Source organism: Malus sylvestris, chromosome 8, assembly GCF_916048215.2.
Source record: "Malus sylvestris chromosome 8, drMalSylv7.2, whole genome shotgun sequence".
In the NCBI taxonomy this organism is placed as follows: Eukaryota; Viridiplantae; Streptophyta; class Magnoliopsida; order Rosales; family Rosaceae; genus Malus; species Malus sylvestris.
In genome coordinates, this window is record NC_062267.1 from 10,958,757 (window position 1) to 11,102,134 (window position 143,378).

General features: G+C 38.1%; 10 protein-coding genes, 1 long non-coding RNA gene and 1 other non-coding gene across 14 annotated transcripts; 6 read left to right on the forward strand and 6 right to left on the reverse strand.

Moving 5' to 3' along the window:
• Positions 1–17,156: 17,156 nt before the first annotated feature.
• LOC126631043 (uncharacterized) lies at positions 17,157–19,317 on the reverse strand. The gene is made up of 2 exons (XM_050301198.1): positions 18,863–19,317; positions 17,157–17,848 (listed from the first exon to the last, which is right to left on the reverse strand). The coding sequence occupies exons 1-2, from the start codon at positions 19,028–19,030 to the stop codon at positions 17,306–17,308; spliced, it is 711 nt and encodes a 236-aa protein (XP_050157155.1). The 5' UTR covers positions 19,031–19,317; the 3' UTR covers positions 17,157–17,305.
• A 5,227-nt stretch (positions 19,318–24,544) lies between these two features.
• On the forward strand, positions 24,545–28,700 carry LOC126631045 (uncharacterized). The gene is made up of 2 exons (XR_007626219.1): positions 24,545–24,943; positions 28,117–28,700. It is a non-coding gene; the product is annotated as an uncharacterized LOC126631045 (long non-coding RNA).
• Positions 28,701–50,148: 21,448 nt separating this feature from the next.
• LOC126633495 (protein SMALL AUXIN UP-REGULATED RNA 51-like) lies at positions 50,149–50,931 on the forward strand. Its single transcript, XM_050304109.1, has one exon. It carries the CDS (start codon positions 50,248–50,250, stop codon positions 50,767–50,769), a length of 522 nt encoding a protein of 173 aa, XP_050160066.1. The 5' UTR covers positions 50,149–50,247; the 3' UTR covers positions 50,770–50,931.
• Positions 50,932–59,211: 8,280 nt separating this feature from the next.
• LOC126631353 (uncharacterized) lies at positions 59,212–60,519 on the reverse strand. The gene is made up of 4 exons (XM_050301507.1): positions 60,472–60,519; positions 60,098–60,424; positions 59,873–60,004; positions 59,212–59,525 (listed from the first exon to the last, which is right to left on the reverse strand). Exons 1-4 carry the CDS (start codon positions 60,517–60,519, stop codon positions 59,439–59,441), a joined length of 594 nt encoding a protein of 197 aa, XP_050157464.1. The 3' UTR covers positions 59,212–59,438.
• A 647-nt stretch (positions 60,520–61,166) lies between these two features.
• On the forward strand, positions 61,167–62,863 carry LOC126630934 (uncharacterized). The gene is made up of 3 exons (XM_050301084.1): positions 61,167–61,363; positions 61,575–61,818; positions 62,274–62,863. The coding sequence occupies exons 1-3, from the start codon at positions 61,295–61,297 to the stop codon at positions 62,669–62,671; spliced, it is 711 nt and encodes a 236-aa protein (XP_050157041.1). The 5' UTR covers positions 61,167–61,294; the 3' UTR covers positions 62,672–62,863.
• A 239-nt stretch (positions 62,864–63,102) lies between these two features.
• LOC126633652 (small nucleolar RNA snoR77) lies at positions 63,103–63,228 on the reverse strand. Its single transcript, XR_007627130.1, has one exon. It is a non-coding gene; the product is annotated as a small nucleolar RNA snoR77 (small nucleolar RNA).
• Positions 63,229–64,748: 1,520 nt separating this feature from the next.
• LOC126632160 (L-arabinokinase-like) lies at positions 64,749–72,851 on the forward strand. Of its 2 annotated transcripts, none has more exons than XM_050302405.1 (29): positions 64,749–65,058; positions 65,156–65,263; positions 65,821–65,889; positions 66,049–66,132; positions 66,259–66,335; positions 66,498–66,564; positions 66,759–66,816; positions 66,934–67,001; positions 67,088–67,150; positions 67,261–67,314; positions 67,409–67,511; positions 67,593–67,702; positions 68,130–68,249; positions 68,336–68,392; positions 68,592–68,758; positions 68,839–69,001; positions 69,293–69,376; positions 69,596–69,727; positions 69,971–70,101; positions 70,175–70,256; positions 70,458–70,545; positions 70,638–70,681; positions 70,764–70,859; positions 70,961–71,037; positions 71,208–71,408; positions 71,562–71,727; positions 71,832–71,903; positions 72,252–72,455; positions 72,567–72,851. In XM_050302405.1, the coding sequence occupies exons 1-29, from the start codon at positions 64,951–64,953 to the stop codon at positions 72,690–72,692; spliced, it is 2,979 nt and encodes a 992-aa protein (XP_050158362.1). In that variant the 5' UTR covers positions 64,749–64,950; the 3' UTR covers positions 72,693–72,851. The 2 variants fall into 2 exon arrangements, with proteins under 2 accessions (XP_050158362.1, XP_050158363.1); XM_050302406.1 differs by having other exon boundaries at positions 64,751–65,058; positions 69,596–69,721.
• A 287-nt stretch (positions 72,852–73,138) lies between these two features.
• Positions 73,139–74,815, reverse strand: LOC126632161 (AIG2-like protein D). The gene is made up of 5 exons (XM_050302407.1): positions 74,592–74,815; positions 74,397–74,469; positions 74,188–74,280; positions 73,678–73,761; positions 73,139–73,443 (listed from the first exon to the last, which is right to left on the reverse strand). The coding sequence occupies exons 1-5, from the start codon at positions 74,747–74,749 to the stop codon at positions 73,294–73,296; spliced, it is 558 nt and encodes a 185-aa protein (XP_050158364.1). The 5' UTR covers positions 74,750–74,815; the 3' UTR covers positions 73,139–73,293.
• A 453-nt stretch (positions 74,816–75,268) lies between these two features.
• On the reverse strand, positions 75,269–77,663 carry LOC126632250 (proteasome subunit beta type-6). Its single transcript, XM_050302568.1, has 8 exons — positions 77,426–77,663; positions 77,251–77,327; positions 77,095–77,150; positions 76,930–77,002; positions 76,706–76,817; positions 76,131–76,204; positions 75,732–75,806; positions 75,269–75,604 (listed from the first exon to the last, which is right to left on the reverse strand). Exons 1-8 carry the CDS (start codon positions 77,535–77,537, stop codon positions 75,473–75,475), a joined length of 711 nt encoding a protein of 236 aa, XP_050158525.1. The 5' UTR covers positions 77,538–77,663; the 3' UTR covers positions 75,269–75,472.
• Positions 77,664–79,294: 1,631 nt separating this feature from the next.
• LOC126632251 (gamma-glutamylcyclotransferase 2-1-like) lies at positions 79,295–81,907 on the reverse strand. 2 transcript variants are annotated; one of them, XM_050302569.1, is made up of 9 exons: positions 81,627–81,907; positions 81,092–81,215; positions 80,896–80,972; positions 80,741–80,797; positions 80,501–80,557; positions 80,330–80,376; positions 80,116–80,187; positions 79,938–80,017; positions 79,295–79,784 (listed from the first exon to the last, which is right to left on the reverse strand). In XM_050302569.1, the coding sequence occupies exons 2-9, from the start codon at positions 81,198–81,200 to the stop codon at positions 79,606–79,608; spliced, it is 678 nt and encodes a 225-aa protein (XP_050158526.1). In that variant the 5' UTR covers positions 81,201–81,215; positions 81,627–81,907; the 3' UTR covers positions 79,295–79,605. The 2 variants fall into 2 exon arrangements, with proteins under 2 accessions (XP_050158526.1, XP_050158527.1); XM_050302570.1 differs by having other exon boundaries at positions 81,092–81,224.
• An 11,547-nt stretch (positions 81,908–93,454) lies between these two features.
• LOC126633408 (trihelix transcription factor ASR3-like) lies at positions 93,455–95,969 on the forward strand. Its single transcript, XM_050303997.1, has 2 exons — positions 93,455–94,149; positions 95,380–95,969. Exons 1-2 carry the CDS (start codon positions 93,651–93,653, stop codon positions 95,856–95,858), a joined length of 978 nt encoding a protein of 325 aa, XP_050159954.1. The 5' UTR covers positions 93,455–93,650; the 3' UTR covers positions 95,859–95,969.
• A 144-nt stretch (positions 95,970–96,113) lies between these two features.
• Positions 96,114–98,756, forward strand: LOC126633407 (uncharacterized). Its single transcript, XM_050303996.1, has 3 exons — positions 96,114–97,485; positions 97,617–98,052; positions 98,323–98,756. Exons 1-3 carry the CDS (start codon positions 96,757–96,759, stop codon positions 98,457–98,459), a joined length of 1,302 nt encoding a protein of 433 aa, XP_050159953.1. The 5' UTR covers positions 96,114–96,756; the 3' UTR covers positions 98,460–98,756.
• Positions 98,757–143,378: the final 44,622 nt, after the last annotated feature.

A 143,378-nucleotide genomic window follows, 5' to 3' on the forward strand; every position in this document is an offset into this window, starting at 1 on the left:
AGCGAATACCGAAGGATCAAGAAAGCTCTCTCCGTTCTTCATCAAATCCTCCTTCAAGATCAAGCCCCAATGCCCCTTGAAGACCTTCCACCAATTCAAGATCAAGCCCTGACGCCCCTCAAAGAAAGTGTTCATCGTTATCGTCCGTTCATCCTAAGATCAAGTCCCCAACGGCCCTTTGGATCAACAACATGAACAAATCCACACATCCAACTGTTCTTCAAGATCAAGCCCAAAATCCCTTGAAGATCTGTTCACCCATCAACCTTCAAGATTAAGCCCAAAAGCCCCTTGAAGAAATCCGCACAACCGTTTCTTCAAGATCAAGCCCAAAAGCCCATTGAAAATCTGTTCGTCAACCTTCAAGATCAAGGCCCAATGGCCCTTGGATCAACAGCACAATCCATAAATCTACACATTACAAAGATCGAATCAGAGGCTAAATTTGTAGAAGAGATTGTAACCCCTAAATCATTAATACAAATATTATTTTGTACACGTGTTCTTGTCTCATTCATTGCAGGAATTTCAATGTTTACAGCGTCATGCCGTGTTAATAGTTTTGAATTCATGTAATAATACGTGTTATAACTATTAATAATATATATACATAAATTTGTCATTGATCCATGTCATATTATAACTATTTGACATGGCTTGCTAGTGCTGCTATTATAGTGCTTGCTATATAATGATGTTAGTGGAGGACGTCCATGCATGCCGGAACTTCAAGAATATGGAATCGTGAATTTTGATTCAAGTGGTAATTAGCAAGTCAATGGCGGTCCACTCTAACTTTGATATATAAGTCGTTGTCTTATGCTAATTACTAAAAAGAGTTTAATTAGGTCTGTCTTATCGGTTCAAACAACCCAAAAGATCCAAACCCAAAAGAAAAATCAAACCAATACTTGTGTAATATATTGCAGATATAGACAGATTTGGAGAAGATATGGTACACCTAATCAGTAGTGAGAGCTGAAATACTAAATAAATGTAACAGTACAAGAATTTAAAAAGAGAAAAGGAAGAAGAATAAGGCTAAAAGGAAAGAAGGCTACTTTCATTCATGTCTGACCTTAGAGTCTAGATAAATACATAATTATATCAAGTCTAAAATGGAAAGAAACCCTAGCTAATTGGGGAAACGTCAGCCAAGCTATGTCGTTCCAAGAGCTTGGGAAATGGGCTTGAAAACAAGGCAAGGTAATTATTCATAAAAGGGCAGGTACTGAGAGAGAAATGTTAGGCCCAAAGGGCTGGTTCTAACAACACACACCCTTTTTTTTGAAATGAAGCCTATCCTCAGGTCTAGAAATCTGGGTATCGGGTAATGATCTCGTCCACTTCTTCCCATGTGGCGTCTTCGGTTGAAAGTCCCAACCATTTGATGAGCCATTTAGTTACTGCTGCATTCTTCTTTTTTAACATTCCCTTGTCCAAGATCTTCTCTGGTTGCCAGTGCAAAACACTTATAATATCTATCGGCGATAGGTTGGGCTGGGGAGAGATGGCATCACCTACTTTTTTCTTCAATAAGGAGACATGGAAGACATAGTGGATTTTAGAATCTGGTGAGAAGTGGAGTTGATAAGCCACTGAGCCAATGCCGTCACTTGGAATGGACCATAGAATTTAGGTGCAAGTTTGTTGAAATGTCAAGCAGCCACTGATTGTTAGCGATAGGGTTGGAGCTTAAGGTATACCAAATCATCCGCGTTGAACACTCGTTCGGTTCTTCCTTTGTCATATATATGTTTCATACGGTTTTGAGCAAGCTGTAAGTTAGCACGCAATAAGCGGAGCAGTTTGTCGTGGTCCTGTAATGCTTCATCAACAGAGTGGACAGCAGTGGTGCTTGGAAGGTAGGACTAAATTGATGGGGGAGGAACATTGTATAACGCCTGAAATGGCGACATGCGTATAACAGACTGAAACGTTGTGTTGTACCACCATTCAGCTCATGGAAGAAGAGAGGCCCATTTGTGCAGTCGATCAGCCAAGAAACAGCGAAGGAAATGTTCCAAGCTTCAATGAAGGACCTTGGATTGGCCGGTGGACTGAGGGTGGTAGGCGGAGCTACGCCAGAGTTTGGTTCCCCGGTGTTTTAAAAACTCTTGCCAATAGTGACTTAGGAATGTTGGGTCACGATCCAAGACAATTGATTTTGGCATGCCATGGAGGCGAAAGATTTCCTTGATGAAAGTGTCTGCAATGGAAACATTCGTATAAAGGTGTTTGATTGGTATGAAATGGTCATATTTAGTTAATTGATCAACGACAACCAAGATGACTGTATGTCCACTGGAAGGAGGCAAACCTTCAACGAAATCAAGGGCAATATCTTGCCATACTTCTTCGGGGATAGGTAGGGGTTGTAGAAGACCCAGTGGATGAATGTGCTCAGCATTCTGTCTTTGGCATTCGGTACAAGAGGAGACAAACTGCTTGACATATTTATGAATCCCTAGCCAAAGGAAATTGTGATAGATGCAGTGATACGTTCAAAGGAAACTTGATTGACCACTTTTAAGGGAACAGTGAAATTCCTCCAATATTTTGCGATGCCATAGATGTAAAAGGAACAAAGACTCTTTGCTTATAATAAAGGATACCATTAACAAGAGAGAAACCCCAAACACTGTTGTTTGATGTTTGTTGTAATGACGGCCAGAGTTTTTGGACTTGTGGATCCATAGAATATGAGTGTTGCAGTTTCGGTATGCAATCAAACATTGGTGTCAACAAACCCATCAGAGGTTGGAGTTCATGCTTACGGGACAGAGCGTCAGGAGCTGCATTTTGAGTGCCCGACTGGTAATCTATTGTATAATTGTACCCAAGCAATTTGACAAGCCATTTTTTATGCTGAGGAGTCGTGATACACTACTCAAGGAAATGTTTGATGGGCTTATGATCAGTCACTATACGGAATTGATGTCCAAGTAAGTATCGTCTCCAATTTTGCACAGCGAATACAATGGCAAGCGTTTCTTTGTCATAAGTGGAAAGATCTAGATTATGTCTTGATAAGGCCTGAGGTAGACAATGGGGTGCCCATCTTGGGATAAGACCACTTATATACCAATCCCAAAACATCTGTTTCGATTACAAACTGCCTAGTGAAATCTAGAAGGGCAAGGATTAGTGTGGTTACTAGCGTTTGCTTGAGGTTAGCGAAAGCAAGGATAGAGGCAGTGGTCCAAGAGAAATTTCCCTATTATAGCATTTTGTCAAGGGCTTCGCTATCATTCCATAATTACGAACGAATTTCTGATAATATCCGGTCAAACCCAAGAATCCCCAAAGGCCTTTGAGGGACGTTGGTTGAGGCCAATCGATGATTGCTTAGATTTTGGAAGTTTCCACTACCACGCCATGACCCACAAGTAATCAATCGTGGTTTGCCCAAAAGAACACTTGCTAAGCTTGACTTGCATGCTGTTCATGGACAAAACTTGAAAAACAGTCTCCAAATGGGAGAGGTGAGTAGTTAAAGAAGGACTTTACACAAGGATATCATCGAAAAAAACTAAAACAAACTTACGTACGTAGGGCTGAAAGATTGAGTTCATCAAAGCTTGGAAAGTGGATGGTGTATTGGATAGGCCGAATAGCATAACCAAAAATTCAAAGTGGCCATCATGTGTGTGAAAGGCTATTTTTGGGATGTCCTTAGAGCACATTCTGATCTGGTGGTATCCGGATAGAAGATCTAGTTTAGAAAAAATGGCTGCCCCATGTAGTTCATCAAGTAGCTCATCCAGGACGGGAATTGGGAAACGATCATTTATAGTGGTTGCATTCAAGGCTCAGTAATCAATACAAAGACGCCAGGTGTCATCCTTTTTTTTCACAAGGAGTACTTGTGAACTCTCAAAGATGAAGAGACCTATTTGTGAAAGGTTGTTATGAAGTTGATTGAAGCAATCTATTCCGTATGTAAGTCCAGTTGATGAGCAATATCAATGTGAAGCAAGTTGCAGGCCACTCTGGAGTCGATAAAAATCATGATTGGATTGGATTTAATGAACCCCTACAATCGCATTGGTGAGCTTGGATTGTCCTAAAAACCAACCATTACAAAGTTCATGAACAGTGCTCAATTCGGAGCTTGAGTTTTCAACGTGAAATCGAAAGGTTTCTTAACTGAAATGGGTACCAGAGAGTTCGTGTGGTCTCCAGGAGCACGATGGTGGTCTCAAACACGACGATCCGTGAAGTTTTGATGGTCTTTGGGTGTGGTCCGTACTAGTTCGAAGGGAGAGAGAGAATGGACTGAGAGAAAGGAGAGAGAGAACGTGCGGGAGAGAGAGAATGAACTGATTGGTGTGTGTGTCCTTCTAAGTCCCTAACCACACAATTGCATACAATTTAATCCAACTTAATTTTTTTCCAAGAATTTAGGAAGGTATGCATTATTCAAATAAACATGTCACACATACCTTAGCAACCTTTAAGGGCAATTCTGTCAATTCACATCCACGATAAATGAAATTTCGGGACGGGCTGTGACAATCTACCTTCTTTATAGAATTTCGTCCTCAAAATTCATACAACCAATCAATCCATTAATACTCATAAAACAACCTTGGATATATCTTTCTCATTCGATCTTCTGACTCCCAAGTAGCTTCTTCCGCTGAGTGGTTCCTCTACAATACTTTTACCAAGCTCACTATCTTATTCCTTAGAACCTTGTCTTTCCAATCTAAGATAGTCACTGGTTCCTCATCATACGTCAAATCCGGATTAATCTCTAAAGGTTGAAAAGGAATCACATGTGAATGACCTGAAACATAATGTCGCAGCATCGAGACATGAATAATATTATGTACCTTAGATAACTCCGAAGGCAACTCCAATCTATAAGCAACTTCACCAATCCTTTCAGTGATTTCATAAGGTCCTATGTACCTAGGACTTAGCTTGCCTTTCTTTCCAAACCGCACTACACCTCTCTAAGGTGACAATTTCAAGAATACCAAATTACCCACATCATATACTCGATCAGTAGTATGTCTATCTGCTAAACTCTTTTGTCGATCCTGGGCCGCTTTCAAGTTAGACTTAATCACCTGAACATTTTGAGTAGTCTCATCCACAATCTCTGGGCCTTCTAGCACTCTTTCGCCAACCTCTGACCAACACAATGGCATACGACAAGCTCTACCATAAAGTGCCTCAAATGGTGACATACCAATGCTCGAATGAAAACTATTATTGTGGGAAAATTCCATCAAGTATAGGCGATCATGCCAAGAATCACTAAACTGCAACACTGAAGATCTCAGCATATCCTCTAACGTCTGAATAGTCCTCTCTGATTGTCCATCTATTTGAGGATGATAAGCAGTGCTGTAAAGCAATTTCGTACCAAGAGCTTCTTGAAAAGCTATCCAAAACTTATAAGTAAATCTTGGATCTCGATCAGAAATAATATTCACTGGAACTCCATGATACTTCACAATCTTCGTGATGAACAACTTAGCCAATTTATTCAAGGGATACTTTTCCCTCACTGGAATGAAGTGTGCTGACTTGGTAAGCCGATCTACAACCACCCAAATGCCATCAAATCCATTCTGTGTACGTGGAAGCTTATACACAAAATCCATAGTTATTTTTTCCCATTTCCACTGAGGAACGAGAAGTGGTTGCATCCGTCCAAAAGGCTTCTTTCTTTCTGCTTTGACTTGCTGACAAATAATACACGTACTTACATAGTCTGCAATTTCCCTTTTCATACCTGGCCAATATTAAAATGGTCGAATTGTATGGTACATCTTAGTTCCTCCTGGATGCATCGCATAAGCCGAACAATGTGCTTCATCCAAAATTTCTTTCTTTCATTCCTCGTTATTCGGCACATACATTATGTTCTCTTGCATAAGCATGTCATCTGATTCTCAAATCCTGAGGTCTTTCTTTTTCCCTTCATTTCTCAATCGGATCATTTCTTGGATCTCTTCATCAACCATATGAGCTTCAAGTACACGATCGACCAAAACTGGCCTGACTTGGAAACTAGTAAGAAAAGCTTCTCTTCGCTCTTCTATCTCCAACTTTACTCCAGTAGCTCTCAAATCTGTAAGAAGAGAAACACAACAAACATACAAAGCATTAAGTCGACCTTGAGGTTTCCTACTCAATGCATCAGCTACCACATTTGCACAACCCGGATGATACTCAATAGTGCAGTCATAATCATTTAGTAACTCCATCCACCTTCGCTGACGAAGATTAAGATCATGCTGAGTAAAAAGATACTGAAGACTCTTATGATATGTGGAGATCTTACATTTCTCACCATAGAGATAATGCCTCCAAATCTTTAAAGCAAAAACAATGGCTGCCAACTCAAGATCGTGAGTAGGATAATTCCTTTCATGGATCTTCAATTATCGAGAAGCATAGGCGATCAATCTATTATGCTGCATCAAGACACATCCCAAACCATTCAAAGAAGCATCACTGTAAATCTCAAAGTTACCACTATCGTCAGGAAGTACCAATACTGGGGCATGAGTGAGGCAATATTTCAGCTACTGGAAACTTTGCTCACTATTCTCGTCCCACTCTAACTTAACATCCTTCCTGGTTAACTTCGTTAATGGTAATGCAATCATAGAAAAATCTTGAACAAACTGTCGATAATAACCTGCTAGACCAAGAAAACTCCGTACCTTAGTGACGATTCGTGGTTGTTCCCAATTCTCCACTGTTGCTATCTTTTGAGGATCTACTTTAATTCCTTGTGCCGAAACTACATGTCCCAAAAATGCCACTTGATTCAACCAAAACTGGCATTTACTAAACTTAGCATACAACCGATGTTCCCTCAATTTCTTTAATACCAAGTTGATGTCGAATATGATCTGCTTTTGACTTAGAGTATACCAGAATATCATCAATAAAAACAATGACAAACCTATCAAGATATTGCTGGAATACTTCATTCATTAACCTCATGAATGCTGCAGGTGCATTAGTCAATCCAAATGGCATCACCAAAAACTTATAATGTCCATAACGGGTCCTGAAAACCATTTTAGGTACATCTTCATCTTTAATCTTCAACTGATAATAGCCAGATCTCAAATCAATCTTAGAGAACACATATGCACCTTTAAGCTGATCAAACAAATCATCGATACGAGGCAATGGATAACGGTTTTTAATCGTTACCCAATTCAATTGCCTGTAATCAATACATAATCTCAAAGTTCCATCTTTTTTTCTTACAAACAACACCGAAGCTCCCCAAGGTGAAGTACTAGGTCGAATGAAACCTTTATCAGTTAATTCCTGTAACTGAATTTCCAACTCTCTCAATTCAGCTGGAGCCATTCTATATGGAGTCAAAGATATAGGATCCGTACCTAGAAGCAAATCAATAGAAAACTCCACATCTCTGTTAGACGGCAATCTAGGCAAATTATCTGGGAATACATCAGGATAGTGCCTGACTACTCCAACTTCCTCCACACTACTAGGAACAACATCATTTAACACCACATGTGCTAAGTATCCTTGATAACCTTTTGATAACAACTTATTTGCTCTCATGGCAGAAATAACACCATGTCTCACCCTACTTCTTTCACCCACAAAAGTAACCTCTGGTAGTCCAGGACGAAGAAAAGTAACTGATTTCCCATAACAATCTATATGGGCACGATTATAATGCAACTAATCTGCCCTTAAAATCACATCAAAATCCACAATATCTAACGGGATAAGATTAGCTGGCATAACTACATCATCTACCATCACTGGACACCCTGGATAAACACTATCAACATAACATTTGTCCCCTCTAGGCATAGCAAACTCTAAATCAAATCCTAGAGGTGTAAGGTGAGGTTGTGTCATTTGAGCAAATGTATGAGAAATCACAGAACGTGTAGCACCACAATCAATCAAAACTCTAGCAAAATGACCAAGGATGTTTAACGTACCCATAATCAAATCTGGATGGTTCTGAGCATCTTGCAGTAAGATGTGATTAACACGTCCATGAGCTTGCTGTCGTCCTCCACAACCTCTATTACCTTGATTACCTCGCCCCTGAGAAGTATGTCTCTGTCCTGTCTGGCTAGACTGCCTAGACGGTCTTGCATTGCTAGCAACAACCTCTCCCTGTCGGGGCTGACCTCCCTGATACCACTAAGATCCGCTAGCTGGCATGGAAGGATATGAAGTATAACCTCCAGGATCTTGGGAATACCCAGTCTGAAAATAAGGATCCTGGGAATACTGATACTGTTTGGAAGCATAGGGAGCAGCATCACCCTGATAGTGGTAAGCACTACCACGACCCGTCTGACCGTAACTGCCTGATCCAAAGTTCTGCTGAATCGGCGCTGGAGGTGGCATAGCAGACTGCTGAGGCCTCTGCTGACTCTGGGGACAATGTGCAGCTCTATGTCCCAACTGTCCACAAGTGTAACAACCACCGCCACTTCTCCTACACTCTCCATGATGTCTGAAATTACAACGGATGACTTGAACCACCAGCACCACCAAAGTTTCTCTGTCTCTGAAACCTGGGTCCATCGGTAAATCTTCCACCTCTCATCGGGCCTGTGACACTAAATCCTCCACTGGAAGAACTCGAGCTCGCTCCACTTCTCTAGAAATTTTGTGTCTTACGAGGTCCCTGAGTGGAGATACCTTTACCCCTGTCATCTTTCCTCTAATTATCATTCTTATCTTCATCTTCCTCACTATTACTAGGAAGGTTTTCGAAATCCTCCATCCGAACCAAAATCTCAGAAAACGCATGGTAAGTGGTGCAAGGAATCGCATTAGCAAACGTCCGCCATTTCTTCTTAGTTCCCTGCTTAAAACGGCCAAGCATCTCTACCTGATTACCAGCTGTATCTGGATCATAGCGGGATAAGTCTGTAAACTTCCTATAATACTCATTCGCCAACATATTCTTTTGTTTTAATTGAGTGAACTTCTGCTGCTTACGATCAATGTACTCCGAATGAACAAATCTTTTCTTAAAATTCTTTTTGAATATTTCCCAATCAGCTGCCGCTTCAGGTGACATAAACTGAGTTTGATTTTCCCACCAAGTTGCAGGCTCTCGTCCTAAAAACCAAGTAGTGGTCTCGACCCATCTACTAGCAGGAAGATTCCCTTGACTCTGCATCACCTGAAAGGTCTTCTCAATACAGTCTAAAAGGCATGGGCCATCGCTTCCCCTAAACCTTTACATAGTCTTCAGGGGTGTTCTCTGAGGATGACGGATTGCAGTCTGAAAGGCATGGGCCATCGCTTCCCCTAATTAAGTTATGTCAGGGAAATTAGGCTCAGAAGCACGGCCTGGTTCCCTACGAGGCGGCATAGTTCTGACAGAAGACACCAAAAGATTATTAAAGCATTCACAATTTATACAGGACTGCAAACCTAGGCTCTGATACCAAACTGACACACCCCGACCCTAAAATCAGGGCGTGATGGCCATCATGTGGGCGTGACATAACCAAAAGTGCGAATCAAAAGCAAAAAGGTAAAAGAAATACGAAGGAATAAAAACCAACTACTAGCAATAATATCCAACTAGCATGCTAAAGTGAGTTTAAGTGTGAAACATACATAATCAGAGCATAAGTACTAGGTGCAGTCAAGTAGGACCATTACTAAATTACAACACCCGAAGGTGAGTCCTACATTTAAGTGGTCTGTCAGAACGCCATGGGAATCCTCGTGAGTCACCAACACTGCTAACTAGAACCTGGAGGGGCGCAAAACAAGATTGAGTGGGTCAGTAAAACAAAGCTTTTCAAAAATATTACAATTAATAACACTTATAACCCCTCGCTGTAAAACCTGTATACTTTCCCAGAAAAATAATATATATATATATATATAACCATATATAACAGCAAATAACTCAAATCACAAGTCTTTAACACTTTTCAGGAAAATATGCCATTCTATGCTTCAAAACATAATAAGGATGCATCAATATAACAGGTGAAATAAGGAATCAACCGGAGACCCTGCAGTTGTCCTGTACGGCTAATTCTGTAGCTCAATATCCAATCCAGTCGGAGTCACCAACTGTGACCTGTACGGCACTACTCTGCACACAAGTCGGAATTATCTAAAGTAGTATGTACGACAAGAATGGTGGAAGAATACACTCTAGTGCTTCTCTCATCAACAGCTGTATAACAATCTAAAGTCACCTACAAGTCGGAACCACCTCTAATGGTCTGTACGACATGTCGGAACCACCTCTATTTTTCTGTACGGCATGCACCTACTTGGATCCAAGGTGAACGTGTGATGCGGGGTGAATAATATAAGCACTAACACCAGGGGTGCAGGTTATGAGCTCTCAACACAATTCCCATCATCAATAAATCACATGAACAACATAAAACTCACCTGATACTCACCTATGCGTCCACATCACCATTTAACATATATGCATCAAATACTAGTTCATATATTTCATATAATATATATGCATGGCATTTTAAAACATACTTTCATTTAAATTCAATTTCTGGGAAAAGTCAGTAGTATATAGGTATGTACAAAAAATAATTGCCCACTCACTGGTATGTCGAAGGGTCGTAACCCCCGTGACGCCCTTGAATGCGCTCGTCCTCGGGATAGGTCTCACCTATATGCGAAACAACTATAAAAACGTTATTTTAAAGCACATAGGAAAAATTAGCTAATAACTTATCATACATTGTTCAATTTGGGTATATGAATATACCACAGTGACCTACTCGACGTCACGGACATCGAGATATTTTTAAAATAATTTTTCACCGTCGCACTCGCCCCCACGCGTCGGGAGAGGCACGATGCTACGCGCCCCCATGCGCGTCATCCCCTACCTCCAGACGCCGGAAAACTGGAACCTGTAAATGCCCTTTTCTCGCTCGATTTTGCACCATTTTCCACAAAATTTTCACCAAAATGTCACAAATCACTAGAGGAAAAAGGCTATACCTCTTTGGAACCTCAAAACCTTCGAAATCACGTCAGGAAATTTCTACCAAAACTGGCCACCTTCGAACCTTGTGATCCCGATGTCCAAAACCTTCAAACGAACGTCCCCGAGCTTTTTGGGATCCTCCTAGAGCTCACTGTGAGCTTGGATTGTCCTAAAAACCAACCATTACAAAGTTCGTGAACAGTGCTCAATTCGGAGCTTGAGTTTTCAACGTGAAATCGAAAGGTTTCTTACCTGAAATGGGTACCAGAGAGTTCGTGTGGTCTCCAGGAGCACGATGGTGGTCTCAAACACGACGATCCGTGAAGTTTTGATGGTCTTTGGGTGTGGTCCGTACTAGTTCGAAGGGAGAGAGAAAATGGACTGAGAGAAAGGAGAGAGAGAACGTGCGGGAGAGAAAGAATGAACTGATTGGTGTGTGTGTCCTTCTAAGTCCCTAACCACACAATTGCATACAATTTAATCCAACTTAATTTTTTTCCAAGAATTTAGGAAGGTATGCATTATTCAAATAAACATGTCTCACACACCTTAGCAACCTTTAAGGGCAATTCCGTCAATTCACATCCATGATAAATGAAATTTCGGGACGGGCTGTGACAGGTAGAGATAAGCAAAAGGAAGCAAAGAGAAAAGGGAAGTCCCAAGATCCGATACGTGCACAATTTGCTTGTGAAATGGCAAGAATGAATGAAAACCAGTGCTGTCGACAAGAAGAATCGGCCCAAATGTTTTTGGCCATGAAGGAACAAGGGGATAGGGAGCAAGAAAGGTACGAAACTAATTTGATAATGGAGGACCTCGACAAATACATTCCAGAGAGGAAGAAATACTTACGTGGTAAGCAAAAGGAAATTTTACAAAGGAATGCCACAAGGAGTATATTTCAAGATGATGATTCATCTCAAAACTATCACCCAAGTCCATCACTAAGTCAAGATGGTGGATATCATTATTAAGTTTATGTAGTCTATGAGTTTTTGATTGTATTAAGTTTATGTGGTTTATTAATTGTCTTCTTTTTTTTTTTTTAAGTTTATGTGGTTTATTAAATGTCGTTGGTATTAAGTTTATGTGGTTTATCATGATTTTCATGTATTGATTTAGTGGTTTTTCAAAATTTATCAGAATTTAAATATTTTTAGGTTAAAATATTCATAAAATTAATTTAGGATAGTCTGCATAATTTTTTTAAAAAAAGTTAATTTAAAAAAATAGCCTTAATTCATTCTTTGATAATCTGGGGCTAAAATTTTAGACCAAAAGGGTTGGAGTAGAAAAGCTGTTTCTGGGCTAAAACCTAAATTTTCTGGGCTAAATATTTTTAGGTTTTAGGTCACCATTGGAGATGGTCTAAGGCAATTTATGCATTGGTCACTATTTCGGGATTCCCAATTTGTCCCGAAATCCTAAAACTATTTTGAGATTTCCGAAATTTTGGTTTGGAATCGGTCTTGAAATTGGGCACTAATCCCATGATGTTGGATGAACTGAAATGCGTCGTCCATCAAGCGACCTTCACAATCTTGATCGACACCACTGGTGTCACAACCAACAAATTTTTGCTCAGAAAAAAAATATCAATTTACTAGTTGTGAGTTGAGTGATTCCTTCTATGGCTGCCACCGCTGAAAATGCCCTGCAACATCCTATATTTCTATTGCAATTAAAAGCTGCTAGCATAATATAAAAACAAATCTAATAAACTCCAAAATGAGGATAAGTAGTTGCTCTAATCTAATAAGAATGAGATATTACCGCATTGGCGTCTGTCCTTGATAGGTGTCGCGGCTCCTTTCTTCTTCCGATCCATTGTTGCTGGTACTGTTGCCGTAAGTTACATTTTCATACTTGAAAGTTGTCTTGTGTTCATGGCCTTTGAATTTATTTCTTGAGGCTATGAATTCTTCATTTGTAAGATCTGCAAATTGATTTACACTTAATTTGTAAGGTTTGCTTGCATCGTTATTGGAAGTTCTTAAATATGCCACATTGTCCTTGAATTTCTTAAAAATAGAATTAATCTATAAAGGAAAAGAAAGCCTAATGGGTTCTGAACTTGTAGCTAGCTCATAATACACTTAATCCTAGCACTTCTGTGAGTTAATACACACACACGCATTCATATATATCTCTGTGTGTGTGTGTGTATGTATATCGTGGTAACATGACTCAAACCCTGGCTTCTGAAGTTATATGTTAAAACTGCCAAAATTCTAAGCAATTTTTTTGTGTAATGTCTGCAGTCTGCACTATTATATATATTCTCTTCAGTATATTGCATTCTAGTTCAAAACCGATGACGTGAAGCAAGAGCTTAAGAACAAAGCTGAGAAGCTCAGCCATAGTTTTTCAGTGGAATGCAAATAATGACTTTGATGGCTTTCACCGAAGCTAATAGAGTTTGCAGAAGTATAAAGCGATCTATTATTAGTTTTTGCTTTTGATCGGTGCAAGTACTGGGGATGATTTATTTAGAGGGGCTCGCCTACATTGGAACCAAATTACAAAATGATCAGAGATTTTCTAATTTGAAGAGGCTGGATGAGCGGCAAGAGTAACAGGATGGAAGAGAATTATTCAACGATAAAAACGATCTAGAGATTATAGCAAAATCTAGATACATAGTATAAAATCTCTGTAAGGTCATAAACTTGGAACCAAATCAATTTTATAACCTTAGAGAGAGGGTATTACTAATTAATAGAGGTGTAGTTAAAAAAAATTATTGTTTATTGACTTATTTATTCTTAATGAATGTTTCATATTCTAAGAATTCTCTAGGCGCCAAGTATTTTATTTCTTGCAAATATTGTATCTACAAGCTTGTAGACGTGACATCAATTCTAAAAACTAAAACAGTGTCCCAAACTTTATAAAAATATTTTAGTTCATCTTAAAGTTTTATTTGTTATATTGCATATTTTTTGTACTCATTGACAACTATTACTATGTGGAGGTGTATTTCTTAAGACGAGACTAAGAAAAATTATAACTTATTACAACGTGAAGTTTATTCCTAGACATAGCCAATCTCAAGTTCAGAACGGAATTTTTATGACTTTTAAGAAAGTTTATTCCTTCATAGAAGATTACTTTAGAGATGTTTAACCGTGAGATATAAAGAATAGTTTACTTTTAATTAAATTAGGGTTAAATAAAAAATCCTAATTTAGTTGAAATAATATCGTAATAAGTTACTTATTATGAAATTAAAGTAAAACAACAAACTTAACCCTGCCAAAACCAGCTCGAGACAATTAGTACAACTTTCTTGGTTTTAGTCGTCCAGTGGTTGGGAATTCTCTCCAAATCAAAAAAATGGTTCACTAGAGATCATATACCCACTTGTTGTACTTGATTGTTCTCAGTAATGATTGTTGTACTTGATTGTTCTCAGTAATGAAACATTATATCGCTTCTGTCAAAAAGCTCACAACCTTCCGGCTAACAAACACAGCTTTCTTGTAAACACAGCTTGTTGAGCTACTTGATGAACTTCATGTCCAAAAGTTCAAAACAAATAAAATATAAACTCAATAGCTACCAATGAATCACTTTTTAAAATAAAAATCCTTTCTTAATTGTAATTTTACACGACTAAAAGTCTAAAAATCTCGACATGCATCACTTCTTAGGGAACTCCACAAGTTTGCGGAAATCTCACTTGATTTGTGGTTCCATTTATGAGATTATAGAGATTTTAATCAAGACTTACAGAAGCATCTCAGCCTCTTCGTGGTCATCCCTTGTGTGATTCATCAGTATCAAAAATTAAACTAAACAATTACTATATAAGATACGAGCCTGGAATTTATTTTCAACCGCTTGATGACAACCCTGTGTTGGTTAAAAAGAATTTCTTGTTTTGATTCTTAGGTTTTTGACGATTACACATGAAGTCATTCTAGCTAGCTAGTAGCCTAGCCTAGCCTACCGTATATACTAATCATCTGTCAGTACAAAAAGAACTGATGAGTGATTGAAGAGGAAATGACAAGAGCAAGATGGGAGGATAAATGACTCATTGGAAAGATCCGATATGTTTGTCCCATAATGCGGGATTATGCAAAGCTATTCGGATATTCTCATCCTTTGTTTTTCAACTATTCTATTTTAACTATTTCCTGTATTTGTCGTAAATTAGGTTAAATTACATGCAGCTTTAATATCATCAGTGTATATAATTTAGTAGTCATGTAGTTGAGCTAGATATATGTAATATATAGGCTATCTGTCGTATTGATATGTACTTAACCGTCAAGTTTTTCCTATTTATTACATATAATTAGCGGACTCTGATCCCATCCGGATCTTTTTATGCGGAGCCAGCGGTCAACATCATATGCGGCCGTTGATTCAAAACAGATGCAATCGTGCGGTCTCAATTTTTAAATTTATTTCTTGACAAAAGCGGCGCCGCCTCTTCCTTCTTCCCTTCCTGCTGGTTTATTTCCTACTCCTCTCTCCCCAAAACTCAGATACCCAACAACCCTTGCAAGCTTGCCCTAGAGACTAGCAGCCCTCGCGACCAAGTAATCCTCAGCAGAGGTTTGGGGATGAGGGAAAAGGCTCAGCGGGAACCTCGTAACCCTCGCCCTCGCTAGCAGCAGCTCGTCTTCATCTCCCTGCCACCGGCGAGGATCAGATCAGTCACCGGCGGAGGGATCGAAGGGGAAAATGAAAAGGACCAATGATATGCCTATCAGACCGATTTGCTTCTTCCTCTATATCCGTTTGTTCAAAGTCAGAGCGATGGTGGTGTGTGAGACTCAGAGTTCTCCATCTTCAATTTCTAAAACCATCTCCAACAGAACGAGGTAGCCCTTATTTGCCTTTAGCTTCAACCGAAGGCCAAATAGCTTGTTTTAGCCCTATCATACAAAATCGTCTCCCATAGAGAATCAAAGGGTCATAGGGTCAAATATAATTTTTATGTTGGTTAATGTTATTTAATGTTGTTTCATATTGTTTAATGTTGTTTCATGTTACTTAATTTAATTTAATGTTATATAATGGCTTAGGAAGTTATAGAAAAAAAATTCAAAAATAACGAGTAGCTGACGTCAGCTAGCATTGTATTTGAAATTTTGGCCTATCATTCTTGTCAGATATAAATGACAGGAATAAGTACAATGTTATCGGATATAACTAACAGGAATAATGAAAATTCTGCCCCGGCCCAGGGCTGGCTGAGTTGGGCCAGCTGGTTGGTTCTTTGGCCCTTTTTTGTCTAGTGGGGCCCATGAGCCATTTGGCCTAACCCTTGGTTGGAAACAGTTTTTGGACTATTTTCAATCTTTTGGCCCCCTGGACCCTTCGATTGGAGATAGTCTAAGAATTCAAAATTCTTCATCATCCATGGAGTTTGCCCTTGAAAATTTTCCCAACTCCATTTCCGTCTTGTTTTTCCCTATTCTTGCTTGAAAGCACTGCAGCCAATAAATATTTTATTTGTGGTTTTTTGGAAAATTGATGGATTAATTCTTGAGTATGAGAAGTCTTTTGCACTTCTGGTTAATTTTATGGGTTGATCTTAATTTGGTTAATCCTTGGTTTTTGGAATGGGAAAGAAAAAAAAGAATGCATAGGTTAGAAGGCCAAAGAACGGAGAACGGCTGAAAAAAGGAAAATAATTTTAAATAATTTCAAGCCATAAGATGTCTGTTGAAGGGTCAATATAAATTGATTCTCACGGAATCCCCAGAGAATGATCCAGAGGATCCTGGTCCATAATTAGCAAAAACAATTAAATTTTGTGAGTTTTAACAAAACATTTTCGCTAATGTTAATTTTTAACGAAAAATGAAATTTTTAATTTTTTGTCTGGTACCATTCAATACACCTTTATTTATCATTTTTTCATTAAAACTAAAAAAAAAAAGTAGACCTTTCGTTATTTTTCTTTTAAATTTTAGCCATTTTTTATTTAAAGAATACAACTTTAGTTGAGTTTTGACAGCTGCTCAAGCTGAACTTACCCCAACAAATAGTATTTGAAATCTTTCAAGTCGACAGTTTTTCTAAATTTGCACCTTTTTCAAAAGGTAATAAATGAGATCGATTGCATCAGCCTTAACCTTTACATTATTTAATTTCTTGATCAATTTATATGTTTCAAAAGGATCGATTAATTTATATGGCTATGTACTAGCCAAAACTGAAATGAATAACAATATGGAATTCATTAATACTTCATATCAAGGGGATCATCAAACTTCAAAGTTGACAATTCTTGGATTTAATTTCTACAATTTCTTCAGCATGATTGAACCATGCACGCACCAAACATCTTCACTTTGGAATATGCCGAATTCATACAAATTCATCCCTATTTTCATTACCAATATCCATTTTTCTCTTCTCAGTGCTACTACTAAACACAAAGTCCAAATTGTAAAGCACGGGAACCATTGTGACAGAACACAAAAACACCAAAACCGGTCCAAATATCCAAAGCACAAGAGGCAGTGCTGCATAAAACAACCTGTTCCCCGCAGTGTTTAACAAGTAACCCTTTTCTAAAAGCTCAGACACATACTCTGGAGTCACCAAGGACATGGGGTCTTGTGGACTGTTAATTAGGATGTTCACTTGGTTTATGAACCTGATTGAAAGCGAGTGACACATGAATGAGAAGAGGAAAATTGTGAGTAGGGAAACGTACTTTAAAGCAACCATGAATTCCCCGTGAGCTCCGTAAACAGTGTCATTGAGCGGTTTCTTCACACTGTATGTGCTGCTGATCACGGCTGCTAGGCCGGAGCATAAGAGGATTGATGTAGTGGCCATTAGGGTTGATCCCATGATCGTGTTACGAAGGGTTTGGACGGCCAGGATATTCTTCTTTTCATTGTCCTGTCAAAGATGAGGGAAAAAAAAAGATATCATTTTAGAGTAGTGATCGACAATTTAAAACTATTGACTGCTCATTATCTTACATGTTATATGTGCTAATATCGGTAATCAAGATTGACAATTGACGCAATTATATCAGAACGTTGGTAAAAGATCAACTTTATCAATAATCAAGTTGCAACCACATAATATATACATTTTCCGATGATTTTTTTATTTTTTTATACTAGCAATACTCTATGCTAAATTTATTTAAGCTACCGAAAGAGAGAACCCAACTTAAGTGCAGAAAAATACACTTTTCTTTTTTGAACAAACGATATTATCCACACTAAAGGGGTGAGGGAGTGGGCTAAACCTCACAATAGACTAGCAATAATGTGTTTCAAATTCATCTTTGGCGAGAATCAAATCTAAGACCTCTTACTTACAAGTAAAGAGAAATACCAAGTAGCAAAAAATAAACTGTTTTAACCATCTTAACTAATATAAATCTGCTTCAATGATTAATGCTTAGCTTCTGACCGTTTCATGATGCCATAAATTGCCATGTGGATACAGCATTACTAATGTTGGAGCTGACGTGTGATGCAATATACAGAAGCTGAGTGGGTTCTTGAAGTGGAAGAAAGGATATATGTATGGTGGCATGCAATTAATCTCACTTATCCAATATATGTTGTTAGCCACTTTGATTTCCCTAATTACCATGTCATATACTTCCGGTACCATAAAATAAAAGTGAACCATGTGATGCTCGAGAAAGCACTTCTAAATGGTTTTTACTTTTTAACTTTTTACTTGTGGCTAAAAATGATAAACCAAAGATTAATCCCCACTAATAAGTCACCCTGGTGTATGCTCTGTTGGTTACATCTCACGTTGGATTAATGAAATGTGCAGGGATGTTCTTTACGTTAGAGAAAATTAAAATTCACCCCCTTCTCCACCATAATTTAGCATAGAATGCAAAATATTATTGCGTATCTTAGAATGCAAGATATAAATGCGTACCTTCATCATTGCCGAGACCCAGAATCGTCGTCCGCTGGTGTTTATGCCGATGATGGTAGATCGTGGGTCAGTCCGAACTTTATGCCATAACCAAGCATGATAAGAAACAGTTATGAGAAACCCTAGTGGTACAAGAATGACATCCAAGTAGCATTTTCTCCATTCCATCTCTTTCTTTCGTAGTTTCTCTCTCTCTCTCTCTCTCTGCGCCTTTGTTTGTTTAGGGCTTCGGCTGCTCCTTGCGATCTTATAATAATATTAACTTTCTCTCCACTTAGGTTCTTGAGCAGCTATATATATAATAAGTTTACAGAAGGAAATGAATGTGGACTTGATTAAATGCGTAATGCAGTGCACAAACCTGAAAAAAAAAATCCATGGCCAACAAGGACAAAAACGAACAATATCAAAGTAGGGAAAGCAGACCCCCCACTTTATTGCTAAATTACAGGCATGAGCCTAGTGTGTATGTGCTTTATTTTCCAATCTGCAAACCTCCTTTTTCCCTTGTGTTTCTTTATTGGCTTTTTTCTTTTTAATTTTTGGCTTTCCTTTTCCAATGAATTTTTGTTAGAACCCGATACGCCAATTTGGTGGGATATATTGTCCATATACGTTTCTTTTATGGCTGATCATCAACTGCTGAGGTATGTCAATTATGATGGTATTAAGTTGGACGCAATTGAGTAATTGTTGCTTTAAAAAACAGAAATACACGTCACAAAGAAAACTAAATTGGTTCTGAAGTTGTAGTAGCAACATGGCCCAATTCCTTGCATATGCAACTGAATATGTAGTAGTAACATGGCTCAACTCCTTGCATGCTATCTTTGTATGTTTTGCGTTTTGAAGTAATAAGTTCCATTTGCTTAAAAGGCCTAAACAATGAGCACCAACTATTCTTGGCATGCATCCCAATAAAATATGAACTCAAATTAAGACTAATTATAATGTATCTAAAGAATTAAACAAAAGAGTGGTGTTATTCATACATCTCTTTTTAGTATTTAAGGCCATTAGATCGACTGAATTAAAGATGATTAAATGCCATAAATTAATAGGGGGCATGTGGTGCTATCCACACACCCCATGTTAATTTATGTCATTTGATAATCTTTAATTCATTTGACCTGATGATCAAAAATTAAAAAGTATGTGTGGAAAATAAAAAGAAGTGTGTAGATAACACCGTCTTAAATAACATTTGGGTTGTTATCATATTTCTAAGAAAACTAGGGCAACGCAACCGCTTATGATGATGAGACTGGATATTTTCGGATTTGTGTATACAATTCTCAAGTGGATTTTTCGTCACATTGTAAATTAATTTTCTGTACCACACAAAATTCGAAAGGTGTTAATGATATTTAGACCCAAATGCAGGGCTAACATAAAGAGTGGAGGGGCAGCATAAGATTGTGAGAGTCTGACAAGGCGCAGGAGAGAAAAGAAATGATAAATGGTGAAGTAACGAAGGAAGAAAGAGCACGCCTTCTTCATGAGTAGTGAAGAACTGTGCACGCACTGCCCATTAATTTCAGGGATAGATTAATGTTAATATATAGAGAGCCGTTTTCATTTCGGAGTAGGATTTTTTTTTCTCTAAATTTCTCTCCTTTTCAGTTTCCTCTTATTTGAACAAATTAAGACACGTTAACATCTGATTTTGACTTCTTTATAGAAAAAAAAATAAAAGAAAAATGTATGAGAGGAGGGAACAGGAGGGGAGGAATTTAGAGGGGACATATATCTACTACTCTTATTCCTTTCAACTTTGATACGTATGGTCTACTTTTTAACCATGATCATAACATATGCTAATTCACATCAAGGATCATCGTTGGTCATATATAACAAGCTAACAACTAATAGTAGGGGTGCAACTTGAACGGGTTGAAAGGTTAACCCAATCCTAACCCAACTTTTACAATTCGGGATCGGGTTGGGGTTGGGTTTTGATCAGGTTCGGGTTTACTTGGGTTAGGTTCGAGTTGTCCAACTTTTTCAAGTTTAATCGGGTTCATACAAAGTTTGAATTAAAATACAAGAAGTACCAAAAGCTAGTACCAAAAGAAAAAAAAAAAAAAAAAGGAACACTTCATTGCCCAAAGCTAGTACCCAACTCAAGTCTTATCCTTCAAAGCTCCTGCAGAAAAACAAAGTTAGAACCCAACCGGCCATAGATTACAAGCCTCATTCGAGCAAAAATCAAAGTGTGGTTGCCAAAAAAACAATTGGTTTCTGCAACTCCATGCACTTTTTTATCATAATCCATCAAAAGTCACTAGTGAATCCTCCACGAAGGTGCAAAGATCATTGAGAAGCATTTTGCACAACTCAACCCAATCAAGTTTGGTTAATCGGGTTGGGTTGGGTAAAGGATCAACCCAATAAATGAACGGGTTGAAATTGGGTAAGGTTCGGGCGGGATATAACTAAGAAAAAATACGCTTATTTGGATTTAAAGTCGGGTTGAACATGGACAGGTTCGAGTTGGCCCAACCCAAGTTGTGCCCCTAACTAATACTAATCTTTTTCTGTTGGATTGCTGAATGTTAATAGTTGTTGGCCCATTTTTTACCACTAGTAATCAATCAAAATAAAATAAAAAATTAGTCGCATGATCAATTAGTCTCATGATCAATGATATTAAATACAAATCTTATAGTGATATTGCACAGTGTAGAAAAACGTGAATGATACACTAAGAAAAGTAGTACTAAAGTATGATTAGGACATTCCCAATTGCATTATATTAGCTGGTCTAAAAGGAAAAGGCTAGGTTGAATTGTTTATGGATGTCCTATTTCATTTGGTGAACGAAGCTCTCACTCACTTTGTCCAAATGTGACTGTCTGTTTATCTTTTTTTCCAGTCATATTTAGTAGTGGGATATGAACATGATTGACTTAGGATAATAAAAAGATATTCAAAAAGCATCGCCTGCATGCATAGACACCGAAATAAAAACCTCCTAATCCTTGCTGCGCCAAAATTATGAAAGCTACATTACAAAAGAAAAAATTGAAATGAATTGCATCTATATATGGAATTCGTTTTCTGATGAAGACCAAAAAGATGTCAAATCAATGAAATATGTAATGGGGAGCGTTAAGTAGTGGGGGTGGCCAACAAGTATTGGTTATGTGGCTTCTGTCATCCACATAAGACCACTGCATATGTCCAAGTAGTGCTCTCAGGATACACAACATGGGAAGAAGCATTCAAATAAATCTGCAGGTTACTAGCACACTCTTGCACTGAAAAGAAACATAATCACATAGACCTTTTGTTAGTTTCTTCTCATAGTTATCTTTCAATTTTCATAGTTTATACATGTAGATAACCATTAATATATTTGGTGCTCCAATACATATTTACCTAACTCGGGATCATGGTTTTGTTGGCGTGAGTTTTTTGTATTTTATTGATTCGAACAGTGTCTGTCAGAAATTACATGCTCTATTTTTGTAATTAAGTTTCATTCATTACCTCTGTTAGTTAACCACCCAGTTACAATCTAGCAGTGTTTAGCTTCAAAGTTTGATAAGATTGACAGATGAGCACGTACCCATTTAAAAAGAATATGCTACTTGAAGATTCTTAAAATTCTTATTCATGTGTGGTAGTTAAATTTGTAGCTAGAAGTTTTATCAGAACTTTTTATGGGTTATATTCCAAAAGGGTTTGTAACTTGTAAAACCTGTCTTAGTTCTTGTTATCATAACATTTATATACATAAAAAAGTTAATAAGATATGCCCTATGAACAGCTACCTAAAATCCATAGCAGATGTTCTTAGGGATCAATCATGACCATGACAATGGCATTTTGCTGGTTATTCGGATTCTCTTATACTTTTAAACTTCATATTGGCTATATATGCATGAGGGATATAATCCAACTTTTTAATCGTACAATTGTCAATCGTGAGATTTAAATTTAGAATCTCTAATGGTTATTACTTGTTGAGCTAAATAGCATCTTCCACCGAAGATTCAAGTACGCATGTAAATTTGATTTGACTACTTATACTTGTCGCCAATTCATTACATGTGGCAAGCATTTATATATTGAATAGTTTATTTACTTTTTAAATACGTAACAAACATTTATTAGAAAAGTAGCGTCATAAAAATTATATCTTGGTTGCAAGAGAGAATCTCGTATGTAGGCACTGGTGGAACTAGCTAAAGCTTAGGAGGTCATACGAACCTTCTCACAATTCGAGGTGTTGTATTAATATATGCTAGAGATTGATGTAGTTTGGTTTTTATATTTATAGTTGACCCTCCTCACAAATGTAATTTGCTCATGGTTAAGGGTTTAACACCTAATTCATAATTTCATTCTTTGCCTCTTAATCAAATAAATGATATATAAGTTCATGTCCTCATACTCTTTCCAATTATTTTTATTCGAATTCACACCAAGGTGCATATAGGTATGATTGTTTTTCGTCATTGTTATAAAGCGTCATCTCCTATAATGTGATTAATTAAATCATAACGATATCAAGGTTGGAAATTTGGAACATTTTTTATGCTAAATAGGTTGATACTTATGATCATGTTTTAAGTAATTTTCATATATAAGCTTAATTATCATAATTTTATAGTCACTTAAAACTGACACTCCTTAACAGAACTTTTGATTCCGCCACTATACGTAGGATGCTCTATTAAAGTTAAACCCCACGCCATCTTCCACCGACAATTTGGCGAACTAAAATTTGTTACCTGCAGGACATGGTACGTGGGTTTATATATTCCAAAAGGGTTGTAGCTTGTAAAACAAGACATGCTAGAATAGAATCCTATATCTGAATTCTGAACCAACCCTTGTAATCCTATCTTAGTTCTTGTTAGTATAACATATATGTAAAGAAGTTAATAAGATATGCCAGATATGCCTTGTGATCAGCTACCCAAACTCCACGCCAGATGTTCTTAAGGATCAATCATGACTATGACAATGGCTTTTTGCTGGTTATTCAAATTCTCTGATGCCTTAAAATTTCATATTGGTTATTATGCAGGAGGGAGATGATTTTTTTTTTTATCTCACAATTGTAATCGTGAGATTTAAATTTAGAATCTCTTGGAACAAAATAGATGATTACTAGACTAAGGGCTGTTACTTGTTGGGCTAACGAGCATCTTCCACCCGAAGATTTAAGTATTCATGTCGATATGATTTGACTAGCCATGACACTTATCGCCAATTCACTACATGAGGCAATCACCTATTGAATAATTGGTTTACATTTTAAACACGTAGCAAACATTTATTGAATGAGTGACATCAGTAAAACTATATCTTAATTCCAAGAGAGAATCTCTCGTACATAGAATACCTTATTAGGAGGATTAAATCACGTACATTGTGCGACTTATTTTACTTGTATAGCCTTCATCATACTACTAATCATTCTAATGTCTTGTTTAGTTACAAAAATACTCTACTAGACTCGCCATCTTCCACCAACAATTTGGCAAACTAAAATTTTGTGACCTACATCCTATGGTACGTGGGTTTTGTCTAGTTTCCAGCCCAAAGTGTATTTTGGGCCGTACAAAGGTTTGATCTTAGTTTTCAGCCCATACTTCATTTTATTATTAGGGCTTTGATCTTTATAATTAGAGGAGGGCAAAGTGATTTATACGTTTGCCTTTTGGTTATAGAAAAAGAGGGCTGAGAGAAAGGAGAGAAAGGAGGCTGTTTTGAAATGGAGAGATAAAGAGGCTCTGGGCTCGAGGCTAGAGAGTGACTGGGATGGGTTTCAAGGTTTTGAATGAGGTGACAATAGGGTTTCAGTTTTTGGAGAAATGATGCAGGCGTGCACTTATGCCTCTGGGCTCGAGGGCATCCAAAGCTGAGAGAGAGAATGGGTGCAGCTGCTAGGGTTTTTTTTCAAATGACAAATGCCGCTGCTCCATCAGTTTATCTTGTAGTTGTTTTCGTGTTGGTCAGTGCCTCTTCTATGCTTCCGAGGGCACACGTTCAAACTCAGCGCCAGGCATATTTTCTTTCTTTTTATTGCGCCTTGTCTCCAGCTCCAGGTCCCGAGTCGACTCCCAGGTGTGTCCCTTTCTTTTTATTTTCTCTTATTTTCTGTTTTCTTTGTTATTTTATATTTTCTTTTATTGTTTTTTTTTCTTTCTATTTTTTCTTTTTCTTAGGTTATTTTCTTTCTCTTTGATAGTAGTTTTACGTTTTATTTTAGGATTTCACATTTTTGTTTCTTTTCTTTTATTTATTTTCCACACTTTGAGAACAAAGTGTGAAATAAGTTTGAGGGTGGGAAATAAAATTTTAGAATTTTAATTTTTGTGTCAAGTTAAAAATTTTGCTGTCTTTTTAAGTTAATATCCATAAATTAATTTAAACGTTAGAACAAATGGACATGGTGAAGATTAATCTCATAGTAGAGTCTTTTCTATTTATCATTACTTAGACATTAATTCATGACTTATACTTTGACAATTTGCACAGTCACATCAACATGGTTTGTGGGGAGTGAGATTGGAACACTTGCTTTTTGACTAAGTTAATTGTTAATTTTTGTTCTAAATAAAGTAAAGTTAGTTATTATCCTATAAAAAAGTAATAATTGTTCCACCCGAGACTTTGCTTAGTAATCGGGCCAGTCTTGCCTCATCAGCAATGATTCTCGCGTCAAACAATAGAGTTTTGGCATGGGGCATGGTGGTTAGTTGGTTTTGTAACCTTTCCAGCTCGAGTTAGTAGTCCTTAGGGGTGTTCTACACCTAGTACCCTAAAACCCTTGTGGTTTGAGAGTCATTGATCTAAAGTTCGCTACATGGGTTGAATTGAAAGCTTAAGTGAACCAACATTGCACAACCACTACTATTACTGAAAAACGAAAGAGAAAAAATAAAATAGTTATATTTGAATTTAGTATGTGAAATAAATGGACGAGAAGTAAGGGTTTTAGTCGAGTCTCCTTATCTATGTTGGTTCATTTTATACCAAAGGAAGTTAATGAATTCTTTTCTAATTGATTCTAAATGGCTTTGACTCTATGGTGGGATTAGTTGGAACTTTTGAAAAGATGTTCTAATTTTTAACATTTTCTATGGATTGTAACTTGGAGGTGAAATTTTGTGTCTTAGTTTTGTTTAAGTTTCTAGTATGTTAGTTTTTTTTTTTTAACGTTTTCTATGGATTGCAACTTGGAGGTGAGATTGGAACACTTGCTTTTCGACTAAGTTAATTGTTCATTTTTGTTCTAAATAAATAAAGTTAGTTATTATCCTATAAAAAAAGTAATAATTGTCCCCCCCAAGGCTTTGCTTAGTAACTAGACCAGTCCTGCTTAATCAGCAGTGATTCTCGCGTCAAACGGTAGAGTTTTGACATGGGGCATGGTGGTTAGTTGGTTTTGTAACATTTCCAGCTCGAGTTAGTAGTCCTTAGGGGTGTTCTACCCCTAGTGCCCAAAGCCCTTGTTGTTTGGGAGTCATTGACCTAAAGTTCACTACATGGGTTGAATCGAAAGCTTAAGTGAACGGACATTGCACGACCACTACTATTACTGAAAAAGGAAAGAGAAAAAAAATAAAATAGTTATATTTGAATTTAGTATGTGTGAAATAAATGGTTTGGGGGTATTTTGATGAGTCGATTTCATATTATATATTTTACCTCATTCTTAGTATATTTTGGTAGAATTTTGATACTTTGCTTTATATTTTCAACATAGTGCATTCTACTTCTTCCGGAGTGAAACATACTCAAATGGACGAATTTTGGAGTGATTCAAATTGGAAGACATTTGTGTGTCGCTTCATGTGTTCGTGTCAAAATTTCAACAATTTCTACCAAGCAATTATCTTCTGGTGATGGAATAAAAAAAGTCATGCGCAGTGCTGGAAAATAACATTTTTGGGCTTAAATGCAATTTTTTTAGCCCAAGATGATCTCAGATGGGTTCATGGCATTCTGGAGAAGTGTTTAGAATAGTCCAAGCTGTAAATCTAGCATTTTGGGCCAATTTTGGAGTTGATATGGGTCCAAAACGTGGCTATCAAGGATTTGGGCAAATTTCCAAGTTAATTTAGGATTATGTTTCCTAATTTATTTCAATTTATTTGGTTTCCTAGCCTTATTCTAAGACCTTTTACTAGGAGGATTTAAATAGAGTAGTATAAATTAACCTGTTTGGCTAGCCCTAGGGTTTTTCTTTTTTATGCAATTTTTTTAGAGAAGATTTTGGGCAAAGCTTAGAGAATTCAAGACTTATACTTTCAAGGTGTTTTCATTATTTTTCTATTTCAATAAAGACTTCGTGATTTTTATTATGAATATGCGTAACTAATTCTCTTTGATAGGGTGATGCTATGATCCTTAGCGAGAATATATAGTCTCTTTTTAAGTTGCTTATGAATTTATGCATGCAAGTTTGAATTGTTAATCACCGGTTTCAACTATCTATTTGTCTTAGTGATTTGCGACCATTAGGATATTTAGAAAAGTAATTTGATGCAATTTTGGCAGAGTGTTGTCCCAAAAATTGACTAAGGCTTCTTGTGATTAATATGTGTAGCTTTTTAGGATGGACGACACGTCTTAAGAATTATATGGTTCAAAAGGAAAACTAATGAAAAGAGCTTGAAAACTTTGAGTTTTAAAGATAAGGACAAAATAAAGGGTAAAATGAATAGTATCATGATTGACTTTTTAGTGTAAAAATGTGGTTTTTCGTTCAAGTGAACAGTACCGGGAGCTTTTCGTTAAAGTTCCCTTTTTCAAAAGGTTTTCACAAAACTTAATGAGTCTTGCATGTTCACATTCGATCTGGACATCACGAATGGGTTGGATGTTAGATATACGTTCTATGTTCGAGGTTCAAAGTAGGATATACTCTAGGAAAACCTAACTTCAAAATATGCATGTGTAATTTATAAGTAATTAGAAGAACTACAAAGGGTTGTTAGGGTGACGGCGGAATCCTAGTACTTTCTCACTTTGAATTCTAAAAATTGTTTCCTTTTTCCTACTTTAAAAATGCAGATCTTAGTTAACCTTTTTAATTAAATTCGTTTTTTCTTAATTTAGGTCATTAAATCACCCTTTTCAAAAACTTTGCTCTAATTATTTAGTTGAGAATTGATTTCACGTTAATCTATTTAAATTAATTCCTGTGTAAAACGACCTTACTTAAGCCAACTATACTACAACCTTGTTTCTCTTGCAAGTATTTTAGGTGTTTTTAACCCTTTTTTGCGCAGGTGGTAAAAATCCTATCATCTCCCATGCGCAGGGTGCTAGCTATCCTCAAGGGAGGTTTCTGTTGTTTGTTATATTAAAATTGATCAAACACTTAAAGCTGTCATACTTTCAACGAACTTCAAACCCTCTTTTACGGTGCATATGTTGACGGAGAATCAAATTTAAGACCTCAAGGGTGCAGAGAACTACACGCTCGATCATAACCACTTAAACTACAAGCCTATTTTCCTTCATCAGACATTTATTAGCAAAGATCCGCAGTGATTGCCAGTGTCGTTGAAGAACAAAGTTCCCAGAAGGCAGAAGAACAAGCGAAGGTACGGAGGGATGACCATGAGCTATCCAAGGTTGGTTTATCGTACAGTGGCACAAGTTGAACCAGCCAATATGTAAGTAAAACAATTAGATTGGTTAAAAAAGTATAAAAATAAAATGATGTGATTGGATTAATTAATGAGAAGCATGAAGCGCGGCCCATACGAGTGGGAGCAAAAAGATTAGCCTCATGTGCCTGGAAATTGGATGCATTGATTGAAACAGACTTCTGAATCAAAAATGGAAGCTACAGTTAATGATTGCTAAAGCCCTAAGTTAATTATTTGATTAAATTGCTTATCCATTGTCACCATAACAATAATAATCTAAAGTGTAAACGCAAATTCTGAAGGTTGATAGGGAGTGGGATCTTATTATTTTAAAGGGTTTACATTCTTGGTGCGGTATGAAAATAAATTATATATAAAAATAAAAATCAATATATTATGAGAAAGGGGGATTATATTACGCTAATTTGCAGATGCAGGTACATTCTAGGGTTCTAGAATATAGTAGCCAGCTAATTAGAAATAAATTATGGATCAAGCCAGCTAGTTAATTAACTACCTAGCTGGGTTAATTGGAATACTAATGCAAAGCTCTCTAAGAAAGGTCAAGAAGTTTTATAAATTAATTAAATTGTGCGCGTGGTAGGAAAATTATCAGACGTCGGTTTAATCATTGGATGCTATTATTCCTGGACTTATATGGTTTGAGGAGGGCTTTATATTTTGCATTCTCTCTAAAGTTGAATAACATAAAAGAAAAGAGATAACAGACGAATCTTTATTGAATTAAATTGTGAGAAATTGGTGAGTTCTTATTTGTTTAATTCACCATATCGTTTTGAGTACTAACCCTAAGCTGGCTTTTGAACTATGAGAAAGAATACAAGAGAGGAAATAAGTAGGTCTGCCAAACTTGGAAGGCACAAGGTTGACCACGCCAAATCAACTTTGTCATGCACTGAAAATCTGAGAGTACCACCATGTTAATTAGGAAGATAATTTAGATTATGTTTTGCGAGAAACTTTATGAGTTTCGCTAAGTAGTATTGTTTTTCTGTTCTTATGATCCCTTCTTGAATTTTGTAGAAGTCATTTCATAAACATTTCATTTTTAGTTATTAATTTTTTGTTTTCAGTTTTCACTTTTTTGAAAAAATGAAATCTTGTTATGTGACTACTTTCAGTTTTCATAAAAAATGAAAATTGAAAACTCAATGCCAAATTTTAAAAACTCTAGAAAGTAGTTTGAATTTTCATTTTCATAAAAAATGAAAATTGAAAAATGCCAAATTTTAAAAACTCTAGAAAGTAGTTTGAATTTTCATTTTTTTTTAACTGAAAGTAGTTATCAAACAAGATTTCAGTTTTCAGATTTCAAAAATATGAAAACAAAAACTAAAACTAAAAACAAAATGGTATCAAACGGCCCCTTAATTACTTGTATAAGAACTCATGGTAACTACAAGTCTGTTTGTTAATCTTCTTAGATCTAATTTTTTTTTGTTTAAAAAAAGAAGAAGATGAATATAACTAATTTTGTAGTCTCTTTCGAATAAAAAACAAAAGGTGGATCAAAGAAGGTTACCAAACAACTCCTAATACACACACACACACACACACACACACACACACACACACACACACACACACCTATAACACGAAACAAATATAACACTTGAGGTAAGAGAGATGGCTCGACCAGGGCTGTCTCTGAGATTTAGAAGGCCTTGTGCGAAATTTGTAAAAGGGGCCCCCTCCTTAAGATAGTTTTAAGTTTTTTAAGAAAAAGTATGGCAATGAATTGATACTAGAAAACATTCACTTATATCAAAACAAAGCTACTTAGTACTACAATCTAGTGGTATTCATCTTCACTTGTAAGTGAAAGGTCTTATGTTCAATTCTCCCCAAAGGCAAATTTGAACCATATTATTGTTAACCCATTGTGAGGCTTAGCCTACTCCTCCACCCCCTTAGCATAGATAATATGGTTTGTTCAAAAAAAAAAACAAACAAACTTCAGTACTTATTGATTGTTTACAAATGTCCTTAATGATAAGTAAAAAGAGTTACAAACACAACCTTCACTAAATAATCAAAAGTTGTTTTATCTTAAACAACCAAACATGAAAAAAAAACTTCAAAACTCTAATTTTAAAGTTTCACTTGAATATATAACGTTGTTATATAATAAGATTAAGAAAATGTTGTTTTTAGGGTGTTATTATTGACACTCAAAATATCTCATTATACTCCAAGTTTTTATATTTAGAAAGAAAAAAAATCTTATAAGGAGTGCACAACACGGTTTTAAAGTGCTAACAAAAGCAATTTTTTAAAGGGAGTTTTAACGAAAAGGGCCTAACACTATTCATTCTTAACCAAAATGACATTTTGTGTATGACAAGTCCATAATGGGCCAAGCTCTTTTCTTTATTTACTCTTATGCCATTATGTCATTATCGTAGCCGGGTCCACAATGATGTTGATATTTTTGTCTGGAAATACATTAATTTACATGATGCTATTCAACTTATGCTAATTTACTGCCAGCTCTTCATGCTTTCATCATGGTGTCGATGTTATGCAGCTTTTCTTTTGTCAAATTATTCCATTACAGTTCATCGCCTTCAATTAGTTCTGCATGTCTCTCTCTATCTTCTTCTACTTTGTAGTACATTTCTGCTGTTTCTTCTTTGAAATTTTAAGGCTTCCAGTATGACTGATGACGGGCTTTTAACTTGCTGTAAATATACATTTCTTCCTCTTCTGCTACTAATATCATATCATACCTAAAATCTACAAACTCATATAAGGCAAACATTTGGATCCTCCTAAATTTTAAAATATATTTGTATGAAGGAGTCCACCTATGTGGGGAGATAGATGATAGTCTAAAGGACTCTTCATTAATTATGGCTATATGCCTAACTTTCTCCTTATGCATATGTGAATACCAATCTGGAGAACTACTAATAAAATTTATGCAAATCTCCTTCCACTTTTCTAGATAATCTTCTGCTACTTTTATAAGCTTTTTAGGAAATAATTCTAGTTGGAAAATATGGTTAATAAAGATTTTCTCAAGATAGCCAAACTCTAATAGTAAGGTCGAGGTAACTTCTACTACATTATGTTTTTTCTGATGCTCATAACTAAAATGCCATGGTCCAAAATCTTTCATATGAATCCTGGCTACAGCTATGCTAACCTCCGGTTTACAAATACAACTCTATGTACTATCACAAGGACATGATGGATACATCTTTGTAATAATATCTATCTCCGGGTTTGGATCAAAGATTGACTAATACAAAGCACATTGTAATTGTAATTGTAATTGTAACTCTTTCATGAACTATGATGCTCTGCTCAGGATTTCATTTTGTATGTCTGGTGGCATTATCCTTAATTTTGCTTTTGAAATTTCTTCTAATAAAATATCATTTAATATTAAATCTAAAGATAAGTTCCTAAGATAACTTTCATATCTTTCTTATTTTTCTTTGTCACTCAGATGCTGATACTGCTCGTTATTTTGATGCTGCTCCATTTCAACGTCTTCTTCTAAGAGGTTAATCTTAATTTCTTTTATGGGCTCATTAGCCTCTTGTTCTATGGGTTCAATAACCTCATTTTCTTTATTCTTATGCTAATCAGTTTCCAAACCTATTTTTAATTAGCTGTTCATGTGGTCACTTGTCTTCTACTGCATTATAAGAGATTGAAGTTCTTGGTTCATTTTGGTAAACTTACTAAGTAATGACTCATGGTCCCTAGAGATGACTTAAAAGTTGTGCTCAAGAGAATGAATATCCTACTGGCTTTGATGGAAATTAAAATTAAAACTATCAAATTCTTGTTCTCAGGCTCTAATTAATTTTTCATGACCTAGCCTTATGCTTGGCTGTTTGATTTGGATATTCCAAAAATTATCTAGGAGAACATGCTGCCTATCAGAAAGTCCTGGTACTATTGGCCTATATCTCAGAGTTGGATTTCTGATTCCTTCAACAATATTGCCATTAAAGTTGAAAGTTGGTACTGATGGTAATGCTAGTCTACTTATGCTATTTTGGAATCCATTGAATAATGGAGGTCCATAGTACATCATTATGCTATTGAAAGATGCTCTTTTGCCTTGTGGTCTTGTGCTATTTGAAAATGATGGTCCAAGAAATTACATTCATGTTCAACAAATTAATCTTGATAAAATATCGGCTAATGTATTGTCATTACCTTTTATATGTTCAAAAATTGGTTTAAAACCATTTCCTGTAATTGAATCAACAAAATTAACCCATCTTCGGGCTGCCTGTTTATTAGCATGTATCTTTTTATAATGAGAAACTATATTTTGACAACCAGTTCTAATCGTAAATACTTCATTATGTAAAAATAAAGAGAATGCTTCAAGCGAGTTAATTATTCCTAAAATTTCTAAATCTGTTGATAGTAATCTTGACTGTACGTCACTAAATTTTCCTGATGAATATCTACAAACTTGTTTGTCAGACTTTGGAGACTCATTATGCTTTTTTTGGTATAGTATACATGCCCATCCTACTGATGAAGCGTCTATTTCGACTATTTTATAACTATCATCTAATGGTAATGTTAATGGCTTAAGTTTAGTAATTTCTTCTTTTATATTTTAAACTAATTTAATATCTTCACTATTAAAATATTTGTGTCCTGTTTTGCTAGTTTTACTATGTAATATTGCTATTTTTCTTCCTAAATTAGGGATAAAATTTCTTGCATAATTTAACAATCCTAAAAATGCTTGTAACTGTTTTTTATCTTCTAATTTATCTGGAAATTTTGAAACCTTTTTAGCTATATAATCTTGTAATTGTATTGTACATGACTTGATATACATTCCTAAAAATTCTATATCTTGCTTTTCTAATGCTGTTTTATTTTTGCTAATCACAATTCCATTATTGATAAATTCTTGTAAAACTATCTCTAAGTGCTTCCTATGTTCATTTCTATTTTTACTATGTACTAAAATATCATCTACATAAACACTACAAAACTTATCATATTTCTTGAAAATTTGATCAATCTTTCTTTGAAAGATTGAATGAGCATTTTTTAAGTTCAAATGACATAACAAGCCACTCAAAATGTCCTTCTGAACAAGTAAAAGTTGTCCACTCAATTGATTTTTTTGCTAATCGTATTTGCCAAAATCCTAATTTACAATCAAATTTGCTAAAATATTTACTCTCTTGAATTTTATTTGTAAGCTCATCCTTATTTGGTAACTTATAACTATCTTCTATATGTATTATCATTTAATCTCTTGTAATTATAAACTATTTTAGCCTTACCTCTCTTTAATTCTGAATGTTTTCTCACAATAAGCTGATCTATGTATAGACTTAGAATGTCTAATTACTTTTAAATTTAACAACTCTTTAATTTGTTGTTCAAACTCTTGTTTATCTAATAAACTACAAGACATATCGGTTGTCTTAATGGTTAAATTTGGATTAATTATATCTAATTTTTCTAGTATTTTATTTTTACTCCAATGTAACTGTGGGTCTTCTCCTATAATTTTAGTTTGTTCTGCTAATTGTAATAATTCTTCTAAACTTCTTGGTTTACTTAACTGTAATATTTCTATACGGTTTCCTTCTTCTAAAATCGGATATTCATGTTCAAATATTTCTTCATCAAATTCTTCTATGTTATTATGCTCATCATTTTCTTTTGAGTTTTCTGTTGATGCACAAAATTAGTGAGGACTTTAGTACAAGAGAAAGTGTTAAGTTTGTGACCTTCGTTAGATTGCTCCGGTCACTAGTGTGGATAAGTATGCAAATGGATAGAGATAGGGAAGCAAACACAAGATGTATGTGGTTCACCCAGATTGACTACGTCCATGGAGTAGAGGAGTTCTCATTAATTGTGAAGGGTTTACACAAGTACATAGGTTCAAGCTCTCCTTTAGTGAGTACTAGTGAATGATTTAGTACCAATGACATTAAGAAATATTGTGGGAGAATGATCTCCTTTTATAGAAGAGAGTTTCTAGCTTTGTTTTGACATTGACACGTGTCGTGTTGTGATTGGCTTCTGATGTTGACACATGCCATGCTATGATTGGCTTCTGATGTCAACACATGTCGCGCTATGAATGGCCTCCTAGTTAGAGGGAAACTCTTCTGGGTCTTTGACGGTATAACGTTGATCGGTGCTTAATAGTTTCAGGATTGGTCAAGTATGGTACAAATAGTGCTCCCCTAAGTTCCCAAGTAAGGGAAGCTCCTCGGTTAGGGACTTGCAAGATCTAAGCCGCTGAGTAATCACGAAACTTCTAAGTACCGAAGTGTGGTATCGTCTTCACTTGCCTTATCTGTCTCATACGTAGATGTGGCATCTTCTTTAGAAGTACTTTTCCTCCATCCATCGGTGGTATCTTTAACCGGTGGAGATGCACAAGGTAATGTATCAATTTGACTTGAAGCTTACTTGTAGTTTCAGGTTTGGTCAAGCGTGATACAAACCATGTAGTAGGAGCCCCCTAAGTCGCCGAGCTAGGAGATTTATGATCACTCATATATTTCATGCATTTATACCATCCATTTCTAAAGGCTTTGTGATGTTTTTGTGTTAAAATTGTGGCATTTTACCTTACCTTGTGTTAATGTGCAGTTAAATTTGTTTTAGGATAAATTTCAAGCAAAAGTGGGGGAGACACTGAGCAACAGAAAATAAATGGGACGGAAAGGAAGACACTGAGCAGAAAACAGAAATAGAATAAAGAAAGACAGTGGGAGAGGGTCATGGCATAAACAAAAGAAGTGGATGGCACACTGAGTGGAATAATAAAAGAAAGAAAAGAAAATAAACTGCAAAGAAAGAGAGAGGAGTGCGGGACTGACGGGAAAAGCAAAAAGAAGAGAAGAGTGGGGGAGACAGAGAATAGTGGGGGAGAAAGAAGTGGACTGCAGAAAGAATAAAAAACAGAAGATAAATGAAGCAGAGTGGAGACACGGACTGGTGGCAAAAAGAAATGAAAGAAGAATAAAAAGGCAGACGGAAGGACGCAGCAGAGGGATAAACAAAGGACTGCGAAGAATTAATAGGGAGAGACTGAGCAGAAAATAAAGAGTGCGGAGGGAAAGAGGAAGTCAGGAGTGCAGTGCGCAAAACACAGCAGAAGGAGCAGCAGGCGCAGCAGGCGTAGCAGGCGCAGAGAGAGAGGGGAGCTAGGCAGAGACTGACGGACAAAAGCAGAAGGGTGCAGCAGGCGCGAAAAAGAAAACAAAGGAGACTGACGGCAGCAGAAGCAACATACAGCAGAGAAGAAGAAGCTTCACTCTATTTTTCTTGGTTTTATCTTCTCAAACCCATGTTTTACTTTTGGTTTAATTTGTGAATTATGTGCAACTAAATTTTAAGTAGTTAGGGGCTGTTTTGAAGCCCCGAATATGATTGTAAGTTTGTTGTGATATTTTGTTTGAATGACTTTTATGAAAGGATGAAAATTGTTTCACTACTTATGTCATTGATAAATTCTTTATGTGTTTCTATGGATGCATACATAGTGAGCATATCTAGGATTTTAATGCTATGAATATATGTTTACCTGCCCTTGTTGAATGAGGACCTACATATGTTCTAGAGTAGCACTTGTTAATTGTGGTTAACATGTGAACCGATTTCTAGGATAAGTCAGACAACGCCAGTACTTACGATGCCTTGTGATGACTCAAACTCTTTTTATTCTTAATGATTTCTACTTGTTAAATCTATGAACACACCATTCTAGATTGCATGCTAGGGACTAAGTTAAGTTGAAAACGCCATTCTCTTAACATACTACGTAAGAAAGAGTAATAGGTTGAGTTCTAACAGTGAGCCAACTTGAGCATATTCATCCGGAAATAAAAGGGATTTGAATGAAACATAACATGCTTGCATGATTATTTGGTGGTGGATAGCATTTCCCCTAACTCGTTTTCTTAACTTGTGAATTAAAATCTATTGGTATTATTTAAAACTTGTTGAGGTCCCGTTTTGTCTGATTTAATTGAAATAGCTAATTAACTCCAAAAATCCCAAACATTTGTGTGAGCATAGCTTGGTGTGTCTAGTTTATGTGTATAAAATTTCGTTGCATTTGGATAAGTGTAAGTGAGTCTAATAATTATTGTTCGGTGGCTGGTCAGTGGAGACAGCCACCCCGTTTTTGTGACATTTTAAGTATTTGGATAAAACAATCTTCTGCGGGAAAGACCCTTATTTTCATATGCTACAATCGAAAAATTTTAGTGTTAATAAGGAAAATTAATAGGATTATTGTGGGCTACTTTGTGGTGTGCTTTTAATCCTACCAATTTACCGAAATAGGTGACAGACAAAGTAAGCAATCAGAGCTCCCAGCAATCAGCCCCAGATCAGAAGTTTGATTTTGAGTTCCGGCTGATTGTTCTCATTCTCCCTATCTTGCAGGCAGCAGGAAGGATAAAGAAAAGAAAAAGGAGAAGAGATAATATGAGATACTTTTGTTTTTGAAGAAGTAACTTTCCACAAGCTTATTCTTGAACTGGGCTGAAGGGTTTTCTGGTTTCCTCCAGAGTATAAGGTCGACTCAAGAATTTGAGGGTCAAAACAAGTCCATCAAATTAAGAGTGTGTTCGACCTTGATGATATGGGATACTTTTGCTATTGACAAAGTAATAGATGAATCGGCACGTGTTCTGTTGCGCTTGTCTCCACATGCTTCCTTGTATCCTTCTCACTTGCCCTATATGTTCCTCAGGCAGATGTGGTATCTTTTCAGGAAACATAAGATGTTGAAGATGAGTACTCGAGAGCAATGTCAGGTAAGTAATCAGGCAAGGAGTTCCAGGTAGTCAATTCTTGACTGGAAGCTTGATTTCAAGTGCTGACTGATTGCTCTTTTTCTCCTTGTCTTGCAGGTAAAAACAAGGCCAAAGGAAAAGACATGGAAAAAGCATGATATGAGATACTCTTGCTTTTAACCCTGATGATATGAGATACTCTTGTTTTGGTGTGGCTTGTTTGCAGAGGTATTATCGGGGGGAAAATAAGCTGAGTATTTTGAGAGACTGCTGAGAGTGCCCTCTCGAATGTGAAGAAAAGTTGAGCATTTTTTTTTATTTGCAGGTTTGCCTGGCTGTGGAGGATGAAGGTCTACATATATTGGAATTGTCCCAACAACGAGTAGTAATGTTGTTCCTTTACCCTTCTCGGTCATAGCAATGTAGTGGGAGCTGCAAGATTCACGTGTTTTAATTTTGTCAGAGCACTTTGAAAAAGTGGTCTGTGGTATCTAGAAAGCTGATGTTGAGTGTAAAGATTGCAGATAAGCTTTATCCAAGGCAATTTGGCTCTCGAAGTTTGGAGAGCGATGCCTCTTCGGTTTTCGAACAAACAATCCTCTTAGGGATCTGGTTCTCAAGATTCGGATAATGATGCCTCTTCGATTTTTGAGAAAGCAATCCTGTTGGGAGTCAGGCTCTCGAGATTCGGAGAGCAGTGCCTCTTTGATTTTTGAGAAAGCAATCCTGTTAGGAGTCTGGCTCTCGAGATTCGGAAGGCGGTGCCTCTTCGATTTTTGAGCAAGTAATCCTGTTGAGAGTCTGGCTCTCAAGATTCGAAGAACGGTGCCTCTTAGATTGTTGGGAGTGTTTTCTCGAATGTGAGTAAAGGTTGGGCATTTTTGCCAATCTGCCTTGCCATGGAGCACGGAGGTTGACACACATAGGGACTTTCCAGTTATCAAGCAGTGGTGCTGTTCCTTTACCCTTAAGAGTAATAGTAGAGTAGTTGGACCTTCAAAATTTATGTGTCTAAACTTTGTCAGAGATCTTTGGCAAAGTTATCTGTGGTACCAGATGAGCTGATGTTGCATGTGGAAAGTGGTGCCTCTTCAAAATCCGAAGAGTGGTGCCTCTTCGATATTTGAACCAACGACCCTGTTGCCTTTTTTTTTATAAGGGCACCAAGTGTGTGCAAGAAGTACATTCAAAGATTTATTGCTTGTAGGAATTTTCCCCTTATTTTTGTACTTCAAAGATTTATTGGGCCTCATTTTTCCTTCATCATTTCTGAAAATGTCTGGCCCATTCGACCGTCGTTTTGACTTGAACTTTGGTGAAGAGGCAGCTATGTCTCCTCAAGACAACATATGGCGCCCATCCTTCTTATCCCCTACTGGCCCTCTTACCATTGGGGACTCTGTGATGAAGAATGATATGACTACTGCGGTGGTGGCCAGGAACCTTCTCACTCCCAAAGATAACAGACTACTTTCCAAACGGTCTGATGAGTAAGTTGTTAAGGATTCTCTGGCTTTCAGTGTTCAATGTGCAAGTTTCTGTGTCTAATATGGCCCAACGCCTATTTGCTCGAACCCGCCAAGTCGAATCATTGGTAGCGAAGTGATAAGTCTCAAACAGGAGATTATAGGGCTCAAGCATGAAAATAAACAGTTGCACAGGCTCACACATGACTATGCTACAAACATGAAGAGGAAGCTTGACCAACTACAGGAATCAAATGGTCAGATTTTACTTGATCATCAGAGGTTTGTGGGTTTGTTCCAAAGGCATTTATTGCCTTCATCTTCTAGGGCTGTACCGCGTAATGAAGCTTCAAATGATCAACATTTGGTGCCTCCTCCTTCTGGGGTTCTGCCCAGTACTGAGGCTCCGAATGATCACCCTCCAGTGCCTACTCTTTTTGGGGCTCTGCTGACTGCTGAGACTTCTCCTGAACAACCTTTGTGAATGCTCCCTCTTGTTTGTTTATTTTGATTCATGTATATGTACATATTTGTAACTTATCGGAGATATCAATCAATAAGCTTTGCTTCATTTCAACGTATTGTGTTAAATACACCAAAGCCTTCTTCATTAAGTTCTTTGAATTTTTCTTTTGTTGAAGCTTGTATGTTGAAGCTTTGTGAGTGAAGCATGTACGTTGAGGTAGTGCTCCCTTAATTTCCCGAGTGAGGAAAACTTCTCGGTTGGAGACTTGAAAAAATCCAAGTCACTGAGTGGTCGTGAGACTTCCGAGTATCAAGGTGCAGTAGCATATGGTAGGAGTCCCCCAAGTCTCCAGTCGAGGGAGTTGACGAATTAGGTTTCTTGCTAGTTGCCAAGTTTCCAAAGTAACAAAACTTTACCATTTTCCTTTCTAAGTGGTAGCCCAAAACTCCTCCTTCATATATATTTGTTATGAAAGTTGTTAGGTCCAAAGAAGATGAGGTCTAGGCAAATTTTTTTTTTTTTTGAATTTTCGAATTTTCGAATTTTTGAATTTCTGAATTTTCGAATTTTTGAATTTTTGAATTTCCGAAAATATATATATATATATATATATTTTAAGCTTTATAGGTGAAGCTTTGTTGGGTACCATGAATTGAAGTTCGTCCAACCAACAGGGTTGTGGAGCAGGACTAGTCCTTACGACCCCTGACAAAGTGGTGATATAGTATACTCTTCGTTTCAAATTCAAGGCGTCGAATAATGAGGCCGAATATGAAGCCCTCCTAGCAGGCTTACGTTTGGCCAAACACCTTGGGGTTAAACGAATTGATATCTTTAGTGATTCCCAATTGGTGGTTAACCAGGTCGCCAACAACTTTGACACTAAGGATAGCTCCATGGCAGCATATATGGCACAAACACAATTGTTGCTCAAGCACTTCCACTACCAGATCACCTAAATTTCTCGAGCAGTAAACAGTCATGCAAATGCTTTGGCTTGCCTCGCCTCAGTGGTGGAAGACAAGATTGGGAGAAAAATTCAGGTCGAATTGTTGACAGCACAAAGCACCATGGCTGCGGAAGTGTGCAACTTACAACAGGGGGATAGTTGGATTACCTCGATTTATAGATTCTTTACTCATGGCACTCTTCCAAATGACAAAGTCCAAGCTAAGCAGATTCGATACAAGGCTACCCGTTACTTGATCATTAATGACCAACTCTACAAGCGGGGTTTTAACCTACCATATATAAAATGCCTTACGCCCGCAGAGGCGGAAATTGTCCTTCGGGAAATACATGAAGGAGTCTGCAGAGATCATGCTAGATCTCGATCCCTAGCACACAAGGCTTTTAGCCAAGGATATTATTGGCCAACATTCTACCAAGATGCCCTCATAATATCTCGCTCATGTGATAAGTGTCAACGCTACATAACTATTCCTCATTCCCTTCCCGAGCTGCTTACTTTTATGATCAACCCAATGGGGACTTGATTTGATCAGCCCAATGTCTGCAGGGAAAGGTAAGGTCCGCGATGCAATCGTTGCAGTTGACTACTTCACAAAGTGGGCTGAAGTAGAAACCTTGGCAACCATTACTAAGGTAAAAATAGAAGACTTCGTATGGAAGAACATCTTTTGTAGATTCGGCATTCCCAATGCGATAGTTACTGACAACGGACAACAGTTCGACAACAATAAGTTCAGGATGTTTTGCTCTAAGTTCAACATTAACTTATGTTTTGCCTCCCCAGCTCATCCTCAGTCTAATGGACAAGTCGAAGCCATCAACAAAATAATCAAGCGAACTTTGAAAACCAACTTGGACAAGGGTTAAGGTTGTTGGCCAGAATTTGTACCCCAAGTTCTTTGGTCATACCGCACTTCGTATCGGACATCAACAGGAGAAACCCCATTCTCACTTGCCTTTGGTACAGAGGCAGTTGTCCCAGTTGAGCTTGAGCAAGCAACGTTCCGAGTCCAGAACTATGTGCAAAGCGAAAATGACAAACAACTTACCCTCAACTTAGATCTAGTCGAGGAACACAGAAACCAGGCTCACTTGAGGAATGTCGCCTACAAGCAGCGCATCTCCAACTACTATGACTCAAGGGTTAAACCTCGTTCTTTTAAAGTGGGGGACTGGGTATTGAAGAAAAGATTACTCTACGACAGAGTCTCGAGTGAATGAACACTTGGTCCAAACTGAGATAGACCGTTTGAAGTTGTTGGCATCAGTGGCCCTGGATCCTACAAGCTTAAAAGCTCTGATGGCAAGACCCTTGGCTATCCATGAAACGGTGATCACTTGAAGTACTATTACAAGTAAACTCACATTGTACAAGTGTTAAGCTTTAGCCGTTCGGCATCCTATGTAACGAAGACTATTTGGCATGAATTCAATAAAGAGGTGATTTAGACAACTTGGTCCTAGTCCTCTTATATTCCTAGCAATGAAACACTCGGGTTCAAAGCTTCAACATGAATGTTTCCAACATGAAACAAAGTCTAAGTATATGTCAACAAGACTATACAAATAAACGAACAACTTCATAGTATATTCGTTCAATCATACATTCCAACACATTCATACATAAGCCAATTGTGCTTCGAAAGGGTTCAACATACTTTGTGTCATTCGACACTTGCTACAATGTGCCTCGACACCTTGCCCTTATTCTCACCAACCAGGTGATGAAATGTACAACCCGTACTCTCATTTATGCCACCAACCAAGTGATGAAATGTACAACTCATACTCTAATATCATTTGGCAACTTGCCATTCATGCCACTAACCAGGTGAAGAATGAACTCATCTTCGTAGCACCAACCAGGGGATGAAATGTGATGAAAGGTGATGATGGAACTCACATTCGTACCACCAACCAAGTGATGAAAGCAACTCACCATTCATTCCACCTACCAGAAGATGAGTGGTACAACTTGTAAATGTGAACTCTTAGCATTTACAAATAATCAAAAACCCACAAGCTTGACAACTCAACTAGGGGAGCACTTATGCCCAACAAGAGATATAGTCACCAACAAAGTCTTATTGCAAGCCAACAACAACTTCAGTGCATGGCATACGAAGATCAAACTATTCAGCCCTCTTGTATCTCCTTCAGACATTTCTCCTCTGTAAAAATGCAAACACTACAACTCGTAGAAAGCTTCACACACACTCTTGATCAAGACAGTGTGAAGCAAAACCAATTTATGGTGCCAATAAGAGCTTCATCAAATGAGTTCAACCATAATTCTCAAAAGCTTCACACACTTTTAATCAAGACAATGTGAAGCAAAACCAATTTATGGTCCCAACAAGACCTTCATCAAAGGATTTCAACCACAATTCTCAAAAGTTTCACACACTATTGATCAAGATAATGTGAAGCAAAAGCAATTTATGGTGCCAACAAGAGCTTCATCAATGGAGGGTAACCACAATTCTCAAAAGCTTCACACACTCTTAATCAAGACAGTGTGAAGCAAAACCAATTTATGGTGCCAACAAGAGCTTCATCAATGGAGGGCAAACATTGGGGTGAACCATGATACATCTTGTGTTCTTTACTTTCTTGCAGATTCACGGTCGGATTTACGTTGTTCCAAAACCCCTCCGATTTTGTGCATCAACATTTGGTGCCGTCCGTGGGAAACGATACGAAAAGTTGTGTCCGTTCTCTTTCAAATTTTTACCTCCGCCGTGAATCTGCAAAATCACAAAAACTCAGAAACCCAGTAACCTTTCTCTCTCTATCCCCTCAGTCGTAGTCAGTATTCATCGTTTCCAAGTCATAATCAGTACTCATCATTCAATTTCTAAGCTTCTGAAATCAGAAGCAGCAAAAAATGAAAGAAAGTTGCAGATTCATCTTTAAGTTCAGGCCCACCACCTTTCTTCTACTTTCTCTGCGTAAAGGGTGTGGTTTGAAAAGCACAACCCCCTTTTTCTTCCCTCTAACTTCCTCCACTTCCAGATCCACGCTTTAGAGAGAATTGAGACTTTCCTATTCACATCTGAATCCGTGAATGAGGGTCACCCCGACAAGCTGCGCAACCAGATCTCTTATGCAGTGCCTTGCCTAAGACCCTAACAACAAGGTTGCCTGTGAAACTTGCACCAAGCTCATGGACGCCAAGCTCCAGTCCTTTGTTGCCGATCTCATCTCCATCCCGATACCCACCATCGTCGTCGTCTTAATCACGACGTCGATACGGGACTCTTATCCGCCGTACATCCAAACTTAGTTGATCGTGATGACGAAGTTATTGGGACTTGCGGTGAGATTTCGAGTCGTGTTCGAGTTGATTCAAAGAATGGAACAAGCGGAGTTGGAGATGGCCAAGGCAAGGGAGGCTTGGTGGCTGAAGGCGGAGAAGCAGCGGGTCCAGCTGGAGACCGAGTTGACACAAATGTTGCTGCAAACTCAGTTGCAGATCGCATCGTTGGTTTCTCAGCGGCAGAGTCGTCCGAGTCATAAAAGGAAGCAAGTCGAAGAAGACGAGCCGCCATCGAAATGAGCTTTGGGCTTGAGCCTCCTTCAATGCAATTTACTATTTTAGTCATTTCATTGGTGCTAATACAACTCTCGAATTGCAAAGGGCTGGCAATTACAGTCCGATGATAGAGTGGACGGAGTTGGAGATTGCCAAAGCGAGGGAGGCGTCATGGTTGAAAGCAAAGAAGCAGCGGGTTGAGCCGGATCGCAAGTTGCCTAAGCTTCAATTGAAGATTGCAAACGACTTGAACAAGATAAGTCATCCTTCATGTCTTATGGCCAGGCCGAGTTCTTTGCATTGGTTCAGTCAGTGACTTAGGAGATCAAGAAAAGCAAAAGATGACCTTGCAAAGCAACATGGGTGGACAAAGAAAGAGCAGGGAGATTAAGAAAAGCAAAAGATAAGCTTCATATTATTAATTCTATCATGATTCCTTTTGTCTGCCAAGTGGAAAGACAGAGAGAGGTGCGGTGGAAAAGAAAAGTAAAAGCAGAAAGCAAAAGCAAGGAATAGAGGAAGGAAAATAATGAAAAAGGAAAAGATGTCTGGAGATGGAGAAAAGCCGAGGAAGCATGGCACATCCATACCTATTGTCATTGATGAATATTTTATTAAGTTGTTTTCTGTAAACTGGAGCAATTATTGTATAATTATACTATGTGTAAAAAAAAAAAAGTACGTCCAGTACTCCAAAATTATTCGGCAGCCTGCCGCTGTTATCACCAACCAGGTGATCAAAAGTATGTCCAGTACTTCAAAATTATTCGGCAGCCTGTCGCTATTATCACCAACTAGGTGATCAAAAATACGTCCAGTACTCCAAAATTATTCGGCAGCCTACCGCTATTATCACCAACCAGGTGATCAAAAGTACATCCAGTACTCCAAAATTATACATGAGCATCACTCATGTTAATCATACATAAACATTCATGAGCATCACTCATGTCAATCATACATAAACATTCATGAGCATCACTCATATCAACATCCATGAGCATCACTCATGTCAATTAGCTTCGAAAGTTTCATTTACAGAACTCTAGCTTCAAAAGCTTCATTTACAGAGCTCCAGCTTCAAAAGCTTCATATACAGAGCTCCAGCTTCGAAAGCTTCATTTACAAAGCTCCGACTTCAAAAGCTTCATTTAAAAAAGCTCCAGCTTCAAAGCTTCACCTACAAAGCTTCAGTGCATGGTATACAAAGACCGCCTCCAAACAACCGCCACTTCGGCCTATACAAGGATTAAATTTGAAGTTTCCAACCATATATTGGGCTTCACTATGTACCATATATTGGGCTTCACAACTGGGCCTCAAGAAAAATACTTGGGGGACTTAGCCCATCATTCATGTATAGATGAGCGAACCCTTATTCTATAAAAGGGATTCCCTCACCATCATTAGAGAGCATCACCGCCTGTTGAGCAGCCGCCTCGCCGCGAGCATCAACTTTAGCACATCACTTATGTATTAAGGAGCGAGCTCTTATTCTATAAAAGGAACTCCCTCACCATCATTAGAAAGCATCGCCGCCTGCTGAGTAACCGCCTTGCTGCGAGCATCAACTCTAGCCATCACTTATGTATTGAGGAGCGAGCCCTTATTCTATAAAAAAGACTCCCTCACCATCATTAGAGAGCATCGCCGCTTGCTGAGCAACCGCCTCACCGCGAGCATCAACTCTAGCCCATCATTTATGTATTGAGGAGCGAGCCCTTATTCTATAAAAGGGACTCCCTCACATTCATTGCCACAAGCCGAGCCAACCAAGGCAACATAAGCCACAAGCCGAGCAGCCTCACAACATGTGCTACTTTTAGTTGAGCATCATTTCACATTGAACACCGCCTCATATCGAGTATCAGTTCTAGACGACATCTAGTTACTTCAGCCCACACATGGACTGAATTTCAAGTCTCCAACCAAAAGACTTTCTTGACTGAAGACTTGGGGGACTACTGTTAGTACCATATTATATTGGGCCTCGTTACTTGGGCTTCCAGACATTGAGCCCATGATCTATGTAAAATGGAAGGAGCCCTTAGTCTATAAAAGGGACTCATCACCATCACAATCATCAAGCCTCACATCCCCAAACAGAGGCTCTCATATTCAGAGCAAAGCTCTCTCAAACTCTTTCTTTTTCTGGAGGACTCCCCCTCACACTTGTAATCCATACATACAGTTACAGAGAAATACAATCAACATCAGTGTGGACGTAGCCCAAACATTGGGGTGAACCACGATACATCTTGTGTTCTTTACTTTATTGTAGATTCACGGTCGGATTTACGTTGTTCCAAGACCCCTCCGGTTTTGTGCATCAACATTTTCCAAATAATAACTATCTTGACTCTAGATTCTTCTATACTTATACTTTTGTATGCTTTTACAGTATTACTTTGATCAGTTATTGTAATGCATCTTTTGAAAAATGTTATGTTAAGGTTCATAAATAAAAAACCTTGCAAACTTTTGAAAAAAATTAAAACTAAAATGAATGGGTATGATCCTACTGGTGAAATAAATGTTAATGATAAATTAAATTGTTGTTTTTCTACTTTAATAGACTCATTATTAATGCAGTATGTTAAGTAAACTGGTCTCTCATCAAATTGTGTTATTCTTACTGGTTTTGCTAATTTTTGTCTATATTTTTCTAGTACTAATTATTCTCTTATGACACTCTTTGTACCCCCTGTATCTATCATAGTTGTTGTTTGTATCTTATGTTATTCTGCTAATTCTATTTCACAATTTATGGTAATTAAAGAACTATTTTTTGACTTCTCCATACTATAAACAGTATTTCCTAATATTGTAGTACTTTCTTGTGAGTCTGCTGAATTAACTTCTAATAACCTATTACTATGACACTTTTCACATAATATTGAATATGTATTATAGTATTTATTTGCAACTAATTTACTACACTTATGACATTTTTTTGGCCAACCTAGATTAATGTATTTATATTCTTCTTCATGTTGCTCTTCTATGAATGCACACATATACTCTTCTAAATCACTATTTGTGCTACTTGAATATTCAGAATCTAAATCTATCATGTTAATACTCTTTATACTATAAATACTCTCATTATCACTTAAATCATCTAAACTGTATATTGACTGAATATCTTCATCTTCTTCTAACATAAACAACTCCATCAAATATACTTTTTATTTTGACTGTTTACCTAATTTTGGACATTTAGGTCTAATATGTCCAGCTTCTCCACATGAATAACATTTACAACTACTCTTATCTTTTGGTGCTTTATATTTTCTAATCCAAGGTCTACCACTTCTTTTGCTTTTTAGGAAATAATTATGGTTGGGAAATATGGTTAATAAAGATTTGATTCGTGAAGCAAGCCCAGTTAAATAGTCGGATGACCATTATAACAACTAGACATGAAACCTTGCACATATACCAGATTCGTGAAGCAGGCCCAGTTAAATAGTCAGATGGCCATTATAACAACTAGACATGAAACCTTGCACATGGAACTCAACATATTTCAGCATGACGGCCACTCACAATACAAGTATAAGGCCTTAACGGTTGAACTCAGAGGTATGAAGAACTCAGAGGTACCCTGGTTAATGTCCAGTTATTTGTATGACAAGCATTCAACTATAACAGAGTGCTCGAACAAAGTATGATCGTTAGTTTAGCAGGTTAATAATATAACTACAATAGTGTTTCCCTGTTTTGGATTAGAAGTCTAATTAAACAAACACACTAAAGAAAGAAAAGAAAGCTTACTTAAGACTTGGAGATTGCTTGAATATGTACACTTGAACTTTTATTGATATATGAAATGTTTACAAAGATAATTGTTTACAAGAAAGTGTTTTCAAGGACGTGTTTACAAGGATGCTATAAAGGCTACGGATGTTTAAGAGTATGAAGATGGTGTGAGTATATGGTGAGAGTAGGGTGTTCAGCTGTTGGGATGTTAAAAGGTATATATTTACAATGAATAAAACTTCACTTACATAGACTGAATTAGGATACAATGTTATTAAAATTATTTATAAATAAATGGTGTGGACACCTCTTTGGTACTTGTCATTTGTCACTATCCTTCTACTGTTGTTGAAATTGTCAGCACTGTTTCTGAAACGTGGCCTGATTTTTTGTTTACATGTAAATTTGCTTGTCTCCTTTTGCATGTGAATTTGCTTCATGGTTTGTCTCCTGGTGCCCAACTTTTGCATGTGATATCCCTGAAATGCTCTTTCCCTTAAAATACTCTCTCTCTTGTCTTCTTTTACATGCCCATTTTGGGTATTATTGAATTATTTTGTCCTTATGATTAAAATGAAACATTTGAGGGTGTTTTGGTTAGTTTTCCATTTTTTAAATATAGAACATTATTACATGATGTTAGATTATAAAAATTTAGGAGCCCCTTCAAATTTGAGACCCTATACAATTGCACATTTCACTCCCTCTCAAAATCCCCTCTAGGCTCGACAAGCATTTGAGATCGACGCAAGTTGTTCTCGAGCTAAGCAAAATGTTTGAATACCATAGGACAATTTAAATAAAATAAATAAAATAAAATAAAATAAAATAAAACCTCTTAAATTGTAGATTAGTAGTGCGGATCACGTTATACTTGCAATATTATTTTCCAATAATGATATGTAGGTGCTTAATCTTACTATAATATACATTTGTCCTACTATAATATATGTTTGTACCTCTCAATGATCACGCTCCTTTGCTTCACCATGCGAATTACGCAAAGTTAACTAAGCTCAAGCACACTACGTAAGAAGAAAGTAGCTAGGAATATTCAAATGCTAACCAGCCGTTTGTCTAGTGTTATACTTCTTTTTTCGACACTCAAAATATTCGTAAGCACGTACTTAATTATTTCTCTAATATTAAAAGATTATTTCTCTAATGTTAAAAGAGGTCACAAGTAGTCATTTAGTACAATGGTCTAGTAGTATTTCTCTTTAGTTGTGAGTGAGAGATCTTAAGTTCAATTCTTGCCAAAGGCAAATTTGAACTACATTATTGGTAGCTCATTGTGAAGCTAAGCCCACCCCCCTCATCATTAATTTAGATAATATCGTTTGTTAAAAAAAAAAAAAGACCACATATTGGTCTTAGAGTAGTTGCATTTCAAAGAGGTCTCAAGTGTTTCGAGTCGAATTCTCCTTCTTTGTCAGTAAAGAGAAAAAGAAATTTAAAAAGGAAGCAGGAACGAATAATTGAGCATCTTTTAGGTTTAGACTCGTCACCTTTTTCATCATTCATTTGAAAAAAGTGGAGCACTTAACTTAACTACCTTCGCTTCAGATCACAGATCATGCCATTATGCCTTTCATTTTCCTTGAACATAAGAAAATAATTAATAAAAATAATCACATGAACTGATCTTCAAGTCTTGACGTCTGAAATATAACTTAATTTGAGACCACCGCAACTGTAAAATCCTAAAGAATTAAAGAAGTAAAAATATCTTGGCCAAAAAAGTAAGTTTAATGTTACGAGTTCCCGTGAGTATTGGTATTTGTCATGCTCGTTTCTCACACTCTGATAAATTGCTATTTTACTCCTCGTTTTCAGTTGAGTTCTTATATACATATATACCTAATTTTAAAACTCAAACATGTATTGGTGCGAAAATGTAAACCCTAAAAACTACAATCGGAGACAATGACAGAGATCAATATTCACGTATTTAACTGATGCATAAAATATAGGAGCGATGTTCAAACTCTTTTCAAAAGAAAAATTACTTTATAGTATTCAAATACTATCACGTGTATAACAAATTACTTTATATGTTACAGTACAAGTAGACGGTTGGCAAGTTTATATTTTAGAGTATAATTTTAATAAAAAACCATACATATTTTTAGAACAAATAGGCTGATTTTATGATGAGGCAGAGTTTAAATTATGGTATTACAAATATGAACGATTACAAATATTACACATGTAAATCAACTTGAACTTGCTCACGAGAGAGAGTTTGAATAGTATTCCTATTGGTGCATACATAATTGCACGTTACGAGAATAGCCCATCTCAATCAGTCCCGAGACCTGAGCTTCTTTGTATGGACAAGGATTGTCCGCCCTCCTTGTTCCTGTGTTCTCTCATGCCCTTTTGTTTGTGTGGTTACGGTTAAACCACGTCAACATTTTATATTACTATTCATTTTTATCTTATTATCTCAATAAAAAATAATATAAAATATTAACGTGGCTTAACCGTGACCACACAGGAGGGCACGGAGGGCAGACAATCCTTGTCCTCTTTGTATATATGAAACTGTCAACCTTTTGATAGGTCTGTTACATAACTTTATATATATATATATATATATATATATATATATATCGAATTAGTTTATATAGAAAAATGTATATTAAATATTAATCTTAAGGTCCTCAACCACTATAAATTGAAAGCACGGGCCATCTCAAATGGACAAATAGGAAGCAATTTCACAAAGCACTTTCACAAAAAGCTAGCTATCTACTTTGACAGTTTGGTTCAGTAACAATGAACACCACCATGGATTCAAAGAAATCTAACAAGATCAGAGACATTGTCAGGCTCCGACAGATTCTCAAGAAGTGGAGAAAGATTGCTAACTCATCAAATGCAATCTCCGGCACCACCGCCGCCACCACTGCAACTAGCAGCAGCAAGAGCATCAAGTTTTTGAAGAGGACACTTTCTCTGCCTGAAAAAACAACGACTTCATTTGAAGCATCAAACAATGCTGCTGTCCCCAAAGGCTACCTTGCTGTCTGTGTTGGGGAAGAGCTCAAGAGGTTTGTCATCCCAACTGACTACTTGGGTCGGCCGGCTTTTCACATTCTGTTGAGGGAGGCGGAGGAGGAGTTCGGGTTTCAGCAGACCGGCGTTCTGAGGATTCCATGTGAGGTTTCTGTGTTTGAAGGTATTCTGAAGATGGTGGAGGAAGACAAGGACATGTTCTTCAATAATATGGGAGCCTGCTCATCATCTGAAGGCCAGCTCAACTTTTCTCACCACCCAGAAAGCCCAATGTGCAGATAGGGTTTTGAACGTTTTTTTTTTCCTACCTTTTCTTTTACTCCTCAAGATCTTATCTTTCAGATAAGAAGGAGGTGAAAGAGATTTGAAGTTGAGTTATGTAAATTATCCTCTGATGCATTTTGTCAGGCATCCAATTCCAATTCAACATCTGATTTTCTGAGACATCTAATCTACTATTTTGGTAGCAGAACTGCATATAGTAATATACTTACAGATTATATACATAGTGTAGCGTTAATGAATTAGTAAGATAATATGACACTAATCGCTCGTCCGGGAACCCAATCCAAGCAGTCATAATCAATAATCTAAGATCTTGATATCAGAAGATGCATATACGAAAGTATGTAAAATCCCAACATTAAAAAGTAATAATGAAAAATGAAGAGTTGTTAGAAAGCTATGTCAATCAAGATTTGAAAAACTGATGAGGTTTCATAACCCTAAAATTTCCAAAAGCTCCCCACTAAATCAGATGACAAAGTCAATTAACGACATAAGCAGCTGGCCAATGTTTGCAAGAAATAACATCATCCATTAGTTTTAGAAATCAAAAGGTATCCGATTAAAAAAATGAAATATGTTCAAAAAGAGAGTGCTTCATTCAAAAGAAAAAGAGGCTTGGTCAACATTTCTCCTGGTGACACCAATGAAAATGTTTAACCATGTCTGCCATGACAGTTTCATGAACTTTGAAAATGCCCGTAGTACTATTAAGTACTATTAACACCTAAAGTGTTGTCCTATTATAAGAGCCTCTAGATTTTCAATACTTTCATCTTTGTTGTCAGCTAACCGCTGGTCTGAATTTGCGATGCACCAATATACTAAATTATAAGAAAATGTTAACATCAATTGTATACGCATGTATAAAATATTTTTAATTAATAATTCATGTTTATGGAACTCACAAGGCAAACGGTCAAAATCAACCATACACTTACATGAGTGATTGGCCGTAGCATTTTAATAATCTGCAAGGAATGGTATCCTATGTCTTTGATGCAGAAAGTCAGAAACAAAGTGATTAGTTTAAAGACTTTTGATGCATAAAAATAATACTATATTGTAGGCATTTGCACTTACATCAAGTAATAAACACCGAAAATCTCACATTGACAGATTTTATTTCCACAGTTTGTTCACTGACCATCACATGCATTCTTCTGTTTCAAACTTGAGGAAGCAAAACCATGTGTCAATGGTGACTAATCAAGCAAAGGAAAATGTAAAAAAATGGTGCAATTTGGAGTTAAAAAATCCACAGTAAGATCTTGTAAAACGGATAGGATCACATGATGTCTGTAGTATTGAGTAAGTCTCTTTTGTCCAATTTGCACGTCTCAAAAGCCTAAATAAATCACGTGAAATGCGGCTTCAGTTTCATAGTTGTTGGCTCTAGGGGTCAGTATTTCAAGAAATTTTTTATTGTGACGGAAATATGAGTGGTACACTACGTGTTTTTATGTAAATGGTGTGAAATTTTATTTTTTAAGTTATTAACTTTTTAACACATATATCTCATCATTTATATATAGTGACACATAATGTACTATCTCGTGTGCCGATCATACTGAAAAATCTCTTCAGCATTTCATGAAAACCTGCGGCTAGAGTTGTAACTTCCAATAATGTCTTAGAAAACCCTGAATCCGAACCACGAAGAAAGACTTTTATGTCAAGTGTACATTGCTATTGTATCATGTCAATGATACGAAAATATGTGTAAATTTTTATTTATATAATTTTATATTATTAATGCAAAATGTAACGATAAAAGTATATTTGTTTTATATAAATTACTTTGCCAAATACTAATATTTCCTACAAGTTCCATTCCATGGAGATACACCAAACACCCATTTGACATTTGTACATGGAACCAGAATTTAACTGTGGAGCTAAAAATAATCACAAGGCGACATGTGGGTTTTTTGGATAAAAGAGGACAAAAATACCCTTGAGGCACATTGGGATTCCTACGCGCGAGCAGCGGGCAATCATCCCTCAACCAAGTCAAAAGTGCCCAAAATAGGTAACAATTTAAAATCTATTTCATCCATCCTCATCAAATCTTCCCCACAAGGTAACTCCCAAATTATTTCTTTCAAATTATGTTAATTAGTCAATTAATGGATTTATTACCTAATTAATCTATTAATGGCTAATTAACTACAAATTACACCTAAAAGATACCCCAAATGGCCGGTCCCTATTCTCCTAATAGTGCCGGCCATATCCCTATAAATAGCTCTCCATTCTCTCCAAAAAAACTACTTCCAAGTCTTTGTAGGTGCAATTTTGTCCAAGATCAAGGGGGAAGAAATTTGCATCCATAAATTGGTGCTTTCATTGAGAGAAGAGTCACACACTCGTAGAAGACTCTCGCATCAAAGATTTTTCTATTTTGTTGTCCATTTGTAGATTTTTTGTACGTTTCTATTATTAGAATTTTTTATTTGCAAAAATTCTTTGATAAAACATAAAAGAGAAGTGCAATGGCTAGAAACTTAGAAAATTCAACAAGTGAAAATTCCAATATTCAAGAGATGGGACCGTGGCGATCCATGAGGCTAAATGTGACAATAAGTGGAGCAGTACCACTACCACGAGGTTGGAACCACCGCGATGGCCATTATGGTGGCCACCAGCGACGAGGTCTATGGCACCATTACCACGGCCCGAGCCGTGCCACCAAAGCAAGCCCAAGCCGTGCCATCTAAGGCCCACGGCACCAAGGCCACAACCCAAGCCATGTCACTCCAAGCCCAACGCGAGCCCAATGCGTTGCCAAGCCGAGCCTAAGCCTCGCACTCGCGTACATCACGCACCGAGCAACCTACTCTAGTGGCCCAGCTTGCTCCCATGGCATTCCAAGAAGCCCAAATCGGTCGAAGATTAGTTCAACCGTCCCAACTTTAAATTTATGGGCCTACGATGGAACCAGGGGCATTTGCACCATGTTTCTCCATGGATTTGACATTTCCCAATTCAAATCTCGCGCCCGGAGCCTACCACACTTCCACTGCTCAAAGAGGCATATTCCTTCCAAGCTCTTCCAATCTAAATGGCGAACAACACTTGTCTCGACAAGTCATAAAGTCGATGTGCGTCCTTGCATAACAGACAAACTTAGTGAATCAACTCTTGCAATGCACTAAGATCCAACGTGCCCCAAACGAAGTGTCTCAAAATAGGACAAGGGCAGATAAACCTCTCCACCAGCGTCCCGGCAAGTAGCCCATCAACCAGCCACGATCAGAGCATTCTGGCAGTTTACGCTCCCGCCTAGGTCCTTGGGATAATGTATACTCTCGTCTTAGCGCGCAGAGGAGCGTGCATTCCCGATCAAGGCCATGGACGAGTATACGTTCATGGTTGAAGTCACACTCTGATTATCAACATGGATAACCTTCTAGGCGAAGTGTTCATTCACAACTAGGCTCGCAAGGAGTATTCTCCACCTCACATTGGAGTAAGCAGCATAGTAGACGGAGAGAAGCAGTCACTCAATCCTAGTCAAGTTCAACCGGTACCCTGCGAGCAGCCCGTTCGCCTGCCAAAAACATGCCACATGCATTGCAGCCGCGACATAGACGAGTCGAGCATAAGGAAGAGCGGCCCAAACCCAGAGGTCACGACCAGGGCCAGCCGAAAGTTCCACTGCCCCAGCAAAGGTAAATTCAAGAAGAAGTTGAAAGGTTTCTAAATGAACGATTGCGCAGTTTCCAACGTAACGAGCCTGCTGACGATGCGTTTCGATGAGACATGACCAACATAAGCATGTCACCATTCACGAATGAGATCGAGCGAACAGATCCACCTTGCGGGTTCACTATGCCTCATTTCACTCCGTACAAGGGAGGCGATAATCCTGATCGACATCTTAAGCACTACCGCAATACCATGATCCTCTACAGGAACAATGATGCGCTTATGTGAAATTTTTTTGCCACAACTCTACAAGGCGAGGCGTAAAACTGGTTTCACACTCTACTGCCGCAGTCGATCCGGAGTTTCAACGAACTTTCCTTTGTTTTCACTAAGGAATACTCGTCTAATTGCTTAATCAAAATAACATCTGACCATCTCTTCAGCATCGTAAAAGACCCTTGGGAGACAATTCGCGATTATGTCAAGAAGTTCAAAGTGGAGAAGGCCAAGATTGTTGGCTGTAACGAGGACATAGCAACGACAGCATTCAGAAATGGGCTTCCCACCAAACTATCCTTTATTCAGAAAACTAATCATGGGAGAAGAACTAACCCTAGCAACTTCATATGCTTTGGCAGAAAAACATGCACTATAGGACGAGGCCAAGTAGACTAACAAAAATGAGTTGGAAAAGAAGCACATGGAACATTCCCCGACCAAAGAAGACTCAACGCCTGAAACATTCACCAAGTTCACAGTTCCAATCAGCCAAATTCTCCATAAGTTGAAGAACGAACCTTGGTTTGAACTGCCGCCACCCATGAAAGGCGATCTTACCAGGCTGTATCATACAAAGTATTGCTTATTCCATCAAGGATCGGGCCACACTACCAACGATTGCCTGAAGTGGAAGCATTACCTTGAGAAGCTGACAAATGAAGGCCGATGCGATGAGTATCTTGGCAGGTCAACGAAACGGTCTACATAAGCAGGGGAAGTCTCCATCACCCCCTGAACCTCGTTTAGGTTTTTCCAAATAAGTTCGAATTCTCAAGTAGCTCGACGAACAAGGCTTCGCAAGCCGAAGATTATCCAGTTTGTTATGCAGTTTCTACCTTACAGCACAGTTGATTTATTTCTTTATTCTCAATGAAGATTGAAGAAGTTATTCATAAGCCTGGCTCAGCTGCTGTCCATAAAAACTGCTCAAAACTCTTTCTGCGTCTGCTCTCCAGTGCGAGAGGATAAACTAATTGCTCTCCAGTGCGAGAGGATAAACCAATTCCTAGACACTCGTATGAGTCTGCTCTCCAGTGTGAGAGGATAAATTAATTGCTCTCCAGTGCGAGAGGGTAATCCAATTCTCCGACACCCATATGGGTTTGCTCTCTAGTGCGAGAGGATAAACTAATTGCTCTCCAGTGCAAGAGGGTAAACCAATTCCTCGATACCCATATGGGTTTGCTATCCAATGCGAGAAGATAAACTAATTGCTCTCCAGTGCAAGAGGATAAACTAATTGCTCTCCAGTGCAAGAGGATAAACTAATTGCTCTCCAGTCCAAGAGGGTAAACTAATTCCCTGACACCCATCTGGGTAAGCTCTCCAGTGCGAAAAGGCCACATAGCTTAAAAGATCGAATGCTTGAAGATCAACTAGGTAGCAAATGGTCAGGGGGGCAGCAACCACTTTTGCACTTAACAGTTCACTCATCTGACACTTCATCTTCAATAGCTCCGATCTTAGCAGCTCTATCCTTGACTGCTCCATCAACGACCGCTGAGAAATTAAACTCAAGCAGTTTCCTCATTTTTTGCAAACAGCCCAGACATGGCAGCCCAAACCATTGGCCATGCCATGCCACTTCATCTGCCCATGCCGAGCCAATCCTTGGCTTTAATCAAGAGAGCAGCACAAACAATGGCCCCTGCCACACCATCTCATTGGCCCATGCCAAGCCGACTCCTGGCCCCTGCCAGCCGACTGCTGTCTCATGGCAGTACCTCCCAAGAAGAAGACAATGAGAATTAAGTTTTTCTTACATTGGTGTGGCGCAAAGAAGACAAAAAAAATCAACGGAAGACGGTTCTTTGCACAGGCAAGCAAAGAAGAATGCTAGGGGAGGGGGAACAAATATCCTCTAACTTTCTCTCTTTCTTGTAAGGATAAATAATTGCCCTCCGAAGTTGATTTAATCCCCTACTTAAGGTAGGCTTAAATAGGCTTTAGAGACGATTTATTTCCATTTCCTAGAAGAATCTATATCCAAGTCCAAGAGATAATCTGCATCAAAGTTGGAGATCTCTACACTTACTGCCCTTTCCTGCGAGCAGCCCAGCAGGTGTGCGGGCATTTGTGGAGCCAAAAATAATCACAAGGCGACACGTGGATTTTTTGGATAAAAGATGACAAAAATACCCTTGAGGCATATCGGGATTCTTACGCGTGAGCAGCGGGCAATCATCCCTCAACCAAATCAAAAGTGCCCAAAATAGGTAACAATTTAAAATCTATTTCATCCATCCTCATCAAATCTTTCCCATAAGGTAACTCCCAAATTATTTCTTTCAAATTATGTTAATTAGTCAATTAATGGATTTATTACCTAATTAATCTATTAATGGCTAATTAACTATAAATTACACCCAAAAGATACCCCAAATGGCCGGTCCCTATTCTCCTAATAGGGCCGGCCATATCCCTATAAATAGCTCTCCATTCTCTAAAAAAAACTACTTCCAAGTCTCTTGCTGAAATTCTCAAACACTTTCTCTCTAAATTCTAACTTTGGCATCGGAGGTTCTTCGGCCAAAGAACCCCCTGCTCCAATTCATAGTGGACGCGTGAGGCTCTTGGCCTTGACCAAATGTGTTAATTGTTTTGTAGGTGCAATTTTATCCAAGATCAAGGAGGAAGAAATTTGCATCCACATTAACCAATTACCAAGTGATTATATATTAATAGTCCTCAGAGATTATATAGTCCTGGTACTTGCAACTTAGGAAAATATATATATTTAAAACATTAGTAATATATGTGTGTCACTGAACAGAGATAGTACCGTTGCTAGTCTCACTGAAAATTGCACAAAGTAGATTGTTTAGTTAGGACTCGTTGGGTGCTTAAAATTAAATTAAATAATTTACATTATTTTAGATATGTTGAAGTAAAAAACGAAGAAATCTTAAAGTCTGATCTCTTATAATCCTTAAAAATAAAAAATTACATCTACCTCCCCATATGCCTTGATCCCATATTCTTTGAACTTATGAGCTATCTAATCTAATATTAGGTATCGAATAACTTTTTTGGATAATTTGAGTTTTCACTTCTCATTTCACTTTTTATGTTAGAATATATAGTTGTAGGTGTATGGTTTGTATTTCAATCAAAAAAATCAATCAAAGATTGAAAAATTCAGTAGCAGAAAAATGGAGAAGAGCGAGAGGAAGAAGATGGAGTCGTTGCTCCAACCCCTTGACTCACATATAATGAATTACATCACACAAGAGGAGTGCGGGTGCATAGCATAGTAGCCGTTGCAACCCTACTTACTCAGCTTAAATAGAACGCGTGACGCGTGCAATGTACATGACTCACTTAAATTTCTATTTGATATGCCAGATGGCATTCATCTAGCATGTTAGCTAATTCTAATCACAGCCGTTCAGTTACAACTTAAGAACAGAAATGGAAAACTTGCAGAAGGATCAAACCCTTCTTCTTCAATCCTCAGTAGCAATGCTTGCAGTCCCAACATTTTATCCATATATAATCCATTCATCTTTACATGGTTATAATTATCTTCGAGGAAAACTTTAACTTTAATCTGATTGCTATCTTGAGTGGTACTACAAGAATAAATTAATACATTCTTTAGTCCTCTATTACGTACATTTTCCTCAATTTCCACAGATTTGAATCCTCTCCTGAGCTCAGAAATCTGAGCTTCTTGACCAAATCACACGGGCTGTTGGATTTTGATCCAACGGCTATATTTGTACCATACTTGACCAATCTCGAAACTACTGAGCACCGATCAACGTTATACTGTCAAGGATCCAGAAGAGTTTCCCTCCAACCAGGAGGCCAATCACAATGCAACATGTGTCGACATCAGAAGCCAATCATAGCGCGACACGTGTCAACATCAGAAGTCAATCACAATACGACATGTGTCAATGCCAAAACAAAGCTAGAAACTCTTCTTTAAAAGGAGATCATTCTCCCATAATATTTCTTAATATCATTTGTACTAAATCATTCACTAGTACTCACTATAGGAGAGCTTGAACCTATGTACTTGTGTAAACCCTTCACAATTAATGAAAACTCCTCTACTCCGTGGACGTAGCCAATCTAGGTGAATCACGTACATCTTGTGTTTGCTTCCCTGTCCCTATCAATTTACATACTTATCCACACTAGTGACCAGAGCAATCTAGCGAAGGTCACAAACGTAACATTTTCTGTTGTACCAAAGTTCTCACTGATTTTGTGCATCAACATGCTACAATTATTATAACTTTCAGATGGACTCCCTGTTTGTAGCCGTTGCATCAAAATCCAACAGGCCGTGTAATTTAGTTAGGAGGCTCAGATTTCTAAGCTCAGGGAAGGATCCAAATCCAATTTCCACTACCTTAAAACTTTAACAGATTATTTCTTAAAAGTGGCACTGCTCAATATGCCTAAAAATATTGTGAACTCAGGCCTACTTAGGCATTCAGGTACATAATTTTTCAGTGGTGGATGGTAGGAATGTACTCAATTTATATGGACAAGAAAAACCTGGAAAATGGTTTTCTAATTCTCACTTGTAAATTGTAATATTGCTTCCTCTCAAACAAAACCACACACAAGGAAAAAAGATGAGAACCTGAATAATGAACATAAGCTGTTCAAACTCAAAGTTGGAGGAATCAATCACTCATATCACATTTATATATTAGCAAGCGGAGAAGAGAATTGAACTCAAGACTTCGGGTGCATGTTTGATACAAGAAATTGGAGGCTTAAAAAGACACCTCCTCACCATCATTGTAATTTGGGAATGTGACACATTTGAAAACCTTGCACTTTGAACACAACACCTGACCAATCTGCACCCCCAAAGAAAATATTGTTCATTAGAAAGAAAAAATAAAAACCGACAACTCTAAGTTTTATATAAAAACACTTCGAGAATTGAATTAGAGAAAAACACCTTCATCTATCCACATATCATCTTAATGATTCTTAGTTGTAAAACCCTTTCTTCTTATTTTTTTTTTTTTAGACAATTGCGTTTGAAGTGTTTTTCTGAAGTGTAAATTTTTTTTTCAGGGGTAAGTGAAAAGCCCTAAAAATTAAGCACCAAAAAGCAAATATTTTACTTAATCTCCATAAAAATCAAACCTCTTAACAACAAAATATTATTGGGCATTGGGAGGAGGAGTTGAAAACTCACAGCTCTGCAAGATGGGCATCGCCGGTAGATTCGACTGGTCTCGGATTTCACGTTCGTTTTCTGCCCTTTGCAAAAGTCGCAGAGCAGCCACCCTCTCCCGTTGCAATCCTCGCACAGAATTGACACGTCAGCCTTGGAAAAAACAGGAACCGACTCAGTCGGAGCGTTCGAAAAGTCGGCAGTTGCAGACAAACGACTTGCAGTTTAAAACTTTCAGTGGCTTACCTCTTGTTGTTGCTGTTGTTGTTGGATGATGGGTGAGCAATTAGCGGGCTTGAAGAAACGACTTGTCGTTGGCGGAGGGGAGGGAGAAGTACGTAGAGAAGTGAGGTTCCAGGGGGCGAAGGACGTCATCGTCGCCGCTATTGGGATTGGATTGGTGGTGAGATTTTGTACAGACAGGGGAGAGTGAAGTGGCACGCTGCTAATCTGCTCGTTATCCGAATACCAGAGGTGTAGTCTGACGTGTCTACCAAAATTACAAGATTGCCACTCCTCCAATGCAAACAAAATTTTAAATTGTTTTGTGACATAATTATAAACTGCTCTAATCTACTTAAAAAAACATTTAGAACATGACAAGGAGATGGATACACTACCTTAGCGACCACAACAGGTGGAACGCTTGCGTGTCTAAGTGATTTCATTTCTTATATAAGTGTCTCAGTGTATATGAAAGTCGTACACGAGAATTGTTTCTATAAAAAGAAATATTTCTCCTTCATTTTTTTGTATATTAATAAGCTTCATATTTATCTTATCAAAATAAATTTGAATATTGTTTTTGGTTTGAGAGTAGGGAGACCTTTGAGAGAAGGGATCCCCTTTTTTACTATAAAAAATGGGACTAGTTGATTCATCCTTGCAAAATATTAGTCAAATAGGAAATATTTAAGGCACCTAATTGAGTTTTAAGAAATTGACGAGCACTTTGGTCTAAGAAAAATATTAAAATTTCATCGTGATAATTAAATAGGCAAATAGTTTCGGATTGAATTGAAATTTTACAAGGACAATCTATGAATCGAGACTTACAAAATATACGATTGAGATTGTTGAAATTCGATATGAAGTGAGTCACACAACAAATTCTCATTTTTTGAATAAAATGGAGGTCCATTCCTTTAGATGGTCTTGTGAAAGTAGTAATTCAAATTGTTTAACAATATCAATTTGGGCCTTGCCAATACATTGGGCTAGCACTGGCAGCATCGATCTGGGCCTTCTCCGCGTGTTATGGGCGGGAAGTGTTCTTATTAGTGAAGAAAGATATTGGAAGAAGGTTGAAGAAACACCCAGAAGAAACCACCCACCATAACCAAAACCAAATAAATAAACCCAAAACGAAGAAGCAGAAGGTGCGAAACACGGGAAGCTGACGGCGAGAGAGAGATTCAAATTAGGGTTTTTGAATTTGCAGAGATGAAGCGCAAGGACATTGTAGAATTAGACGACGACGACTTCTCTCCTTTCTCAAAATCCAGGAGATTGGTACGCTCTCTCCGCTCCCAATTTCTCTTTTTCGTTTCAGTTCCCAATCTCCCAGCAATTTAGGGTTTATTTCCTCGCCTTTTGCAATTCTCAACAATTCGTTACAAAAATTTGACGTTATGGTTATGGACTCTGTTACCCACTTTCTGTTTGAGAATTTGCTAGAGTTTTTTTAATGTAATTTTCGGTTTTTGTTGTGGAAATTTTGAAGGATGGTGGGTTATTTGCAACGGTAAATGAATACCAAAGTAGTGCAGCTCAGATGTTTGAAGAAATGCCGATACCAGAAACCAGTGTTGTGATGCAAACAGATGATTTGCCAACGGAACCTTTGCCTTCTGGGGATGAGAAAGCTCTTGTGCTCTATAACCCCGCGAATACGCGGTTTTTCAAAGCACCCGATTCGCGGGATTTCTCAGTCATTGTGAATTCGGACTTGATTCCGGGTTTAAGGGGTAAGGCTCTTGGATCTATGTATTGTTATTACTTTTTAACAACTTTGGTTTTGATATGTAGCAAATCATTGTGATCATATTATCTAATTTGAAGTTATTATTTCAACTTTGAATGGTTTTTGAGCTGCCCCGAAGCATTCGTCGTAGGACGAATGAATTGAAAAGTGATTAAATGTGCTTGTGATCTTTTTGCAATAGTATGTGTTTGTGATCTCTTTGCAATGTCTGTTCATATTATCAACAACCTTTTGATGGAGATGACTTGGTGGCAGCTATGTTTTGTTTAATTCCGTTTTGATGTAATCGTATATCAAAGTTCTCATATTTCGATTCAGATAAATTTGAAAATGGTGGCTTGTTTTCAGTTTAGAATGAATACTTTTAGTATCCGTCTGACGTTTACATGAAACTGGTCTGTTAATCGTGCGTTTTAGTAACCGAATTGTTTCTGGCAGATCATATTTATTCATGGGGATATTCAAAGTCACTGAAGCCGGTAGAGGATCGTGGGTCTGAAGAGGAAAACAAAGATGTTTCAAATGGGTGTATGGCTGTTGTTCCCTGGGTTGCACCCAACTTCCCACCAGCTTCACGAGATGAGACACAGATTGCAAGTCAGTCGGAGCCCATGGAAGTTGAAATGATGGACACAGATGATAACAGATTCAATGGGGCGGAAGTGTCTGGGTTCAGTGGAACGATGATGGAAGGATCGAGTGGAACGATGATGGAAGGATCGAGTGGAACGATGATGGAAGGATCGAGTGGGTTACACCACTGGCATCAGCAACAGCAACTACATTGGATGGAGCCACAACTCCTCCAGAACAGTTATACTCCCGTCACTTGGTAACTAACAAGTTCAACAACTTTGGTTGAGCCGTGCTTTCGTACTTTAGTTTTGTACATCGTAAGTCCCAGTTCTTACCAGACACCTAGTCCCAGTCTAGTATTTTGTTCAAACTGAATGACATCTGCGACTTCTGGGGAAATTTTATAAATTACCATGGAAACTCCGAGTTGATTTCGGTTCCATCCTTGCTTAGTTTGATCCCGCAGTTTAGAAATTTGTTTTGTTCCGTAACTTTCGAATTAATTGAATTTCACATAAATCATATAGTGTAGCTCAATTTTGTTCAATTTCTACACAAGTCTCCTTGTTTATGCCCTCAATTCTCCTAATAAATCCAAAGAATGAGCGCTGAAGGAAAAAAACGAGAGTGCGAAAATCGCTTCCAATGCAACAACTCGAGATGTTGGAGAACTTAGAAAACAAATTTAAGCAATGTACTGATGCCTACTAGACCAGCTTCAAAGACAGAAATCTCAGCAAATCTGAAGAGCAAAAGCAAATCGATATACGAGTAGTTAAACGCCTCCCAAGCTATCGTCATCGCAAGGGGGCTGCCTGAATTACCGCTCGAATCCAATACCAAAATCCTTAAATTCAAAAATAAATGAAACAAATTAAATTCAAGATAATATATGTATCAACCTCATCAGAAAAAATCGCCAGAATGCAAGAAAGACGTGGTGAAATTGGGTGAAAAGGTTGAGAGGTTGATGTAGGGAAGCTGCATTCATCTCTATGGCACTGTTGTAAATAAGCCAAAGAGCCAAACTCCAGCCCCATAAAAATCATAATTCGATTCGCCTTAATTCAAATTTCACAACATCCAATCTGGAAAAGGTAAACGCAGAAACCCTAACCCTAAAAAATAGAAAGAAAAAAAAAAAAAAAGGGAAAGAAAGAATCGAATTGCAATTAGGGATTCGGCGCATGTCGAAAACCATAAACCCTAGGTTGTGAAGGCTGAGGGAATTGTAGGGTTAAACGAGTGACCGATATATATACACAGAGGAGGAGACCCGCGGGGATTTGAAATTACAAATTTGTACATTGGCCCAAACCAATTTCTCCATTTTTCATGGGCTGGATTTGAATTTTATGAAAGACAAATGGACTTGACCCACAACCGCTTCGATGAAGAAAAAAACCCACAGCAAAGGGCAAATGTGTACTTGAAGACTGATTTTTTTGTTGTTGTTGTTAAGGTTTTTATCGCAAATGATCTATGATATTAATCAAATTCTTCATTTTGATCTTTTATTTTTAAAATCGATCAATGTCGTTCCTGAAATTTGACCTAGCACATCAATATAGTCCATGCCATATAATTCCTTGCGTTTGGTGGACCAGACAAGATATGATTTGGTATTTCGGATCGGTTAGGCTATTGGATAGGTTGTGCTTTTTATCTATTGTTTGTTGTAGAATGGCTTAAGTTTGAACATCGCAACCACAACTATGACCGACGATCGTTAACTGTGACACACCCACTCACAAATCGCAACCCACACACCATCATCCACAATGCTGCTCATGAGCCCGTGATTTCCACCAGCAATCAGAACTGAGATTATTCGAAAAAGGCGCGCAATTTCCACCTGCAACCAAACTCAAGGTGCTCCGTGTGAAGCTACTACGTCGACTTCTCGCAACAAACGATATTATGTATACTTTTAAGCGACTACAATGCGTTTGTTAAAATAACTGCACATGAACATAATAAACACATTGTATTAGTTTATCAACATCAAAACAATTGTAATAGTGTATATCTGTATCATATAAATTATTTACGAATATACACACCACTCCGATCATGGATGGTTGCTTTGAGATTCCCTCCCAACAAATTGGGCCGCAATTTGGAAACATTATTCTGAAAAAGTAAATTCGCACAAACTCCAGATTCTTGGGAATATGGAACTGTTTCGGATTATCTTTCATTGGGGATGGCGAAGATCAGAGTCTGTTCAACTGACGTGGCATTGGCGTGTTTTACCCAACTCTAGCCGCAGAGCTGACGCGCGGAAGAGGATAAACATTAAAACGGCAAAATCCCGCTCTCAATCCATTCCTAACTAATCTGAAACGTCACCGTCTCGACTCTTGATCGTCTTATCCTAATTACGTCATTACCCAAACAACTTCCAAATACTCTGCACTGCAATCAATCACACCGTTCTTCTTCCTCCTCTATAATTGGGATTCTCTCCTCCTCCTCCTTCGCCACAGACACCAACTGCTATTTTCTAGAGAGAGAAAGAGAAGAGGAGAGAGAGAGAATGAGGATTGACGAAGAGGGCGAAGGAGTGTCGGCGTCCAGGAACCACCTGGTTTTTGCCTACTACGTCACCGGTCACGGCTTCGGCCACGCCACCCGAGTGGTCGAGGTCAACTTTTCTCACGCCGATCAATTTTTTTTTTGGTTCAAGTTTGAATGTCGATTATCCGTTGGCTGCTGATCAGCGCCGCATGCTGTGAGTGTAGGTTGCGCGGCACCTGATTCTCGCCGGCCACGATGTCCACGTCGTCACCGGAGCTCCTGACTTCGTCTTCACTTCCGAGATACAATCGCCTCGCCTCTTCATCCGCAAGGTAAGACTTTTACTGTTTTACAGTCTCGCAATTTGCATGTCTGCCGATGATAATTCTTCATCAAAATTCTAAGAGAAACTTATAGCAATCATCTTTTAATTAAAAATTCGTGATTATTGGTCGTTTAACTTGTCGAAACGTAAAACTTACGTCAAAATTAGAATTTTCCTCAAATGAGAAAAATTGGTTGGAGTAATGGTCTCTCGATTTTAATCCAATTTTAGTAATTGTCCTTCCAAGATAATAACTCAATTCGATAGAATTCTGACGGAGTTGACGAAAATGACTATATTGCACATGTTGATGAGTTAATGGACAAATGATCATGAATTTTTTTTTTGAGGGACTATTGCTTCAATTGAGTTAAAGTTGAGGACCATTTCTACAATTTTTTCAAATCTTAAATTTGTAGAATTATGTATGTTTGTTTTTTTTTAGCTTGAAATTATTACTGTAGCAGTAATGTTAGTAATGTATATCATTAATGGTAAACAAAATTATGATAATTTCTATGATTTTCGATAATTTTAGCTTTTATGGAATGGTGTGGATATTAGGTTCTTCTGGACTGTGGAGCTGTGCAAGCGGATGCTTTAACAGTCGATCGTCTTGCTTCCTTAGCTAAGGTAACGATTAATTTTTATTTTTTGTTTTTGTTGATTATATTTTTTTTATTTCGGCAATGAAGTTGTGTTGCTTTTCATTTTTGGTTTTCGGATTGTTACTAAATATTGGACTATTTTTTAACTTCCTTGTGTTCACTTTCCATTTCTTCGCTGTGTTAGTATTCCGAGACAGCTGTGGCGCCTCGGGCTTCAATCTTGAAAACGGAAGTGGAGTGGCTAACCTCCATCAAAGCTGACCTAGTGGTACTTAATTGCTGCTTCTGTTGTTTTATTGCGATTCAGTTGAGATTGAATCAAAGGGAACTTCTGTGTTTATACTTTCTGTGAAGATCTTGGCTCTGATAGTTTGTTCTGCCTGTACAAGAACAGGTCTCAGATGTTGTTCCTGTTGCATGCCGTGCAGCCGCTGATGCTGGAATTCGCTCTGTTTGTGTCACTAACTTTAGGTATATTGTTATCGTTAGCATTCTTTTTTACTCAACCTCTCATAATTTTTAAATGTAAATACATATCTTGAAGTAATATGTCAAGTTATGAGTTTTGATGATTTTGAGTTGTCCAACTATTTCAACTCTTTGTAACTCCATGCTCATCCTTTCTCTATACAGTTGGGACTTCATCTATGCAGAATATGTCATGGCTGCTGGAAGTAATCATCGTTCAATCGTCTGGCAGGTGACCTTCCTGTGCTTCAGACAGAATTATTTACTTTAAAAGATTTAGTAATTTGCTCATTGCATCTCTTCTGCTCTCTCCATTTGATATGGTCCAGTCTGTGTCTCTATAATGTAGGATGTGAAACATACTGATAACAAGTTCTTATGGGTTCTTGATGTTTGCTGTGGTAAAATTTTCTGTGTTGAATATAGATAGCAGAAGATTATTCTCACTGCGAGTTCCTCATCCGCCTCCCAGGATACTGCCCAAGTATGTTGCTTTCTATCCCCGGACAGTGACTTCCTTGTCTTTAAATATTATCTTTCTCTCTTTGGTTCAGGGGATTGTTTACTAATTTGTCTGATGTCATTTCTTATGACTTTGCAGTGCCTGCTTTCCGTGATGCAGTTGATGTACCTCTAGTTGTGAGGAGGTTTCGCAGATCCCGCAAAGAGGTTTTGGTTTAAAGATCCTTAGCAAATCACTTTCGTCGCTTGATTTGATTGATTGCATCAGTTGTTCATTATTTTCCTGGTTATAGGTGAGGGAGGAGCTTGGAATTGGAGATGATGTAAAACTAGTCATCCTCAACTTTGGTGGACAGGTAACATTGATATTTTAGTCTTGTTTTGATTGTAAAGAAACACCGCTTCAAATGTTTATTAAAATACCACTATTGGTAATTGTACCTATATTTTTTCTCTCTATCTGCAGCCAGCAGGCTGGAAGTTGAAGGAAGAGTTTTTGCCTCCTGGATGGCTGTGCCTGGTATTTTCATCGCATTGTTCCATGTTTTCTCTTGTCTGAAAGTGCTTAATGACGATCTTCATGGTGAAAAAGGTTTTTTTGTTTTTTGGTTCAGGTTTGTGGTGGTTCTGACACCCAGGAACTTCCATCAAATTTCATAAAACTGGCAAAAGATGCTTATACACCTGATTTTATGGCAGCATCTGACTGTATGCTTGGTAGGTTTGAAACTATTTTGGCGGGAAGCTTATATGTTGAATGGATAGAGATTGAAATTTTTTCGGTTCATTTTATTTCAGGAAAAATTGGATATGGCACTGTGAGTGAAGCTCTTTCATACAAGTTACCATTTGTCTTTGTACGCAGAGATTATTTCAATGAAGAACCTTTCTTGAGAAATATGCTTGAGGTACGAACGATCCACTTTCTTATAATAATTTTTACTTCGTTTGGTTAAACAGTATCATCTTCCTCTCATACCTCCTTGAAATTTACTAGCAACGATGTACAGACACTACACATGTCGTTTCACAACGCATATGAGATAACTTCTCCAGCCCCTCTCTTCCCCTCAACTTCTGTAGTCAACTGATTTTTCTCTTCTATCTACTTTTGACTCAAAAATTAGTGTCAATTATTAAAGAACATATTAAGTCATTTTTATTTTGTTGAAGTCTGTGACCCAAAGATGATCCTGATTTTCCGATAGCAAACATGATTAAAAATATGAAACGTGTTTACCATTTGTTATTTTTCTTCAACTTCTTCTCCTTTCTCTCCTATATTCTTGTCAAGAATCTGATACTAGTTCGGTTTAAAATAATTTCTTATAACAGTATTATCAAGGTGGCGTTGAGATGATTAGGAGGGACTTGCTCACTGGTCATTGGAAACCTTACCTTGAGCGTGCAATCAGTTTGAAACCATGCTATGAAGGCGGCATCAATGGTGGTGAGGTATCTTCTTTGTTTCTAGAATCCTATGATTAGTTATACACTTGCATTTCGCATCTGTGTGGTAATGTACAATTTGAAAATTATAGGTGTCAGCTCACATCCTGCAAGAGACGGCTATTGGGAAAAACTACTCTTCAGATAAGGTAATTGAACTTTAACTGCTAATTTTATTTTTTCTATTTTAAATCGACTTGTAGATTTCATAGAACTTCAATACCAAATAGTTTGTTAGCACTAGTCAGATACAAGTTCACAGGGTGTGGAAACTGATAAGCCAAACTGTGCAAAATCTACTATATTTCATTCATATAAAAATCCCACTTTTCTCTTACTAACATGTAGCTAAGTGGGGCAAGAAGATTGCGTGATGCCATAATTCTTGGGTATCAACTTCAAAGGGCACCTGGACGAGATATGGCAATTCCTGAATGGTATGCAAATGCTGAAAGTGAACTTGGAATTGGATCACCTACTTGCGGAATGAGCAAAAATGGCTCCCTAATTTACTCGTGAGTTGTATCTTCTATTACTACTGTTGTTAAGAATTAATTGGATACTTCCTCTAACATCACTGCAAATCTACTTTTAGATGCACTGAAGATTTTGAGATTCTTCATGGAGATCTTCATGGTCTTTCAGATACAACGACTTTTTTGAAGAGCTTGGCGGAACTAGATTCTGTTTATGACTCTGAAAAAACTACTGAGAAGCGCCGGGAGCGCAAGGCTGCAGCTGGACTCTTCAACTGGGAGGTCTCACTTAGTTCAACTCAATCTCATAGCCTGTCTTAGGTTTTCAAGTTTTTCAACAATTCCACATGGTTGATGTAGATGACATATAAACTGATACATGTATAGTTACATCACAAGACATAACTTGTTAGATATGCATTTGCATTGATGATTTAAGATTAACTAAACACCTTGCCAGCGTTGTATAGGAGTTTGGCTTAGGAAGAATTATAGATGTATTCATATTTTCGGAAGCTGAACTGTTTTTTCAATGATTTTACTGAGTAATTGTATTTGATTTTTGGGATACAGGAAGAAATTTTTGTAGCTAGAGCACCTGGACGGTTAGACGTAATGGGAGGGATTGCTGACTATTCAGGAAGCCTAGTCTTGCAGGTTTGTCTCTGTATTTCATGGATATTAGTTATTCCGTCTGCAAAGAGTACTATTGCCACTGGGCACAGTGTAACATGTATGCACACTCACTGGTGGACAGACACATACACTTCTGTGTACACATATTGTTGAAACAGAAGCCTAGTATTTAAACTGGACTCATGGGGCAAAAACCTTGTCTTTCCTCCTGACGGTTTCTTCTGATGTTCTCTCTCACAGATGCCCATAAAAGAAGCCTGCCATGTTGCTGTTCAACGGAATCATCCAAGTAAACATAGGCTCTGGAAACATGCCCTGGCCCGGCAGCAGGCCCAAGGACAAAACCCAACGCCTGTCCTGCAAATTGTAAGTGTAAGCATTATGAGTCAATATGCCGTTTTAAGTATTGGAAGTGGGGTTGTCTTCATCTTTGGGGTAGTGAGGAAAGGTTAGAATGTAGATATAGTTTCTCCTATTGGCATGATATGAACTTTGGTTGCTATTTTTCAAAGTTATCCTGACAGCCTAATGAATGAAGCCTTTGTGGAAATACCTTCTCTCAGAAATAAAAATAAAAATAATTATCGTTACCATTTTCATAATTGGTTGTATCAGGTCTCATATGGTTCAGAGTTAAGCAACCGTAGCCCAACGTTTGACATGGATCTATCTGATTTTATGGATGGAGATAAGCCAATGTCATATGAGAATGCAAAGAAATACTTTTCACAAGATCCATCCCAAAAGTGGGTCAATCTTCCTTCTTTAATTTGTCTGTATCTGTAACTTTGTGAACTACTGACATGGTTTCAATTTTAGGTGGGCAGCATTTGTTGCAGGTGTCATTCTGGTTTTAATGACAGAACTAGGTGTACGTTTTGAGGATAGCATCAGTTTGCTGGTATGAGTTGGCATTTCGTTTAACATGTTGATTTAGTCCTATCAACTAGCTCAAAACTTTGTATTATAGTGCTTCGCTGTTCTATTCTTTATTATGCGCTGTTCAGTTGATATGTATAGTTTACTCTTCGGTTGCTTAAATTAGCTGATTGTTGTATACTATGACCATAATGTTGACTTCCCCGCTTGCAATAACATACAGGTTTCCTCCGCCGTCCCAGAAGGCAAAGGTGTCTCTTCTTCTGCATCCGTGGAAGTCGCTACCATGTCTGCCATAGCTGCTGCCCATGGTACTTCCATTATTCAACTTAGGCTTTTTAGCCGTCTATTTGTACTTTCAAAATATGACAAAATGTCTAAAACCGACTCCTCTATTTTGTAGGATTAAGCATCAGTCCCAGAGATCTTGCTTTGCTTTGCCAAAAGGTTACCCCCTCAACAGTAATCAGCATACTACTGCTTTTCTTTGGAAATTACATTAACGTTGATTTTTCTAAGTGTATGTTAGGTGGAGAATCATATTGTTGGAGCCCCATGCGGTGTGATGGACCAGATGACATCTGCATGTGGCGAAGCAAACAAGCTTCTTGCAATGGTGTGCCAGGTATCCGCTGTTGATGTTGCAGAAAACAACTCAGCTGCTGCAATTTATGTATCAAAAAACTGTGTCAAGTGTTTTTTTTTTTTGTTTTGTTCTCCCTACAGCCTGCTGAGGTTCTTGGACTTGTAGAAATTCCTGGCCATGTCAGATTTTGGGGAATTGATTCAGGAATAAGACACAGGTAGAAGATCAACGGCTTATCGTCTTACATATTACCAAAATCATAAGTTTTTAAATGGCCTTAACGCTCAAATAAGGAATTTATTACCAAAATCATAAGTTTTTAAATGGCCTTAAGAATCCTCAAATAAGGAATTGTACTTAAGCCATGCGATTTTACTTCTTGGATAGTGTCGGAGGTGCAGATTATGGATCTGTTCGAATAGGTGCCTTTATGGGTCGGAAGATGATAAAGTGTGCAGCTTCTACGATTTTGTGCCGGTCATCATCAACTGCAAATGGGACAAACGGTGATGAGTTGGAGGATGATGGTTTTGAACTACTTGAAGCTGAAGCCTCATTAAATTACTTGTGCAACCTGTCACCTCACAGGTAATGTTTTCTATGGGACTTTTAAGTAACTTGTTAATAATTAACGTGCACTTATCGGCCGAAAGACAAAGGCGACGTTTTCAGCTAAATACTTTTACCTCTGTATTAATCCTGTAATAGTTTATCAATATATTTTCGTAACTTGAAATTCAGATATGAGGCTCTTTATGTTAAGGTGCTTCCTGAGACTATACTTGGTGAAACTTTTCTTGAGAAGTATGATGATCACAACGATCCAGTTACAGTAATTGATCCAAAATGTAACTACGTAGTAAGATCACCTGCTAGACATCCTATATATGAAAATTTCCGGGTTAAGGTTAGTGCCGGAATTTTATATGACTTTGCTTGTGTTTCTTGTTATTCTTATTATGGACTATGATTTGATCATCCAAGTTATTTTGGTATTTACTTGACTTGAAGACATTCAAAGCACTGCTAACATCTGCAAATTCAGATGATCAGCTTACAGCTCTTGGAGAATTACTGTATCAGGTATGTACAAATTTCTGAATTTGCATGATCGTTGAAGAAAACGTAAAGTTCAAACTCCACAAACATAGAAAAGAGAATAGAATAAATGTATTCATTCGAGTTTTAGTATGGGAATCGAGTTGAAAGATCATTTCTATTGACAGTAGTCTTGGTGGATTAACCGGACAACGATCCCAGCACACACTCGTGAAATAAAGAAAGAACGAGATGCGCACCCCTAAAATTTGAATCATGATATGATTATTTGCATATAGGTTCAGAAACATATTACGCATTGGTTCCATGTCACGGACAAATCTCCGGCTATTTGTTGGCTAGCCAGTACCTGAACATAATCTTCTTTTACAGTGCCACTACAGCTATAGTGCTTGCGGACTTGGCTCCGACGGAACAAACCGGCTTGTACGGTTGGTACAAGCGATGCAAAATGCTAAATCATTTAAATCCGACGATGGGACATTATACGGAGCCAAGATTACAGGCGGAGGTTCTGGCGGAACGGTTTGTGTAGTCGGAAGGAATTCTCTGCAGAGCAGCCAACAAATTTTGGAGGTAATTCTATCAAGAAAAAAGTATTGTCTTAAACGTTACTGCAGTAGCTAATAGATTTTCCCTTTTTATTCCTGTGGATTACTGGGGTGCTGTTGATTTTGATCTATGCAGATTCAGCAGAGGTACAAAGATGCAACAGGGTATCTGCCATTTATTTTCGAGGGCTCGTCGCCCGGTGCCGGAAAATTCGGGTATCTAAGAATACGCCGCCGCGTCTCCCTCGATCCCAATGAGTAATGTATTGGAGTATAAAATGTCTAGTGATTTGGGTTAAACTTAAGCCTTCTATTCAAGGATCACATTTGGTACAACTCTCCTGTGGACCTATTGGCAGTATAACAATATTATTTATGCCAAGTCCAAATAATATAATAAAATATCTGATTTCGACTCTAATGTTGATTATATTATATATACCAATAACTTTTTAAGTCTCATGAGGCTTCATCTCGCACCTCAATGCTTTCGCCTAAGAAGGGTTGCCTATAAAACGTCCTGACTTCACCTTTTAAAATATTGTTGTATTAAAAGCACGGATATGAAATATTTTTTTTTTCTTTTGTTTCCAACCAGCAATTCATATAAGTTTGGTGCAACATTGCTTTGGAAACATATAATTCCGATCAGGCAAGGAAACAAGTTGAATACTTCCAATATCATCCAAACCTTGAGCCAAAAGAAACTTAACAATTAATCTAAACTCCATAAAACTTGTAGATGCTGGTAACAAATACTTGTCCTTGGTAAATGCTTCAAACAACTACAGAAAGTTACTTCAATTATTACGAAATACGCTGAATAGATACGGTTTATACGGATCAGTATCTACAAACTGAACCTAGAATTGTGACACTGGTGGATTCTCGCGATCCTGCTGAAAGAACGACTCGTATGTTGCAACCCTCGGCTTTGCTTCAGGCAGCTCTAGCTCTTCCATAAAACCGGAAGTCATCTTGACGAAATCTTTCGTGTGTAATTGTTTCCATTCCTTCCATTTTAAAGGGATCAAAGCAATCAAGAAAGTCGGACACAAGTGAATTAGGATTCTAACAAAAAACAATGTTGGTAGAGAGCTAACTTCTAGTCTTCTACTTAACGAAAAAACTATACGCATCCATATTATCGATACTCAAAACACATAGGAGTCTTCTTCCGTTTTGTTTACTTAATTTTGTTTTTCATTCTCCTAAGAAATGGAACAGCGAAAGGTGACAGAGTTTACCTCAAAATTCCAATCCCCATACAAGTTTGGATCATTTTTGTTGCTCCAAACATAAGCCTGAACTGGCAAACTCTCAGAACTATCCTGCAGAAAGAAAAATTGCCACCCTCCCATTAAATCCACAAATTTCTTGAGAAAAAAAGGCATACAACAACCTTTCTTAACAAAAGGCACCAAAGATCACCCCAAGATATTTCCCAAAGTTGGTGAGAACTGATGAAAAATGGCTTGCTTCCGTCACGTAAAATGCATCAAAATTGCAAGTTTTTAGAGCTTCCCAATTCTACCCAGTACACCAATTGATAGCTTATAGCCAAAGCTTAAGCCCTTCCCAAACATTGTCTTCAATTTGACATTTCCACAGCATAATATGTAAGTAAACATCAGTACATTTTGATAAAGCGATATTCTAAACTAGTCTAATATGCAGAAAGATGATTCCGCCCTAGGTGCAAAGGGTTGGTTATTAGAATCAGAGTGCAAGGAATGCATGTGAGTGAAAGGGAATACCATCAAGGAGACCTCAACAGAGCTCCTCTCATACTCAACATCCTCAAATTCATCTAAAATATGCAATTCAGGATCTGTGATTTCCACTAACACCTGCTTAAACAAAACTTGATCAATTATTGTTTTTATTTAATAAAAAATAATTCACAATTTACGTGATTAATTATTATTATTATTTCATCTAAACTCGATTAAGAATTAGAACTTGCCTTGCCTGTAACTTTTTTATTCTCGACGGGAAGAATCGCCGGATAAACTCTTCCTTTGATGCTATACCTATCACTTATCATTAATAATTACCAAATCGTTCACAAATTTAAGTTCTTTTGCAATTTTTTTTATTTAATTAACAATAAAAACAGATAATTAAGTTCAGAGAGAGAGAGAGAGAGAGAGAGACTGACTAGCCATTGAGAATGGCAGGGGAGGATTGAGGGACACGATTTAAGAGGACTCGGCAGACATCCTCCGCCATGAGGCTGCCGTACACGAACACCTTGTGAAGGCTCTGCGACTGACCACCACCGTTCGCCGCCACTGAGCTTATCGCACCGCTACTCATCTCTCTCCCTCCGCGACTCTCTCCTCTCTCTCTCTCTCTATTGGAATATATTTTGTGTGGATTTGATTCCAATTTTCTTTTCTTTTCTTTTTTTGGGGTTACGACGTGTAATTTGGTGGGCAATTTTTCCAGGCCGTGTCTCTACCCGTTTCGCTGAAAACGACATCTCAAATATTCATCAATTTTATTGAATTTTTAGATGCCTTCCCAAATTTATACGATGAAATTATGTTTTACGCATGTTGCATTCCTAAGTAAAACGACTTCTTTAAGATCCAAGTCCCGCAAACTCGGAGTACAACAACTAAATACTATTAACTACTTTAACTATGAGTCGAATAACATAACATACTAATGTGATACTTCTAATTTTCCAATACAGGAGTGCTACAGGGGATTTATACTGCGGAATCCATCGTCAATTGAAGTTGTTTCACCAAAACAGGAGAAACAAGGTTTGTACTTTTGATGAGAATAAGGTAACGGCGGAAAATAACATAAAGAAGACAAGACAATGCATGAGCTACAATAGTTACGGTGTACTCCATGTTTTTTCTTTAAACCTCTGTCCCAGTTGAACCAACATACAACTAAATCACAAAAGATGAGCAACTTTTCCAAGATGGAGCTGAACACAATATTCCTCTCCGTAAACAAGAGTCTGATCAGTTCAAAGAAACGAATAGAAAGTTGCCGGACTCCTGTCAGTTCGCAACAACATCATCATATGTTCATTGGCTCGGGACTAGCAGTGTTCAATATGTCCAACAATGAGTTCTGAGGCTCCAACTCCTCATGCCACAGTGGAAGTTTGTCGCCAGGATAGAAGTTTCTTGTCACTCCCTCAGAATTTATCTGCAAAACCGCACAAACGATAAGGAAAGAAAGGGACTTAGCCAATCTATGGTCTTGTATGTTGGAAACAAAAATAAAGATACGATTGCTTAGTCACAAATACAGTTGAGGGGAAAAGAGAACTTACAACTACAGTACGGACAACACCCCCACTGGCACCATCTCGTGCAATGGCGAGAGAAACAGCCTTGACCACCAATTGCTGCAATGATGCCACCAAAGATTCGTTAACAATAAAGCTCAAAGTCAAACTTTACATAACAATAGCAATCTTTTATTTGTCACAGCAAATGCCTGACTGATATCATCACCAGCTACATATTATATATGTTGGAGCACTAAAACGAATGTTTTAGTACTGATTTCCTTTCCAGGGGTCAAAGCTTGCTTGCGATATTGTGGCATTTAAGTTAATTATTGATGCAAAATAGCGACAAGGTCAAGTGCCATGTAAACTTAGAACTTTTCACGACCAGTATGTTCTAAGTACTAAAATTTTCAAGTACAAACATTAAGAGATACATACCTCAGCTTCGTCCTTGGTCATTCCTTCTTTCCATGCTTGATCGAAAAATCCATACAAGTAACTGGAGCCAGATCCTACAAAGCAAAATATTATGTTAAGCCAAACTCGTGGGCGAAACTATCAAACTGAACCTCTTCAGAAGGCAAAATCACATTTAAAACTTCCAAAACATGATGTGGAAACCAATTGCAATGACGTAGGGATAACAGGAATATGATATCTGAAAATAACCCTTTTTGGGGCCAGTAAATATAAGTCGTTGGTCCCTCCAGTTATACTCGTTAACCCTAAGATGAATTCTTGGCACGTACTTGAGGCACGTCCAGCATTACCAATTGATTGCATACATTACTAAACCCAACTTGATATTGTCCTTAAAGTAAAACTTGAAACCAAGTCTATGTTACTAAAAATCCTATTTCAACCAAACAAATCCGATGACTTTCTTTGGTATAAGCAGCAAAATTTACATCCCACAAAACATACAGAAACATATGAAGCGCACGTCATTACCCAATTGCAAGCGGGAAACAGAAATTCGACTATGAAGTAAGAAATACTCCAGCATAGCATACCTCCAATGGCAAAGGGCAGCTCTAGCAGTGTGCCACCAAGAGGAATCCCATAAATCTTACCGCCTTCGTACTTGTCCCACCCGCCAACAATCAGTCCAGTTTCCAACATATTCTACCAAGTTCAAAACATCATGGTAAAAACACAAACACCACAAAACTACAAACGAAATCTCACACCACAATACCAACAAACAAGAAACTACAACAGCAAACAAAAACCCAACCTTGTTACCATAGGACAGCAGCCTGACGAGGTTTGCACAAACTTTGACAGTCGCAGGTTGTCCAAGCTGAATTCTGTGCAAGCACAAACCCATCGGAAACAAAAATCAAAGGAGAATCGTAAAAAAGTAAAAGAATTGCAGGAAAATAACGAAGGAAACACTGACGTGTGCTGATGAAGGAAGTAACGAACGTAATCGGAAACAACCTGGGAATCGGCAGCCTGCGAATCCCAAAAGGGTAAAACGTTGGAATAATCGGAATTTTTAAAAGAAATTGTAGGAAATTGAACAGAAAGGAGGGAAATTTGATGCGATGGGTACCGATCCAGAGCGGCAGACGTAGACATTGTCGGTGAGCTGGGTGATTTTGTCGGAGGCGCGATTGGCCACGTATACTCCTGCAAGAATCAAAAGGCGATTTGGATGAGTGTTGAAAGTGAAAAATCAGCTTAGGGTTTTGGTGGAGGAGAGAGAGCGAGAGAATGAGGAGATTTACCGGTGCTGGTACGAGAGTCGGCGCCAAGGACGACGCCTCCGTCGTAGGTGACGCCAATGATGGTGGTACCCATGGAGTGAGGGGCGTTGAGATCCATGTCGGAAGAAGCCATAACGAATCAAAGGTTGGGTTTTTCAGAGGAAATTGAATTTGCAGGGAGATAGAGAGAGAGGAGGGGTTTTTGTTAAGCTGACTTACTTACTGCACAAGTTCTTTGGATTTTCAATATCAACGGGATTTTGGGTCATTCGGCCCAAGAGAATGTTTCATTTGTGCTTCAAAATCTTCATCGCGTCTCTCTACCTTTATTATCTCCAAGGATGTAAAAAAATTTTAGGGCCCGTTTGGTAACGTTCTGTAAAACAGTTTTTCGTTTTGCAAATATAAAAATAGTTGAAAAATGCGTTTTGTGAACCCAAGATCTATTTAGATAATATATAGTTATTTTTAGAACGAGTAGATGGACTTAAAAGAGAGCCCACTAAAGAATGAGATTGGGCCTACAAGCCAGCCCAATGAACCCAAATGAAAGAGTGCCAATACGAGAACGAAATACAACAGTCATCAACAGTTACTCATAACCCTAGATTGTCTATCAACAAGAAGAGACGAGTGCATAACTAAAAGTACTTTCTGACCGCTCAAACCAATTGGTAGACTTGACAACTTTCTGGCACAAAGTTCCGGAGACAGGTCTTTCCACGCATCAACATCTACAAGAACATGAGTCTATGAAAGGACATGAATACTATCAGACCTCTTGGGTAAAATGCTTTTCCAACACTCTAACGATGCACTCATTAGTGCCAAGTGCCAAGTCGAGAAATTGTGCAAGTGGTTGGGTAAATGTCACTTCCTCTCTACGTGTCTGGTGAATAATGGAGAAATAAACTACAGGTCGCATCTATGTATTTGCGCCATTTAATGATACAATTCCGAAGGATCTCGTGGCCATATCTTCTTTAGGAGTTTTTAGACCTAAGAGGCAATGGTTTTACTGCACTACCTGTCCTCAGTGGCCTTTCCAGGCATCAAACGTTACAGTTGGATAATTGCACAAACCTTCAGGCAATCTCGGATTTACCAACAAATTTGAAAATCCTGGAAGCGGATGGGTGCATTGCTGTGGAAAGAATGCCAGATTTTTCGGAGATGTCTGAGTGAGAGAATTGCATCTGAATCACTCCCCCAAACTCACTGAGATTCCAGGCCTGGATAACTCGTCTCTCTCTTATGTATGCATACATGCATGTATTAGTTGCTCATACAAATCTTGCTCCTCATAGTATAGGGATGGAGTGCGAGCGGAAATGGTGACCTTTTTCCTCCTGGACTTTGGTGTGTCGAACCTAAGGAAGAAATCGATGAATATACGGTTGACTGTTTCCAGGTCGTATTCAAGTGAAAACAAGGAAGGCGGAGATCATAAGGCGGCAAAACCAGTTGCTGACTCGTACGATGAGAATCGATTTCACAAAATAATAGTAGGAAGGACGCGGGAGGCTTCAAGTGCTGTACTGGTATCCGATGTGTCGTCAACCGGAACCCATCGGAATCGGAACTGCAAATTGGCACCGGTTGGACTTCCCACTTGAATGTTGTGATGTGTGGTTACGTTTCCTGTCAGGGGTTTGGTGTTGCACTCGCGCAGATGAAGCTTGAACCACAAAAGTAAGGTCCAACTCCACGTTGTTTCGATCTACAAAACGAAATGTACGTACGTACATCCTCCGATCACGTCGCGGATTGAAGATTCAGACGGGAAGGAAATTGTTGGTGAGATTGCTGAGAAGCAGAGACATCACATAACATTGTAAAGTAAAGGGAAATGCGTACTTAAGCTGGGAATTGGAAATAAAAGCATCACCGTCATTGTAACATTCCTTTCATTAAAGTAACCGTTACATCCCACATAGTTTGAAAGGGTAAAAAGTAAAAAATAGGGAAAGAACAGCGGTTAGTTTATCCTCATAATAATCCTGGACCATATTCCGAACCATGAATTTTGCCGCACTCAAACCTAAACTTTTCTAAGGCCTCTGAAAAATATGCTTAACCAAAATATGAAACTCAGAAGAAAAAAAAAAGGCCGGAATAATAAGCCAAAAGGATCTTAAACTTAAACTAGGGAGATCGATATAATGGGGTTAGCACTCTGTAGCTTCATCTGTGTTCAAAGGTTACGAGTCCATGGCGATGGCTTCCGGGAGCGGATGCAGTTGGAGGGCCGGGATGTTGGACTTGAGCGGAAGGTTGGTTGGCCCGGCCAATTTCTTCTCCATCGGAAATCCTTTACCGGTTATTCCAAGAACCTTCCTCACCTCATTTGCTAGCTCTATCACATAGTCCTCTTCATGGCCTGTTCATGTCAGCAATTCGTTAATCAATCGTGTTTCTTGAAGAAACCAGCATCTAAACGTATTTAATGAACGAACTAGGACAAATTCGGTCATGGACATCACGCAGATAACCTTGATTCATAACAAGGAATTCGAACAATGAGTTTGCTCACCTATATCGAACAAAGCCTTCTCCAACAGAAAGAGATAGTCTCTATTGTTTCCGCAGGGCCCAGAAGCAGTTGCAATTTGCCTGAAAGGAAAAAAACTCATCAGAAGCTGTAAAAACTATTTTGGAAACATTGTTACAACAATCAACATCAAAAGAAGAAGAATTGAAATCTGCAATACCTTGCCATATCCTCCAATGGAGCAGGACCCAGATAATACTTGTTCGATTCTTTGTCTGGAGTCGACGTGAAACTGCAATATCATGAACAAGTTCGGTTAGGGATACTTTGCACGTCCACAGTATTTCCCTCTCTTACATTATAATAGAGCAATTTTACATAAGATGAATGATATGTCAAGCGGGAAATGAGAGATCGACAACCAAAAGACTTACACAATAACTCCTGTCAAAAATGGCTCAGACTGGGAGAACTCGCCTTCCTGTAGTGTACACAGAAAGCACATGTTATGACATGCATTACAAAACAATACCTAAAATCCCAAATATAAATTAAACTGGCTAGTCCAGGCATGAAGGTGGGAGTAATATTCAAACTACTCTTACCTTATAAAAGTCGACGAGAGTCTTTGAATCATACTCACATTCTCTCCTTTCCAAGTACTGCAAATGAAAAGGAAATGTATAAGTATGGCTATTAGATAGCGTGTTTCATAAACCAAAACGCCAACTAAAAATGCCAACTCTATCTCAGGCCATACTTTTTCCTACTCTAGCAAGTGTAACCAACACAATTAACCAACAATACGCCACCACGATGACAAATTTACTTTTGAAGAAGCATACCTCCATTGCCAGTTTCTCCCTTTCCGGCCCTCCGCGTACAGAATACGCAGCACCCCACTGTTGGACGAGATCGAATGTCAGAACGAAACACTAATTAACCAACCATACAACAAAAGCTCAAAAATAATTGAATGTTCAATTAGATGGTTACTTACGCAAATAGCTCCTTCTTGGTACTCCAAAGTGCAAGTCCGAGCAGGGTGCTCAGGGGTACCTCTGTGATCTATGCAGGCTTCACAATTGAAAAACAATATGACCACAATCAGTGACAGTCAAATGACATGTAACGGATCGAAAAGTAGAACAATATATCCAATTTCTTCCTCAACAACAGAGATTAGAGAGACATACCAAGATCAAATACACGCCGGTAGTCCTTGATGTAACCTATCACTTTCTCGTCGTACTCGAATCCGGGGTTCCACACAAGTGAACCATATCCAAAGACCCAGAATACCATGGTTGCGTTTGACTACTGCAAAAACTACATTGGTGTAAAAATCCAAAGCTCTGATACAGCAAACCCCAATGATGCCTCACTTTATAAAATTATAATACTAAAATTAAAAAGCTTCAAACTTTATTTTCTTTTTCAGAAAAAAAGTTGACTTGATAAATGCATAAATCGTTGAAAATGCGGATAGTCTTAAGCTTTTTCATAAAATATGAGCTAGAGGAATTGATTTTCTCCATATTTGGGAATTTTCCAAAAAGTGAACATCAAGTTCGAACTTTTCCAATGTTCCCCTTTTTCCCATTTTCCCAGCAACCAAACAGAAATTGAAAATCACAGCATCAAATAGCAACGAAAAAAAGGAGAAAAATCACCGGCATTGTCTTCCAACCAAAAAGAAATTCAAGATTTACAGAGGAATCGAGAGCTTACAACGAAGATTGAAGAAATTTTCCCGAGAAAAAAAGACGAGATGAAGTGTTTGGAGACACCCCTGGGCCGAACTGATTCGATCGATCGAGAAAGCGAGAAGAAATCGACGGTGGTCGTTTGAAATTGCGGTGGCAGGAAAAAGAGAGAAACGAAAAGAGAATGGAAGCTAAACGCCGCGTTTAGGGTTTAGCTTTTGGATTTGGGGCTCTTGTTTCTCTCTCTCTCTCTCTCTCTCTTCGCCTTCTCTCTCTCTTCTGGGTTTCGCTCGGTGAGGGAGGAGGAGACGAGAGCCCTCCGTATTTATGAAGCAGAAAACCCGCGTGAGTGTGGAGTGCGTGATTTGCCACGTGAGCTTGAGTTGTCGTTGATGCATGTGGTATCGATTTTGTATCATGTGCATCCATCACATCATCTCATGCAACTACTTTTTTTTCCTTCTTTGTTAATTTTTTACTTATTCTGTTGGGTTTTTAGAAGAACATTTTTTACGAAGTTCGTTTCGAAGTGTTTTTAAAATTACTGAAAGAGATTTGGTGAAATTGATTTTAACTTTCAAAAACACTTTAAGTGTTTTTTGAAAGAAATACTAAATATGTACTTCTTGCATAAAACACTAGATATGTGTTTCTTGCAGGAATCATTTAAAGTGCATTTGCAATGACTGAAAATGCTTCATGAGAAAATGTTTTTAGGTTCCAAAAGAACTTGAAATGATTGCTCTATGTGTTTCTTTTAAAAAGAACTTGATTCATTTGCATTTTTACTAATAATTGGTTCCAAAAATATTTTCACATGCTTTCAGTAATTCTAAAAACACTTACAAACAAACATAAGGTTGTTTGTTATGGCAATAGATAATGATTTTACACATTCTTCTAGCCTCGTACACATTTTTTTATTTTTAGACACTAAATTGAATAAATTAAGCTATATCAACAGATAATATTAAATAAAAAATATGTGAAAGGTAAAAAAAAAATATGTAAGTAGCAAACAACTTCGTAAAATAAAAATCTGATTAAAATAATAGGGTAAGGTAAAAAAAAAGTTGGAATAGCTTTAGATGGGAGACGAACTAAAAGGGTTAGGACGAAGTCCAAGTTTCTAAATGTCAATATTTTAATTCAAGGTTGGAGTCAAACATGTTGACTGATTAAAAAGTCCATAATGGCTATAGAAGGTCCATAATGGCTAACTGAGGAGGATGGTTTGAAAGGGTATAATTCTCTAAGAAAAAAAGGTTGCGCTTTTTATTATTTTATTGAAAATAAATTTACATCATATAGGGTTTTTTTTTTTTTTTTTTGCTCCGTCAAAAGAGATAATTGCTTTCAACTTGTGACCTCTTTCAATAATTTTCTATTCATGTCACAACTTATATTTTGGTAACGAAGACCAAAGTTAACCTCAAAAGAAAGTTCAAAATTAATCATGCAAATGCCTGGTTTTAATTAAGCTATTTTTATGGGATGAATACTTTAAACTCATTTTTATATACGTAAATGGAAAATCAAACGTGTAAATTTTGCTACCACAACATCATATGAAATTACAAGAATCTTTTGTAGTCCATTCATTATCTTATCTTTCTATTTTCCAACTTGCATGTATTAAGCATATCACCAGTGATCATCCTGAGCCAGGATCAAACTCTCCAAATTTTGCTACCACATCATATAAAATTATAAGAATCTTTTGCAGTCCATTCACTATCTTATTTTATCTTATCTTATCTTCTATATTTTTATATTCACATTTTTTGAAATAAAAATAAAAGATTACCAAATCAATATGTTTTCTTTTCCAATTATTATACTTAAAGCACAATTTCTTTTTATTTTTGTATCTTCAAATAAACAAATCATTAATTACACTTTTTATTGCCAAAAATTAGGTAATTGTTCAAAATTTGCATCCATATTCCTTACCATACATGTCCATCTCATCCAACCACGACGCATGTCCACATACACAACCATGACGTTTGTCCACATAAATAACCATGATTTATTGCCACAATTTGGTGCAACGTAAAACTGAAAAGCAAATTAGCCAGGTTCATTGAACCTGGACAGCTTTTCACAGCTGTTATCGTTTTCCGCGTTGTTGAATTACGGTGGAATTACGGCTTTAATTGCCGGTCCAATTACCGGGAAATCGTGTCACACAAGTCATCAACTAGACAAAACAACTTATTTGGTTCAATGAACCTGGACGCTAATTCGGCGCTTAAAGAGAACCCTACAGCTCTACCGAGATGGTAGGGTTAGGCAAGGAAAGGGATTCCCGAATCCGAGGTCCCTGGGGGATTCTGATTCCTTTGTCACTTGGACGTTGGACCTCCATTCTGGTCAATATTCCAAATTCCAAATTCCAAATTGAGTTTGCCGCTTTTCTTGTGTAGGATTCCTTGTAAGATGTGGTGTGATGATTGAAGTGCCTGCTGAGCCAACGACCTTTGAGAGGTTTCTGTTCAAGGGAAGAAAATGAGTTTCTCCATACGAGGTTGGGAATTTTTCGAAGGTTTCTCTCTGTCTATCTACTATTTATTTATCTTAATTTGATTATTGGATGATAAATAAAGTATCAGGATATGGCTGTAACTTTGATAAATAAAATGTTGGAATTTGATTGTAAATTTTGATGTTGACGTTTGATAAATAAAGTATTAAGATTTGACTGTAAATTTTGACATTGACGTCGAAGATACGGGGTGATAGATTGTTGTACTCATTCATATTTGTGCGTCGATGTGCGACTTGCGGGTGAGTATAGTTGCAATTATTGAGTTTTGCATGAAAAATGCGGGTGAATCTGTGATTGCGCGCAAGCATACTTTGCATGTCAGACTCATGAGTTGTGCATGCATGTAAGGTGAACGAATATGAGTTTTTGATTACACGAGTATTTATCGAGACTTGTTGCTAATGAAGAATAAACAAGTAGTGCATGTTCTTTTTGTCTTGGAGTAGTTTGGGCGCAATTGGCTTGCTTGCACTCAACAACAACACACACACACACACGTACTTGGCAGTCTACAAATTGGGATAAATGTAATTTTAAATTTGTGTGTATGATTTTCAAGTCATTGTATAGTGTAAGTCTAAAGAATATGGTTAAATATTAGGGGATTCTCCATTTTAATCCTGGATAAATATTGAAATTCAATTAAAACCTTATGTTATATATAAGATTTAATGCCTTTTTTCGTTCCCATAATGCCCATATTAAATATTTGGCTTAATTTTGCTCCATATAGTTTGGGATTGATTATTGTTTGACTTTCTCAAACGATAAACATACCTCATCTAGACGTTCAAAAAACTATTAGTGATACGTTACAAGAATTAAACAAATACCTAATTTAAATTATTCGTTATCATCATCCAAAGCATAGAGGAAATAAAAATACCCAAATCATATATTATACATAATCAAATGCACTTAAGTCATGTCCTAATGTGCTTAAATCATAGTACATAGTCGAATGCACATAAATCATGGTACCAAGTCAAATGCACCTAAACTATGGTACCTACTACAATGCGCCCACTAATAGAAAAAATAGTTTGCGCGACCAAAAAAATTTCATCACCTAGGTGGCACTTGCGCGAAGAAAAAATAAATTCGTTGCATAAGAATACTAATCGCGATGAACAAGTGTGGTCGTCAGGCAAGAAAAAGTGGAAAAAAAAATTTTGCTGCCAAATGTTTACGCAACAAAAAATTTCACATATTCGTCACGCAAAGTTTCACTGAAACGGTCAGATACCCTTCAACCGCTCCCATTTAGTGCGCATTTATAACGCATTATGCGCGATGAACAACGAATTTTGCGCGATGAAGTGGTTCGTCACGCAAAGTGTTACGAGTTCTATATAAACACAATTTCAGAACCCTAGTTTTCGAAGGTTTTGTTTTAAAGGCAATGGTCGATTCGATTCCTGATTCAACAAAAAGTTGCGTGGGAGAAGGCACTCACAAAGGGAAAAGTAAAAATGAAATTTACTGTTGAATTAGTTGTTTTAATATTTGATATGGTTGAAATGATTTATTACTTTTAAATTTTTGTGGTAGAAAAAGATATAAGGAAATGTGTGTTGCGAATAGAGAGGTACCGTCGTAAGCGAGTGCCTTACTTTGAAGACACAAGTAGGGCTGATGCGTACACCAAACTTAGGTTTGATATTAGGGGTTTGGTGCGGAGCCAATGTTCTGCCAAGTTTGAGTCTTGGAAAATGGTGCCTGAGGAGTTGAAGAAGTCCATGGTGGGGGAGTTATCAGTAAGTTTGTATTAAAGAATGTATAATTATTTTTGTTAAAAAGTAGTATTTTTTAAATTACTAATTTATTGTTATTGGCATTAATATAAGTTTATTGGGATGTTGATGAAACCGATGAGAAGCAGCAGAAGTACATGGACGACCTACTCAAGATGCATTTCCAGCAGTGGAAGTTCGATGTACTGCAAGATGCGGAGTGTGGGGGAGTTCCTGATGCCCCGAATGAGGAGGATTGAAGTTTTTTGTTTTTTTTTTTTATGAAATAAGATTTATTTGGATGTTATATTTGACTTTAATTAATAAATTTATGTTATATGGATGACCATTAATATTTACATTAGTTATAATATTTATTTGGGATAATAAATTAGTTTTATTAATTATTTTGGTAATGTTTAATTAGGTTTGAGTTTTTTATTTAGATTAAAATAAAATTTTACATTAGTTAAAAAGAAAACGGAAAAAATGAATTTTTTTTAATATGCATGTTGCTCGACCAACAGAGTATTTGTTGCGCAACTTGTTTACATTAATAAATTATAAAGCAGATGAAAAAAATAAAAAATAAAATATGTAGACTTACGCGACGAATGATACAGTAGTTGCGCAAATATACTTTGCGCAACAAACACCATATTCGTAGTGCAAAATCATTTGTGCAAAAGTAATCTTTATAATTCTGGTAGCCTTCCTTTAGATTTCTGGTACTTTGGTTGTGCTCATTCAGTGTTTTTAATCAATCGTATACCTTGCAAGTCTTTGTCAATGTCTTCTCCATATAGTTTATTGTATGACAAGCATCCTAATGTGAGATCACTAGAGATCTTTGGCACTGCTGTGTATCCTTGCCTGATACCTTATAATGCCAATAAATTGCAATCTAGGTCTCAGATGTGTGTTTTCTTGTGCTATTCTCCAGGTTACAAAGGTGTGGTGTGTTTTGACAGAGCTTCTAAAAAGTGTATTGCTTACAGGCTTGTGATTCATGATGAGTCTGTTTTTCCTTACAAAGTTCCCTTGCCAAGGTCAGCACATGTACTTAGTGAATACACTGATTATTCAAAGCCTTTATTAGTGTTAGTACCTATACCGGTTTCTTTATCTACAAGGGCATATCAACCTGACATCTCATTACACATTACTACCACATCAAACTCAGCTACAAGTGTGCCTTATGTCTCTATGTCTTCTACACCAGTCAATACAAGGCATCTACAAAGTCAATATGTGTCTAATTCTGTTGGTCAAGAGTTTGACAAATCTAGGTTCTCAAGTCCTACTTTTTCCTCATCAAATGGTACTCATCCTTTGCTTTCTGTCCTCGATTCAACTCAACTTCAGGTAATATTGCCAACTGTTTAATCTCCAATATCACAGCGAGTAGCTTATAATGTGCCAGGAACTAGAATCTTGGGTATTCAAACTAGATTACAAACTAGTGCTATTCAAAGACAAAATTATGATGCTTATCTGAGTTCTTTACCTGAATTGACTTCTTTGCAATCCTTGAATGATTTCACTAGAGGATTCTCCTTCTTAGCTGATGTGTATGATGTTGATGAACCTAAAACCTTCAAGGTTGCGAGTTCTAAGCCACAATGGCAGGCAGCCATGCACGAGGAATTTAATGCGTTACAGGCACATGATACTTGGTGTTTGGTTCCTATGCCTTCCGATAAGACTATTATTGGAAGTAAGTGGGTGTTTAAGGTAAAAAAATAACCCAAATGGGTTTGTTTCGAGATATAAGGCTAGGCTCGTGGTGCAGGGCTATAGTCAACAACCTGGATTAGACTATACTGAGACATTTAGTCATGTAGTTCGCCATACAACAGTTCGATTAATTCTTGCCTTAACTACTCATTTTGGATGGAAAATAAGACAATTAGATGTTAAGAATGCATTTCTGCATGGTGACCTTGAAGAGGAAGTTTATATGAAACAACCTCAGGGATTTATAGATCCTACTTATCCCAACCATGTTTGCAAATTAGTAAAATCCCTTTATGGCTTGAAACAAGCTCCTCGAGCATGGAATTCAAAGTTTACTAGTTACTTACCCGTTCTTGGTTTCAAAACATCTTTGTCTGATACTAGATTGTTTGTAAAAGAAGATGATGAAGATATTATTATTCTTTTACTATATGTTGATGACATCATCTTGACTCGTTCCTCTATGTCAAAAGTTCAATATGCAATTGCAACAATGGCTGAAGTGTTTGATCTAAAAGATTTGGGACCTTTTACCTACTTTCTAGGGCTTCATATTCAGTATCAAGATGATGGCTCTCTATTTGTTAGTTAATCAAAGTATGCTAAGAAGCTGTTACTTAAAGCAGGTATGGATCAATGTAAACCTACTTCCACACCCTTTAAACCACATGCTCAGTTACTTGATGCAGAAGGCTCTCCTCTTAGTGATCCTACATAGTACAGAAGTATAGTCGGGGCCTTGCAATATCTGACTTTTACAAGACCACATATTGCACATGCAATTAACATGGTGTGTCAATTCATGACCAAGCCTACTGATCTTCATTTAGTGAAAAGGATTCTTCGATATTTGCAAGGAACAATTAATTGTGGGTTGCGGTATACCAAGTCTGCTTTATTATCCATAAATGCTTATTCTAACTCTGATTGGGCAGCATATATAAACACCAGGAGATCTATTACAGGCTATGTCGTTTTCCTTGGTTCTAATCCTATATCATGGCAGTCTAAGAAACAATCGACTGTATCTAGGAGTTCGACAGAGGCAGAGTATAAAGCTTTAGCTCACTGTGCTGCAGATGTGTTTTGGGTTCAGTTTCTGCTCAAAGATCTCAATCAATGCTTACCTTCTCCTCCTTGCTTACAATGTGACAATCTGTCTACACTTGCAATCTGTGATAATCCTATGTTTCATTCCAAGATTAAACATCTTGATACCGATTATCACTTCGTACGAGAGAAGGTTCAAAAGGGTGATCTTCTAGTTCAGTACATTCCCACTGAAGAGCAAGTTGCAGATGTGTTCACTAAAGGTTTACATGGTCATGTGTTTAATAAACATTGTCATAATCTTGGATTGGGATCTGTCAAAGCAATTTCTTCTACTTTCATCTGATTTTGGTCTGATTTCAACCACAACTTTACGATTCCTTCCTAGTTATGGTTGAGGGGGGAGTAATGGGAGTAATGTATTGGTTGAATTAGTTAGTCGGTTGAGAGTTAGTTAAAACTGTTAAGGGCACTATTGTAATAAGAAAAGGTTCATAAGGGTAATGTTGTAATAGGCAAATGAGGGCTGTTACTATATAACCTCTTGATGTAATTGCTTCAAAGGATTATTGTGTGAAATACAAAGTCGGACTGCATATTCACTCTAATTCTCTTGTTCGCACTACTTTCTTCTTCCTAAGCTTCTTCAATTCCTCCATAGTTAACAGGACAAAGGTCACCAGACATTATCATCATAAAAACATTAGTTCTTTTCGTATTTTGGATCTTAGCCGCCAAATTTTTACATTTTATTTAAAAAGGAGATGGATGTTTCTTTTGATTGGATAAATCCTATGCTCTAATTGGAACAAATGGACAACACATCTAATACGTTTGGCTCTTGGATAAACTAAGCCATTAATTGGACAGCTCCTCCTATAAAGCTATGAGTCACAAACATGTGTTGATTGCATGCAAATTTATTGACACCTTCAGCTTAGTGCATGTAAACTCAATCTAATCACCTACGAAAATCTCAACGTAAGTAGCATGGTGGCCGCAAAGATCTCAAATAATAATGATCATGCAAAAATACTTTTATAATAAAGGCATTAATATATCAAACTAGAAGTAGTATAAATATTACTATACCAAACAAAGCATAAGCTAATATGTAGATAATATTAAAATAAGGGTTCTCACAAGAACGAAAAAATAAATTTAAATTTTTTTATTTTTTATTTTTGCTCGATGAATACCTTCGTCTTGCATAATTTTTTGTGACTAATCTATTTTCGTCGCGCAAGAATAACATGTCGTCGCGCAAAGTTTTTAGAAATGAAGATTAGTCGTCCCATGTATGTATCCTGGCATTTTGTGCGACGAATATGTTCTTTCCTAAAAATTTGATGCGATGAAGGCGAAATTGTCGCGCCTTCTTCTCCGCGACTAATGTGTTTATTCGTCGCGCAAAGTCTTTCTTCACTATCTTTGTGTGATGGATTATGCGCGATGAAGTTTTCATCGCGCAGACGTTTGTGCGATGGAAATACGCTTTGCACGACCAATTTGTGTTCGTCGGCCTAAATGTTAAACGTAGTAGTGACCTAAATCACAGTATCTAGTTGAGTGCACCGAAATATGTAATCATAGTATCTATTTGAATGCACCTACATCATATTATCTACATGAATGCACCTAAATCATAGTACCTACATGAATGTGGTACACGAATGCACCTAAATTATAGTATCTAGTCGAATAGACCTAAATATTCGTACCTTAGGTTCCATGGTAAAAAACAAGTGATGGCATTACAATATACTATGTAACATCCCACATCGCCTAGGGGAGTGGATCATGTAAGCCTTATATGTATATTCTTATTTCTACCTAGCATGAGGCTTTTTGGGAGCTCACTGGCTTCGCATTCCGTTGGAACTCCGAAGTTAAGCGAGTTCGCGCGAGAGCAATCCTATGATGGGTGACCCACTGGGAAGTTCTTGTGTGAGTTCCCAAAAAAAACCGTGAGGGCGTAGCCGTGGCCTAAAGCGGATAATATCGTGCTACGGTGGAGTTGAGCCCAGGATGTGGTGGGAACCCGGGCCGGGATGTGACAATTTGGTATCAGAGTCAATCCATGGCCGGATGTGTGCTGACGAGGACGTTGGGCCCCTAAGGAGGGTGGATTGTAACATCCCACATCACCTAAGGAAATGGATCTTATAAGCCTTATATGTTTATTCCCATTTATACCTAGCACGAGGCATTTTGAGAGCTCACTGGCTTTGGGTTCTGTCGGAACTCCGAAGTTAAGCGAGTTCGCGCGAGAGCAATCCCAGGATGGGTGACCCACTGGGAAGTTCTCGTGTGAGTTCCCAGAAATAAAACCATGAGGGCGTGATGGGGGACCAAAACAGACAATATCGTGCTACGGCGAAGGCAGGGCTGGGGATATGGTCCCACATCACTCAGAGGAGTGGATCATGTAAGCCTTATATGTATATTCCCATCTCTACCTAGCACGAGGCCTTTTGGGAGCTCACTGGCTTCGGGTTCCGTCGAAATTTCGAAGTTAAGCGAGTTCGCACGAGAGCAATCCCATGATGGGTGACCCACTGGGAAGTTCTCGTGTGAGCTCCCAGAAACAAAACCGTGAGGGCGTGGTCGGGGCCCAAAGTAGACAATATCGTGCTACAGTGGAGTCGAACCCGGGATGTGGTGGAGGCCGTGATGTGACATACTATATACATAGCCCTCTTAATTTTAGAAAATGAATTACTAATTTCTAGAATATGAACTAAAATCAGTTTGAAATTGGAATTAGAATAAAAAAAAAACTATTGCAAAGTATCATATACATTATACATCCTAAAAAAAAAAGCTATAATAAATGACGTCCTATGATTATTTAAAAACGAACCCTCTGGCCCTCGGTTGGAGACGGAGACAAATATGACCATGTAATGTTTATTAAAATATTAATATCTTGGAGAATCTTGGAGGGTCAGATGGCTAAAACGAGCCATTTGACTAGCTATCAGTTGGAGATGGCCTCACTGCCTTCCCTTATCCCTCAAAAAATGAGGAGGGAGGGGGGGAACCTACAAACACAAAATTCCATTTTTTCCAACCCAAAATACTTTCTTGGAGATGTTTTGGGCTCAAATTTTAGTGTAGGATTCTCTTCCCCTTTTTTCCCTCCCATCCCTTACCATTTTATTTGAACAGTCACGATTAAATCATTTCAATATCTTATATTTTTTTTGATAGAGAACAAAAGATAAAATGAAAAGTATGAGATGAAAAGATTGAAGGATACATGCATAAGAGATCTACCCCTCAAATTTTGAGGGAGGTAGATTGTCTGGCCTCCTGTTATGGTGTCATTCTCATACCCTCCTATTTGTGAGGTTACGGTTAAGTCACGTCAACATTTTATATTTCTATTGTTTTTTGTCTTATTATCTCTATAAAAAAATCAACATAAAATATTAACGTAACTTAACGGTGACCGCACAAATAAGAGAGGATAAAAAATACACCATAATAGGAGGGCAGACAATATGCCTCCAATTTTGAGTTCCCTTTCCCACATCCCCCTGAAGACAGCCTAGGTACAGCAATGCATTCATTAAAATTAAAACCCAACCCCCTGAAGACAGCCGAAGGACAGCAATGAATTCATTAAAATTAAAATGTCAACCATGACCAATGGATTTACTATTTAGGCAGCCAGCCTTTTCATCCTCACAAGGGCCACCCATTCACCAAGTCAACTTTTATTAGCCGATTGTTTCATTTTTATCTCGTTTCACACGTTTTATTTATTTATTTATTAATTAAATGATATTTCAAATCATTGAAGAGCATTACAATTACATTCAAGTGCCATTGATTGAGACTCTTATAAAACGTTTTATTTGGGGAAAAAAAATTTTGATATCAACACTTTACAAATGCGATCATGCATATTCAAAGTGAAAAAATATAAAAAGAAAAGAAAAGTGCATAATGACTGTTTAAAATGTTAAACTGACGGTTGTTTTGTCATATTCACCAGCATCGAGCTCTTGATCTAGGGTTTAGGAATATAAAAAGAAAAGAAAAGTGCATAATGACTGTTTAAAATGTTAAATTGACGGTTGTTTTGTTATATTCACCAGCATCGAGCTCTTGATCTCCAACAACTTCACCAACATTTCAAAATTTACGATAAAGTCCGGCTATAATCAGGATGGATACATGGAAGCCGGAGATGAGAGAGATCTATAGAAATGGGAGAAAAAGAATTGGATTTTGGGAGAGGAGAGAAGTAGGACGCTAGTGATGAACTTTGGGTACTGAAACAATTGACAATCAGGTGGAGAAAAGAGGTGAAAAGAAATGCGTTTGGATTTTCAATATCACTTTCAACCCATTTGTAGATTTTCACTTTCTATAATCTGATTCGTCGAATGAATTCAACAATCATAATAGTTTACTCCACAGCTAAACCTTGCACAATACTTCCGCAACAGCTTGGTCGGTTTACATTAGGAAGACCAACTCAACAAATATTGAACTTAACAGAAATGTTCAACTCGTCACCAAATGGTGGGGAAATATCTGGTCACTCGCCTTTAAATTGGATATCAAATACAAAGAATAAATAAAGGGATCTATTATTAGCATTTTAGAAATCTCATTATACACATCTCACAAGTGTATTTTTCTTTTCAATTATAGAAAATTTGAAGTGCAAAATGAGATTTTTGAAATGTCAATAATAATTCTCTAAATGAATGTGTTTTTCATATTTTAAACTCAACTACTAATATAAGGAGACTCTTGAAGAAGTTAATCCATCTTAAAAAAAAAAAACAAAGTAATCCAAACTGGAAAAACAGAAAAATATTTAGAGGAACTCCACACCAGTGTGGTTTAGGGTTTAAACAGAGCCACCGATCGCTCTGTAAGGACTCCTGGGTAAGTCGATTCGACACTCACCGCCGCCCAATTTCCGAAAAAGATGACATTTTGAAGGCAGAATTCAAAAATGAAACCCGAACAAACCCCGTCCCAGCTCGACCGATCTCACCGTTCTTCCGGCAACCGGCGCAGCACGCGTTCCCAAGTAGCCCCGGACTGGAATCCGACGGACGAGCTCATCCTCGTGAACGAGGTCGCCGCCGTCGAGGCCGACTGTCTGAAAGCGCTGTCGTCGTTTCAGAAATGGAAGATCATAGCTCAGAACTGCTTTGCCCTGGGCGTGTCGCGGACATTGGACCAGTATCGCCGGAAGTGGGACGCTTTGTTCGGCGAGTACAAGGGGATCAAGCAGTGGGAGGCGAAGTGCCGAGCTTCGGATTCGTACTGGGTTTTGGGAATTGAGAGGAGGAAGCGGAATGGGTTGCCGGAGAATTTTGATCAGGAGCTGTTTAGTGGGATTGATAAGCTTGTAAGGGTGAGGGGGAACCAATCGGATACGGACCCGGATAGTGATCCCGAAGATGAGGCGGAGGCTGAGCTGGAGGAGGAACTTGATTCCGAGCCAGGTATGCTTGTTTACAAGCCCCAAATGGAAATCTGTGTTGATATGTAATACTGCATTGCATGATTACAAAGCAATTGCGTGTTTGGTTTCGCATTTTCGTTTTGTTTTGTGCCGAAGATTTTGTGTTGGCATCATTGGTTGCTGAATAGAGGTCGCACTTGGTGCGTTGATGCGATGGCAAGTGCCTTCGCCCATGAGCGGTAGGTCTCGGGTTCGAGACTTGGGAGCAGCTTCTCCATAAATGGGGGTAAGGCTAGCCGACATTCACCTCTCTCAGACCCTGCGTAAAGCGGGAGCCTTGTGCACTGGTACGACCTTTATCATTGGTTGTTGAATGAATGTTTACATTGTGAAGTATGCCTTCTATATCAGCTAATTACTTTGGAAAATTATTAATGAAGCGGGAGGGTCCAACTGAGCGCCCTTTGTATAGAATGGTGTTATTTTGCCCACTCACAAATTGCTTACTAACGGATAGATGCAATATGCAGGGGCTTGTAGCTCAAGTGGTTAAGAACTATTACTCTTCCACCTGATGTCTTGTGTTTGAATCCCTCATCCCCAATATCGCTTAGATAAAAAATAACGTACAAATGATTAAGAGATTATGGGCTATGAAATCTGGAGAAGAACATAATCTTAGTTGTTAAATGCAAGATATCTTAAATCTAAGTAGTAAACAAAACTGGAAAGTTTCTTTTTTTTGTTTGCCTATGATTTTTGTAGGTGAAGGGGTAAGTTCACTCCTTAAACAGTGTATTTACGCACCAAAAACGAATTGATACTTAAATCATGATTCATAAGGTTGGAATGCTGATGTGCATGAATGTTTTATTAACAAGGGTTGGTTGAGACATACAACATATGCATACCCGCTTAATATTTCTGTTGTTTGTGAGATTGATTACTCTATAACAGTGTGTATACCATTTCAAGCTTCAATAAATTCTTGATTAATTGAGTCTCCTGCTCCTGGTATTATTTCTAGACGTTAATGGGTAATGTCGTTAAAAGTTTAAGGTCGTTGAATTTGCAATGTGAAAAGTTCTTTAGATAGTTTTTATAGGACAACTGCATAAGTCGCTTGAACTTTTGAGTAATGGGTGAGTAAATGAATAAGTAGTTATTGTTTAACTGTTTTTGTGCTTGAAGTTGTGAAAATGCTAACAATCAGGTTGTTTGCGTAAGTAATTCTCACCATCTCTTTTCTTATAATTGCCTTGTATGCTAGAGTCCAAGAGGAGAAAGCGTCAATCAATACCTCAGAAAAGCTGTCCTAAAGAAAATTCATTTAGAAGCTGCAAGAGAGAAAAGCCTCGCGAAACTCATGCTCAAGAAAAATCTCAAGAAACCCATGCAGAAGAAAAACCTGTGGGAAGTGGCTTAAAAGCAATTCCTACGAAGAGCCTGGCAGAAGAACGGCCTCAGAAGAGCTGTGTGAAGAAAAAACTTACAAATAGTCAAAGAAAAGAGGAGGCAATCAGCATTGAAGAACAAGAGAAAACTGCAGCTATGAAATTGCATGAAAGTGCAGAACTAATCCGTGCTATCGTTACTGAGAAACCTGATCATGAGGCTGCTGGCGTGAAGAGCACCGGGGACCTCCAAACTGATTTTGTTAGGTGCCAAGGGGACCGGGTCATTGCATGCCTTGGCGATATTGTGAAGACTCTCGACCAGCTCCATCATCTTGTCCAGGAATGTGAATAGTTTTTCCCTAACTTTTAATTTCTTTTGAACTGAATGTGAATATTTAAATGGTTAAGAGTTTGGTGTTAAAGTTTATCTTTAACGGTAGATGCAACGTTGGAATTAGTTTCATTACTGTTCTGTTTGCGTGTGGAACACCAGTTTAGCCATGAATGAGAGTAGTTCCCGGTCTTTTTCGCATTATAGTCCACTCTTTCTAGTCAAAAGGGCAAGGGTAAGTTGTCATCCTAGATACATTATTAATCTCAGGTGATTGCTCCCGGGTTATTGTCAGCCTTTGATGCATATAGATCTCATTGTAGGCTTTGCATACATCAACAGTTGACGACCACCATCATACACATATGCGTGTGGATGACTGTCGAGAACAATCCTCTCGGCAACAATGCCAAATTGTAGTTGTGTAGTATGACCATGGGGTTTCACAAATCTTTTAGGACTTGTCCTTCATTTTGCTTCTTTCTTGGAGCTTCACGTGTGGAAGTTTGAGACCATTAGAAAGCAATAACTATTACTTGTATCTGGCAAAGGACCCGTGATTGCCAACTGAAGAAACGAATATCAAATGACATTGAAAATTAGAAAAAGGCTAGGCTGGCGGATTGCAAGGAGACCTCTCACGAGATTTCCAACTTTCGTTTTGTTCGGGTTTTGGATCGCTTCTATTTTGATGATTCAACCCGAACTAACCAGAGAAATAGAGCCCGGCTCAAGCACTAAAAATGGTGGGCACTTGATCGCTCCTCGTGCTTCATCTACCTTGCAATTACAAAGGGCTCTCTCCTTTTTACAAACAGCATCTTACTCTTGCCCAATTGCCAAGCAAAATCTTTCTCAATCTTCCAACATTGTTGCTTCCATTAATTCAGTTGCTCTCCAGCACTAACAGAACCAATCCATGAACAATCAAATCAACGTCCAGTGCACCAGCCACCCTCAAATTTCATCTCCCGGCCGCCCGAACAACAATTCAAACGAACCTAACACAGCTCCCTTACTTCTCCAATCCTCAGATGAACTCTGCAGCTTCAAAGGCAGCCTAAAATGGTGGGCACTTGACCACTCCTCGTGCTTCGGAAAATTCCTATCTTACTTCACCTTCATCTTCTTAACAGTCCTAGTCCCAATCCTCACCTCCCTCTCTCTCAAACTCCCATCTGGGGACCCCATCTCATTCAACAAGCTAGTCCAACTTCCCGAGTCCAGCTTAGCCGCCATTGGGTTCATTACTCTTTCTGGCTTCTTCCGAAAATATGGACTGAGGCAACTCCTCTTCCTCGACGGTCTTACAGATGACTCTGGCTTTGTTCGCCGTGGATACACTCATGAGCTCGATAAGGCCTTCAAGTACCTAGCTTGCATACTACTGCCTTCCTTTTTCATTGAGCTTGCCCACAAGATCATATTCTTCTCCACTGTCCAAATCTCACTGCCTCATATAAGCTCAAGCGTCCCAGTCAACTCAATTATGTTTGTTTTGGTTTTGGCTTCTTGGGTTTATAGGACTGGGGTGTTCTTGCTGGTTTGTGTTATGTTCCGGTTGACTTGTGAGCTACAAATACTTCGATTCGAAGGGCTTTACAAGTTGTTTGAGAGGCGTGAATACGAATCCAGCATCATATTCCAGGTATAGATCGAAATTTCGATAAAATTTCCTATACTTCAGCCACTTTTAGCTAGTACAATACCATTCCACAGTACCTGATAAAAAAAAATTTTGTGTACACATTTGATAAAAAAAAATTCATATAATTTCAGGAACATATAAGGATAAGAAAGCAATTGAAGGTTACGAGCCACAGGTACCGATTCTTTATCATCGGATGCATGTTTACCATCACGGTGAGTCAATTCGGGGCCTTGTTGCTGGTTTTGGCATCTAAGACGGAGAAGACTTTCCTCAACTCTGGTGATCTTGTGGTTTGTTCTGCAGTCGAGCTTAGTGGCTTGTTTTGTTGCCTAATGGAGGCAGCAAGAATTACTCATAGAGCTCAAGGAGTTGTAGCAATTGCAACAAGATGGCACATGCTCTTGACTTGTCCGAATGCCGGATCAGACCAGCAGTGGAAAAGCCGGCAGATTAGCTCAGAGGCAAATGGACGCTGTAGAGAGAGTGACTGTGAACATTCATCAGACATTTCCACTTCAGTTCCTCCACAGCAGCCTTCCTCATTTCAAACCAGGCAAGCTCTGGGTGAGTATGCTTGCTCTCTAAGTTTATATTCCTTAATTTCATAGTAGTACAGTTATTTTTGTAGGATAACCAGGAAAATTCAAGACCTACTTATTATATAAAGGACAAAGGCGTATGATGAACTCTGAATATGTGTAGTCACTTTCAAGTTAATTAACCCCACGTATCAGGTAAACTCGTGTGTTTTTAACATGTGAAAACACACGAGCTTACCTGATACATGGTGATATGGATGCTTATGTATAGTTTGGTGTACGTTTGTGTGCGCAGTGGCGTATTTGAGTCACAACAACGGAGGGATCACGCTGTATGGGTTTGCGCTTGATCGGGGGTTGCTTCACACACTATTTGCATTTGAGTTCTCTCTGGTGCTGTGGGTGCTCAGCAAAGTGGTTGTTTTGTCTTAAGAACAACTTAGAGGTTTGCCGAATGAAGCTTCCAACACCATGTCAACGTTAACAATGCTGGAGGCTGAAGAGCAGTACCAATCAGATGAGCTCAAAGACAGACAGGACGATTATATTGAAATCTTCAAAATTTTCCTAATGAAATGGGAAATACTAGTTAATTAAACATTAATATATACATGAGGATTGTTGATATCGAAAACGCACAGAAGGAAGATGTAGAGAGAAGCATTGGTGAGGCAAAAAATCAAATGCTACAACCAAACGTATCCGAGTACATATATACATGTTCATGAACTCGGCTGAGCCAACAATGAACTTACTACTCATCCTCCAACAAATAAACGAACAACTAGCTAACAGCAAAGCTATAATACAAAGACTAAAAAACGTTTTTTCCATGTAGTTTACACAAAGTTTCTCTTACGAGACATCGTCCCTGTAGTTTCATGTAATTTGCCAATTGTTCCTGGTAGAGGACATCTGTCACTTATGTTGATTTCTGGTACGAAATCTATCAGGCTAACCCTTTCGTGTACCATGTACGTGACAATTTGTTAACAAAAGTTGACAGATCTCCTTGGAGTTGCAACAATTGGCATATAATAGATACCAAATTTGATGCATTATATATAGAAAATTATGCACGAAAGTCAAACCTTCTGAAAAGTTGAGTTTAGTAGCACTATTTTATGTAAACTTTTGACCTTTTTTTTTAACTATAATATACCCATATTTATTATAAAATGTATCGTAGTTTTAAAATGTACTATTATTTAAAAATAAAAAACCATATCAGACTTTCACAGCATATATGAGTAAAAAATCATTACTTGATACTAATCTTTGCCCACCATTAGGGTGAATTATTAGTTATTGTAGAAATTGATTCTTTCTTAATCACCAAACGTGCAGCAGTACAACATTTATACATTACAACCATAACAGCCCTATACTAATTACAGCCATAATAGTCCTTAACTAATGACATAGGAATGACAAATAATTATCGAAACGGAAAACAATTACACACAGTCATTGCATTGGTGATAAAGGTTGTAACTCCCTTGTAGACATTGAAATTTCGGTGAAATAAATGTTGACCAATATTTACAATTTCAACGCTCACGTGTCACATAAATTTTACACGTAGCGTGTGACTAAACGAAAAATCAAAATAAATCGGAAAAGTCATCAAACAGGACACGTGTTAACACCTGGCAGAAATGATTTATTTCATCTGAATATTATATTCAAAACTAGGCTTTGGAAAATTCTATAAATAGAAGCCATTTCATTCATTTTAGTGAGGACCAATTCATAACCAATTCACCTCACACCAAAACCTTGAAGCTTTGAAACTCCAAAGCTCTCAAGCAAATCCCAAGGGATCAATAAAGCTCTCTTCGTTCTTCGTCAACCCAACCTTCAAGATCAAGCCCCAACGACCCTTTGGAGGAACTTCCACCAATTCAAGATCAAGCCCCGATGGCCCTTGAAGAAAGTGTTCATCGTTCATCATCCGTTCATCCTAAGATCAAGCCCCAATGACCTTTTGGATCAACAACATCAACAAATCCACACATACAACCGTTCTTCAAGATCAAGGCCAAAAGCCCTTGAAGATCCATCCATCAACTGTTCATTGAGATCAAGCCCCAAAGGCCCCTAGAAGATCCGTTCATCAACAATTCTTCAAGATCAAGCCCAAAAGCCCTTGAAGATCCGTTTATCCATCAATCTTCAAGATCAAGCCCAAAAGGCCCCTTGAAGAAACTTCCAACCATTCATCTAAGATCAAGCCTCGACGGCCCTTGGATCAGCATCACAATCCACAAATCAACACCTTACGGAGATCGAATCAGAGGATCAAATTTGAGAGAGATTCTAACCCCTAAATCATTAATACAAAATATTATTTTGTACACGTGTTCTTGTCTCGTTTGTTTCAGGATTTTCCGTGTTTACAAATTTGGCAGGCCTAGTGGGACTATCTCTACCTCTCATCTCTTTGTCCGTTCAAGAAATCTAAACACACCTCAAAGTCAATGGCATCATGCAAGGGACAAGCCGTTCTCGCAACCACCAAGGGAAGGATCCTAAGCACTTCTGCCGCGAACGAACAATCCATTGGCGCTACAACCGCTCCTCAAAATGCCACTTCAAAGTTGGTGCTGCTAAAGGAGCAAGGAGAGCAATAAAGGCGCGAGTCCGTCATCAACCTGACCTCGCTGGGGGCACCGAAGTATGCTGCTGAGGCATATAAGATGACATCCCAATAGGGGTGGGTTTGGTTTAAATCGGTTCGGTTTTTTGCCAAAACCGAAACCAAACCGAAATTTCGGTTCGGTTCATTTTTTTTTCGATTTTTTTCGATTCGGTTTTTTTTCGGTTCAGTTTTTTCCGGTTCGGTTTCGGTTTTTTGTTTTTTGTTTTTTTCAAAAAATGAAAAACATTGAAATTTTAAATTTTAACATATCCAACACAATCATAACATAAGCATTCTAACTAGAATCAAAGACAATGCAAATAAACATTTAAAGTTGAACTAAAATCATCAATCAAGTCTTCCAAAGTCCAAACTAACAACCTCACAACACAAAAATCGTACAAATGACTTAGAAAAGTTAAATTGTATGATGTTGTTCAAAGATCAGGGTTGTTTGCTTGTAACTGCATGTTGACAACTTGATTAGTAAAAGTAATGCATGGGTGGATTTATTTAGTGTGTGTTGGATTCTTTTCCATCACAAATTACCCAAGTAATCTACCCGAAATAAATGTTTATGGATTCTGTTACATGTTATATGAGAGTAGATTTGGAAAAGAAAGATGGGGCAGAAGTAGACAGTGCTATGGAGATGGATGTAAGTATTTCAGGAGGAGGTTTGGTTCCGGAACTTTATATGGGGGAGAAATAATAGGTTAGGGTTTAGAGTTTTTATAGGCTTTTTTTTAATATTTTGAGCTTAAAGTTTGGCAACATATTGGGTTTAGCACATTTTAACTTACAAATTGGGTTTAGAAAATAGTACCCAAAACAAATAATTAAATAAAAAAATTAATTTAATTAATTCGGTTTCAGTTCGGTTTGGTTCGGTTTCTAGATCACTAAAACCGAACCGAACGAAAAGAATTCGGTTCGGTTCGATTCGGTTTTTTCAATTCGGTTTGGTTTTTTCGTTTGGTTCGGTTTTTTCGGTTTCGGTTTGGTTTGGTTTTCGGTTTTTTTCGGTTTTCGATTTTTTGAACCCACCCCTACATCCCAAAGCAGCCAACGACATTATTCGTCAGCATCCTGGATGTCTAAAGAAAAGTCACGTCTATTGGTTGCACAAGTCATGACCATTAGTGTTACCTCCATTGAAGAACAACTGGCTCAAATGAATGAAGCGATCGCAAGGCTAACACGGATTGTGGAAGAAAAAGACTTGCAAATCATTGCACTCGTCAGCCGACTGGAGCCACGGGACGGCGAGAACCCCGACCCAGATGATGATCCATTAAAGAGAGGAGCTGGTGAAGAAGAGGAGCCTTAGATGGAGAAAATCGATGTGAAGGCAGAGCCAGACCAAGCAGCGGCACTCATGGGATCTTTTTCTATCTAACAGCTGCAAGAGATGAACACCAACACCATCAAGGCGCAGTACGAAGGGAGCTCACATACCTCCTTGTTCTACTCGAAGCCCTACTCCAAGAAGATTGATGCCCTGAAGATGCCAATGGGTTATCAACCACCAAAGTTCATGCAGTTTGATGGAAAAGGAAACCCAAAGCAGCACGTTGCACATTTCGTCGAAACTTGCAACAAAACGGGGACGGAGGGAGACTACCTCGCCAAGTAGTTTGTGCGCTCGCTGAAAGGAAACGCCTTTGAGTAGTACACGGACCTAGAGCCTGAGTCCATCAACAACTGGGAGCAATTAGAAAGAGAATTCCTTAACCGCTTCTACAGCACTGGCCGCACTGTAAGCATGCTGGAGCTGACAGGTATGAAGCAATGGAAAGATGAGCCAGTCGTAGACTACATTAACCGATGACGCACTCTAAGTCTCGACTGCAAAGACAGATTTTCGAAGACCTCATCGATCGAGATGTGTGTTCAAGGCATGTAGTGGGGATTACACTACATCCTTCAAGGCATCAAACCACGGACCTTTGAGGAGTTAGCCACCCGCGCCCATGACATGGAGTTGAGCATCGCCCATCATGGGAAGAAAGAACCGATCGCCGACTACAAGAACGACAAAGTTCTTGGGACAAATGTGGAGAAGGCGCGTGGAAATCCACCAAGGAAGCAATGACAGTCAACACAGCTCCCGTCAAAATCTTTACACGATGCAAGGCGATTCAAGCCGAAGTTTTTCATGACCAAGAGATGTGTAGACGTACTTGAAGGAGCTTGAGGAGAAAACTTATCCATTCCCCAACTCTGATGTGGTTGCCATGTTAAAAGACTTGCTTGACAAAAAGGTGATCGACCTACTTGAGTGCAGATGGCCGGAAGAGATGAATCGTACCGACAGTCCAAGGTACTGTAAATTCCACCGTTTCATCAGTCATCTAACGGAAAAGTGCTTCGTACTGAAAGATCTCATCATGAAGTTGGCTTAGAAATAAATCATTGAGCTAGATCTTGACGATGTGGTGAAGTCAAATTATACCACCGTCACTTCTAGCTCCGTTAACTCAAAATCTTCACCTCAATCGCTGGGGGCATGCTCTAAAACCATGCCAGTCAAGCAGAGTAAAGTTGAGGGATGGACTCATGTTACTTCGAAGAAACTGCACAAGAAACATACGTTTCTTCCACAAGTTCACCAATCGAAAAGGGGGCAAAGCAGTTCCCGTTAACCTCCAAAGCTACACGAAAGTGTTGAGGATGATGAAATTGCGACACGAAGATCGTCCATTGCCATCACGATGCGCGACTTCTTCCCCGAAGACTTCTTCAAGCACTCGATCAAGACTCCTTGCTATGAGGATTGCAAGGAATGCCTCTCTAAGATCGTTTAAAAACAAATTCACATGTTCCTCGTTCATATGAGCCTAAAAGATGACAACAATGCTCCTCGTTCGCACGAGCCTAAAAGGTGACAACAAAAGCTCCTTGTACGCACGAGTGTAAAATGCGACACCAAACACTCCTTGCCTGCACAAGTTGAAACTGCAAATGGCACCAAGATGCTCCTGGCCCGCAAGAGCATAAACTGCGTACGGCACAAAAAAAAAAATCCAAAAAAAGATGTATTTGAACTACGTTTTGACTTGATCTCTTTCTTTGGAAGGGTACGTAGGCAGCTCGAGCATTCAATTTCGAGTTAATAATAATAATAATAATAATAATAATAATAATAATAGGGGTTTGATTAAAATTTCATTGATGAAGGTCAATTTTATTAAAAATTTATTTTCTTAAAAAAAAAATTTGCAATTTTCTTTGTACAAAATTAAATTACAGTTTCTTTGAAAAAAAAAGAATACATATGTTATTATGTATTAAAAAAAAGAAAAAAAAAGATACAATTTCTTCAAAAGAAAAAAAAAGGAAATATATATATATATATATACAGACAAGTCCAGGCCCAGTTTCTTTCTGGCTCCTCAGCCCAATCTCGCCTCTAATCTGGCTAAAATCTCTCTCTTTCTCCAACTGGAAATACACTAGCACATCATCGCCATATTCCTCACCATGCTCATCACACTTGGTGCTCTCACTATTGAGTCCATCACAGGATCACATGGTAAGACGCCGGAAAAGTGGAGCTCATCGAAGGGTCATCCTACTTGGGTTAGCTGTTCCCCCCATGATTCACCTCCTATGATTGTAGTTCAAGGCTTTGTTTTTGGTAAGATCACCCAACAAAAGAAGCAAAGGTGATGAGCAGATGTGGTTACGAGCAGAGCGCCATGACAGGCTGCAAGGGGATAGATTCAGTTGTGTGCTTAAAACCATGTCGTTTCAGCCTTCTAAATCATCTTTTCAACGACAACCTCACATTCCAGCGATCCTGCCAAGAAGGGATCTATGACTCCTACGCCATGAACATCCAGCAGCTGCAACGGTTTGGCATACTTAATGAAGATAGTGCCATCAGAGGCAGGCATCTCGATGATCACACCGCTGCCACACACGTCTATAATCAAGGGCCTGGTAGTAGATATGATGAATTTCTACAACTAGTACAGGAGCATCAGACCGTGGCTGAAGCGGAAGAGCCCGACGACGAGTATGGGCTGACCGAAGCAGTGGGGCTAGTGGAGCCAGCGACTGAGAAAGCGAGGATGAAGTCGAAGCAAGTAGTGAGGACGGTCGGGCTCCCTGAAGCTTGCAGGACAATGAAGTTCGTGGCTGGGCTTTTGACGTCGATGTTGATTGACGGTTGGTTGAGCTCTTGATGGGCAGAGATCTTCGGCGAGGTTCTCGCTAGGTAAATAGTAGCTTGTTGGGGAGGTCGATGGTGACCTTGATGCCGGAACACAGCCGGGTTAGAATTGAAGATTTTGACCTGCTCCAAGCTCCTTCGCCTTTCATCTCATGCAACAGCGTGCAGTGACTTCCATGTAGCGACGAAGCAACAAAAAGCGCGCGAAGTGCAGCCGCTGCTCCAACTCTGCATAAGACCCTTTTGTGCTCTCATTCGTTACTCTTCGTTCTTCGTCTCACTTCCGAGATTCAAGTGCCCCGCCTTTTCATTTGAAAGGTTCTTCTGGACTGTGAGGCTATTCAGGCAGATGCTTTAACAGTTAATCGTCTCGCTTCCTTGGTGAAGTATTCGGAGACGACTATGACGCCTCGGGCTTCAATCTTGAAAACGAAAGTGGAGTGGCTGACCTCCATCAAAGCTGATTTAGTGGTCTCTGGTTTTATTCCAGTTGTACCGCAAGAAAATCTACAGCCTCATCTTCTGCGCTCTCGTTAGGCAGAAATGAACGAGGAGTCTTTGGGCTCATGGATGGTGCTATCGCTGGGTAAAGAAGATCTCGTTGGGGAGATCGACGGTGACCTCGACGCTAGAACACAGCCGGCTTGGAATTAAAGATCTTGACACGCTTCAAGCCCTGGGACTTCAGAAGATGCACGAAGACCTCCTCCTCCTTTTGCCTCCTGCTGCTCCAAGCTCCCCTGCATTTCCTCCCTGCACCATGTGGGGAATATATATAAAAAAATGAAAGGGGACAAACCAGTCTGGAAAGAAGAAGAAATGGTGGAATCTTGATGGATTAGCACCACCATGTGAAAGAAAAGAAAGGAAAATATATAAAAAAAAATGGATGGTGCATCTGGCACCATGTGCAAGAAAAGAAAAGAATATATATATAAATGGATGGTGCATCTGCCACCATGTGCAAGACAAGAAAAGAAAAAAAAAATATATATATATATAATGAAAAAAGCCTCATTTATTGATTTCTTTAAAAAATTTACATAAATGTACATTTTACATGAGGCAAAAAAAAGAAAAAAAAAAGAAAAAAAGAGCAACAAACAAGAGGGAGTCTTCATTGCTCAGGTGGTGCCTCATTACTCGGTGGAACTCTAGGAAGAAGAGGCGCTGGAAATTGACTGTTTGGAGCCTCAACACTTGGTAGAGCTGTGGAGGACGAAGGCAGTAAATGCCTTTGGAGTAAAGCCACAAACGTCCGATGGTCACTCTGAATCCGACCTTTAGATTCCTGCAGCTGGTCGGGCTTTATTTTCATGCTCGTTGAGTAACTATTGGCAAACATGTGCAACTCTCTGTTTTCATGCTTAAACCCTCTAATCTCTTGCTTGAGACTCGCCACCTTAGCCATCAGTGACTCGACTTGACGAGTTCGAGTAAGAAGGCGTTGGCCCATATTTGATACAGAGCCCACACACTGAACACTGAAAGCCAGAGAGTCCTGAACATCCAGCTCATCAGATCGCTTGGAAAGGATCCTATTATCCTTAGGGGTGAGAAGATTTCTAGCCACCACCGTAGCGGTTATGTCATTCTTCATCACAGAGTCCCTAACTGTAAGAGAACCGATGACGGATAAGAAGGACGGACGCCATATGTTGTCTGGAGAAGACATATCGACATTTTCCATAACATTCAAATCAAGACGACGATCAGATGTGCAAGCCATTCGCAAAAATGATGAAAGAAGAAGAGGTCGTGTAAGTCAAATTCTTAGAAGTACAAAATGAGGGAAATTCCTAACAGGTAGCAACTCTCTAAGTGTGTTTTTGAACACGATTCATGCCTCTATAAAAAGAAGAGGCAACAGGGCCAGAAATCGAAGAGGCAATGTGGTCGTTTAGAAACCAAAGAGGCACCTCTCCCTGAATTTCAAAAGCTAGGCCGTTTGTTCAGAAATCAAAGAGGCAACAAGGCCACCGGTTAAAAAATCGAAGAGGCGCTTGCTCAGAAATCGAAGGGGCGACCCTTTCTCAAAAGCTGGGCCTACTCAGAAACCACGGGCTAATCTCCAAATTTCAAAAGATCGACTTTTCCAGACTTGTCAGCACCCTTCACACGCAACCTCAACTTTGCATAAAGCATGGGAACCTTTGTTAAAGATTTCTGACAAAGTCGAAAACGCGTGAATCTTATTGTTTCAATTACCCAACGGTTGCCGACAAAAGTAAAGGAATAGTGCCACTACTGGCTGTTGAGAAGTTCCTATATATGTCGACCTTTGTCGTCCATAGCAAGGCAGACCTGGCAAAATGCCCAACCATTCCTCACCTTCGAGAGTACACTCCCAACAGAGCCTTTTGAAATGCTCAGTTTTCTTCCTCTCTGAGATCACCTCTGCAAAAAATGACACCAAAGCAAAAGTATCTCATATCACCAGGGTAGAAAGCAAGAGTATCTCATATCATGCAATCTCCCTATCCTTTTCTTTGCCCTTGTTCTTACCTGTAAAGACAAGGATAAAGAAAACAATATGTCGAAATCTCCACTCAAACTTCCGATCTGGAACTGATTGCCTAGAACCTTTGCCTGGTTGTTTACATGGCATTGCTCTCGAGTGCTCATCGCCGTTGAGAAGTAGTGCTCCGAAGGATCATTTAAATGCAAAGGTTGCATTCCACTCTTACATCGGGGACAAATAGTACAGAAGAAACAAGCAGAGAATAATGCAGCATGGTAAGCTGTAACAGATCACTATAGCATGACACTCTTCCCTGCACAATCAACCAACCCAGCAGAAGGAGTCTGAATTGAAGCCAAGAACTTGAGAAGCTTCAACAACATATTGATAGCACCATCGCCGAAGAGCAAAGCCTCGCTGTGCAACACTGTCAAATCACCACCACTTCTTCGAAAGCAAGAGTATTTCATATCATGCTTTCTCTCTGTCCTTGTCTTTGTCCTTGTTCTTACCTGCATGTCAAGAAGAAGGAGAGCCATCAGTCAGAACTTGAAGTCAAACTCCCAGTCAGGAACCGACTGCCTGGAACTCTTCCCTGATTACTTACCTAGCACTGCTCTCGAAGTACCCATTGTTTCAACATCTTATGCTTCCAGAGAAGATACCACATCTGCCCGAAGAACAGATAAGGTAAGGGAAAATGATACATTGAAGCATGTGGAGACAAGCACAACAAAGCACGTGCTGATTCATCCGCTACTTCTTCAAAATCAAAAGTATCTCATATCATCAGGGTTGCGATCACTTTGGGTTTGGTGGACTTGTTTTGACCCTCAAGTTCTTAGGTCGACTCGCTAAGCGTTGTGAGCTGCACGTGCCGATTCACCACCCTTGAATAAAATCCTTAAAGATCAAGTTACCAACTGGATGAAGAGCCCACCACTCTTGAAGATCATATCGTTGACCAAACTGCTCAAGTGTGAATTAGAAAGATTGAACAAAGAAACATGCCATTACCTTCACCTCATGCCTGCTTTCCATGTGTTCGAATCAACCTTCAAGATCAAGTATCAACGGCCCTTGAAGAAGCTTCCAGCCCAAGTCAAGATCAAGCCTCAACGACCCTTGAAGAAATCACAAGTACGATTCAAAATCAAGTGTCCATCACCTTTGAATCAAATCCAGCTCCACATAAAAAAAAAGAGTAAGTTTAGACCTTCGAAGGAAACCAGAAAATCCTCCAACCCAGTTCAAGAATAAGCTGTGAAAAGTCAACAATTGGAGGAAGCTAAAAATCCTCCAACCCAGTTCAAGAATAAGCTATGGAAAGTCAACAATTAGAGGAAGCCAGAAAATCCTCTAACCCAGTTCAAGATTAAGCCTCAATGGCCTTTGAAGAAACGTCAAATCCTTAATTCAAGATCAAGCCTCAACGGCCCTTGAAGAAATATCTAGCCCAATTCAAGATCAAGCCTCAACGGCCCTTGAAGAAATCTCCAACCCAGTTCAAGATCAAGCCTCGATGGCCCTTGGATCGACATCTACATTAAGGGACTTCAAAACGCATCTCCTACACGTGACAAGCACATGTATACGACGCGCCTTGAAGTGGGGGCATTTGTAGACATCGAAATTTTGGTGAAATAAATATTGACCAATAGTTACAATTTCAACGCTCACGTGTCACATAAATTTTACACGTAGTGTGTGACTAAACGAAAAATCAAAATAAATCGGAAAAGTCATCAAACAAGACACGTGTCAACACCTGGCAGAAATGATATATTTCATCTGAATATTATATTCAAAATTAGGCTTTGGAAAATTCTATAAATAGAAGCCATTTCATTCATTTTAGTGAGGACCAATTCATAACCAATTCACCTCACACCAAAACCTTGAAGCTTTGAAACTCTAAAGCTCCCAAGCAAATCCTGAAGGATCAAGAAAGCTCTCTTCGTTCTTCGTCAACCCAACCTTCAAGATCAAGCCCCAACGACCCTTTGGAGGAACTTCCACCGATTCAAGATCAAACCCCGACTACCCTTGAAGAAAGTGTTCATCGTTCATCATCCGTTCATCATTAGATCAAGCCCCAACGGTCCTTTGGATCAACAACATCAACAAATCCACACATACAACCGTTCTTCAAGATCAAGCCCGAAAACCCTTGAAGATTTATCCATCAACTGTACATTAAGATCAAGCCCCAAAGGCTCCTGGAAGATCCGTTCATCAACAGTTCTTCAAGATCAAGCCTAAAAGCCCTTGAAGATTCGTTCATCCATCAATCTTCAAGATCAAGCCCAAAAGGCCCCTTGAAGAAACTTCCAACCGTTCATCCAAGATCAAGCCTCGACGACCCTTGGATCAGCATCACAATCCACAAATCAACACCTTCAGAGATCGAATCAGAGGATCAAATTTAAGAGAGATTGTAACCCCTAAATCATTAATACAAAATATTATTTTGTACACGTGTTCTTGTCTTGTTTGTTTCAGGAATTTCCGTGTTTACATCCCATAACGCTCCCCCGCAAACTTGACGTCGGTGAGAAGACAAGTTTGGAAATTAGACGATGAAATTGATCTGAGGGAAGTCTTTTGGTAAAAACATCCGCGAGTTGGTGGGTAAAAGGAATAAATTGGACTCGATGACTGCCATTTGCAACTCGTTCTCAAAACAAAATGATAATCGTTTCCAATGTGTTTGATTCAAGAATGAAAACGGAATTGACCGCCATGTAAGTGGCAATAAGATTGTCACAATTAAGAACAACTAGCCGAGAGAGAGTGAACTAAAGTTCATGTAAAAGACCTTGAATCTAAACAATATCAGCACAAGCATACGCGATAGTACTATATTCAGTCTCAGCACTGGACTGAGAGACAATGCGTTGTTTCTCAACACTCCAGGAAATGAGATTGGGCAAAAAAAAAAAAAGTATCCAGTAGTCGATCGACGTGTGTCTGGACATCCTGCCTAATCAGCATCCGAGTAAGCTATGAGAATGGAAGACTGAGTGGAGTGAGGAAGTAATTAATAAACCTTGACCAAGGGTGCCTTCTAGATAATGGAGAATGTGTTTCATAACTTCAAAGTGTGTATCACTGGGAGAACTCATAAATTGAGAAACATTCACATAGGCTATGTCTGGGCGAGTAATTGTGAGATATTGCAGAGCACCCACAAGTTGACGATATGACGTAGGATCAGCAAGAGATGTATTCCAATCATTTTACCCATTAACATCTTAGAAGATTTCACAAAACTCTTATTGCTTAGTTTTTTACTTTTCGGAAATATTTTAGCTGATGAATTATTAGTGGTTGTTCTTGTTTCTTTAGTACATTCAGTAGTTCCTATACCTGTCATGTTCCTTGGATTATTTACAAGCGGTATTCAAGCTCTTATTTTTGCAACCTTAGCTGTGGCTTATATAGGCGAATCCATAGAAGGTCATCATTGACTAGTTAGTCTTAGCTTGACGTAATGTATGTGCGACTCAAGGTAATCCACTTGGGGAAGATAAATAAGGTATAAATAAAGGTATATACGATGTATAGTAAAAAAAATTACGATACGATATTAGGGAATTGAAAAAAAAAAGAAAAAAAAAAAAGGAAAGAGATCTAAAAGATCTTTTTCCTAAAGTTGTTGTTTGGCCCATTTATACCTCCCTCCAATGAACATTCTCTTTATAGTGTTTTGTTTATATCAGTGCGTGAAGCAGAAGTTCGTGAGGCCATGGGAGTCGAAACAGGCTTGCATTCCAGAAGATTACTTTTCTTGTGGAGATCAACAGTATATTTATTTTGAGTAAGGCAAACAGAATCAGATAACTGAGACACTTCCATGCCAAGAAAATAATTGAGAGGTCCCAAATCTTTAACTTCAAATCCACACAAGAGAGTTGATAAATGCTGAAATATGAGATGGATTACCACTCGTAAGCACAATTTCATCAACATAAAGTAGTAAAATCATCATATTAGCACCATCCTGATACACAAACATTGACGAATCAAATCAACTTTGTAAGAAACCAACACGAACAAGAAAGGAACTGAACTGGAACCACACGCCCGGGGGGGGGGGGGGCTTGTTCAGACCATAAATCGCCTTATGAATCTAACGAACATGATTGGAACGAAGAGAGTTAGTGAAACCAGGGGGCTGCAACATATAGAATTCTCCTGACTGCGTTCTTTACATCAAGCTGACGAATTACCCAGCTACAAGAAACAACAATACTCAGAACTATGTGTTATGTCGAGGAGAAGGAGGAACAAGAAACCAAGTGCCCTGTTGAAGAAGAGCATTGAACTCTTCAAGCATGGCCTGTTGCCAATTAGGAGATTTAGACGCCTATGTGTAACATCTGGGTTCCATTTCAGTGTCAACTGTGGCCATGAGAGCCAGAGGAATCAGATAGCGAACATATAAGTTTGACTGATATTTGGGGTTTGGTTTGAAGATGCCAGACCGAGAACGCGTACGAATTGGAGTGGTGCGACTAGAGATGGAGGAAGGAGTAGGCTCGGCCACAAAAACCGATTTGGTGACAACAAGGGGATAAGTGACAACAAAAGTAGATTCTGGAGTGGGTGGTGCAGCAGCAAGGTCAGCGCCTGGAACAATCTCGGCAGCGACAGGTTGTGCGGCTCCTAGATTGGACTCGGCTGCAGGTGCAGTGGTGTGGGGGAGGAGCGGTTACAACTGATGTGGGGGACATGGGAGTACTCGGATGGAGATCCGAACTTGTGCTGGTGGCTATAAGAGGTGGGGCAGGTCCACTGTGTGAGTGAAGGCGTGGAAGCCCATCGAGAACAAATGCAAATTCTGGTACAGTGGGCGTAGGAAAAGCAGCATCATCACACGGAAATGAGTCCTTATGAGACACAACATGACGAGATGTGTACAGACGACCAAAGGGATTATGGAGACACCGGTAGTCTCGGTAGTGATCATTGTACCCTACAAAAATACAAGCTAAAGAACGAGGTTGTAATTCATTAATTGTACAATATCCAAGGTATGGAAATCAAGCACAGCCAAAGGTCCGGAGAAGGGAATAATCAGGATGTTTGCCATATAATTTGAAAAATGGAGAAACCCATTGGATGACAGAAGTTGGAAGATGATTGATTAAATGAACAGCAGTACAAAGGGCTTCAGGCCATAAATTGAGCGGGACTTGAGCTGTGAGGAGGAGAGTACGACCTATATCAGCTGTATGACGGTGTTTGCGTTTAGCAAGGCCATTTTGTTGAGGGTGTATGTGGGCAAGAGTAATGATGTAAAATGCCCTTAGCGTTACAAAATTGTTTGAACATCCAAATTATCAAATTCTTTGCCCCCGTCACTTTAGAATTGTTTAAGAGATAAGGAAAATTTGGTTTCCACATAAGCAACAAATAGAGAGAAATGAGAGAAATTTTCATATTTTTGTCACAGTGGAAGGATCCAAGTGTAACCAGTAAAATCATCATTAAAAAGTACATAATAGCGAAACCAGGAACAGACAGAACATGTGACATTCAAACATTGGAATGTATTAATTCAAATGGAGTACTTGCACTATGATCATGAGACAAAAAAAGGAAGACGAATTGACTTAGCTAGTGCACACTGGCTACATTTATTGGAAGATAAAGAAAGACGAGCCCCATGTTGAGAAACTAATTTGCGTGGAACGTGATCGGATAGATGGCCAAGACGACGATGCCAGAGAGAGATGGAACAACAATGGAAGCTAGAGCTTGTTTAAAACCAGAAGAGGGAAACGAAGACGGGAGAATGGGATATAGATCATCTTTATCTCGGCTCTGATACCGTGTAAAAAATAATTATTTCTTAATCACCAAACGTGTAGCAGTACAACATTTATACAAATATTACAACCATAACAGCCCTATAATAATTACAGCCATAATAGTCCTAAACTAATGACAAAAGGAATGACGAATAATTATCGAAACGGAAAAATGTTACGCAAACAATCATTGAATTGGTGATAAACAGTTATCATGATTAAATTTTTTAACTAATATTAAAATTTAATATTTTATCTTTCAATCCAAATCTTTAAATCAATTATGTTCAATACCAGGAACAAGAACCAAAATTTTCGCAAATAATTAGTGAGAATCCATGTTAAATCGGGATGATGATTTGGTCACACAATAAAAAAGAGGAAACTTTAACGAAAAACTCCTGGTACTGTTCATTTTAACGAAAAACCACATTTTTACACTAAAAAGTCAATCATGATACTATTCACTTTACCATTTATTTTGTTCTTATCTTTAAAACCCAATGCTTTCAAGTCATTTTCATTAGTTTTCCTTAAAAAATACTCCGGTCGATGGCTAATACAATGGTGAAATTGCAATTAACGGAATGAAACACTTCCCCAACACCATTAACAAGAACAAAACAGAAACTCAACAACAGCACGCACAAAGCTAAAGCCAAATAATAAACAAAACCGTTTAATTTAAGGAAAACTAATGAAAAGGGCTTGAAAACTTTGAGTTTTAATGATAAGGACAAAATAAAGGGTAAAGTGAATAGTACCAGGATTGACTTTTTAGTGTAAAAATGTGGTTTTTCGTTAAAGTGAACAGTACCAGATGCTTTTCGTTAAAGTTTCCTTTAATTTAATATTGCCAAGAAAATCAAATCCAAATCTTTTAATTAAAATATTAATGCTGGCTTTCAACCCAGCTCATAATCCCTCACAGGGAACAATGAACCTTGTCATTCTTGCACCCCCAAATCTTTTATTTCTACCTTTACATCTTCCCCTACTCTATTTCTGTCATCAAATCCACTTAACCTAATCCCATATTTTCCATCCCTCCATTCTTCTTCTTCTATCAAACCCTAGCTTCCAAACGAAAAAACCCTAATTTTTATGATGGCACATATTCACAAAGCATCATATGATCACCATCACTGGCTTTTCATGCTAATTTTCTTAGTAGTATCATACGTTGCTTCGTCTTCAGATCCGACCGAGCCAGCCACCCTCCACAAGTTCAAGTCATTTCTATCCAACGACAGTGCTTTGGACAACTGGACTAACGCCACAGCTCCCTGCAACGGTACACACAACCTCTGGGCAGGTTTGCTTTGTGATGGCGACGGCAATGTGTTCGGGTTGGCTTTAACAAACATGGGTCTCCTGGGGATAATCGATATAGACACACTTATGGATTTGTCTGCCCTGAAAACCGTAAGCTTCATGAACAATAGCTTTGAAGGTCCTATCCCTAGTGTGAACAAACTTAGTTCACTTACATCAGTTTACTTGTCGTACAATCAATTCAATGGTGAAATCCCAGATAATTTTTTTGTTGGCATGAATTCCTTGAAGAAAATTTATCTGGATGGGAATGAATTCATGGGTAAAATACCAAACTCGCTGGCTGCATTGACTAAGATTGTGGAAATGGATATTCGGGGAAACCAATTCAGTGGGAAACTACCAAATTTTCCACAAAATCCAAATGCATGGAAGACTATGAATGTGTCATACAATCGGCTCGAGGGTCCTATACCGGCAAGCCTAAGCAATTTCGATGCAAGCGTTTTTGTGGGTAAGCAAATTAATAACCTGCGGTTAGTGCTTCGTTTAGTAATACTTTTCTTTTTAATGTTGAAAAAATTCTCAAGTTTAAATGCACCCTGCTAATCGATAAAAAGATAAAATCATTAGTTGTATCAAAACTTTGTCAATTGAGATTTTCATTAGTTTTTGGATGTGTACTGTGTAGTAACTTTCTGAAAATATATTATGCAGGAAACAAAGGGTTGTGCGGGAAGCCTCTTGCGCCATGCAAATCTGATGCAGAAAACAAATCTGATGCAGAAAAATTGAGTGATTATATTTCTTATTATGTATTAACTTATGTTTTTTATTTTATTTTTCATAATTACTAATACGACAAAGAAATTAAGTACGTTCCCAATGTATTTTAATTTTCTAGAACACTATGTCATTTTTTCTATTACAGCATTATGTAACTAGAGTTAAGGATGACTTTTGAATTAATAATAACGACAACGATTCCTTGCGTTTTATCCACTTTTGTTATTTGTTCATTGTATTATTGTTGATGTGAGCGCTTCCTGATCCGCATCAAAATGTTTAAGAAAGATGATCAATTTTATGGAGTAACGAGTGAAAACTCCTACAGTGAGGTATTTGCCGATTTTCCCTAAACTTAAGGAACTATCAATTTCATCCCTGTACTTTAAATTTAACCGATTACCCCCTGAACTTTTATAATTTTCAATTTATCTTCTGACATTAGATTTGAGAATTTCTATCCAATTTGGTCATGTACATGGCACATGCCAATTGTTTGAGGAAAAAAATGTAATTATGCACCACAACCGAACCTAATCGCTGCTAGATATATTGGAAGGCGAGCACCATAGAGAACGTATGAGGAATTGGGCATCTTAAGTGTTAGGAATGTCGGTACTACAAGATAGAGAATGCACAAGGTAAAGTAGAAAATGGACACCAAGAATTTATATGGTTCGGCAATTTATGCCTACGTTCACAAAACAAGGATCAATTTTCACTATATGAAAAAGATGAGTACAACAAGAGTTGTCTTACCAAGCCAAAGACAAGGCTTGATGGATACAAGAAAGTATAACAACACTTTCTCTCACACTAAGCTTCACACACACAATGTGTAATGGAACACTCTCACTCTCAAACTTGAAGTGGAACAACTCTTATAACCCTCACTCTTGGAGTGGAACACTCGTATTTCGGTTTCACACCTCATGATACACACATGCACCCCTATTTATAATTGAGTTTTGCCGACTTATACACAAGCCCACTGACTTGGCTTCCATGACAACCTCAATATTATTCAAACAGCTAGAACTTTCTAGCTTATGAATGCACTCCACCGACATGCATATTTGGACTAGATTTTTCTAGTTCATTGGCATTTGATTTGCTTATAAAAAATGCTAGAATTTTCTAGCATCCATCCTTTATAATGGGCTGGACTTTTAATGTCATTCATCATGGGCTGGACCCAACAATCTCCCCCTCCAGTCTATGAGGGAGGAATTCCGATCATGACTCCAAGTTACCTGGAGTCCATCCCAGCAGCCTTAATGCAGAATTCCAACTTTGATTTTGTGACTACCTTTGTCAACATGTTTGATGAATTATTATCGGTATGAATCTTTTTCAGTTGTAGTAACTTGTTCTCGATAGCTTCTCTAATCCAATGATAACGAATATCAATGTGCTTAGTGCGTGAATGATATGTAGTGTTCTTGCTCAAATCCAGAGCACTCTGATTATCACAATAAATGCCATAATCATTTTGCTTCAAACCTAACTCTTGGAGAAACCACTTCAGCCACAACAATTCCTTGCATGCTTCTGTAGCGGCTATGTATTCAGCCTCGGTTGTGGACAAAGCAACTTGGATTGCCAAGACACGGCTCCCCTTGTAAAAGTAAACAAGTACCCAGATGTAGATTTTCTACCACCCGGGTTACCTCCTATGTCAACATCTGTAGATCATTCCAAGATTGGTTTGGAACCACCAAAGCATAAGCACATCTTAGAAGTCCCCTTCAAATATCTGAGAATCCACTTAACAGCTTCCCAAGGGTCTTTCCCTGGATTAGAGAGAAACTTGCTCACCGCGCCTACTGCATGAGCAATATCTGGCCGTGTGCACACCATTGCATACATGATACTTTATACCGTTGAAGAGTAGGGAACAACTGCCATTTTCTCCTTTTCTTCATATGTTTTTGGACACGACTCTTTGCTCAACTTGATATGATTGACTCAAGGTGAGCTTACCGGTTTGGCTGCTTTCATGTTGAACCTTTCAAGCACCCGTCCAATATACTTTTCTTGTGACAGCTATAACTTCTTGGATTTTCTGTCACGAATTATCTCTATGCCCAAAATCTGCTTGGCTGGCCCTAAGTCCTTCATGTCAAAAGACTTAGATAACTCTTCTTTGAGCTTTTTAATCATAGAAGCATCTTGACCGACAATCAACATGTCATCAACATAAAGCAATAAAATGATGAATTTACCTCCAGAAAATTGTTTGATATAGACACAAGAGTCAGCATGAGTTCTCTTGTACCCATTACTCACCATGAATGAGTTGAACTTCTTATTCCACTGTCTTGGAGCCTGCTTAAGACCATATAAGATTTTCTTGAGCTTGCACACCAAAGTTTCTTTACCTTTGACTTCAAAGCCTTTGGGTTGCTTCATATATATCCCCTCTTCTAAGTTTATATGGAGAAATGCAGTTTTAACGTCTAATTGCTTGAGCTCAAGATCCATGCTTGCTGTTATACCAAGGATAACACGAAAGGAAGTCATCTTCACCATCGGTGAGAAAATCTCATCAAAGTCAACTCATTTCTTTTGACCAAAACCTTTGACAACCAAACGAGCCTTGTACCTTGTCATGTTGTCGTCCCTTTTCAATTTGAACACCCACTTGTTTTCCAATGCTTTTCTTCCCTTTGGAAGCTCCACCAGCTCATAGGTATCATTCTTTAATAAGGAATCCATCTCTGACTCCATTGCCTTCATCCATTTATCACTGTCGTTATGAGCTTTGGCCTCCTCATAAGTTTCGGGCTCTCCATAATTAGTCAACATGATATACTCTGATGAAGAATACTTGGTAAACGGTCTTCAACTTCTGCTAGATCTTCTAACGTGATCTTCATTTTCTTGCGGGGCTGAAGGCTCCCCCTGATTGGGTTCTCCTTGAATCTGCTCTTCTTGACTAGGCTCCTCCTGATCAACAATCTCATGGTCTGGCACATCTATCATTACCAGTCCATACTCTCTCTGGAACATCAAGACCTAATGGTACTGATGGAGATTGGTTGATCAAATAGCAGGCTGTCTTTACAACTTCACCCCAGAACTGCTTAGATAACTTTACAGTCCTCAACATACAGTTGACTTTCTCCATGATGGTTCGGTTCATTCTTTCAGTAACACCGTTATGTTGTGGAGTTCCAGGAACTGTCTTCTAATGACGTATGCCATGTTTCACACAATACTCTCTAAACTGGTGAGATGTGTACTCCCCGCCGTTGTCGCTACGAAGGCACTTAAGAGGTTTCCTAGTTTCCCTCTCCACCATGGTATGGAACTCCTGGAATGTCTGAAACACCTGGTATTTGGATTTTAACAAAAACACCCAGACCTTTCGTGAAGCATTATCAATATAAGTAACAAAATATTTATTTCTTCCAAGTGACTCGACTTCCATGGGACCATACACATCTGAATAAACAAGATCTAACAAATTTCCTTTCTTTGTAGATGGAACAGAAAAACTAATTCTTCTTAGTTTAACGACGTACCTTTGGCAAAGGGAATGTGAGACTTCTTTGCCAAAACATGTAGGCCTTTCTCACTCATGTGGCCTAGCCTCTTATGCCACAAGTCTAGAGATGACTCATTCACAGCATTCAACTCACCTTTCAAAGCCTTGGCATTTGACCGGTACAACGTACAACAAAGTCGTGCTCTTGCTACCACTATTAAGCCTTAGTAAGCTTTAATTTTCCTTCGCCAATATGGTGATAATATCCTTGTTAATCAAGGGTATCGATTGATATCAGATTAAGACGTATATCAGGAATATGTCTCACATCTTTCAACATCAATTGGCAGCTGAGATTAATTCTTAGGAAGATATCACCAATTCCAAGAATTTTGGAATAGCTTTCATTCCCCATCTTCACTATGCCAAAGTCACCTTCTTTATATGTACTGAAGAACTCCCATTTGGACGTAGCATGGAAGGAAGCTCTATTGTCAAAGATCCATTCAATGTCTCTGTCAGAGTTGCCCATATGCAGACATTCACCAACAGACAATATTTCTGGTATATCACCACATATGACAGCGGTGGTATTGCTAGTATCATCTTTCTTCTGATTGTTTCCTTCCCTTTGCTCTCTCTTCCAAACTCGACAAATTTTCTTCATATGGCATTCTTTACAACAATGGTGGCATGTACCCCTGAACCTTGACTTGGATCGGCTAGGACTCCTGACATGACCTCTAGGCCCTCTACTCTTGCTTATTCCGTGGTTCTCTGTGACAAATACTTGGCTGCTATCTGTGTCAGAAGTCTTTCTCCTTGTTTATTCATTGAGCATGCTATTTTTAACATTATCAAGAGTAAGAACACCATTAGAAGCAGAGTTACTTATACTTACCACAAAGAACACCATTAGAAGCAGAGTTACTTATACTCACCACAAAGGTCTCCTAACTGTCTGGCAAGAATCCAAGTAACAAGAGCGCTTGTAGCTCGTCCTCGATCGTCATTTTCATTGTAGCCAACTGGTTGATGATATTCTGGAAATTATTCAAGTGTTCTACTACACTTAAACCATCCTTGTACTTTACATTGATGAGCTCTTTAATCAAGAAGGCTTTCTTGGCTAGGGTCTTCTTCTCGAACAAGGACTTAAGCTTCGTCCAAAACTTGCGAGCATTGGTTTCATTAGACACATGGTGTAAAAAACTATCATCCACCCATTGTCTAATTGTGCTAATAGCCTTGTGATTCATCTTCTTCCACTCAACATCGGACATACTTTCGGGCTTAGCGGCATCTCCTTTAATTGGCTAATGCAGATCCTTGCAATAGAGAATGTCCTCCATCCTTGGCTTCCATGTTACCCATTTGAAGTTAGTGAGTTTGATCATAGTGCCACTTCCTTCCATCTCGTAGTACGAGCCAACCTGGTTCTGATACCATTTGTTAGGAATGTCCGTACTACAAGATAGAGAATGCATAAGGTAAAGTAGAAAATGGACACCAAGAATTTATGTGGTTCGGCAATTTATGCCTACGTCCACAAAATAAAGATCAATCTTCATTATATGAAAAAGATGAGTACAACAAGAGTAGTATTACCAAGCCAAAGACAAGGCTTGATGGATACAAGAAAGTATAACAACACTTTCTTTCACACTAAGCTTCACACACACAATGTGTAATGGAACACTCTCACTTTCAAACTTGAAGTGGAACAACTCTTATAACCCTCACTCTTGGAGTGGAACACTCGTACTTCGGTTTCACACCTCATGATACATACATGCACCCCTATTTATAATTGAGTTTTGCCGACTTATACACAAGCCCACCGACTTGGCTTGCATGACAACCTCAATATTATTCAAACAGCTAGAACTTTCCAGATTTTTCTAGTTCCTTGGCATTTGATTTGCTTATATAAAATGCTAGAATTTTCTAGCATCCATTATAATGGGCTGGACTTTTAATGTCCTTCATCATGGGCTGGACCCACATTAGGGTTAGAATATGAGAAAATATATGAATAATTGACTTGGGAATCAACAAATTGCTACAAAATATCGAAGGTATCTTAGATGAGTGTCATGGTAAGAGACGGTGGGCATCCTCCAATGTACAATTAAGTCTTCATTTTTCCTTTTTCAGTTTGTTCAATATGTGAACGGGTTGCTTTGTCTGTTATTTTCAGCTTTAAAAGTCGAATGGAGTGTGTATATGGGGTCTCTTGGTTTTTTTTAATGAATTATTCTCTCTTGCTTCAAGATTTCATAGATTGTGGTCCTGAAACATGTGCTTTGCATATTTGGTCTAATACAAAGGGGAGGGAGCTAACAAAAAAGCAGTTATATTAAATGGCGTTTAAAAATGGGAGCAAAGCTAGAAAGAGGAGATTTTACCATCAGGTGTTTGTATGCTATCATCTTTGCACAAATAATGTGTTTACTTGTTGATTGGTGGATATTTGTTTGGTATGTGTTGTTTGGGTCTTCATGTATTTGTTGTAGGTGATCTTGGCTTATTCACACTTAAAAAGATGCATTTCTAGTACTGGAGAAGCTCTTAAGGAAGAATCTCTTTCTTAATATTTTTTTTGTTATGGCGCTTCACGAGCAATGAGTGAAAAAAACCAAGTGGGGTATAGTGATGTCAGAATTATACACTATGGTGGTCACTTTAAAGCTAGTCAGTATGTGGGTGGTGTTATACAGTGGGTTGACAATTGTACTAAAGATTATATGTCCATGCTTGATCTGTATGAGGCTATTACAGTGCTTGGGGTACAAGAAAGAGACTACATGTTTTTACTATTGGCACCTAATAAATGAGTTTTTGCCAATTGAATGTGATGCAGAGGCGTTCCAATGGGTTTCACTTATGTTTTAAAAGAAATCACAAACAACTTTGGGAGTGAGCTATTTGCATCTTCCTTTGTTGATTGGATGTTCAATTTGAGGGGTTTAATGTACAAAGTGAGATAAGGAAAAGTTTGGCTGTAGATTATCAATATTGTTGATGAATATTGTTTTTGCGGATGATGATCATGAAGTAAATTTTAGTGTGGAGGTTGTTGGAGACATTGTAGAAGGAATAGATGAAGAGGTTTTAGATTCAAAGAAGAAGGAAGATGACAATGGGGTTACCCTTAAGTTCTAGGATTCTGACTATGAACAATTTGAGGAAAATTATGATAAAGATGCAACAAATGCAGAGGCAGATGACATCTTGTTTAATTAGATTGTAGTGGGTGATGCTATTGAAGAAACACATAGAGAACCTAGTGAGATCTACCCTGAAGAATACAATTAAGAAGATTTAGATAGTATTACATCTGAATATGATGAGCATGAAGCCAATGTGAGGGTTTGAAGAAGGCTCAAAACACTTAAGTTACCTCAATATAGGAGAGAGACAAATAAAATTAATCCCACTCTTCATCTTGGGTTGGAATTTCCAAACATGAAACAATATAAGAAGGCAATAAAGGCATATGGTTTAGTTAGTGGACCGTTAGATTAGGCAGTAAATGACTCTAACAGATTGTTGATCAAGTATCTAGGAATAACTGCAGTACCTTGTCAATAGAAATTATATGCTTCTTTTGCAGGGAAGGGACCAATAGTGAGAATTAAGAACCTATAATTCGAAACACATTAGAATATTCTAAATTTGCCACCTTTCATGGTTGGCTGATGTGTTTGATCCAATACCAGTGTGACTGGTTTCATGGAACTTGTGAGAAAGTATTATATATGGTATTGACATAACATAAAACCAAGTTTACAAAGCAAAGAGAATTGCAAAAAAAAATAATAAAAAAATAAAAAAATAAAAAATAACGACAGAAGTTAGTATAGATGAGCATGAACAATATGCCAAGCTTTGAGATTACCTTGAACAGTTGAAAATGAGAAATCATGGCAATATTATCAAAGTAAAGTAGATTTCTAAAGTGAAGAAGGTTATTTTAAATGGTTGTACATATGCCTTGATGCATTGAAGAAAGGCTTCCAAGAAGGGTGTAGGCTTATAGTGGGTTTTGATGGGTGCCAGCCATGTTAAGGGTGTAGACATAAAGTGTGTTTTGATGGGTGTCATATTAAGGGTGTAGGCTTATAGTGGGTGTTGGTGCCAATAATGGCACGTTTCCAATATTAGTTGTCATTTTGGAGGCGGAACATAAGAAGACTTGGACTTAGTTTGGAGATATTCTTCGAGAATGTGGGAATTGAAAATGGAAATGTTTGGGCCTTCATCACTGACAAACAAACGGGGCTAGGCGATGCTATACGGAATTTGGTGCCAATTATAGAACAAAGACATTGTGTTAGCCATTTGCATAAAAGTGCAGGTCATACCGGAATTACCTTAAAACAAAGATTGTGGGCAGCATTAAGGCAACCATTATACATGCTTATAAAGCTGAAATTCAGTTGATGAATAATCAGTTTAACAAGGCGGCGAAATGGCTAGCTGATAAGCCCTTTTACCTTTGGAGCATATCTCATTTCTAAACATCGATAAAGTATGATTTGTTATTGAATAACATGTAAGAGTCAATATTCCCACATTATCTACTATACCTACTATGTTAGGCTAAGAGAAGCTAAGGCCATCTTCAACCAATCTAGCTAGAGGGTTAAAAATAGCCCGAAATGATACGAAAACTGTTTCCAACCGAGGGCTAGGGCAAATGGTTTGTGGGCCCTACTGGGCCTAAAACACCAAAACGGGCCAACCAGCTGGCCTAAAGGAGCTAGCCAACTAGCCCCAGGCTAGCCCATTTTTTAAACCCCAAAGACTATCTGGCGTCAGCATGATGCCAGCTAGCAACGGCTAGTTGACGTCATGTTGATGCCAAGTGATTGTTGGATTTCAATTTTTTTTTATTCAGGACAAAAAAATTTAAAAAAAATTATTTAAAAATTTCCAATTTTTTTCCTATAAATACCTAAGCTATTCCTACACCATTTCATACTATCTTACTTCATTCTATTTCAATTCTTCACATTCTATTCTCTTACCTCTTCCAATAATCTTTCTTTCAATTTTTTCAATAATTTTCAAATGGCCACATCTACAATGAAAGGTAGGGCTTGGACCTGAAAAGAAGATGAAGCTCTTTGCAGGGCTTATAGATGGGTCTAGAAAGATAATGTGAGGGAGAGTTCTCAAACAATTAAAGGTGTTTGGACTTGTATGTCCAACAAATACTATGAGTTCTACGAAGGCACCACTCCACCGAATGCCCAAAACCACGAGAGTTGTTCTTCAAGATGGAAGAAACATCTTCATCCAAGTTTGAATAAATGGCATCAAGCGGTGTTAAAGGCCACAAGCAGACATTAAAGTGGAGCCAATTACTACGATGGAGTAAGTGTTTTTACAACTTATTTTAATATTTAATTATATTACATTTAATTTCATAAATTAATTTCCTTTAATTTTTGTAATTATATTTTCTAGGTACGCCAAGCGGAGGAATTGTACATGGAGGACAACTCCAAACCCTTTAGTCATCACGATTGTTGGGAAATTTTTAAAGGGTGGGTGTTATTTGAAGATCCACCTCGACAAAGAGTTAGTCCTACGCCTGTGTTCTGAAATGTATCCTCAAACATAGATGGGGATGAAGATGGATCTCTTACCATTCAAGAAACAAGGCTAGAAAATCCATCTCCGGGTGAAGGTTCCATACCTAGGACTACAAGACAAAACAAGGCCCGAAAATTGAAGGAAAAGGGCAAGGCAAAGGATGATTATGCCTTCCAACAGGAAATGGTGGCCTCATTGTGATTAATGGTGGAGCAAAATGCCATTGCCACGAAAGAAAGGAACTGTAGGCACGAAGAATGAGCCAAACACATACAAGAAGAGATGGATGATAGGAACATGCAAAGGAACACTTTGGATTACACTCTAATGAGTAAGGCTGATTTTGATAAGAAAAAGAGGAAAATTATGGCCCGATAGGAGTTGTTTACATCCTACTATACTCCTACAATGGCGGATGATGACGATGATAATTATAGTCTTTAAATTTAAGTTGTAGTCTTTAATATTTAAGTTGTAGTTTTTAAATTTAAGTTGTAGTTTCTAAATTTAAGTTTTAGTTTTTAAATTTAAGTTGTAGTTTCTAAATTTTAAATTTAAGTTGTAGTTTTTAAATTTAAGTTGTAGTTTTAAATTTAAGTTGTAGCATTTAAATTAAAATAATAAATTCTGTTTGGCCTATGGCCTATGGCCCTTTGGCCCCTCGGTTGGAGATGGTTTTTTGTCACAAGGCTATGTTTGGCCTATAGCCTTTTGGCCCCCTCGGTTGGAAATGGTCATAAATATAGTCTGGCACTATTTATTAAAATATTAATTTCTTGGAGGGCTATAGGGCTAAAAGGAGCCCTCAGGTCCTCATTCGGTTGGAGATGCCCTAAGTAGACCCAACATGTTGGAACTAGTTGGGTCTACATGTGGGAATAATCAATCTGATAAGCCCCACTATATCTACTATGTTACATAGGATTCAAAATTATTTGATATTGAGGATCGCTAGGCTAAGAGAAGCTAAGTAGACCCAACAAGTTGGAACTAGAATTTTAAAGATTGTTGATAAAAATCAAGAGGACAGTTTCAATTGTATTCCCAATTATTCAGGGAATGGTCAATATCAAGTTGCATATTTTGGTTGGTAGTATGTTTGAAGCAGAGCTGCTCTCTTAAGGTCCTCAATTTGAAGACTTGTGAGGTCTTTTTATATATGAACCCTCAAATTAATTTTCGGGTAAATTAAACCATTATCTTAAATGATTCATGTTACACCGAAACAAAAATTAATTGATAAAACAAAATTAAAAAAATAAGAGAGAAGAAGACTTCCCTACCTTTTTATTTTGGTCAAAGGAAAGATTTCATTTCCAACAAAGTACAAATATATAAAGGTCCAGATACAACAAGTTAGATCAAAAGAAAAGCGGGACCACATACTAGTTCCCAAGGTTAGGAATTGGCCCATCGCAAAAACCAAACAAACCAAAAAACCTAAGTAATTTACACCCATGCCATCACCATAACACCACATATTCTACATCATCTTGTAGCCTATATTCCGATCAGACAAATCTAGGAAGGGCAAAACACATAACTTTATCCTCCTTGAACCAACACCAGACGATTCACCACCATAACACGATAGAAACTGATAGGGAAGCTGATGGAAAAACCACATCCATCCATGCTAACAAAGGCACACAACTAGAAGGTGGTGGTGTGAATACCCGAGCCTGAGCTCTACGCACCTTCCAGAAAATCCACGTTAAAACACGTTTAGGAGATATAGTTAGAGATCAAGATTGGTGTGAAAACAATGGGGGATAGAGCAACTTTAGAGAATGAGAGAAAGAAACAAACAAGAACATAGTGGAAAGAAATAGGAGAAGTGGGAAGAAATTAGTTATCTGAAACATGGATTAAGGGCAAGGAGGACAAGAATTTGAGATCTAAGTTTAGAATTACAAGGTAAAACAACAACATTTAGGATGTAGGATCAAAATATAGTGGGGGAAATATAAACAACATAGATGGGAAACGAACTAGAGGTTACTGCCCACCTTTTTCAACTTCTTCTCCATTGTCATTTCTCTGAGTTCATATGCCACAAAAATCACATAACCAAACTCTCTAATTCTCGGAAAATTCAGACTTTAATGATCCAGCAACATAATTTTAGCTTTAATTTCTCTAAAATTTTCAAAATTAACAACAAAATAGAAGAAAATTCAATCAACACAAGTTCTAATACTCTTAATTAAGTGTAAAAATCGAATCTTTTTTCAATTAATTTCAATTAACACAAAATTTATGAACCTTAACACATTATTTAGGTGCAGAGTGACTAGTGACAGATCATGGAGCATGAACAAAATCCGAAAATTCGGTAATTCAATTCATGTGGCTGTAATTGGGCAATTCAAATTCACCACAAATTAATTTGGTGGTGGAGAATCAAAGTGAGAGTTCAATAGTATTCAAACCCAATTAGTTATAAAGCATAAAAAAAATTAAGATTGTATGGTTATGAAAGTTGGGATCCCTACTTCTTGAACACATGAACTCTTTTTTTCATTTGAATTTTTTTTATGAAGATGAAAATTTTGTAGCAGGTTATTCTCCTTTTTTCAAAAGGAAAAAACAAAAAACTCAGGAGAAGAGAAGGGGAGTGAATAATCAAGAGAGAGAAGATGAAAGAATTCACATAAGAAATTTATATTAATTTAATCACTTCACCAAATTATTGTGTTTCGGTGTAACAAAGATTATTTAAGTTAATGACTTAATCTACCATACGATTAGTTTGAGAGCTCACATGAAAAATGACCTTATAGGTCCTCAAAATGAAAACCTTAGGAGAACAGCTCTGAAGTTTGCAATTGATTTGGAAAGGCACATTTGCTCTTGTAGGAAGTGGCAGTTGTTGCATTTTTTGTCCCTTGCTATATATGCAATTTCTAGGAATGAGGCTAGTCCATAGGTGTTTGTTCACTCACTTTACAAAAGGTGATTATGATAGGTGTTATGATGAATGGTATATTGCTCATACGCCTAGAAAAGAAGAGTGGAAAAGAAGGCCTATGAAACTCCATTTTTACCAAAAAACAGCCTAGAAGATGTAAAGGCAAAAGAACAAAAGAGTCATATGAGGTCAAGAAGGGGGAAACAAAGCTATAGAGATATGATGTTCTAATGCATTGCCAAACCTGTGGATGGGAAGGAAACAACAGACCAAGTTATCCACAAGGGTTACTATAATCACAACAAGGTTTTGGAATCATAAAAGGGGTAATTTAACCAATACAGATTGTATTTATTTTGAGTTTGGTTATATCCCTTATCATAGTTGCTAAGTGAACATAAATAATGTAAAGTCATGGCTAAATAGTTGGTACAAACAGTCAGAGGTGAAGGTCAGATTCATAATCTTTGTATCTTTTTATCCCGAATGCAAAAACCCTAGCGAGGTCAAAACCCTCAAATCCGCCAACGCCAAGATGAGTAAGGGGAAGCTTATGAAGATGGTTGGTATGGTTCGCACTGTGCAAATGGTAGTGTGAGGAGGAAGAAGGTTGTTCACAAGACAACCACCACAGACGACAAAAGGCTTCAGAGCAACCTTAAGAGAATAGGGGCGAATTCTATAATCGAGGAAGTTAACATATTTAAGGATGACGTAGTTATCTGGTTTATAAGCCTCAAAGTTCAAGCTTCAATTGCTACCAATACTTGGGGGTTGTTAGCGGTTCTCCTCAAACAAAGAAGTTGCAAGATATTCTTCATAGTATTATCAGCTACTTAGCACCAGATAACTCGGTACAATTTGAAGAATTTTGCTAAGTAGTTTTAGAGGCAAGCACTTAGTATTGATGGAGCTACTGCACAAGAGGACAATGATGATGATGTTGAAAGTTCAAATAAAAACATGTTTTCAATGGTTGTGTGCTGCTAGTTGCTTTTTTACTCATACTTCCTGCAACTACCAAAATTAAGTCTTCCCATGTGCTGGTTGAAATTGTGGAATGCAACCAGTGGAATAATGCAGAGTGTGTGTGCAAAAGCCTAAAGCTGCTTCATGTGTTTTAAAGGGTGTAAAGACTTTGAACACCTTCATTTATTTTGAATGTGTTAGTGTTTTGTATTGTTTATTAAAACCACTAGTGTGATTCGTTATTTTTTGCATGTATACGTAAATCTTCCCCGTAAGGCTTTTGTAGTCAATCCCATTTCCAACAATAAGAGTTGTAAACTCTTTTAATATACCAAGTGTGTGTTTTCCAAGCAGCTTGTTGCTTCTTTCTTTTCTTTCTTTCTGTTTGTCTAACTTCGTAGAAAGTGGAAAACAAGTGTGAGAGGTGTGATAGAGCTCGTAAACTTATCACCCACATTTCTGGCAAAGTGCAGCAGCTATGGCGTCCAACTTGGTGCAACTCTAGGTTCCCATATTGAAGAAAGCAAACTATGAAAGATGGTGCATCCAGTTCACACCTTTGTTTGGATTACATGAGTTATAGGAAGTTATCAGTATTGGGTATAAAAAGAACTCTCAAGGCCTGCGAAAGAAGGAAAAGAAGGCATTGTAGCTTCTCTATCAAGGATTAGAAGATTCAATGTTTAAGAAGGTTGCAGCAACCAACAAGCAAGTTTGGGACATTATGAACACAATTTATGAAAGAGTAGATCGAGTAAAAAGAGTCCGGCTTCAATCATTAAGAGGACATTTTGAGGTTGCTTATATGAAAGAATGGGGAAACAATTCAAATTACTACTCTCGACTACTTGAAATTATGAATGAAATGAAAAAGAATCGCAAAAAGGTTGATGATGATTGTGTTATGAAGAAAATCCTTCGATCCCTCACATCCAACTTTAAGCATGTTGTGACTGTTATTGAAGAATCCAAAGAATTGGAAACTATGAGAACAAAAGATCTCCGCTAGGATTCTTCTTAATTCACGAGCAACAATTCAAAAGAATGCAAGCCCCACAATGTTAGAGCAAGCTTTGGAGTGAAAACTAAATATTAACAAGTCAAGCAGAGGTCGTGGACAACATAACTCATGACGTGGGAGTTCATCCAGCCGTATTTGAAGATTAGGCAGAGAAAAAGATCGAGGCTATGCACAAAATCGAGGTCAGTCTCAAGATTGGAGACTGCTCGAGGAAAAGTACATATCCAGTGTCACAACTACAAGCAATATGGGCATTACGCCAATAAATGTTCATATAAAAATGGTGAGCATAACAACATGGCAAAATCAAGTGGAAATGTTTCCATGCTAGTGAGTAACTTACAATTTTACTAGCACACCATGATTCCAACAGCCAACAAGATATTTGGTATTTGGATTCTGGTGCAAGTAACCACATGTGTGGGAAGAAAGAGTTTTTTTTTTCGAACTCAAATATGGGGCTTATGGATTTGAGTCTTGGTAACTCCTCAATGCTACCAGTTGAAAGCAAAGGGAAGATCAAGATCATCCAAAAGGATGGTAGATAAGAATACATCTTTGATACCTATTATATACCAGGTAAGAAGATCAACATTCTGAGCATTGTTCAGTTGCTTTAGAAATGGTACATTATACATATGAAGAATATGTTTCTCACTCTCAGAAATGCAAGGAGAAAACTTATTGCACGTGTTCGAATGTTAAAGAACTGAATATTCCCATTGAATTTGAGCATAAGGATTGGAAGTTGCCACATTCATGGAAATGACATCTTCGCTTTGGCCATCTTCATTTCAATGGCCTAAAGTTGTTGTAAAGTGGAGGAATGGTTCATGGTCTACCTCATATAGAAACCACAAGCCATGTATGTGAAAGTTGCATGCTTGGTAAGCAAGCACGACTCTAATTCCTTTTTGGTGATGCATGGAGAGCAAAGGCATAATTGCAGTTGATGCACATAGATATATGTGGTAGATTGGATCCCATGTCCTATGGAGGTAATAGGTATTTTATTACTTTCATTGATGATTTCAATAGGAGGACTTGGGTTTATTTTTTTAAGGAGAATTCGATTGCCTTAAGAGCTTTCAAGGAGTTTAAGGCACTCACAAAGGCTGAAAGCAACCATAAGCTTGTGGCTGTCAAATCAGACCGAGGTGAAGAGTACACATACGAAGCCTACCAAGCATACTGCAAGAAGCAATGAATTAGGCATCAAATGATTGCTGTTTATACCCTACAACAAATGGGATAGCTGAGAGGAAGAATTATACTATCCTACACATGACAAGGTATATGATTAAAGAGAAGAATTTTCCAAAAGAATTGTGGGCATAAGCTGTAGCTTATTCGGTTTATTTATTGAATTGATGTCCAACAAAGAGTGTCAAAATGATGACAACACAAGAAGCTTGGTGTGGATACAAGCTAAATGTTGCACACCTAAGAGTTTTTGGATGTGTTGCATATGCTCAAGTTCCAAAAGCCAAAATGAGGAAGCTCGATGATCGAGGTGAGTAGTGTGTGTTTGTGGGCTATAGTGAAGAGTCCAAGGCATATAAGCTTTACAACCCACTACTGGAAAACTAATGGCTAGTAGAGATGTCATCTTTAGTGAAGATAAGACATAGAGGTGGAACGACAAAGAAGTTAGTGAGGAGAAGATTGTTTCCACTGATTTTGAAGAACTAGAAGTTTTACTACTTGTTGACCAACAACCTGCTCAATCAATCATAACAACTCCATTACACAGAACTACAATAAGTGGTTCTACATCTAGTGAAGAAAGCAACTACTTAACTCTAGTGAGGTTAAGAAGTCTTACCAAGATATATGGACAAGAAGAAGAAACCAACCTTTTCTGCTTGTATGCAGACCACGAGCTTTTCTCATTCAATGAAGCTATGGAAGATCGTTGGAGAATAACCATGGAGGAAGAAATCCATGGCATCAAGAAGAATGGCACTTGAGAGTTAACAATGCTCCCACCAAATCAGAAGGCTATTGGTGTCAAGTGAGTGTACAAGATCAAGCCCATTGCAGATGGAAGTATGGATCAGTACAAATCTAGGCTTGTAGCAAAGGGCTACAAACAGAAGTATGTAGTGGACTATGATGAAGTCTATGCTCTAATTACAAGACATGGGTAAGATTGCTAATCTCTCTTGTCACTCACAAATGGAAAATTTATCAACTAGATGTCAAGTCAACCTTCCTTAATGGAGTTCTTGAAGAAGAAGTGTACGTGGAACAACCAGAATGCTTCCAAGTATAAGGAGAATAAGATAAGGTTTATCGTTTGAAGAATGATTTATATGGCCTCAAGCAAGCACCACAAGCTTGGAACTCAAGGATTCACAACTACCTTCACCAAAATGAATTTTAGAAATGTCCATACAAGCATTCAGCTCACATGAAGAAGGGTGCAAAAGAGGAATTTTTAATTTGTTGTCTCTATGTAGATGACTTGTTGTTTATAGGAAACAATGAAGCAATGTTCTGTGAGTTCAAGCAATCCATGTTCAGCGATTCGAGATGACTAACAATGGATTAATGTCATACTTTATTGGAATGAGAAGGTGAGTTTGTAAACTTAACAGTGTACAAAAGCCTCATTAGAAGCCTAAGGTACCTTATAATCACAAGACTAGAGATAGTTTATGGTGTTGGACTCGTGAGTCTATACATGGAAACACCAAGAAAGTCTCATTGGCTGGCTACCAAGAGAATTTTAAGATACAGAAGAGGTACTCTAAACTATGGTCTGTTTTATAATTTTGGTGAAGGTGCAATAATGATTGGGGAGGTGACCAAGATGAAAGGAAAGGCACTACTGGCTATGTGTTTTTTCTAGGATCAACAACTTTCTCTTGGACTTCAAAGAAGTAATCAATTGTTGCTTTGTTATCGTGTGAAGCCGAGTACGTTGCTGCAGCCTCAATCGTGTGTGAGGCAATTTGGTTAAGAAATTTGTTGAAATCCTATTCAATATGGAAGAAACAAGCATATTGATACCAGGTTCTATTTTTTGAGGGACCATGTGAGGCAAAAGACAATTGAGCTTATGTACTGCCACACTAAGGAACAAGTGGCTAACATCTTCACTAAGCCATTGCCAATTGAATCATTCCGGCTACTGCATGAAATGCTAGGAATGAAGGCATTTTGATTTAAAAGAGAGTGTTGGAAGTTCAAATAAAAACATGTTTTCAATGGTTGTGTGTTGCTAGCTGTTTTTTTTCACTCATGCTTCCTACAACTTCCAAAATTAAGGCTTCCCATGTGTTGACCAAAATTATGGATTGCAACTAGTGGAATAATGCAGAGCGTGTATGTGTGTATGCAAAAGTCTAAAGCTATTGCATGTGTTTTAAAGAGTGTAAAGACTTTGAACACCTTCATTTATTTTGTATGTGTTAGTCTTTGTTTTGTATTGTTTATTAAAACCACTTGTGTGGTTCTTTATTTTCTGCATGCATAAGTAAGTCTTCCTTGTAAGGCTTTTGTAGTCAATCCCATTTCCAGCAATAAGAGTTGTAAACTCTTTTAACATATCAAGTGTGTATTTTCCAAGCAGTTGCTGCTCATTTCTTTTCTTTCTTTCTGTTTGTCCAACTTTGTAGAGAGTGGAAAATAAGTGTGAAAGGTGTGATAGAGTTCTTAAACTTATCACCCACATATTTTGGTATTGAGTTAATAAACTTTTAATTACCAATAGATGAGGTCCTGTAGCTTGCAGCTGGGGAGAAGGACAAGGAAAAGAATGAAGCTTCCTAGGGAATTTTAAGGAAATTTGGTTTTTACCTTGTTCGTGTCTGACCATGTTTGATGGACTCTCCTTTTGATACATTGGGTCATAGTTACTCTATCTTTTGTTTAAAATTTAGTTTACTATTTTCCTAAAAAATGGTAGAAACACATCTAGAGGGTCTATCACAAATACAAAAGGACCTAAAGCAACAAAAGGACACAACAAGAAGGTGTAACTCAAAAGGAAGAGGATCGAGCTCAAATGCAAGGGTAACAACTTGTATCAAATACTTATATTGTGTTTGACCCTACTATGCACTTGTATGAAATTAATAATTAGTTGTAAATTCTTTTGATGTAGGAAAGTGGTGCACATCACCATTTTGGAGCTGCTTCATCTCAAACTAGGCCACAAAGAAATTCTAAACTACAGGTGATAACAAAAATAAATTTAAAAAAAAAAATAATAATAAAAATCTATTGTTTAGATTACTTTTGTTGCTTTAGGTTTGCTAACATTTGTGTTGCTTTGGGTCTTAAATTGAAATAGGTGTACCGAGGTTGTCATGTGAATCAAGTCATAAGAAGGGCTAATGAAATGACATCAACCCCAACATGTTGCTGAAAAAGCAAGACCATGGAGAGTCTAACTATTATGTGTTGGAGGGCTTTCTTACTATTATTGAAGAGCTTTGGTGTTGAGATTAAGTTGTTCATTTAATAGGATTATCCTGCATAACTATGTAATTGATAGGTTTATTTGATTTTGGCACTAGGTGCAAGACTGTTGCATATCTTTTGTGTACTTTGTTAACTTTTTTAAAACACTTGAAGTGCAAAACTAATTGTCGTAAGAATCGTTGATTTCATTTTGGTAAATTGGGCTCAAAGCCAATACTTTGCAATTATTAATTAGATTTAATGACTAATTCAAACAAAAAATGTATGGAGTGAACTAGTGGAAGAGAAGAAGCTAAAAAAAATAGATATTCTATATTACGGATAAATTAAAGTTCATAGGAAAATTAGCAGCTCCTTACAAGTTCAAGTAGAAAATCGACAAATATCTCTCTACATTAAGATACACTTTAATATGTGTAATCATTTACAAACTGTTGGAACTTTGTGTTTATTTTAAAACCTAATTATTGTTTTTTCTTTTTAAAAACCTATCTCTCCTATTTTTGTGGAAGACCACTTCCTGATTTTTTGCCCACTCTTTCCTCAGCCTCCTCAATGCTAAAGTTTGGTTTTCCTTCATAAATAGTAGGGTTTTTCATCAGTCAAAAGTACAAGCACGAAGTGAAAAAAACTGAAGCTATAAACACTTGAGTTTTCTGAGCAACTAAGGGGTAATAGTATTCGGATCTTCCTAAGTGTAAGGGAGGGTCTAGATAGAGAGATTTTGGGCTGTCTGAGGATGACATGGTGTTAGTGAATTGTTTGCGTACATTGGGCAGAACGGTGAAACATCTTAAAGAAAGCCACCTTGTATACGAAACAACCAAAGACGATTCTCCATTCATTAGTTCTTTATTCATTGATAATTTCGTTCTTATTTTATAGTGCAGCAACACAAACTATATTTGTTGGAAATGATATATTATAATATAAAATATTGTAATATATAATTTTAATAATTGAATGAAAAATAGTGTTAACCATATTTCTTAGAAAAGTTATGTTATTTAGTTGCATTCTCTTGTCAAATGATGTATACTTATAGATGAAAACTTACATCTTTTTAAAAAGAAGTACTTGAGTTCTATATAAACTCATGAAACCATTATCATTAATATAGAAAATCAGAGTTAATTTTTACTCTTGAGAAATAGGGTTTCCTCACTTTGTTTCTCTCATTCTTCGTTGTCAAAGTTCGAGTCGTGTCTTGAGAGTACAGAATATAAAGCTCGCTAGAGTCCGAAAATTGAAGTGCTTCGACTTCGAATTATAGATTGTTGAATCTTGGGAGACGAACGCCTACCGAACTACAAGCACAAGAGTAGTGGTGAAATTTTGTCTTTAAGACATTGCAAGTCTCAATCTCCAAATTTGTCAGTCTTTCTTTCTTTTTCTCTGTTTATATTAATTTTCTACACATTTATATTGTGATTTTTTATGCTTATTATTGTTGAAATTCTTTTATTATTTTCATATTTTCTAATATTGCTCCAACAATGTCTACTACAAAATTGAGTATTTTATTATGCTCGTGCCAAGAAACAGCATATACTAGTGAGTAGATAGCAAGGAACCCAGATTCTCTCCGGATCTAAAAAAATCTGAGCCTAAGGATCAAATGATCCGGGCCGTTGAAATTAATGGCTACAATTATTATTATTTTTAGAGGACCCCCCTGTTTGTAGCCGTTGGATCAAATTTCAACGGCAAGATCTGTTTGGGTTAATATTTGAACTTTGGGCTTTATGGTGATGGAGGCCCAAGAGCACAAATACAAAGGAAGACTGGGCTCAAACAAGCTCCAGCCCAGAAAATGATCTAGAAGCCTTTTTCAAAAAAACAACGGCCACTTGCCCTTATGATGAGTGGTAAATGACAGAAGGGCAAACAACATCCTGAAATTAATACCTTTCAAGGGTATTAATGGTAAATTAAATGGTGAATCACTATCTACTGAAGGCTATCAGCAAAAAGCGAAGCTCAGCAATCGAGCTGAAATGTCTATAAAAGTAGCAAGAAGTAACAGAGACAAGGACACTCAATCAATCAATCAAAATACATACAAACCTTGGTCTCAGCCAAAGCTCGTACCCAGAAAACTACTCTGCATGCAAACCTTGCATCTATTAGTCTTAGAAAGCCCTTCTTTCTTCAAGTTTAGAAGCTCTAATACTTCTTTCTAGTGTTGTAGTATTGATTCCCTTTAGTTATTTCCTGGTTATTTGCCATTTTCCTTACTCTGCAAACCTCTGTAAACATAAAGAACGGTGGTTGCAAGAGGTGGAACCTTGCCTGACAAGGTGAAATCTAACCCGACTTCCTTCTATTTGTACTTGCATGCTGTGTTTTTGTTGTTTATTGCATTTACCTTCATGTTTTATTTCTCTTTTTACTATTTTCCTTTCTAAATCTCATTTCCAGTCAAGTTTGAACTAAGCTAATTAACTTACTCTTTTCAAGTAATTAGCTGCAATCTGAGAACTGAACAAAAAGGCCCTGGACTCCCTTCGACTTGAACATATGAAACTGTGAGTAAAAGTCATTATTCACAAGGGAAGAAAAAGAACTTAATGCAAACTTAACCCATCTGCGACAATCCATTGAATCAAGAAATCTAAGTAACTTGTGGTGCAAGTAACCAATTTAACTCATAACTAAAATGAACAGTCTGTTATATAAAGATAACAGTGATACGCCTAAATCCTTGTTAGTGTTGATTGCAAGCCTCAAGGCCTACACCAAAGACCCTACAAGGGCACCTTTCAAACTAACTCTGAACTCTTCTTGTAGCACACCAAGCAGCAAGAAGTTGGCTGACAACCAACATCAACTAAAGTGCCATACCCCTGGGAAGCCATGTGAGGGATGCAAATCTAGCCCGAACAGGATCATTTGATTTTTAAGCTCAAATTTTTTAAATCCAGATAGGATCTAGTTTCGACAGCAAGCTACGAGTTTGACGGGCAGCATGCAAACCATTCTAATAATAAAGTGTTGCGAGTTTACAAACAGTGGAGGATCTGTTTTGTTAATTATTTTATTAATTATCGATGTTATGAAAGATATCTATCCATTGAAATTTTAGTTATATTTGATACAGCTTTCTTATTTGAGTATGTCATGGGCAGCATTATGAGAATCACTGTTTAGAACAGGTAGTACTCTTTAACTACTAAAGTAATAGTTTATATAGTGTACACGACTCAAATTTTCAAATAAAATACGTGTAATCACTTGCAAATTCACGTCTTATGTATATAATTACACAAGTTCACGACCTAGGTATGTGTATATTCCATGAAAGTGATGTTACCGTCTACATCACAAAATATTTTGGCTGAGCCAAGAATGAAGTTCGCGATCGTCATTAACAAGAACAAAAGAGCAACCCAGCTAGCAGCACTCACCAAGCTGGAAAACTTATTAGTATACATAATAAAGAAACGTTGGATCAAGGTTTAATGCAAATAAATTTAAATTTAAATAAGACAAACTACCCAATTGATTAAAAAAAAAAAAAAAAAAAAAAAGAAGCAGAGCAGTATGCAGCTAATTAACCTACGACAATTACAAATATGTTGTTGGTCTATTTTACTGAGGAATTATAGAGAGGAGGTAGTGGCAAGAGAGAGAAAAGTGAGAATTTGCTGAATTCACTACCAAAAAATATGGTTCTCCCTACAAAATCTTGATGATGAATCATATTTCGTCGGATAAAGGCTCTTTATCCGACAAATTTTTTAGTAGGTAGGGCAAAACAGGTCAACATTTAAGGTTTATCAAAAACTTTACAAGACGTAAAAGGGCCATAGGGTAAGGTTAAATTCATTGAGAAAGTTTTTGGCACCAAAAGAAATAAAATGGCTCATAATACCTGAAGGTTTGCACAACGCTTGTGTTTGTTGGCTAGGTCACCTTTACCCGATAGGCATCTTCGTCGGCCACTATTTTGCGTCATTGGACAAAGGCCCACGATGATGTATTAAAAAATCCAACGACAGTCTTTACTCGACGAATTTAAAAACTTCCATCATGCAACGGCGTATTCAGGTCTTAGGCTTAATTAGGTATTAGGGTTTAGGACGAACAACCTTTCCCAACGAACTTCCATCGAACTGCCACTACTATTTGTTTCAATTATGGAGGTCTAGGAATAGTAATGGTGGTCAAAATCAGAGGAGTAAGTGCGAGAGGAGGAAGGAGCGGTAGCTACTTTGTGGGGGTTTCACAACGTACATCTATAAGATATCTAATGGTACTGTTAGAACTAGTGGTAGCCAACAATCAAACATGTTTGCATATACTTCGAGATTTCCTACACCAAAAATCACCAAAAAAGAAAAAAAAAACCTTTGGAGATTAGGTAATAAGACAAAATCATTCAACGGTTAGAAAAGGAAAATCATGATTTAACGGTCGTTTTAACTCCGATTTTGTTGATTTTTTTACAAATCCTCAACCCTAGAAGAACATGATGAACGAACCCAAACATCAATTTAAAATATTTACACTAGTGATACAACAAAAGCTTATATTCTACTTAACGGAAGTATAAAATAAACTCTAAGTGTTTTGAAATCCATTCTTTTGACGAGACACATATTCTACGAAATTAAGTTCAACTATCCAACAACAAACATGTTTTCATATACTTTGAGATCTCCTATGCCAAAAAACGTTTGGTGTTTAAGTGAAGGGACAAATCATTCGATGGTTAGATACGAAAAATCACAATTTAAAGGTCGTTTTAATTCCGATTTTGTTGATTTTTTACAAATACAATCCTCAACCCTAGAAGAATACGATAAATGAACCCGATCATCAATTAAAATATTTACACTAATGGATACAACTAAAGCTTCCCTAGAATAAACTTTAAGTGTTTTGGAATCCACTCTTTTGATGAGAAACGTATTCTACGAAACTAGTTTGCATGATCCAACCGACAAACATGTTGCATATAATTCGATGTCTCCTACCCCAAAAATCATAAAAATAAAAATAAAAAAAGTTCGGAGATTAGGTCAAAATCATTCAAAGGTTAAGAAACAAAATATCAGGATTTAGCAATCATTTTAAACTATGATTTTGTTGATTTTTTTAAAAAGCCCCCACTTGAGAGTAAAATCACACACTAAATACCAAATCATCAAATTTGGATGATCCTTTGAATTATTGTTCAAAATTTGAGAATTTTTTTTTTTTAAATGTGTCCGAAGGAAACTGTGTATATGTCAGGTCAACTTTCAAAGTTTCGTTGAGTAGTAGCACAATTTTGTCGAGCAAAGTAAAAAATAAAAATAAAAAATCACCGCCACCCCAACCCAAATTTTTCCCAAAAAAAATTTGGCCCCATAAAAATAGGTAACCTGGTGAAGTATTTAAAGATTTCGTCGAGCACACTATTCCCCACCAATTATTTCACCAAAGCAAAATATTTTAGAGGACCTTGCTTGACGAACTACTAGGGTTTGGCCGACGAACTTTTAGGTTTCAACATGTATCATAATTTCAAAGGCCTTTTCCCGACAAACCTTCAGTCGGGCAAAGTTATAAAATGTTACAAACCCCCAGACCTTTCTTCTTTCTTCCTACTCGCGCTGTCTTTGTGCAAGATCTCTCTCAAACCGCTCTCTCTCTCTTTCTCTCTCTGTTCGTGGTGGAAATTTCCCGTGGGGGATACTTCCTGTCCGACAAGCACACAGCTCCCCAAGAGGTTTGGCGTCGGTTGATGCTTTTTCTATCGAGCTCCTGCTTTACTGAAGGGCTTGTCAGGCAAGGATGAAAGAGAAGGACAGAGTTAACTTTGAAAGGTGCCTTCGTGAGGCCTTAGGTGTAGGCCTTGAGGCTCACGATCAAGATTAACTTATAAGTGTTCAGGCGTGCCACTGCCATCTTCAATATGGCAGATGTAGAATAGATGTTTGAGTTTTAATTATATATTCGAAAGACTATGTTAGTTATTGACAGGTGCCTTTGTGGGGCCTTAGGTATAAGCCTTGAGGCTTCCCATAAATAACTAACTTAGTATTTGAACATATAAGGTTCCTTTTCTTGGTTATATAGATCTTATAACCATCATACTTCTGATTACCTGAACTTAAAGAGCATAATGGATCCAAATAGGTGCCTTTGCGGGGCCTTGAATAGGCCTTGAGGCTTCCCATTAGAACCCCTTCCATTCTCAATGTTCTTCCCCGAGAAACAGGATGAATCCAAATAGGTGCCTTTGTGGGGCCTTAGGTGTAGGCTTTGAGGCTTCCCATCAGAATTCATCCCGTTCCCGAGTGTTATATGGTAATCATAATATAACAGCAATAAAACTAAGTGACAGGTCGATTACTTGCGCCCTAAGTAACTTCAGACTTCTTGTTATCAAAGCTTGTAATGGATGGGTTAAGTCCACATCAGGTTCTTTTTTATGCCTTGAGGTCAAGGACTTTTAGGGTGATCAAATCTTATATGCCCGAGGGCTTAGAACTTAGATCTGACTTGAACTGTGGAGACATATTCAAATCGGATCTAAGCACTGAGAGAATCTTTTGATAGCCATATTACTAGAAATAACTTGGATATAACTTGTAATATACAACATATTGCTAGGCTAATGAATGCACAAACAAAAACAAAGAGGGTCGGGCAAGGTTTAACCTTGTCGGGCAAGGCTAATCGTCTTGCAAGAGGTTTGAAAGCTTAGAAAAAGGGTAGGGGGTGAGTTTACAGGAGGAATCGATACTACAGCAAGAGTTGAGCAGGGTAGCAGAGCTATTACAAAAGGTTTATCCCGAAAGGGATGAAGGCTTGGGCTGACTACAGCTTCGTTTTGAAGGCAAATATGGCTTTGAGCAGAGTTTATGCTTGTATTTGTTTGTTTGAGTGTCCTTGATTCTGACCTCTCATGCTCCTTTTATAGACACCTTGGCTTGGCATCCTGTAGCAACAATCTTGCCCGAATGCAATTTTGAAGGGTAGTGAATCATCAGCTATTTTACTTGTACTGCCATCTAAAAGTACTTTTTGGGCTGTATAGCTGGCTGGTCTATACCACTTGGCCTGCACCTAGTCGGGAAAAAGTCTTCCCTGTTTTCTGGTTTTGGGCTAACTTCGGGTTTTTCCTTCTCTTTTTCGGCCAACTTTCCCCCAAGCCCAAAATTTAAGTTTTAACCCAAACAGTGCCCCCTTTAATCAATATTCAGATTGGAATTCCAGGCGCCAATATTGATTGAATAGGTCCCTATTAATACCCACGTCTTTCATTCTTGGGATTTGCACATTTTTCAAAAGCAACCACCGCCTTTCTTCGGTTTAAGCCCATCATTTCCTGAATCTCCTGCATTCTTCTCATCTCCGTGGTTGAAAACTTCCTAACCCTCAAGCCGCTTCTTCCTTTCAAACTTCATCAAAAAATGGCTTCAGGATCCAGCCAAATCCATTTATCATATGAATCTGGCGAAGGTATCGCCACTTTGCGCCGTTTACTCAACAGCCTGCATCGCCCTCGGGTAGGTTTGTATTCTGAGCTTTTCTTTGAAGTTCATGGAGTGCAATCGTTGGGTCCTGCATGGATTTCTCGGGTCCCTGTAGTGATAGAGGACAATATGCCCAAGGATAACTGGTTCTCTCCCAATCCCTATTTGGCTGAGTCGGGCATTTCCTCATCTAAGTTGTCGTCGTATCACCGAGGCTTTCCATTGATGAATGATCCGGCTTGGGTCCAATGGATTGACGAACTAGAGCCAATTTTCAAGAAAAAATGGATGAACAATGGCATTTATGAGTTGATAATGCTCTAAAAAACCACCATTATTCCCAAACCCGAACTGCTTGTTTCTTCTCTTCTTTTCTGGAACTCGGGCACAAACACTTTTGACTTTCGCATGGGTCCCATGTCTCCGACTATTCTAGATATGGCTCAAGTCTTCGAGCTAAGGCCACCGGGCTAAGGCAATCGCAAGAATAAAAACTGGAGATGCACATAAGGAGAAAGAAAGAAGTCCGAGCTGAAAAAACACAAAATCCAGATGGCAAAAAACTATGTTCGTGGTGGAAATTTCCCGTGGGGGATGCTTCCTGTCTGACGAGCACACAGCTCCCCGAGAGGTTTGACGCCGGTTGATGCTTTTTCTGTCGGGCTCCTGCTTTACTGGAAGGCTTGTCGGGCAAGATAGTAGACGTTACTCAAGACTGGGCTCTCCCCTCGATTTCTGAAAGCTCAAGTTCATCCGCATCCTTCATCTCCCGTACTGGTATACCTGAGGCCAATTGCGCCATCGCATTGGCTGCTAAGTTGGTTCCCCAGGGAACATGACTCACCGATATCTTAGAATCCCAATATCTCAGCAACTGCGTGGCCGCCAAATAATATCCTGCCATGGCGATATGCCTGCACTTGAACTCCCCCTTTAGCTGGTTTATCACCAATTCTGAATCACCAAACACCTCAACTTCCATTGCCCCCAGCTCCATCAAGATTTCCAAACCAATTATTAAGGCCTCGTACTCTACCCGATTGTTGGTATTCCCTTGATAGTCTAAGAGAAATGAGTAATAATGATAAATTCCCTGAGGGTTGATAATCACAATCTCAGCTCCTGAAGCCTTCTGAGTATAAGAACCATCAAAATACAGCTTCCAATGAGTAATCCACAAACCAGCCACTCTTCTTATCTCCTGCTGGATCCACTCCTCCTTGCCCGATATCCCTTTGCCTGGCGGGATCCAAACATTAATAACTTACAGGGTTCCTGGTATATGATTATCTCATCTCGAGATTCTTGATGCTCTGCCAAGAAGTCAGCAATTGCTTGGCCTTTTACTGCCCTTTGGGGAACATACTGGAAGCTGAACTCTGATAATGCTAGAATCCATTTCCCGATCCTCCCTGTTAACATTGGTTTTGACAACATGTACTTTATCACATCTGTCTTGGCGATGATGTGCATGTGACAAGGTAACATGTAATGCCTCAGCTTATTGGCAGTAAAATACAGAGCTAGGCACAATCTTTCTACTGGGGAATATCTTGTTTCTACCTCGGTCAGAATTCTACTGAGGTAGTACACTGCCTGCTCTTTCCCGCCTTCGTTGTTCTGAGCCAGCAAACTCCCAATTGATTTATCTGAAGCGGAGATATATAGTTTCAAGGGTTTTCCCCTCTGAGGTGGTACCAATACCGGTGGAGAAGTCAAATAAGCTTTGATACTATCGAAAGCCTCTTGGTGTGGTGGTCCCCACTTAAAATTCTCCTTATCCTTCAGTTTTAACAAAGGAGTCAGTGGCTGGATCTTGCCCGCCAGGTTGGCAATGAATCTTCTTAAGAAATTAATTTTTCCCAGCAGCCTCTGAAGTTGCACTTTGTTGGTGGGTGAAGGTGACTCCATTATTGCCCGAGCTTTATTCTTGTCCACTTCTACCCCTCGTTGATGAACCAAGAATCCCAAGAAATTGCCTGCTCTTACTCCAAACGCACACTTCTTTGGATTCATCTTCAATTTGTGGACCCTCATTCTTATTAAGGCCTGCCTGAGGTCTATCAGATGCTGCTATTCCGTCTTGGATTTCACCACAATGTCATCAATATACACCTCCATGTTATGGCCAATCAGATCATGAAAGATGGCATTCATCGCCCTTTGGTAGGTTACACCAGCATTCTTGAGCCCGAAGGGCATGACCAGATATTCATATGCCCCCACATGCCCAGGGCACCTAAAAGCTGTTTTATGTATATCTTCCGGAGCCATCTTTATCTGATTATACCCGGCATTTC

Bases quoted from the DNA above. Each gene is read 5' to 3' on its own strand.
- LOC126631043 (XM_050301198.1), bottom strand. From the start codon at position 19,030: ATGGAATGGAGAAAATGCTACTTGGATGTCATTCTTGTACCACTAGGG. The intron at 17,849-18,862 runs GTACGCATTTAT...CATCTTTGACAG, and splicing joins GGGTCTCGGCAATGATGAAG to GACAATGAAAAGAAGAATAT.
- LOC126633495 (XM_050304109.1), top strand. From the start codon at position 50,248: ATGAACACCACCATGGATTCAAAGAAATCTAACAAGATCAGAGACATT.
- LOC126631353 (XM_050301507.1), bottom strand. From the start codon at position 60,519: ATGAAATCACTTAGACACGCAAGCGTTCCACCTGTTGTGGTCGCTAAG. The intron at 60,425-60,471 runs GTAGTGTATCCA...TTTTTTAAGTAG, and splicing joins CACCTGTTGTGGTCGCTAAG to ATTAGAGCAGTTTATAATTA. The intron at 60,005-60,097 runs GTAAGCCACTGA...GTTTTTTCCAAG, and splicing joins AACAACAGCAACAACAAGAG to GCTGACGTGTCAATTCTGTG.
- LOC126630934 (XM_050301084.1), top strand. From the start codon at position 61,295: ATGAAGCGCAAGGACATTGTAGAATTAGACGACGACGACTTCTCTCCT. The intron at 61,364-61,574 runs GTACGCTCTCTC...GAAATTTTGAAG, and splicing joins TCTCAAAATCCAGGAGATTG to GATGGTGGGTTATTTGCAAC. The intron at 61,819-62,273 runs GTAAGGCTCTTG...TGTTTCTGGCAG, and splicing joins CTTGATTCCGGGTTTAAGGG to ATCATATTTATTCATGGGGA.
- LOC126632160 (XM_050302405.1), top strand. From the start codon at position 64,951: ATGAGGATTGACGAAGAGGGCGAAGGAGTGTCGGCGTCCAGGAACCAC. The intron at 65,059-65,155 runs GTCAACTTTTCT...CTGTGAGTGTAG, and splicing joins ACGCCACCCGAGTGGTCGAG to GTTGCGCGGCACCTGATTCT. The intron at 67,002-67,087 runs GTTTTGGTTTAA...TCCTGGTTATAG, and splicing joins TTCGCAGATCCCGCAAAGAG to GTGAGGGAGGAGCTTGGAAT.
- LOC126632161 (XM_050302407.1), bottom strand. From the start codon at position 74,749: ATGAGTAGCGGTGCGATAAGCTCAGTGGCGGCGAACGGTGGTGGTCAG. The intron at 74,470-74,591 runs GTCAGTCTCTCT...ATTAATGATAAG, and splicing joins CCTGCCATTCTCAATGGCTA to TGATAGGTATAGCATCAAAG. The intron at 73,762-74,187 runs GTATTCCCTTTC...TTCTTTCTGCAG, and splicing joins CTGTTGAGGTCTCCTTGATG to GATAGTTCTGAGAGTTTGCC.
- LOC126632250 (XM_050302568.1), bottom strand. From the start codon at position 77,537: ATGGCTTCTTCCGACATGGATCTCAACGCCCCTCACTCCATGGGTACC. The intron at 77,151-77,250 runs GTACCCATCGCA...TGGGATTCGCAG, and splicing joins ACGTCTGCCGCTCTGGATCG to GCTGCCGATTCCCAGGTTGT. The intron at 75,807-76,130 runs GTATGTATCTCT...GCATCATTGCAG, and splicing joins TGACCAAGGACGAAGCTGAG to CAATTGGTGGTCAAGGCTGT.
- LOC126632251 (XM_050302569.1), bottom strand. From the start codon at position 81,200: ATGGTATTCTGGGTCTTTGGATATGGTTCACTTGTGTGGAACCCCGGA. The intron at 80,188-80,329 runs GTAAGTCTTTTG...ATGATATTGCAG, and splicing joins TTTTTGACAGGAGTTATTGT to TTTCACGTCGACTCCAGACA. The intron at 80,018-80,115 runs GTATTGCAGATT...TTTTCCTTTCAG, and splicing joins CCATTGGAGGATATGGCAAG to GCAAATTGCAACTGCTTCTG.
- LOC126633408 (XM_050303997.1), top strand. From the start codon at position 93,651: ATGAAACCCGAACAAACCCCGTCCCAGCTCGACCGATCTCACCGTTCT. The intron at 94,150-95,379 runs GTATGCTTGTTT...CTTGTATGCTAG, and splicing joins GGAACTTGATTCCGAGCCAG to AGTCCAAGAGGAGAAAGCGT.
- LOC126633407 (XM_050303996.1), top strand. From the start codon at position 96,757: ATGAACAATCAAATCAACGTCCAGTGCACCAGCCACCCTCAAATTTCA. The intron at 97,486-97,616 runs GTATAGATCGAA...ATATAATTTCAG, and splicing joins AATCCAGCATCATATTCCAG to GAACATATAAGGATAAGAAA. The intron at 98,053-98,322 runs GTGAGTATGCTT...TTGTGTGCGCAG, and splicing joins TCAAACCAGGCAAGCTCTGG to TGGCGTATTTGAGTCACAAC.